The sequence below is a fragment of the Styela clava genome, chromosome 10 (assembly GCF_964204865.1).
Source record: "Styela clava chromosome 10, kaStyClav1.hap1.2, whole genome shotgun sequence".
In the NCBI taxonomy this organism is placed as follows: Eukaryota; Metazoa; Chordata; class Ascidiacea; order Stolidobranchia; family Styelidae; genus Styela; species Styela clava.
This window is the reverse complement of record NC_135259.1, coordinates 9,738,816-9,862,023: the sequence shown is the minus strand read 5'-3', so window position 1 is coordinate 9,862,023 and position 123,208 is coordinate 9,738,816. Positions and strand designations below refer to the sequence as shown.

The 123,208-nt window shown below is 34.7% G+C and overlaps 10 protein-coding genes across 12 annotated transcripts; 8 read left to right on the top strand and 2 right to left on the bottom strand.

Annotated features, from left to right (window-relative positions):
- The first annotated feature begins 8,126 nt into the window (after positions 1 to 8,126).
- LOC120338260 (uncharacterized) lies at positions 8,127 to 16,306 on the top strand. Its single transcript, XM_039406224.2, has 4 exons — positions 8,127 to 8,347; positions 9,161 to 9,316; positions 11,140 to 11,345; positions 11,929 to 16,306. The coding sequence occupies exons 1-4, from the start codon at positions 8,185 to 8,187 to the stop codon at positions 12,037 to 12,039; spliced, it is 636 nt and encodes a 211-aa protein (XP_039262158.2). The 5' UTR covers positions 8,127 to 8,184; the 3' UTR covers positions 12,040 to 16,306.
- Positions 14,990 to 15,868, top strand: LOC120338107 (putative methyltransferase DDB_G0268948). Its single transcript, XM_039406043.2, has one exon. The coding sequence runs from the start codon at positions 14,990 to 14,992 to the stop codon at positions 15,866 to 15,868; it is 879 nt and encodes a 292-aa protein (XP_039261977.2).
- A 3,251-nt stretch (positions 16,307 to 19,557) lies between the features above and the next one.
- On the top strand, positions 19,558 to 37,338 carry LOC120337818 (F-box only protein 30-like). 2 transcript variants are annotated; one of them, XM_039405708.2, is made up of 17 exons: positions 19,558 to 19,865; positions 20,460 to 20,627; positions 21,478 to 21,593; positions 21,990 to 22,531; positions 23,006 to 23,177; positions 29,074 to 29,228; positions 29,369 to 29,463; positions 29,780 to 29,844; positions 30,257 to 30,353; positions 31,343 to 31,502; positions 32,152 to 32,400; positions 33,264 to 33,406; positions 33,985 to 34,125; positions 34,503 to 34,624; positions 35,290 to 35,376; positions 36,131 to 36,225; positions 36,667 to 37,330. In XM_039405708.2, the coding sequence occupies exons 1-17, from the start codon at positions 19,799 to 19,801 to the stop codon at positions 36,728 to 36,730; spliced, it is 2,538 nt and encodes an 845-aa protein (XP_039261642.2). In that variant the 5' UTR covers positions 19,558 to 19,798; the 3' UTR covers positions 36,731 to 37,330. The 2 variants fall into 2 exon arrangements, with proteins under 2 accessions (XP_039261642.2, XP_039261643.2); XM_039405709.2 differs by lacking the exon at positions 19,558 to 19,865 and having other exon boundaries at positions 20,518 to 20,654; positions 36,667 to 37,338.
- A 1,989-nt stretch (positions 37,339 to 39,327) lies between these two features.
- On the top strand, positions 39,328 to 45,925 carry LOC120338399 (uncharacterized). The gene is made up of 5 exons (XM_039406385.2): positions 39,328 to 39,496; positions 39,956 to 40,093; positions 44,478 to 44,588; positions 44,731 to 44,787; positions 45,193 to 45,925. The coding sequence occupies exons 1-5, from the start codon at positions 39,448 to 39,450 to the stop codon at positions 45,321 to 45,323; spliced, it is 486 nt and encodes a 161-aa protein (XP_039262319.1). The 5' UTR covers positions 39,328 to 39,447; the 3' UTR covers positions 45,324 to 45,925.
- LOC120338398 (uncharacterized) lies at positions 40,256 to 43,936 on the bottom strand. Its single transcript, XM_039406384.2, has 5 exons — positions 42,865 to 43,936; positions 42,437 to 42,486; positions 42,060 to 42,198; positions 41,486 to 41,719; positions 40,256 to 41,251 (listed from the first exon to the last, which is right to left on the bottom strand). Exons 1-5 carry the CDS (start codon positions 43,055 to 43,057, stop codon positions 40,350 to 40,352), a joined length of 1,518 nt encoding a protein of 505 aa, XP_039262318.2. The 5' UTR covers positions 43,058 to 43,936; the 3' UTR covers positions 40,256 to 40,349.
- Positions 45,926 to 46,488: 563 nt separating the features above from the next.
- LOC120338105 (uncharacterized) lies at positions 46,489 to 48,298 on the top strand. The gene is made up of 2 exons (XM_039406040.2): positions 46,489 to 46,640; positions 47,191 to 48,298. The coding sequence occupies exons 1-2, from the start codon at positions 46,590 to 46,592 to the stop codon at positions 47,563 to 47,565; spliced, it is 426 nt and encodes a 141-aa protein (XP_039261974.2). The 5' UTR covers positions 46,489 to 46,589; the 3' UTR covers positions 47,566 to 48,298.
- A 279-nt stretch (positions 48,299 to 48,577) lies between these two features.
- On the bottom strand, positions 48,578 to 71,568 carry LOC120338104 (NFX1-type zinc finger-containing protein 1-like). Its single transcript, XM_078117025.1, has 36 exons — positions 69,782 to 71,568; positions 69,233 to 69,313; positions 68,753 to 68,883; positions 68,179 to 68,326; positions 67,603 to 67,699; positions 67,120 to 67,256; positions 65,635 to 65,790; positions 65,032 to 65,123; positions 64,606 to 64,698; positions 63,971 to 64,083; positions 63,329 to 63,521; positions 62,785 to 62,928; positions 62,250 to 62,378; positions 61,497 to 61,692; positions 60,653 to 60,927; positions 59,882 to 60,028; positions 59,304 to 59,489; positions 59,139 to 59,207; positions 58,865 to 58,981; positions 58,532 to 58,645; positions 57,981 to 58,155; positions 57,211 to 57,844; positions 56,704 to 56,877; positions 55,995 to 56,084; positions 55,697 to 55,850; positions 55,122 to 55,309; positions 54,533 to 54,614; positions 54,275 to 54,414; positions 53,523 to 53,908; positions 53,137 to 53,304; positions 52,549 to 52,699; positions 51,364 to 51,499; positions 50,843 to 51,005; positions 50,595 to 50,715; positions 49,990 to 50,170; positions 48,578 to 49,607 (listed from the first exon to the last, which is right to left on the bottom strand). The coding sequence occupies exons 1-36, from the start codon at positions 69,910 to 69,912 to the stop codon at positions 49,468 to 49,470; spliced, it is 5,832 nt and encodes a 1,943-aa protein (XP_077973151.1). The 5' UTR covers positions 69,913 to 71,568; the 3' UTR covers positions 48,578 to 49,467.
- Positions 71,569 to 75,453: 3,885 nt separating this feature from the next.
- Positions 75,454 to 77,114, top strand: LOC120337556 (acyl-coenzyme A amino acid N-acyltransferase 2-like). The gene has a single exon (XM_039405380.2). It carries the CDS (start codon positions 75,553 to 75,555, stop codon positions 76,831 to 76,833), a length of 1,281 nt encoding a protein of 426 aa, XP_039261314.2. The 5' UTR covers positions 75,454 to 75,552; the 3' UTR covers positions 76,834 to 77,114.
- A 10,186-nt stretch (positions 77,115 to 87,300) lies between these two features.
- On the top strand, positions 87,301 to 98,265 carry LOC120338219 (uncharacterized). Of its 2 annotated transcripts, XM_078117043.1 has the most exons (7): positions 87,301 to 87,440; positions 87,660 to 87,792; positions 88,451 to 88,602; positions 90,229 to 90,352; positions 94,245 to 94,546; positions 95,381 to 95,547; positions 96,263 to 96,644. In XM_078117043.1, exons 1-7 carry the CDS (start codon positions 87,314 to 87,316, stop codon positions 96,416 to 96,418), a joined length of 1,161 nt encoding a protein of 386 aa, XP_077973169.1. In that variant the 5' UTR covers positions 87,301 to 87,313; the 3' UTR covers positions 96,419 to 96,644. The 2 variants fall into 2 exon arrangements, with proteins under 2 accessions (XP_077973169.1, XP_039262103.2); XM_039406169.2 differs by lacking the exons at positions 95,381 to 95,547; positions 96,263 to 96,644 and adding an exon at positions 96,687 to 98,265.
- A 10,074-nt stretch (positions 98,266 to 108,339) lies between these two features.
- LOC120338218 (uncharacterized) lies at positions 108,340 to 115,454 on the top strand. Its single transcript, XM_039406167.2, has 8 exons — positions 108,340 to 108,504; positions 108,738 to 108,870; positions 109,308 to 109,459; positions 109,887 to 110,010; positions 111,926 to 112,227; positions 112,865 to 113,028; positions 113,776 to 113,887; positions 114,137 to 115,454. Exons 1-8 carry the CDS (start codon positions 108,378 to 108,380, stop codon positions 114,877 to 114,879), a joined length of 1,857 nt encoding a protein of 618 aa, XP_039262101.2. The 5' UTR covers positions 108,340 to 108,377; the 3' UTR covers positions 114,880 to 115,454.
- Positions 115,455 to 123,208: the final 7,754 nt, after the last annotated feature.

The following is a 123,208-nucleotide window of genomic DNA, read 5'->3' as shown; positions in this document are numbered from 1 at the left end:
TTGCAAATGTTCGAGACTTCTCTATTAGCGTCGGTATTAGACTGATGTAACTGTTATTTCAAGGCGTGAATAGCTTTTGTCTTGCCCATGACCTAAAGTAATTTCAAGTGAAGTCGGGGACGTTATACATGATAACTAAACGAGTCTGAGTAGATTTTTTTTATCAACGATCAGGTTTCCTATTTATTGGTTTTAGGGGCGGAAGTTGTGGGTTGAGGTTCAACAGCAAAAAGGGGTGATAGGTCAAGAGTCAATGGGAAGTGAAGAAATCAAAGGTGTTAAATCATATCATATAACAAGTAGAAATGCCAATCTTGTTGATTTTGTAAAACATGTCGTTTATGACATCAAAATAGCAAAGACCTAAAAAACGAGTTTGACTAGCTGGTAAATAGTATAAAAATGACATGTACCAACAATTATGGTCGATATTTCCTTTGAATCAATATCCAGAATAGCAACTAGATAAAGGAGCAGTTGGGCATAACTTACTCAATTGTACACGCTAGTCTGTATAGATAAAAAAAAAACTCCGAACACTAACAACCAAAAAGCCCTCTCGAGTTTTCCAATCTACCATGCTAAAATAGTTTTTTCCCTGATCTTGACGGGAGAACGAAAATTATAAAATATGATAAACAATTTGAACTAATTTTTATTTGGATTTAGCAGCCGTAGCCCAAATGTGAATCAAGTGTGTCAGAATTTCTGACTTTTGTTAATGAAAAATGCAACGTCATTGTTACCTCCACGGTAATTACGTTTTGTGGCCAAGTGAAAGTATTTTTCAGAATCTGGAAACATGTTTATCTCGGATTATATTTCATCATCCATGACCCGTAAATATCATACCTGTGAGTTTCGGTACTCAGCAAAGGAGCTTTGCGGTAGATTTTTGTCATTTCTCGTACGGTAAGTGATGTGCGGTTTTACTCCAAGAATTCCACAATAGGCATTAAAAACCCACGTCAAACGAGAACTCGAGAAGTTCGTATTTTGGTAAAAAAGGTAGGTCGCTTTCAGAAGAAATTGAGATTTTGGCACTAAAGTATTTTCTGCTCTAACACGCACCTGGTTGAAACATTGTGATTTATTTATCTAATCCTTATATTATTGGTAATTTCAAAATGAAATAAAATGATTTTACTGTGAGCCTTTTATTAGATTCAAAAATGAGGACTTGACAATTGCAATTAGCAACTGCACTAATATATAATAAATTGAAATGTTTTGATTTATTTCGTTTAATAAAATAAGTTTTGATCTTTATGGTAGTCTCGTTGGCGCTGTAGTTAAACCGACGTTTTTAATTATCAGATGGAAGGTCCCGACAATATAAATAGAGTAGATATCTACTATAACTAAGCTAATTATATATATATATATGAATCCGTCAATATCGTGGTTCGATAGAAAACCTTCGATGGAATCAGGCTTAAGGTTTGTTAATTATTTCAATCACTCAAAATAGTCAGTATTTACACAAATTGTGATTTTTTTAGATATTTTAATTGCAATTATCATAATTTAAATTTTATTAAAATGAAGAAGAAAGCCTGAATAATCGAAAGCAAAACATTTCAGAATGTCATTTGAGTTTTAAAAATTAGTCTGAAACTGAGTTTAATTAAATCGAAATCGTTCATAACATATGAAACTTGCATTATTTTGCATGATTTTTATAGTAACCAGTTTTTTCCATACAACCTTTTCAGACTATATCGACCTTTGTTTGACACTAATATCAGTCCAACAATCATGGTTAACCGGCGACGTTTCTGGTGATAATGGGATTTTTAAGAGTAATTAGTATAATTAGTAGTAGTATAATTGAGAATTGCCGGAGTGCATTGATTTAACCATTCCGGTAATGCAAACTTTAATAAAAAGGTGATACTTTGGAATACTTGGTGAAAAAATTATTTTTGGGTTAAAAATAATGAAACTACTTAGAAGCGTATTTTAGCATCAAACAATAAATTTAAGCTTCCCAAATCTTGTAACTTCAAATTTCAATTTTGCTTTTCGAATGGCTCAAAGTATATTTGATTGATATGAATAAATGCTATTTAGGAGTTGCATACAAGAGAGTATGGACGTTGTGATAGTAATTCCTTTTTAAACAAATTTGTTACAAAGAAATCCAAATCACACATATTTTGTCATTGAAGTGATGAGAGCATTTTGCATAATTTGTGCTTCTTTGTCGCCCTCTGTCGCGTCTGCAAATTAATCGACAAAAACGTAAGCGGTTCAACTCATTCACCCACGCCAGGAGGAGTTCTGTAAACGGTGAGACGCAATATCAGGAATGGGCAAGGCTTTTAGGCAAGGGACCGAAATTTAATGTAAGTGTGATGTAAAAAGTTACATTTCATAATATATTTACAGTGTTAGAGGAGCAAAAGTGGAAAACAATAGGCCTCGCGCCAAAATTAAATTTAATATCACTCTCAACAAATTCGTCGAGCTATGTTTTCGCTAAAACATCGAAATTTGGTTTTAGTTTTCTTGCGGCAGCATTAGGCGGGCCAGATTGAATTACACAATGAGCCGGATTTGGCCCGCGGGTTGTAGTTTTCCCATGTCAGTTGTAAATGGAGCAAAATATCTGGGTATTCTGACACAAATATATGCATTTCTAGTATATTTTATTATAATAGTATGATATAATTTGAATGTTCATAAATTAAGATGATTTTTCGTAATCTGAATATATTCTCTGACCGAGTTAAGTTTTCATTACTCCGCCATTCACGTACTATTTACTTTAATAAATTGGCGTCAAACAATTGACGTAAGCCCAACCTTATACGCAATACTAAGTAACTATATATATAACAATTCATTCGATGGTAAAGCAAACAACTGCAATACATTGGTGTGAGTTGAATATAAAGTTTGTTAAGCTCGCGTAATGTGTTTACTTTGAAACACTCGAACGTAAAACGAGAAAAACTGATAGATTTCAAAGTAAATCAAAGATAGCATTATGTCAGGGTCTATGCATGGCGTGACAATGAGCCAACGCCGTACAAAAATCGCAAAATACGTTGACGGTATTACGAGAGTATCTAGGTAACTTTTCTTTATGTGTTTGCTCTGTATAACATTAAAAGCAAGCGTAACGTCCTGATGACATTAGCCGCCTATATATACACTGATCACTGAGTATCGGAACGATGGGAAATATGAGAATGGGATAGCTAGAGTATGCTTAGCACACATGTATAGATGTTGGAACAAAAAGTTTGCCTAATTTCGAAATAAGGGATTTTTATTTTTGAGTTAAATATTATAAGTTGAAGAGACGATCATGCGACTTTGAGCATTCAGCGTAACTTTAAGCTCAAGTTCTGTAGCTTTGAGAACATACGGCCGAGATCTTACAGATAACAGATACATAATGAGCACTCTATAGATTTAATATAAATCAACAGAAACACGCCTGAATTGTAACAATAGAGATTGTATAATACAAGAGAGCTATGCTCAAATATATGGGTACGAACGTCAAAACGAAGTAGTAGTTTACCGTACCTTATACAGTGCCTTACTTTACTGTACGGTATTTCTGACTTTCGCGTAGAACGGCAGTAGTAGAGAGAGGTCACAAACCGCTACAAATAATTTTTATTAATTTTGACGAAGTCATCACAAAATTCCGTTTTGAAAGTTTCTAAATAAGTAAGCGTAATAGCCTTCTAGCGAAAAATACAATCTTTAGCCACAGCGATAAGAAGAAAAATACCAAGAAGAACAACAACATAATAACAAAACGATCCATAGGTCTACTTTGTGTCCAAAAAATGATGCATATGTACACTGCGGTGACAGCACATTTGAACCTACGTACATTTGAACCCGTACATCTGAACCCGTAATTTGAACCCAGGACAATTGCACCTGTATACTATTGCACCTATGGACATTTGCACCTACGGACATTTGAACCCATACATTTCCACCTATGGATTTTAGCACCCGCATATAGATTGAACCCGCGGACATTTGAACCCGTGTACGTTTGCACCCGCGTACATTTGAACCCATGTACATTTGCACCCGCGGACATTTGAACCCGTGGACGTTTGCACCCGCGTACATTTGAACCCATGTACATTTGCACCCGCGGACATTTGAACCCATGTACATTTGAACCCACGAACATTTGCACCCGCGGACATTTGAACCCATGTACAATTGCACCCACGGACATTTGAACCCACGTACATCTGAACCCGCGTACATTTGAACCTACATACATTTACACCCGCGTACAATTGTACCCACAGACATTTGCACCCATAAACATCTACAACCATGGGCATTTGCATTTACGGATATATGCGTCTTTACATATACACCCTTATCCTTCCATGCTATATACTATAGTATATAGGATTGGAAGGTACACTTAGGATTTTTTGTCCAAATGCATACGTTGCGAAAACACCATGGAATTCTCGATTATATACTCGAAGGCTTTATTACAACTATTTTCTATATATTTAAATTATATTATATATTTATATTATACTCCGTCTGTCATTGTCATCGCAATTGTCGATATCATAAGACTCAATGGACAAAATGTTCCGCTGTAGAATGCGAGCCAAAATTGGGGAGTATGATTTGTGCTTTGAACGGTCGACGACTCTTGAAGAGCGCGAGCAAGGATTTTAATTGATGTGTTAGTTCGATCCCGCGCAAAGTTTTTCCTCGCATCAATGCCCTTTTCCCCTCGCAGACAATTCCAAACTGTTTCTTTAGGACGTTGCAGCTGTGAAGATGACAAGTCCCTTTGCGAAAATAAGTTGGAAACATGGCGCCTACATTTTCCAAGACCACAAGAGGAAACGACTTACTGATTTACAAAGGCCACGAATATTGTAAGCGAAATGATCGGGTTTCAGATGCTACTCATTGGCGCTGCCGTCAGTTTAGGAAATTTCGATGTAAATCGACTGTTGTTACAATCGGTGAAAATGTAATAAAAGAACTAGGATATCACAGTCATTCTGACGACAGCATTAAGACTGAAGTTGGGATCATCCGTGCAACATTAAAAGAAGCAGCATCAACACCATCAAATACATCGACAAGATATATTTTAGGTGAAGTATTGAATAATAGATCAACAGATGTAGTAATGCGCTTGCCAGGCAAGTCGACTCTGGAGGCCAATATACGCAGAGTAAGGCGACAGAAAAATTGTTCCCGTACGAATCCTACAAGTGCAAGCTTTGATATTCCGAGCGAATATTTAGATATCATTTTGCATGATCGTCATCGGATAATGGCCATTGGAGATCGATCACTACTTGCACATCTAGATAGTGACCCATATCTTGGCGACGGTATATTTGATGTGGTGCCCGATATTTTCTTCCAGTTGTATACAATTCACTGTAAAGTGGGCGCATCCTATCCACCATGCGTATATTTCCTATTACGAGACAAGCGACAAGAAACATACGTTCAGATGTTGGAAGCGTTGAAAATCATTTTCCCAAATGCTAACCCCACCAAAATCATTGTTGATTTTGAAATAGCAGCTATCAATGCATTCCATGCACATTTTCCTCTGGCCGATTTTAAAGAATGTTATTTTCACCTGTCACAAGCTATTTCGAAAAGTTGGTTCTATCGGATTAAAAGAGAAGTTTGAATGTTTACCTTCTTTCAATCTGAAAATTAGAAGTTTGGCAGCTCTGGCTTTTGTTCCCATTAACGAGGTTGCCGAAGTCTTCCCCTTGCTTTGCGACACCTTTGAAGATTTGCCCGAATGCAATCAACTTTTGCAATATTTTGAATCTACCTACATTCGTGGACCTCAAGTGGGTTCACGTCCAAGAGAAACAAGATTTCCCCCTCGATTGTGGAACTATGCCAAAGAGATTGAAATGGTGCCTTAGGCCCCAAGAACAACAAACGCTGTAGAAGGATTTCAAAACGCCTTACAAGGAATGTTCCGATGCAAACATCCGAGTATATATATGGAGTTTGCTGAATGGCCTACGAAAAGACATTGCGGTCCACAAACTGACTGCGGCAAATGCTCATGTAGGAGTTACGGCCCACCAAAGAATAAAGTATGTACAACTTTCCGTTAGGTTGACAGTTAAGTTTTTTCATATGGAACTGAAACCGACAAGCTGAGGTATCTCCACTCAATAGCTCAAATGCAGTCTATTTGATTTTGATCGTGATATCGTAAAATTTCGTTTATCGTCATTACTTTGATTTGTTGTTTAACTATTGTATCATAATTGATAAATTCCTATTTTGTAAAACGTCCATAGCTACTCTATCTCAAAATTGATCGCCCATTCGACACAAATTTGTGAGTGATAACTTTATTGAGATATTAAAATAAATGTAATCCGTAACCTATGACGTCGTTTGTAAATTGCAATATCATATTTAACAGACCCTATATGCTGAATATGTTCGATTCACTCTAAATAGTGTAAACAGCAAAAAACATTTTTGGCCACGATAATGATTTTAAAACTTCTTCACTTTCGAATATTCAACATATTTACATGACTTACGATTTCTATGTATAGTTTTGTTCTGACATTCTAATGAAACAATACTTCAATAAAACTGGCATTTGGTTATGAACATGTTGTTACAAAAATGGCATAGTTTCATTATCTTAATTTCATATTTTCTTAGAAACGAAGAATCTGTGAGTTTATTTATTTATATACAGACAATAGTATTCAATTTATAGATTGATTTTAGGAAAAATGTCAAAACCTGATTTGAGACAACACTCATTTTCAACAGTAAAGCGTGGTCGTGTATGCATACATATAACAATTTTGTAAACATGCTAGCAAGAAAACATGAAGTGGCCACAGAGCTCCCAAATCTCATGCTGGGCGGGATATCATAGTAGGCGTTTTCGGTGCAATAATTTCAGAACAAATTTATAGGAGTTGACCACTAAAAATATTACTGTAAAGCTAGTTTTAGTAAGACCCTCATTTAAGACTTCCTTGGTCTGTGAGATATTTGTTCCGTATTAGCCATGGTTTCAGGTATTTCAACGAAATACCGCTTTCTAGGTCATCGTCTGTTTTGGAGATCGCGGCTAACGAATGAAATAAGGTTTTACAAATGTCAATGTAAAAAAACAGCAAAAGATAAAAGACTTTGGCAGAACAATGTTGTTTATATCGTTAAGAGACGTTTATCCCTCGGACTACAATGACACTCAAAAATGCTTGCTTCGTAGAAGCGGATAAATGCATATACACCAAAACTAACTACAAGTGAAACAGTGTTGAAATTTAGAATATTGAGCTTGCGCCTGTAACATGAAAATTATTTGCGACTGGAAATTGCCGTTGGGGCAAACATTTTTTGTGAAAATGTACGTGGGTTCAAATGTACGCGGGTTCAAATTAAGCGAGTTCAAATATAATATACGTTGGTTCAAATATACGCGGGTTCAAATGTCCGTGGGTTCAAATGTACGCGGGTTCAAATATACGTGGGTTCAAATGTCTGTGGGTGGAAATATACATGGGTTCAAATGTCCGCGGGTGCAAATGTTCGTGGGTTCAAATGTCCGCGGGTGCAAATGTACATGGGTTCAAATGTACGCGGGTGCAAACGTCCACGGGTTCAAATGTCCGCGGGTGCAAATGTACATGGGTTCAAATGTACGCGGGTGCAAACGTACACGGGTTCAAATGTCCGCGGGTTCAATCTATATGCGGGTGCTAAAATCCATGGGTGGAAATGTATGGGTTCAAATGTCCGTAGGTGCAAATGTCCATAGGTGCAATAGTATACAGGTGCAATTTTCCTGGGTTCAAATTACGGGTTCAGATGTACGGGTTCAAATGTACGCGGGTTCAAAGATAATGGAACCGTACACTGCGTGTCCAATAAGGTCATCTAGTTTTGGGAAAACGCGTTGAGGTGCCAACGAAACTTAATGGGATCCATAAGTTAGTTAGTTCTTCCATGCTACTATTGCAAGTTGAAGTTGGGGGTGTCGATGTTATTTTGGTCATGACTCAACTGTTTCTTATAAAACGCGTTGGTAAATATTTCCTTCTACTTCAATGCGGCTGTCCATGACAACAATGTTCTAAGTTCAGATTTGATTTTTTGATTTATAGTGATATTATATATTACCGTATTTTAAACACATCTGGAGCAATGAAAAGTTCAGTCAATGTATGTGGAATAAGTGGCTTCGTAATAACTCTGATTGGTGCTGGTTTATTGGGAGCAAGTATGGGAACAAATTATTGGATTACACCTGATACTAACTCAAGTCAAGGCCTATTTCAAAACTGCACAACTAAATGCTCAAATATAGGTAAGTAATAGTAAAATATGATATCCTGTACATGTTGTCAACAGATAATTTGTTTGTGTATGTACATTCTTCAAATTCATTCGAACATCATTTCAGCAAAGCGTATATTATTTGCTTAATGTTATTTGTCCCGTGAGTACTTACGTCACTATTGGAATCTCTGATAGTTTCATGTATGGAGTATTACTATGTTGCTTTTGTGTATTAGGAATGATGATCATTTTGCCGTACAGTAACTCCTTTAGACCGAATTAAAAAATGAATATCAAATATGATTGAATACCATTTGCGTCCGAACTGCCGTACACGTTTGGCTGCGAGTGCGAGCTCTCATCTGTTTACGGTCAGTGAACCACAACTTAAATATATATTCCCATTTTCCGAATAGCGCCCTTGCTCACACTGTCGTCCTGATCACATTGACCTGAACTGATTTAAACCTCAAGTCAATCAGTATTTGTTAATATGTAATACAATAGTATGCAATTCTTCATAGTCTCAGCAGCTTTAGACACTTTGGTGATCGTCGTTCTTAGTTCAGACGTCAGTCACTTGAGCTGCTCCCGAGGTCTTGGCCCGATAGAATTAAAAATAAAGTTAAATAGTTTTAACCACTCGCGGGGGAGCTTTTACAAAATGCCGTTTCCTGAATTCAGACTCAATTCCTAAGATGATTCAACCTACAACCTGTGCGTGGTTGAAGGGATTCCATCAGTGGCGTATTTGGATAGTCTACCCTCATAATTTTACCATGTCCCATTCAATGCTCCGGCTTGAAAATGAAAAGTTTGATAATCAAAATTTGTTTTACAGGATGGACAGTTGAAGAAGCGGGAAATACTTTGGTGATCACTCGTTCCATATTACTGGCATCTTGCTTTTTCATATTGATCGGACTGATAGTTGGTGTGGCAGCATTTTGTTGTGCCACTGATATCCGGATAGAAGGCATAATCAATATTATAGCAGGTAAAGCAATGGTTTGTGTTCTACTGAGTGAGGGTGGTATCAATTTCGGCTTTCTCAAAAACCTTCTCTGCAATGAGATTTTTTGTTTGAATCCAGGAATGGATCTATAATTTTTTTCCCTTTTTATTACTACACGAATTGTTTGCAAATTCTATTACTTATATATGTTATGTTTTCTCTGGGTAGCTAAGTGAAAGCTGTTGTTTCATTCCAAACTGCACCATCACAAACAGTCTTCACCACTGATTTCGAGTAGGCAATTTCATGTCCATAAAATGCGCCTGCTGTTTAAAGCCAGATCAATTACTTGGGTTTGATAATCAGAATACCTATATAACTTCTAGTATATATATAAAAGTATTGTGCGAACTATAGTTTCCGTTCTTAATGTTATGCGCATATTTTTAACATATACCCAGCCGCGGAAGAACGTAATTTACGAGCATTCAATCGCAATAAATGTGTGTTTTAGTTTCTATATTTAACTTTGTGAAATGACCTGTGCGTTAGAATGACATGGCTCTACAGATTATACAAGAGTCTTGAATACTTTGCTTAAAGAGTGTTTGAATATGCCTAACCTCGCGGTCAAATTTTTATATCCACATGTAAAGATTTTTTTAGGCGACTCAATGATAGTTGAATCGCAGTCATTTATTATATACGACATACCATTACCAGTTTTGTATTCGTCTTATACCAGGATTTATCAATTATTATTACAACAAATTTTTTTTTAAATTCGATACTTGGCTATTACCCGTAAAATGAACGTTGAAAAAACTTTTAATTAACGTTGAGGAAATTTGGATTGTTAGACAAATCAGATAAGATAAATTTTGAAAAATAGAATAAATCGATCTAAATACCCACAAACTTGAAATGTAACAAACTCAATCCTGTGAATTATCACGATGAATTGGTTTACAAAAATAGGGTCTGATTGGTAATGATTTATACAATTCTTTATGGCATTGTCTGTGGACACATTTCTCTATAATTACATTGTTTACTGACTTACGTAAATAGAGGGTGTGGTAAGTCGTAGATCATTGATAAGTAAACATGAAAATTCTCCCGTGCCCACACCCAAAAATGCAATGTTTCTATGGTCGGTACCTGATAGGAGATTGTAGTGCAACTATACTATCCTAGTAGGTGTGTCAAGGACTTTAAGTTACATTTATTAAAAAGTAGATTCCCCAAAGCAACGAGTAGTTGATCTTTTCGAATCTTTTTAAAACTAAGTCACAAACGCATTACTGACACATATTGTATGGCGTATCATATACGGAATTATTGAATTTTTTTTTATTAAATGTATTCCCGAACTTTGATCACCGCGCATTTTGCAACGAATCAAGCTTGATTAACAGCGTGATATGGGCACCTCTACATGGTATAAGCCCCGGGAACTAAATGCCCTATACTTAACAATTGGCTTCGCCGATGAAGTTAAAAAAATTCCGGTTTGGACCTAATTTAATGCATTTTCACACATATACATATTATTGAAATACTTATTACAAATATGAATGTTTCAAAAACGGCCAGTTTTGTAATGCACCAATATTTGCCCAACTCAGACTAGCGTGTCAGTCATTAATATTTATCTAAAAGCTAATTGCTTGTCGCTTTGCAGTTTAGAATAATGAAAAATAATCTGTTTTATGCTTTCATTACCACAAAAAATACTATATATATATATCCACGTGATTTCTTTCAGAAAAGATTACTTGACCTATTTGACTTTTAGAATATAGACATGTAACATTTTAGTGACATAATAATTTTAATGATATAATAAATTGCTTCAATTCCAGGAATTTTAATACTTTCTGGATGCGGCGCTTTTACGGGATTAACTTTGGTTAACGACGATCCTGGCAATAATTCGGATGTATCGTTCAACTATTTTGGATATTCATTCTACTTGGGCTGGGCATCAGGTGCTGTCGTTGTTATAGCTGGCAGCTTACAAGCAGTTGGGAAAAAGTCAACGAAAAAAGAAAGCAAGTACACTCCTCAGGTAAGATTACTCGGGTAGTTTGATTATGACAAGTGAAATAAATAGCAGAAAGATTCTGAAGCTCGAATCAAAGTTTGTATAATTTTAATATCAACGAGAGAGATAAAATTAGTTTAAGTACGAGTTGTCAAAACTTTTTGTATACTTATTGGACACGGAGTGGACCTATGCATCGTTTTTTTTTATTGTGTTGTTATTGATTTGTTTTTGTGTGCGATGACGCCATCATAATTAAAATTTGCGCTCTTTGTGGCGGTTCCGGCTTCGCGATCTTGTGTTCCGACGAAGTCGTGAACACTGTGGCACCGGTAGGCTACTGTGACGGACTGCATATCCGCACTACTCCGTGTCCATATATTGAACATCGCTTTTTTGTTTCGTTACGAATTAGTATTTCTTTTAATGACCATTTATTATCAATTTACCTCCACCATACCACTACGTACCAAATGTCTGTCAAGACAGTTTTCAACAATGTTTCGAGTGAAGTTCCTTAATTAAAGTAAAACACACAAATTACAATATAAAAATGTATTCAAAATCCAACTGGATATTACGTTAATTAACACTATTTTGTCTCCAGGCATATGAGAACGATATTGAGTTAGAATGGCCACGAAAGCCTTCTCTCTATTTGCCTCCAACAAATAACAAAGGATTTCCTGACGGTGATCAATATAAGTACGGATACTAAGGATTATGCCAATGTTTTACTACAACAAAGTACAGATATAATATGGGAAGCAGGAAGATGACATTTTTGCATTGCTTCATAAATCTACTGAATTTTTAGTAGTTTAGAGTAATTTTGACTTTTGAAGTTTGGTTACACCCTAGCCAAATACACGCAAATTATTAAATGCAGGAGTAATTTCATTCCATCCAAATTCATTCGCTTCGTTTCAAAAACAAGTATCGTTTTGTGGTGGGATGGGTAGCTGTATATCAGTGTTGGCAATTTTCATTTGACTTCTTAGTATGAATTTCAACCCCACTATCCGGATGCCATTCCGGACACAAAGGAATCCATGTCTCGTTTTGCAAATTTGTCTCTCAAATACCGAGACCACTGCTTTTCCAGAGTCCATGGGCTAGAAGTTTTACCCCACGTTCTGGTGGGCTTAGTAATTGAAACTTTCCAATAAATTGATTAAGTCGAATTTTACCATACCAACATAGCGGCGCATGTCCCTTCATATTAATGAACTTGTGCATTGTTTCCTTTCATATTTCTCAAGTATGTTTTCCCAATAAAAGCTCGTTTTTCGCATTCTAAACTTTCACATTTTATAAATTATTTTTTCTATGCATTATTATATCGCCTTTTTTAATGTATTTAAAATCAAATCAATAACCGAATGAAATTACAAGAAGGGTAATAAACAGTGGTGGTGTATATAAGTCAGAAATGAAACTATGAGTCACTTCATAAATGGTCTGTCACGTATGTTGAAAATTTACTCAACACTCAATTTACTCAATTTAGTGCACTCCATAAAGTAAGCCACTAGCTGTAAATAATTCTGAGCACAACGGGTCAATGAGGTCAAATATCACATCATCAAATAATGTTGTGTTAATTGAGGCCCACCAATCTGAAAATATATATATTCTATAGTTCAAATGCAAGTCACATATGGTTTGTGATGAATATAGAGCTAATATTTAATATTGACATGCGTCTCTTTGCATCGGTACGACAATAAAAGGTATTTTGCATTATGTTGTTGATTTAAAAGAGATTTCAATGCACGGAAATTAATGTTCTCTTTCGTGGTATATTTGCGTCAAATTGCTAACATATTTTTTTTATTCATTCATTGGTTTAGTTATATCACTTTTGCTTCTAGGAATAAGTCGAAATTGTTTCTCTGATTGTTATTTCTATGTCGTCCAATTTGTCGTATTACCTTACTTCGGATAAATTCAAAGCATCAGACCTACATATTTCGTCGGAATATTAAAAAAAAAAAGCAAGTAATTAGCAACATGGTCTACTTCTTTTTGTCAGAATCTTACCGGAATTTCATTGATTTGTCATTTGTAATTGAACAGCAAAAAATGATTTGATAAAAAAGTAAGCATAACTCGAAGTTGTATTTTTCGAATACAAGTATTGTTGTATGTCTTTTGCGACAAGTTTAGGCTATTTGGACTCATATCAGTATTTCAATCAAGTTTATATCGGCTAGTAAGTAACGAAATGTGACTGAAATTATTTTCCAAATAATCTTGAGCGACTGAAGAAGTGTGTAATTGCTTAATGGTTTAGGAAAAGGAAACTCAACTGCCGTATTTGTGCATCCTTGGAGGACTGTTGATAATCAACTTTAGTGCCACAGTGTGCTCTTTAGCACTTGCTTTCGATAAAAGGAATGAATATGAATTCAATTCTGGCGAATATTACAGGGTTCGAAAAAACGGCATGGGTTCTGTTTTAGGTCACCCTATATACTACTAAGATGTTAAACTTTTTCAACTCTAAATCAAATATAAGCTACAACGGAGATTTAGATTTCAGGTTTGATACTTTGACTGTGTTATAACAGAGGCATGGACATACAAAACAGCAATACAAATTGCAATAAATGAAATGCTTCAATCAATGCATCACCAGTACAGTAGTTTTCATTTTGTGTCATAAGTGACTTACTTTCTACGCTCAAATGGTCTGTACAGGCGTCACGATGGACACGGCAAATACAATATTTACTTAATCTAAATACAAACAATAGCCGATAGCCGCAACACACGTCGAAAATGCGAAATCAATCGACCGTAATTCGCAAAGTGGATATACTTGCACGCGTGCTGGTCTGCTGCCCATCGATAGCCGCTGGCTCGCAACACATGTCGGTGAAGTGAATTTAATCAACCGTAATTCGCAAAGTGGATATACTTGCACGGGTGCTGATGCCCATCTATATATGTTTATCTGTATAAGAGACTGCTGTTATCGAAGACGTTTATTCGTTATCGGCAAATTAGAAAATAAATACCTAGGTCACAATGAATGTTAGCTGAAAAGCGGGTATCAATAACATGATTCATCAACATTCGTGGCCTAAATTTGATCGCACAACTAAGGGGTATTTCGTTAGTAACAAAGTGTGCTGTCGTTTTAAATCATTGAACTGTTACATGTAGTTACCATCATATTAAAATCTGAACTGTATTGTTTTTCTTTTAATTCTTACAGTATAATGGACTTCCCTTAGCATTTAAATAGCAGTTGTGCCACAGCCAGGCAAGTTGAGTAAGTCTATGAAGTAAACACAGTGTCGTCTTATAGCTTCTCCGTGAAGTTGTTTTTGTTTTTCTGTTATACAGGGAGCAAACGGGTTGCGAATTTGAATGGACCATACGTCGCCCAATATCATATTTTTACTGGTTTCCGAGACATTCGGCCCTAGTTTCGAAATATTGCAGTATTTTGATATACCTTATATATCACGAGTGGTATTGTAAACAGTGTAAAAGCCATCGTTGTATAGGTAATTTAGAAGGTGCCAGTCGTTGCTAAGGTACAGTATTTTTTTCATGTATTTTTCTTTGTTTCAGATTCATATTCGAAATATAAAATTTGAGCATCAGGGTAATACTTCCAAAAGAAATTTGTTTTGCAATTTAAATCAGTTCATACAATGGCGGATTCAAATCTAATACGAATCTATGAGGGTGAAAAAATTGCAGAAATTTACTCCAAGCATAGGTACGCATATCCACCTTTAGTAGCTGAAACTATAATGAACTACTTACGGAAAATTTATACGAATACAGATGGAAATACGTTCGAATATATGTTAGACGTCGGATGCGGAACTGGTCGATCTACACACGCTTTCTCACCGTTTTTCAAATCCATCTTAGGCATTGATATAAGTGAAGCACAGATAGAGCAAGCAAAGAAAATCAATGAAAGTGATAACATAATATTCAAACTTTCTGATGGTCACACATTTCCTGTAGACGACGACAGTGTTGATCTTGTAACTTGTGGAGCTGCTGCACATTGGCTCGATATAAAAAAGTTTGAAGAGGAGTGTGAACGAGTTCTAAAGCCGAATGGATGTTGCGCTATTTACATATCAACTTTTCAAGACGTCCGAAATCTAGTAGAGACGGATGATAAAATGAAACCGGGTTCAAACTCCCACGTATTTAGAACATGCTTGCGTGAATTTTTGGATGATATCAACGCGCACGAACGCAATTACATTGCACACGACGGTTACCAAGATATTTTTGATCGAATACATAACACTTCAAAAGAGTGGCTTACTTTCAGACATGAGCGTGAATATACATTGGATAAATATAGAGCATACGCAAGATCCATAAACGATTATAACATATTCATGAATAAAGAAAAACCAATCGTCGATCCAATTGATGTATTAGCTAAGAAGATCAAAAAAACTCTTGGAAAAGAAAACGAACCAGACGAGGAGGTGAAGATGATCATCGAATATGAGTATCGTTTTATCATGCTCACAAAACCAAATACGGGAACTGATTGGTGATGAACAGTAAAAGAATAGAATGTTTAGTATATAATGCTGTTATTGTATTTGCAGTACAATTAAAAAAACAATTAGGTGGGTAGCAAGATGTCGACCGTATTTCGACATCACCAATATGACTTTAGACTATAGAATGTTAACAATTAGGTGGGTAGCAGGATGTCGACCGTATTTCGACATCACCAATATGACTTTAGACTATAGAATGACTATAGAATGTTCGTCCCCAGATATTTTAGCAAAATCTATTCTTATCGGTGTTGATCACGAACAGGATTGAGGACTTCAAACGACATGATCGATTTCAAAGAGTTCTACTTAAATCTGCACTGCTTCCGTCCAATCAATCAAATATCAATTTTAATTCGAAATTTGTTTTATTATACACGTACAATAGGCCCGTAAAGATTAGTCATTAAACACTATGCGCATATCTTTTCCCGTAGTAATGCAATTGTGCCGTAATTGGAAAAATTGTAGATTATAAATAGCTCAGTCACTTATGATGGGACTCTACAAGTATCCCTATACCGAGTTAGGCGGTGACACTTCGCGCTCTTAATTACCGTATCTTAAACTTATACCCTGCCAGGTTTCTGGATATTAACAACTTCGCGACTTTGATTTTCACTGAAGTCCATTGCAGCAGAATTACCCAAACTACATACCAGTGGCGGCGCGTGGTCATTTTGACAACCGGGGCAAGCTACTGCGGGACCAAGTCACCCCCATCTACGGGGACAGGATGAGCGCTGTAAGTTCTCCCATCATTTTATGAGTATAAAAATCATTCCATCGGTAACAACCAATCGGCAAAAGCGACAATTTTTAACGATAAGAAAGTGTCTTTAAAACCGGTCCAAGCCAAGGGATTAATAAATATAGACATAGTTTATTTTGAAACCTCTTTCAAAAGGAAAGGCAATATTTACCCAGATAAATACAATGACATATTAACAGAAACTTCGGAAAAGCAGACAAAACCTAAAATAAGGTTTAAAACGTTACTATGAAGAAAGGAAAGTTAATGCAAAGATAAGGACATGCGTCGCTCACTCATAGATATATATGCTGCTAGACTTCTACAGCTTGAACATATATGCAACACGCCGCGGTTTCTTGGAAGCAAAATGCTCAATAACGCGCTGATTAAAGTCATGCATCCCAGAAATAACGTCTCTGTGAATGGATAAAACAGCCAAGAAATTTAATCTATCTTGCTTCATTGTGTTTCTGAGATACGTTTTAATACGCCTCAGCGTGCTGAAGGTTCGCTCTGCGTCGGCGGAAGAAATAGGCGTCGTCAAAATGATGTCCAGAAATTTTGCAGACGCCGCAAAGGTAGTTACTAGAGTGTTATCTATGAGGAACCCATAGAGCGCGCAAGTTAATGTGATGTTCAAAAAAGTTTGATTGGTGTATATACATCGCAATTCATTTTCCAATTTACTCACGTCTATCATGGGGTAAAATTTGGAGACAGTAGCCAACAAATGGATGGGAAATTGACGAGCAAATTTTGAAAAATTTTTGGGGTTAGTCAAAGGGAACGCGGCAAGGTGTTCAGTGCGCAGACGATCGCCTATTTGATTCACCAGAATGTCACAGCATTCTTTTGCAGACAAAATCAAACGCTGCGTTGTTTGCCCGCGGCGTAAAGAAGCACTCCATGTGTCGTCGTATTTTATTGTTTCCCGGATACGAGATACAGCATCGCAGAAGTCTGAAATACACGACTGCACAGACGCTCTATCCATTAGCCTTGACTGCAATGCGCCGTATAATACATCCACGTGATAGAATATTGTGGAGAAAAAAGCGAGAAAAAATGAAAACTCACCATCTTCTGGCAGACGCTTTAGACCTGCCGCCTCCCTCACAGAGCGTTCGTCCCAAACCGGAGAGCTCTGAATGCCATTGAAACACTCAATGAGCTCAGACCTAATTTCGGACACGCCCTGCACCACGCGTGATTGGAAGTTTCAACGTGTTGGTGCACAAGCTGGGAGACGGCGGCTACATATCTGGCGAAGGAGGTCAGAGCGCTTCGGCGAAAAGGAAAAAAAATGAAGAAAACCCCGAAACATTTGCAAAAAATATACGGACGAGAGGGGTATCAAGACACATATTTTTAATAACGAGGTTAAATTGGTGTGCATAACAATGTAAAAAATGCGCATGAGAAAAATCTTCTTTTATATAAACTTGAACACCATGTTTCGACCCACTCATGACTGCCGCGCCGTCATAAGTTTGAGCTATCAATTTTGACTTCGCGTTGTAAGGCTGTAACACTTCTTTCAGTACAGCCAATATCCCGCAAGCCGTGCGTTCAACGATTGGTACAAAGCTGTGAAATCTCTCGGTAGGTTTACCATTTTTCACAAACCGAAAAACCACAGCCAGTTAGGAAACGCACGTGATGTCAGTTGTCTCGTCAGACTGAATCGAAAGGAACTGGCAATTCTCAATTTCCAGAGCCAAATGTTGTAAATAAATTTTATACATTGAGTCGAGCAAATCATTTTGGATATCCTTAGATGTCCCTTTCGAAACAGTTGCGGCATCAAGATGATCTCTCAATACTGTATCTAGGGATGCGGTGTATTCCACCATATCCAAAAATACCCCTCTATTAGAAGAGCCAGGCCGTTCATCGTGCCCACGGAGGGACAGCTCGTGACAACCAATGGACTTCAAAACATCTATCAATCGACCGAGAACATGGCGGTTTTTCTCGACGTTTTGGTTGTGCCGACGAATAGAAACCGCGCGTCCTTCATCCAACTGTGCTGCAATATTAACATTTCCGAATGTTCGGTATTTTACTGCATTGTCCAGATGCTCCATAGAAGATTGGTGATCCCTGGCACGCTCGGAAAGATGTTTAAGATCTCTAAAACCAAATTTACACCAACGTGAGTCACGGGCGGTAGCAAAAAGTAGGCAATAAAAACAAAAAAGTGCATTTTTGTCCTCGCTGTAACACAACCATTCGTGTTGTTTATACCAAGTTTCTGCGCAGAATGTACGCCGACGCTTTCCTCCGTCATGGGATTGTTCCAGTGAACAATTTTTTGGTTGATAAGGCCCAAGACGTTGTACCTCTAATTTTTGTTCCAGCGGCAGCTGCGAAAACGGAGTGCGAAGTAGTGCATCAACCTTATTCATTATGAGGTCTAAGGCTAAAAAATGCGAAGCCGGAAAGAAGTTAGGAGCTCAAAAGGAATGGAATTGGAAAGCATCTGGAATTAATATTGCGGCTAGTGTAGACAGTCTGTGCAACCGATATTGAGGTATTTTTCGAATATTTTTTATTATACCGAAAAAACAACCGGGGCATTGCCGACGGCGTAGACAAATGTGTTTAATCCTGTCCAGGACGAACAACAAAATGAAGAAGAATACAAACAACATGATCGATGAAAATGTATGACGAAATGATTCATATATACATTTCGTCATGCACCAAAAGCATCTGTTTATTTGATATTTATATATGTATGCATATATTGTGTGTTTATTGGTGAAATAAACTCTCTCTCTCTTTCGTTTCCAAAAACGATCCATAGGTCCAATAATATGTCCACCCCGTGTCCAATAATGATTATAACAAAAACGATCATTAGGTTCATCTCGTGTCCAATAAGGTGTGTGGTGTTCATCCGCTAATGGCGCAACACGAAATATTATATTTTACGAGTGAGGACGGTACTCCCAGCTAAGGTCTGTACCGGTACCGTAGGTTCCTCTGATCGGGAAATGACTCTTGCTATAGATCTCTTATTCTTGCAAATCTAATCCCTAAGCTCGTGCTTAACTACCGGCATAGCATTGTAGCGGTAATGTTCAATTATTGTGGTATGTTTATTTGATTTGTGTAGCTCATCAGCTGAGGAACCAACCGTTTCGGCGTTCAGACAAAAGGCAATGGAAGTTTTTCATGATCACTGCCGTGTTTGTCATAGTAAATTTTGTGATTTTGATATTGTACAAGGTACTGTAAGTTTTGTTTTGTAATTGTCAGTTGTGTACCGGTACTGGTTATAGTGGAATGTATGCACTGGTGAAGTTGAGAAGTTTCAACATCTGAACATTCAGACATTACAGCATTACGATACTTGCATTAAAACAAAACAGCAATATCTGAATATGGTACCGGTATCGCTCCACACCATACCGTTATCATTTGTGGGTTTCTAGCGAAGTAAACGCTGTAACTGCTTAATACTGTAATACAGTAATAACCCCAATCAAGATGTAACAACTGCATATTAAAACTGCTGAACTCTGGAATATGATTAAATACATGACCTTTATGCTTGAAAAATATGTGTCTTCCAACTATTTTAGCATCATCATACATGACTCAAGCAATAAAGTTTCAAATCTTGTAATGGACACTCTAATATTTTAGTATCTTGAAAGCTAAATTAAATGTCAAATGATAGATTGATAAACTGTTGATTATAATTCATAAAATAACATTGTCTGTTAAATTTTACAAACCTTTTAGTTTCCTGGACGCTTGCCATAATCATTTCAGCTTATGTTCCAATGCAGATTAACTGATTACCGCTCTTATTTTTAGATGTCAGCTGTGGCCTGACATTTTGTGCAAATGATTGTGGTCAAAAATTTCATCAATGTAAACAACAGGATCATGACAAGATTTGTCCATATCAACGTATAAATTGTGTCAACAAACAATATGGTTGTCCTGCTGTTTTCTTTCGTAAATATCTCACACGACATCTTGGTAAATTATGCTGAAATTTTTATTAAGGTGTGTCACACCTTCACTTCATAGGGGGCTCTGTGATAAAAAACATAAAATGTTAGACGATACAGTCAACATAACACTTATTACAAGAATATTTATGGGTTCCCAGTAGTGGATTTTTGCAATCAGAAGTTGAGAAAAACAACATTCCTTCCCTTCATGTTTGTGAAGTGATATTTGCACCATGATTTGGGTACATTATACTTAACTACCAGTAATTTTTATTTTTGCATGTGATTTCCGCTGACATATTGCAAGCATTACAAACACTCTTGGTATCACACCTCTGATTCCTGCCGGGGGCGATTATGTGTAAGAGGATTGCTGGGTGTAGGGTGGTTCATCAATTGCTGGACGATTGCGGATTCCTCTCCCATCAGTCTCTGATTCTTCAACTGAACCAAATTCCTGATTCACTATTCCCATACCTGGCATGGACTGGTCCTAATCGTGCGTTCAATCTCATGAAGAGTCAAGACATTCTCATAGAATTCGGTTCCTAATCGTATCTAAAATCTCTGTGATTACACAGCCGTTGAGATCACATACCAAAGTTGCACCCAAACTATGTTCCTGTATAAATGTTATGTGGTTTTAAATAAAAACCAAACAAATACGGTGTGATGCATATGTACCCTAAATATGTAAATCCCATCCTATCCTGAAAATTTTTTCCTCTAAATAGGATTATGAAAACGTGATTCTATATTAATTTAGTTTCATACTCATTTTATTTGCTTCTTATAGGAAAAGATAATATGTTACTAAATTTCTTTTTATCTTTTCATATGCTTCTGTCAATATCTTTATTATTCAAACCAAGCAGAAGTTTGTCCAGCAAATATTCAAATATGCACAATGGAATGGAATAGATGGCATCGAGGATCTATTTTATCAAAAAATGATGAAAAGTCGAAAGTTCAACAAATGAAAAATTTACAGGTATTTGAATTTGATTCAACTTCTTCTGAGTGAAAGGCATGTATATTCATACTGATTGAAAAAGTATTTTATCAGGGCACATCGTTAGGAATACACTTGCCATCGGACCTCTGATTACGCTGCGTGGGTTCGAAACCCACGTAGGAAAAGTTATGTGCGGGAGGATTGCTGGACTCCTTGCCGCCTTAGGGTGGTTCACGTAACCGTTGGTTGGTTACGGCTTCCTCCACCATCAAGTCCATGCTTCTGAAAACAATTAACTGGTTAACTAATCCTATACCCGACATGAACTGATAGTCATACAAGAAGCCATATGATTAGCCGTCTCTTCAACTTTCCTCTCCCCCGGATAATTTTGTAAATCCTATCCTATTATATGCTTTTATAATTCTACAGGTGATATCCAACAATCTAGATGTTGCTGCTGCAATACATGATCAAAGAATTTTATTGGAAACAATAATGCCTAATGCAGTTTTGGAATATTATAATAAACTTGCCGATCAAAACATTGAGGCTGATGCTGACATCTCTAGCTCACAAAAAACAAACTGCAGTTCAACAGTAGATCCACCAGAACAAGGGATTACCAATGATAACTGTGAAAAAATTGCACAATCGATGGATTCCATGTCAACTGAAAGTAATATGCAATCAGATTTAATACCAACTGAATCATTGACCGAATCTATCCAACAAACTGAATTACTGGATGATGTTACTTTAACTTCTTCATTGAAAGAAAAACAAGAAATGGTTCCAACGTATGGTACAAATGGATTATCTCTCGGTTCAAGAACTGAAAACTTTCTGAAATATGTTGGTATGATTAAGAAGGAAGATAATCATAAGGATTTTAGTTCTTCCAAACACAATCATTTAACTTCATCTTCTCGAATGCAAAATGATATTACCTCGTCCAATGATTCATCTACAGGGTAAGTAGTATTAAATTGCCAAGCTTTTTATTTGTTCTGGAAGTTGGTTTTTATTTGCATTCACAAATAGAGAAGTCCTTGCTTATAATTGCAACTAGCAATTATATACATGCCATAACAAAACAACCAGTAATTGCATGAAGACAATTTCATTAAATTTATTTACACATAATAAAAATGCTATTTTTCTTTCTTATCATGTTCATATTGTTTCCCGAAAGGTCTTTTTATATGAAATTATTACATGCCTTTCAGTCGGGAATTTTAGTACTCAATTTTATTCCGATTTTTTTTGCTTTAATTCCATTACGAGCTCTGGTACTGTCAGTTTTAGCCAAGTGAATATCCCCCTGTCCATAGGTTTCAGTCCCTTTACACAACTTGATGTAAAGTAGGCGAACAAAATTAGTTACTTCCATAATATTGGTACACACACTTCTGGAGCATCGATTAATGTATTATGTTCGATTGCAGATGTCAATCTGAGCCGTACAATGGATTGTTTAGTACAAATCATAGTCAGCAGTCATTAAGTTCAAGCGAACTCAAGAAGGAAAAATTAGTCAAAGAAATGGGAAAGTCAACATTTTTTGATGATATTGACAACTACATACAAGAATTTGCTTCTGCTGCTCCTGACTTCTTGGTAAAATTAATCGCTTTGTAAAGTTTTTTTTGCTCGCACTTTTAAACAAAATGATATTCTCTGTAAATGTTTTTGCTTTAACAAAACTACACATTCTTTATTTTACTTTTGTAGAAATGCCAATAATAAGGTTTATTGTTAATTCGAATCATACATGAACTTCAAAATATCACCCTCGTGCTATAATATGTTCTAATAATTTATTCAATCATACTTGATCAATGTGAATCAGGGCAGGGTTGTCCAAAACGAATCGAATATTCGAAATTATTCGAATATCAAAGTATTCGAATACCTTTTCGGCTCATTTCCGAATAATTACGAATAGTAGTCACTTTTCGCCGTAAACATTGTGTTTTGTTTTACCGGAATCTTCAAACGACTTTTTACGCTTTCTCACGTATTGTAATGACGATGAAATAGAGTCGGCATTTTGATTGTTTATATTCAGCGCGAATGTACGTCGCATAGTGTTGCGACACATTTGCACGTTTGCGTTGGTGGACATTGCCGACATTCGTCTATTAATTCACAAAGTCATTTCCATTAGTCGAAAAATCGACAATCACCGTATTTCCCGGCTAATAAGTCGCTTTTCTAGACCCAATTTTGGCTTGATTTTTTGGGGGGAGGGGCGCCTTATTGAGAAAGTATGTTTATTTTATTTCTATGTGGCCTGCTTATTTTTCGCATTAGTCTTCTCAAGCATAATTTGTGTTAACCTTATATTTGGTTCTTATGGGTCTGCCAATCATGATATTTAATCGTAGGCCGGTTATCGTTACTTAAAAGAGAAATCACGGCCACCGAGATAAAGTAAGTGATTTATGACCCTTTGGTTTTGCCGATTCAGCAGAAAACGACAGGGACATGAAACACAGCTGTGAAATAACCCGTGGACGTACCGTGTGGTACTTATCACATTCCAAAATTATTTCAACATTCGGGTTGATAGGTTGTCCAAAATGATTGCCGCTTTATAATTTAAATTTACCGCTTCATTGTTGAAAATAGTTAATTCCGTGAGTATGGTTCTACCAAACAAACATGTGGTTCTGACCCTATAAAATTATAGATTGTTCAAAATGATTGTGATTTTTAACTTAAAATTACCGCTTTATTGTTAAAAATAGTTAATTCTGTGAGTATGATTCTACTAAACAAACGTGATCTGGTTCTAAACATTATTATTAGCGCATATTAGCATAACTGAACAACAGGGAACAATTTATCTCCCCGTCTTCTTGGAGGCCTATATGGAAAACCCCCTTTTTTTGAGTGCTAAAAATATACATCGTCCTATTTGCCATGTAGACTTATTAGTCGGGAAATACGGTATTTATAGCCGTAATTGTTACGATATCCAATGAATTGTCACAAGTTGAGAAACAAGTTTATTTATTAGAAAAATACTTTCACCCTCTTTCTGGCAAATAATTTTGATAATGATGGTCAAAAGTATCGATAATGAAAGTCAGGGTTGTCCAAAACGAATCGAATATTCGAATGTATTCGAATATCAAAGTATTCGAATACCTTTTCGGCTGATTTTCGAATAATTCCGAATAGTAGCCACTTTTCGCCGTAAACGTGGTGTTTCGTTTTACGGGAATATTCAAACGACTTTTTACGCTGTCTCACGTATTGTAATGACGATGAAATAGAATCGGCATTTTGATTGTTTATATTCTGTGCGACGGTACGTCGCATAGTGTTGCGACATATTTGCACGTTTGCGCGGGTGGACATTGCCGACATTCGTCTACAAGGCTTTTAATGTACAAATTCATTTCCATTACGTCAAAAATTCGTCTAATGAGTCGCTTTTCTAGGCAGGGTGGGGGCGTCTAATTGAGAAAGTATGTTTATTTTATTTCGATGTGGCCTGCTTTTTATTCGCATGAGTCTTCTCAAACATGATTTGTGTAACCTTATATTTGGGTCTTAGGGCCTGCCAATCATGATATTTAATCGCAGGCCGGTTATCGTTACTTTAAAGAGAAACACGGCCACCGAGATAAAGTGATTTGTGACAATTTCGTTTTGCCGATTCAGCAGAACACGACAGGGACAGGAAAACACAGCTGTGAAATAACCCGTGGACGTACAGTGTAGTACTTATCACATTTCAAAATTATTTCAACATTCGGGTTAATAGGCTGTCCAAAATGATTGCCGCTTTACAACTTAAATTTACCGCTCAATTGTTAAATATAGTTAAATGATCTGGTTCTAAACATATAAAATTATTAGCGCATATTAGCATAACTGAACAGCAGGGACTCAATTTTTTTACCCGTCTTATTGGAGGCCTATATGGAAAAACCCCTTTTTTGAGTGCTAAAAATAGACATCGTCCTATTTGCCATGTGGACTTATTAGCCGGGAAATACGGTATTTATAGCCGTAATTGTTACGTATCAAATAAATTGTCACAAGTTGGAAAAAAAAGTCGATTTATTAGAAAATAATTTCTGGCAAATAATTTTGATAACGATAGTTAAAAGTATCGATCCTTTACCAATATGATTTTTGTTGCGCAAAATAATCCAATCCAAGACTGGTAACAGCATTTATTAAAATGTCATGCTGTATTAATTTAATTCTGTTCAACGTAACTCATGGTTGTATCGACAATCTGTGGACATAAAATGTGTGGTGAACTGACCGATATTATAAAATATTGATTCCTATTTTCATATTGATAAAATAATGGAAGTATTAATACCAAATACCACGGGTATTTGTGGACATGAAATATGTAGTAAACTGCCCAATTAGAATTAAATTCTGATTCGTATTTACAAAATAATAAAACTATATTTCTAAAATGCAACGGCGATCTGTGGCCTTAGAATGTGTGGTAAACTGCCCGATTTACCAACATTTGAGTTATGATAATAGAATTAAATTAACACGGTAAGGCATTTCAAATAGAGGTATCGGTCATGGATTCGAATATTTTGCGCAGCACAAAATCATCCTAGTAAAAAGTCCATACTTTTAAATACAAACCAATGGCAACCATTATCCAAATTAGTTCCCAAAATGCGGAATAAGGTATAAATTATTTTCCAACGTGTGACTATTTTTTCGTGAGTACGAAAATAAGAATTAAAAACTAATTATATTCGGCACAATATCATGGCAATCTGTGGACATAAATTGTGTGGCAAACTCGCGATTAATATTAATTTTTGATTCCTATTTTCGTATTTACAAAATACAACGGCGATCTGTGAACTTAGAATGTGTGATAAACTATCCGATTATAAATAGTTTTTGATTCCTATTTATAAAATAATAAAAGTATTATTACTCAAACATACAACGGCGATCTGCGGACTTAAAATGTGTGGTATAGTTCCCGAATATAATTAATTTTTGATTCGCATTTTTGTACTCACAATAACCAAAATAACTCATACTTTATCCCGCTTATCGGCAAATAATTTGGATAATGGTTGGTGTTTAATTAAGAGTATGGGCGTTTCACTAGGATGATTTTGTGTTGCGCAAATATTCAAATCCATCACCGATACCACTATTGCCGTATTAATTTAATTCTGTTAACATGACTCATGGTATATAAAATATATACTGGAATATGAAATGCCTGGTAATAAAGCTAGGTTGTAACTTCTAGATCGCAGTTATTCCATTGCTTATTGTATGGAAATTCCTACATACATTTAGATAAGCTTCAATTAGTGGATTTTATTTTTGAAGTATTCGAAATTTCATATTCGAAAAAAATAATTTCGAATGTATTCGAAATAGTGAACTATTCGGTATTGGCCATCCCTGATGAAAGTATTAATACCAAATACCACGGGTATTTGTGGGCATGAAATGTGTGGTAAACTGCCCAATTATAATTAATTTCCGATTCGTATTTACAAAATATTAAAACTATTATAACTCAAAAATACAACGGCGATTTGTGGACTTGAATGTGTAATAAAGTATAAATTATTTTTCCGACTTGTGACAATTTTTTCGTGAGTACGAAAATAAGAATCAAAAATTAATTATATTCGGGCACAATATCACGGCATTCTGTGGACATAAATTGTGAGGCAAACTCGCGATTGATATTAATTTTTGATTCCTATTTTCGTATTTACAAAATACAACGGTGATCTGTGGACATTGAATGTGTGGTAAACTACCCGATTATAAATAGTTTTTGAACCCTATTTTCGTGTTTATAAAATAATAAAAGTATTATTACACAAACATACAACGGCGATCTGCGGACTTAAAATGTGTGGTAAAGTTCCCGAATATAATTACTTTTTGATTCGTATGTTTGTACTCACGAAAAAATTGTCACAAGTCTGAAAAAGAACTCATACTTTATCCCGCTTTTTGACAAATAATTTGGATAATGGTTGGTATTTAAAAGTATGGGCGTTTTTCTAGGATGATTTTGTGTTGCGCAAATATTCAAATCCATCACCGATACCACTATTTAAAATGCCTTGTCGTATTATTTTAATTCTGTTAATTAACACAACTCATGTTATATAAAATATATATCGCAATAATCTGCAAACATGAAATGCCTGGTAATATAGCCAGGTTTTAGATAGAAGTTATTCCATTGTTTATTGTATGAAAATTCCTTCATACACTTAGATTCTATTACTGGATTTTATTTTCGAAGTATTCGAAATTTCATATTCGAAAATAATAATTTCGAATGTATTCGAAATAGTGAACTATTCGGTATTGGCCATCCCTGAATCAGGGTATGTGTTAATTGCATTTTTATCCAAGATAAATTAAGTAGCACAGTGTTTAATGGTTTTGTATAACCTATCTTGCCTGGTTTTCAATTTTACCCAATGTTTTGATATTTCTTGGAATATTATTTAGAAGTTTCAATGATATTTCCATTCTATATATGCGGTGTGAATAGCAACGCCTCAGACAATCACTCTGTTAATTGATCACTATCAAATGAAACTTGTTTAATTGATTCAACAGAAGTTGAAATATTAATTAGAAGTCAACTTGTAATTTGCGTTTTAAAGAAACTAAGGCAGCAGCAAAGGCCAATGAAAAAACAGGAGTAAAGAACTGACTGGAAGCATTTAGCGCCCATCAACAGCCTAAACCTAAATTCTTGTGTAAAACTTTTTGAACATGGACTCAAATGACTTGGTCACACAGAATTCACAACTTACAACTCAAGCTTTTATTTTATGGTGTTTAAGGTGTTTTAAAATGATCTGTTTAATTAAGAATTTGATAATTGAATTTGCCGTTCTTTTGTAAAATTTGACTTTATAGTAGTGCAACTATAGTTAATGTCAAATTTTATATCGTAGAATTTGACAAATATTGTGAGTTCACCACAGAATAATTTTTTTATGTGATGCTTTTTATATACCGTTGCCTCTGAAAAAAGCTCTCTAACCTTTGCTATAACACATACATATTTGAAACAGAAAATTTAATTTGCTGAACCAACATAGCTAGCTCCAATACTTTAACTGCCAGGTCATTGCACCCACTACCAGGTCTATTCCTATTATTCAAAATCAAATGTGATTCCTAATTAATGACAACTTTTTCGACTTAGCAATCAATCTAGGCTAAGATACCAGCTGTGATACTCCGGTAGTATGTGTACCAGGTTGGGGTTAGGCTGATTTTCCTTATTTTAGTTATATTATAAGTTCGGGGACTGTCTGTGTTAGCCAAGTGAATAGGCTATCCTTACATAGGTTTCAGTTCCTTTACACAACTTGATGTACAATAGGCGAACAAAATTAATTACCTCCATATTGATACACATACCTCTGGAGCGCTCCAGGTACTTTTGGTTACATTTTTTGTTTCATTTATGTACGAACAATTATGAATTAAACATTTATTTTTTTTCTAGTCGTTATTAGATGCTCTGGATTCTGATATCTGTGTTGCGATTGATGTTGTGGATCACCTTGTGAATGAAGTTGTCAAACAAGTTGATGGAAATAATCATAATGTTAACCATGATTTACCTGTTATTATATGGAGAGATGACACTATTTCTCAAAGGTAGTTTCGTAATTAGTAGTTTATTAAGATTGAATTGGAAGTTGTTACAGAATGCTAGAATTTTCTTTTCCATATATATTGCTTTTATTAATAAGAATAGTGTTTTACTTATTTTAAATAATCAAACTTTTTTGTTACAGTATGGCTTCTGATACAGAGAACAAATGTTATGAATTGAGAAAATCCATCAGTGAACTGCTTCAGGAGTTTGGAGTTGTATGTGATTTAACTATAGGTCGGTTAATTGTAATTCTTATTCATATGCATGATACACATTCAATTACTGGTAATATAAGACTAAGTTACATTAGAATCATCCTTATCATTTTTTAGGAAAATATTTATTGTCTTTGTGCTAGTGCGAAGACTATATTTTTTATGATTACCTTTTTTGACAAACTCATTTCAAAATCAATATAACAATCTGTTTAAACATTTGATAAATTATATTTGTTTGTTGTATCAATTTGGTCTGCAGGCTTCAGCTTCCCTACCCCTGGCGTACATAATTACTATGTGTGTTATTAATTTTTCTTTGTGATGTTGGTTAGGGTCGTCAAGTTCTTCGACCGCTGAAGAAAGAAGAGCGATTAGAAAAGCTGAAAGAAGGAAAAGAGTAAATATTTATTATCTTGAATATCACACATCTGATATTTGTTTATGTTCTTGTATAGTATAATAATTAAAATTGTTTGAAGGGCGCTAAAATATTTGTATACAAATTGAAGCCGATGTTATCAAACAGCAGCAGAAATCTTAAAAACTTTCAATTTTTTATCATATTTTGTTAACCGGCATTTGAATTATTCATTGATAAAAGCAATGAGACAAGGTTTCTAAATCATCCCCTCTGTTGTTTTTGGATTGAGAAAACGGCGCTCCCGAACCAAGATGGCGCACAACTTGAATCCTAACCTGCTACACATACTATGTTCAGGTTGTGTGCCATCTTGGTGCACATACTTCTGGAGGTCCGAGAAAACTCATATATTAGTTTTCAATACCTATTGGTTTTTCTCTATTTTTAGAGAAGTTGGTTGTATAAAAACCCTGAATCATCATCCAGTGGTAAAATGACATCATGGGGTTGGATGCCTAGAAAAGAAGTCAAAGATGTCTCAACAGGTAGTCGGAGAAATTTTTTTAACCACAACCCAGAACTTTAGTCTGAATGTTAGTTAGGGTGGTCGCTAGAAAAGCAAAAAATTTGCAGGCCAGATGAGATCATGAATAAAAGTGTGTGCTGCTTACTCATTTCGTTTTGATACGTTTTTATTTCTTATAGATCTAAGTTGTTCTAGATCAGGGGTCTCCAACTCAAAACATGTCGCGGGACACTTTTTGAAATTTATTGGCCACGCGGGCCGCAAACCAAGAAATTAGGTACAAAAATGAGTAACTGAATGTATTGTGTTAAATTTAAACTTGAATCTTACAGCAAACGAGACATGAAACGTATTCATTTACTTGTGCTGGTTATTTGGTTTCAATGTTTGGCCTTATTTTGCGCTGGTTTGCTAGTCTTAAGACAGCATGCAAATGCTCGTCCGTTGGGCGTGTGCGGAGGGCTAACTTTCATAGTTGAAAAAAAAAATGCCCGCAAATATAAGAACTGCCAAACATCGCAGGTATGCAACGTAATGTGCAATTAGCTTCGCAAACCTTTCTTCGGGCATAATGAACGGACCGAAACTCATTTATTTCGTCACAATGAACATGCAAGTGGAATGACAGTGGGAAATTTTTGCTCCACTTTTTACAGTTTGTCGGACCGGACTCTTGATGATAAATGACACGAAAAAACTTACTAAAAGTTGACATCATACTATTTTAGTTTTTTGTGGAAAAATCCCAATCATGATGCAGGCTGCAAAAAAAATCCTGGCGGGCCGCGTGTTGGAGACCCCTGTTCCAGATTGATACCTTTTAGGTTCTATTTGATTTCTATTTTGACACCTTCCATTATGACATGGAAGAAGGCAGAAAACAGCTTTCAGATATTGAAAGGAAAGTTTTTTTAAGTGAAAATCCGACTTGGGGGACTGTCGGTAGCTGTATTACAAATTTTTTTTACTGTGTTTCTAACGACTTCCCTGTATTTTCTATTATTTTAGATACAAGTGATCTAGCTGTTGATATGTCTAACATGGAATGGCTATCTCCTGAAGCATTCTTATCTAAAGATGATCTTGTATTTCGTTTGTTTTCAATCATTGGAGCAAGTTATCGAGGATATGCTGCGATGCATGAGAAACAAATTGCACCTTTCATTGCGTAAGTTATATACTTGTGTTTCACAATTCAATTTTCACTATGTATGCAATATGTGTAATAGGGATGGCCAGTCTACTATTCTTAATATACTCTGATTTAAAAATCTGAATCCGATCACGCTCTACGAAGAACCTAGAGATTAAAGCGATCGATTTAACTATCCCAGACTACAATTCAATACTGAACAGAGAAAATTATGGTCCTTCCACAAATATTGTTATTTTACATATCGATGGCTTCTTGTATGTGCCCGTGTTTAGAGTAAAAGGCATGAAATGAGCGTTGTATAATGTATATTTATATAATGTATTACCAATGAGTATGAATTTAGAAATGCAGCAAGTTGATAGAAATAAGTGTTTTGATTCCTCATTTTTTTAATTAAATTATGTCCTTTTCAGTCTTACAGCGGGACTACAATTGCTCAAAATGCTTAGTTTTCGGAAAAAAAAAAACTTCAAGCCAGATATATTTAGTTTTGTGCTAGCATCTCCTTTATTCTAACATAACTTTATCTCGGTAATTTTGTCGAATTGGGGATATGAAAATTTGTATAGACAGAAATCCTTATTTATAGTTATAAAAATGTCAGATACTGTGAACTAATTTATATTAAAAAAAATTATAAGTTCAACTTTACTCTTGATAGAGATTCATCATGCCAGACTGTTGCCCCATTTCTTCTTCATATTGATATGAATGCAATCGGACGAGCATTAAGCAGTGCATCACTGTCATCAAGCGTTCAAAATTTGGAAGAACGACGTCAAATGTTGGCTTTACTGACAGATGGGAAATCTTCTGATAACGAAACGAGTGGAGGTTCATCTGTGAAACTCAATGAAAATCTGATGTTTAATAATTTATCTCTCGGTAGTGTCATGGAATCAGTACCAAGGTTAGATTTTAATCTTGTATTTTGCTTTTTCTTGTGATGCTCATGAATAAATATATATGTAGTTAGATGAAAATTCACAACATACGAATCAATCATGCTAAGAAGTAAACTAGACTTATTGTTCGTGTGGTGTCAAATTATCCGTGAAAAATCCCACAACGCGATTACACAAAAAAGTTGTGATCGCATCAGAACACGATGTAACAGAAAGTAAACGACACAGAAAGGTGAAATTAAGTTGTTGATTCATATATGCAGCATTCAAAATAGGAAACGTTAATACATTTATAATAAATGCAATATCAATATGTAAAATATTCAATCATATATTAGTTATGTTGAACACAATTCTGTTAATTTTCGCGGTGCACTTAGCAACTCACGGCACACCCTTAGGGAACCTCTGTGCGATCGTACCATTGCACGTAAGAACATTCGTCTTTGCAGAGTATTCCTCTTGTCTGCTGGTATGGCTCCATTCTATTTTTTAGTCAATGCATCTGAATCATTTAACTTATTAGCTTTACCCCTTTCGGACCTAGTCAGTTGACCAGACAAGATGCCATGGGCTGCTATGGGATTAGGCTGTTCTGACTTTATTCTCACCTAGAATGAGTATGTAAAATTGTATTTTATAGTAAAATATTCACAAATGGACTTCTCCCTAACTTCTCCTACTCATGGTTAGGGTACTGGACTTTTCAGTGGGCATGTGTGGCTGACGGTATTGAAAGTTTGCACAAACGATTTTTTCCCTCTTCGAATTGTAGTCGACTGGGTGACATCAGTTGATCACTACTTTGCAATCCAAAATAATTTTTTATATTTGATTTCATACATTTTAATCATTCCCCTTTTTTCAGATATCAGACTAAACCGCATTCTATGTATTCATTCATGTGTGGTTGTTTGCTGAGAAGAGATCAGTTCGCGTCTCACATACAAAACACACATTGCGAAATCATGTCTGGATTAAATGGTTGGATTGAACAAAAATGTCCGTATGGTACGTTTCTATCTCAGATATCGATTATTTTCATATAGCCATATTTGAAAAAATTACCGGTAACTTCAATTTATCAGCCATAATTTGCTATTGAAGGTATCAATATAAAAATAAATTATTTTTTGTATGACCTGGGTCAAATTACATTTGTACTTGTATTTCTATTTTCCAAAGATATTTTTGGAAGGCCGTGATCGACTGTAAAGTAAAATTGTGTTCGGGTAGAACAGTCATGTATGTACATTATCAGGAAAAATTTTGACGCTCCAGAAGTGTGTGTACCAATATGGAGGTAACTAATTTCGTTTCCTTCATTTACATCAAGTTGTGCAAAGAGACTGAAACTTATGGGCAGTGGATGTATTCACTTGGCTAACACAGACGGTCCCGGAACTCGTAATAGAACTAAAATAAGGAAAATCGGAATAAAATTATGGCCTAACTCTAACCTGGTACACACACTACGGTAGTACCGAAATGTTTGCAGGTCCGAGCTAGCAGTTGCTTTTGATCTGTGACTTCATGATATATATGTGTGTCTATGTCTATGATTGCCATATGCGTAATATATTTTTCAGCTGCTTATGGATGTAATTACACTCAACCAAGGTTTTGTCCTGATCATCATACTAATGCAATTGTTTTTAACCAATCACAAAATGCATTCACAGTAAGGCCTGGACTGTGGTCAACCTCAGAAACTGAAGATAATGCCAAAGGTTAGCTTTCATGTGTATTTCAACTCACATGTTGCTAATTATATCGAAGATCTTTATAGGTTAGGATTTTATACTTCTCCCAGATGAGATGAAATCAGGCAAGACCATTTATTCACATGTCAAAACAGCCTCTTGTCCGGTTACCAGTTCATGTCGGTTATGGGAATCTACCGTACTTGCCTTTTTGCATTCAATATTTTAGAAAATAGCATTAGGTTACAGATTGATGGTAACATACGTAAAAGAATATCCATCTACTCACTCTATTACTGAGTTGAAAATCCCTCTCAGTGGTTAATAAATAGTCCTTTTGAAGTCATTAAATTTTTTTTTGTCTTCAGCTACTTTTTCACTTATTACCTTTTCTTGTTTTACAGATCAATTTGAGGATCCGCTACATTTTCTCAATCTCCCATACGAAGTTCATGAGAAACTTTTCAATTTTCTTGACTGTTTTACAATCAACCAATTATCATTGACATGTTCCTATATGAGAGAGGTAGTTTTTACATTATTAATCTTCATATTGAGATTGTGCTTTTAGATATTCAACCAGTTGGTCAAATATAAAGCAGCATTATATGTAAATATGTATGTAATATGTCAACTTAATTTTATTTGATTTATTCTACCTGCTTCTCTATATCATTGCATATCATCCAACTATTCACCATTGTTGAATACGTGGAGGGTTAGGTCACCTTTAAAATTCCCAAACTATTTACCACAGCAAACTTTTGCTTCCAGTAACCCAGTTGAAGTAAGGAATACCGTACTCATCCCGTTGTTTGATGGTCCTTAAATGTTATCTCTAATCATTATCTATCTATTGTCTAGATAGCAATGTTGGTTGGATAAATTGGCAGAACCACACACTACTCAACAAAAATAATTAGTTGTGGTCTCTTGTGGAACTAAAATTCCCAATTGTTGTTGCTTGATACCCAGCTCTCTTTCCCTACAGCTTTCCTTCCAAGTAAAACTGTGTAGGCTACTCATCTTTTTCTTGTAAATCCCGATAGATCTTGACTTGACACATTATATTTGATCAAAGATCCCTTGCTCCAGTATGAGAAAATTCATAACAGTTTGAATTGCATTCTGAATCTTAGTTGAATCAAGTTTTTAAAAAATTGTAAAAAATGGTTTATTGTTCTGTAACAGGTTTGTAAAAATCATTTAGCAAGCCGTGGAATAGTTGAAGTAAAATGGTTTAAACGAACTTATGAAGATGGCACTCAGTCATGGAAGGTTGGTTATTCTGCTACCTTTGTTTTATGATCCTAAGTGATTCAAGAGTCTTGCTGCACACTAACACAAATATATTTCTGTAACGTTTCGTCTGACCATACATAGTTGAACTATGTATGTCTGAAGAAGTCTGACCTTGGTCAGACGAAACGTTACAGAAATATATTTGTGTTAGTGTGCAGCAAGACTCTTGAATCACTTAGGATTGTTATCTCTACCCTTGCTACAGCATCCTTGCAATATATGCATACGGATCCACCGGCACAAAAGCATAGAAGAAGGATAAGTAGTTAGTCTCGCAGAAACCAAATAATTAGCGTTTGTTTTATGATGTTTAATTGTTTAGGATCAGTCTAGTTCAACCAAATAGGCTATTCCCGGTTGGGATATTTTGGAAACTGACTTCATAACAAAATTGGGTACCCCTGAAGTATGCGCACCAAGATGTCGCATAACCGGAACCTTAACCTGGTACACAACCTGAGTTCAGGTTGTGCGCATACTCCAGGAGGTCTCAAAATTGTAATTGCATCAAGGCTTTATGAACATCTTCTTATGTCGAAGTTAATTTTATGGCATAATCATGATATATGACAAGTTGTCATCAACAGTAAAAATGGATTTCACAGATAAAGATTAATATCATTTGATATTTTATCCTACAATTTTAGTTGTAGTATTTAATCAAGGATTTGAATTTGAAACATCTTTGCTTGGTATACTCAATTATTAATACATATTTTTGATTTTTTAGATGGGAGATAAAATTTGGTCTTTTCCAACTGCATTTACTAAAATCAATCGATGGGTTTTACCAGACAATCTACCTATGGTTGAACATGTCTCAAAGTAAGTATTTATCATTATTATAATTGTACAAATTTGTGTAAGCGAGGTATTTGCCTTTGACTAGATGTGGCTTTGCTACTGGTAGAGATTTACCAATGTAAATTGATAATGTATGAGCTTGCATATAGGTTTATTTTTGCAAAAGAGATGTCATTAGATAGTAGTTAACATAATAATGAGATAGTTAAACCCAACACCGTCATGAAAACAGCTAGAATCTGCTAGAGTAAAGGGAATTTAACTTTGCCCAAATTTTTGAGAAATAACTGCAATTATCTGCAGAACAGGTTTGTATGAAACAGCATTTCTCCCAAGTAACTCTTTCAAACTTCGATCTGTGAGCATTTTTCACTCAAAAATGAGGTTGAAATTCATCCAGTAGTTGTTATTTATAAAAAAGTGTTTTGATAATCAATATAAAATTTCTCTCTCTTGCACTAGGTGTCCAGTCATTGCTGCTTGCGATTTAAAATATAAAGAAGAACGAGTTAAAGTTTTTTACTGAATTCTGCTATTTTGAAAAATTACACCAAAACTTAAATTACTGTGTGAAATGCTGCAAGCTTTTCAACAAGTCAAATTTGCATGATATATTTTTGTGAAATAATGGTTTTCTTTGTAACTTATCACAATGAGGATTAAGCGATTTGTTTTACAATGTAATAATACAAATCATACAATCCATGATTTTTCCTACAACATCCATTTTTTCATAAAGCAAGAGTTTCCATTTTATGAAACTTCTGAAAATTGTCACAGAGCGTACGCCTATCATCAGCTAAACAAGTTTCTTTGAAATTAGTACCCATTCATTCGATCATCTATATATTATTTGCACTGAATTAAATGTACTAAATCACCCTTGATTGATTAGCTAAGTCTGCATGTCGGCTTGTTTGATCTTACCCTAATTGTATTTTTTGTTATTCATTTGCTCTTCATATTTTTTCACTCTTACTTTTTGATGAATTGTTTATTTCATGAATTTGCTGCACCATTACAGTATTCTTCTATATATATATATTCTACGATAAGTTTTTGCAAATTATATGATTTTCGCACAAAAGAGCTTGTCATCTTTACCTGAACCAGGTAGGGGTTCTCGCTCGATGAGCGAAGTACTATGCTGAGATGTCGAACTCCTTGAACTTCGTTATACCAGCGCAGTGGTTCTCAACTTACAAGTTTTTCTTTCATACAAAAGCAAAAAACTATCATTTTAATAATCGGGATGAAAATTACCCCTTCGTAACAAAATACAGTATCATCGTTCATTGCCACTACAATCAAAGTTTAACTATAGTGAACTGAATTTATTAACAAGTCCGACATTCTCTGATGGGGTTGTGGCCAACATGGCTTTCCTCTCGCTACCAGTTGACATACATGTCACAAGGATAGATAAGCTTTTATAGAGAACTCTTGGTCGGCGGCTCACTTGAAACTCTTATGCCTATACTATTCCCACTCATGGTTAGGAGCTCTGGACTTTTCGGTGGGCATATGTGGCTGACGGTATTGAAGGTTCGCGCAAACGTTTTTTCTCCAAATGGTTATTCGACTGAGTGACTGACGTTAGTCGATCACTGCTTCGCAATCCAGAAAATTTACTAGTAGTGGTATAATTTAGGAAAGTGGGAAAGTTTATACAATGTTCCCAAAACGAAGTTATGTTCTGAATACACCGTTTTGGGGTTCTGGCTTTGTTTAAATAGGCTTAGAGAGGGTTGGCGCATAGGTGTGAAAGTTATGGACACGCTCACAATCGCACCTCTGAATATCCGGTGCGAAAACGTAGGTCCGAATCCCGCGGGGTCAAATATGTGCGAGAGTATTACTAGATTTTTCCACGAATTGTAGGTAATTGCAAATTAAATCGTAGTGGCATTTCCACATTCCATCATCTATTTTCACAAGTTCTTTTCCAAACAATATATCACACATGACGTTGACGAGATCTTTCACTCACCGACGATCAAACACATTATTTATCTGGCAAATAAACAAATTTATCACAAGATCAGGATATCAAAAGCATCCATATGTCATACCAGCTTTTCCCGTCCTGGATTTGACTGAAAACCTACTTATTAGCATCCTATGTAAATATTAACCGTGACGCGGCAAATGAAGAGAGCCCTACCTTCTTCAAGTGCGAAGCTGTACAAATAAATCTGACCGCTTTTTTATTCAAGATGACACAAATCTGGATTACCGTAAATCATTATTAAATATGAATGATGGGGATTACAAATCATTGTTCACCTGCTGAAGACATTTTTTCTCAATGATAAATCTTACTCAATAATACGCAAGAGGTTTTAATCAAGTGCCCAAAACCCGTTTTGCATCTCAACATCAGGGGAATATTCAAGAAGCGGTTTGAGACTATCTGGGAGCAAGATACGTGGCGGGTACCTGATTATAATCGCGGTAACTGATGTGGAAACTCGATATAGTTTGCTTGCTGTATCATAGTAGGTCTCAAATGATGTCTCTATAAGTCTGTACAGATGCGTGATTTGAATTTGCAATTCAATTGATTATTGAACTAACTTCACCGTTATTCTGTAATCAAATCAGATAAATTGCGAAGTATCTTAGGAAGTACCTCATGAAATTAATCCTCCATTATTATATATAAAAATTTCAGGGTCAGAAATAAAAAAAATAGGTACTCCTGAAGCATGCGCACCAAGATGTCGCATAACCTGACCCTAACCTGGTACACAACCTGAACTCAGGTTGCCATCTTGGTGCGCATACTTCAGGAGGTCCAAAAAATATTTTGCGACAAGTCAAGTAAAACCGAAATGACTGTAACAGAATTAAAACAAGGTTTCATGTTTTAAATAGCTTACCAACATTCAATATTATACAATCTGCTCATAAGCTTTAGTCATTGGTTGTGTTTCTATTAAAATATTTGTGTTTTCTTCTAATAGATATATATAACTTTTTCTGAGAATAAATAAATTATGACTACGAATACAATGCCAGTTTTGGAAAGGCATGTTTGTTCATCTATATATATTAGTTTAAATTCGTCTGTATATCTACAATAACTAAATAATTAATAAATAAATAAATTTATAAATAAAAACTTAATTTACTCAGCTTATATTGTAAACCCCTTTTCAGTTAATACGAAGTGCTAAGTCGTTACGCTGACACTTACTTGAGAAATAAAATTAGGCACATTTGAAAGTACAGGATATCAACATGAAGTTCTTTTTGTGTTTATTTGTGTTGGTAACAATTTACAATCAAGGTGAGAAAAACTTTATTTCTTGGTAAATTTCATTTTAACAGCGAATTCATCTCATGGATTTGAGTATCAATAATGGCATTTATATATATATATGTATAAATGTTGCCAGACATTTCTCAACATATTTCTTTTAGTCAAACGCTCTTTTATAATTTTTTTCATGCGTTCAAATGTCTTCATCAATTTATTTTATATACTGCTTGAAATAGCGAAAATGGACCTGGACGACTAATCAACCGACTACGGCTGATTTCAAAGTCTTTAATGTTATGTCCCGAACGTATATATATATCATGAGACCCAAGCGCCCGAAAGTTGTTCATTATATTTACGCAGTGACCCATGAAGACTCAATTGCTGTTCTGCAAAAATATTGCTTCCAAAGAAATTTATAGATTAGCACATATTAGTTCACAACTTTCATTTCCATTGTCTGAATCAGACCATTCTTATTTACAGCCTCTGCAATTATGTGCTATGTTTGCAATGCACCGCTAGGAGGCAGCAGTGCCTGTTTCAGAAACAAACTGACTTCCAATCAACTTCAAAACTGCTCAGAGGGTCAAAATTTTTGCCAAACTGCTATAGTAGCTACTGGTAAGTAGGCAAATTGAAATCAATTTCGGGCTTCCTTTTTTTTTTTATCCATATACACATGGAAAATATGCGACAGAATGTTGAAACCTGAAGTACACATTATACAAACTGTGTAATTCATAACTATTTGTTTTACCTGGTTACACTATGAATGCGATAAAATAATAGATTTAATTTTTTATTTTTGCAAAGAGTAAAACAAAGTAACAGACTAGTCGAATGGTAAACTCTGTGAGGGAATGCTATGCTTTCTTGTTTATGCATTACAAATTTCAACTGCGATTTCTTCGATATCGCTAAAACTTTTTTGTACTAATTCTTCTTTCGCATGATGCGATATTGTAGCGATTGTCTCATGTGGACATTCCAAGATTTCCACACTAACTATATTATGCTGTGATTGAAATAGATTTTGTTCCGCTTTGAACTCTTCTCCGACAAAACATGAAACTTCAATGCTTTCTTTGTCAAATTCTATATGTGAATCTGAAAGCACCAAACTTGCTGTCTTTTCTGACATAGTTTGAGACGTTCCGGCGTCAACTTCATAATCAGATTGAGACATGCGTGCAGTTGTTTTTAATTTATTAGTCACAATGTTATCTTCCTTATTTTTGTCTCGGAAAGACCGAAACACTTCTTTAGCAAGCGTGATGGCTTGAGATACTTCTTCCTCTGCTACTGAACGCAAGTCAACCGACTTGTCGTCAAGGGAAGGGGATTCATGTTGATCAGCAGAGTCTAAAACAACAGGTGATGACCGGACTATATATTTCACATCGTCAATCCTCGCTTCTGCTTTTTTGCTTTCCGGATTTGATTCTACATCAATATTTACCCGTTTTTTTACATTGTTGAAACGAAAATCAAATGGTATATCGCCGACTTCAGCCCGTGAAGACTCGAATTCAAATTGGACACAGGGTTCATTATTTCTCGGTATATCGATTTGTGAATCTGGAATAAACTGCGGTAGCTTTTTTCTTCTTCTTCGACGCAAAGATATAAATATGAGAAATGCGATCATAACAGAAACGACTCCATTGCCAAATGTCAAATAAGCGGTTATTCCAACGGACGCTCTCGGCTTCTCCAAAGCTCTGTGTCCCATAAATACGGTTGTGTAGAAAAAAATTACAGATGCAATCTCAATCATACCTGAAGAAATCAAACCGAATGATATTAGACTAAAACCTGTTTTTTTTTTCTATTTTCTAGCTCTTTTTTTTCAGAATATGGGAGGTTGAATAATAATTTTAATTTAACTTTAATAATTGTAAAGCACTCATAATTCTGGAGAGATAAAAATGTTCGAAATATAAAAATATATAATGAGAAAATGTAGAGTTTGTAATTTATTTGGAAAATAAAAAAATACACATGTAAACCTACCGGAAAGCGCAAATAGAGTAGCCAATAGTAGTTTCACTCTGACGTCTTTCTTGTCAAAGACCATCACAACGTCCAATACAATTGTAGCTAACATTGTTGTAACTGCAGTCATCATCAGTACTATAGAAAACACTCTCGGTACAGTCGAAAGGACTCGACTAAGCAGAAAAGAATTGCATTTGATAAAATCTTCGTTGTCGTGTTGATGCCTTGTTGTTAAGCAAGCTGAATAATCTGAAAATATTATTTTTTTAGTTTGAATTATATCAATCCCAAATTTCATTTATTTTTCAAGCATGATTTAAAAAATAGTCGAGTATACAATATTGATGCAGCAATTATAAAAAGAAGAGGCATCAGAACCGGTAAACTAATAATTACACCACAGTGAAATATTTTAGTTGAAGGTTCGATAAAGGTATTTAAATTTATTCAGTTCAATTTGTGTAGCTTCTATTTCTAATATATTCCCCAATGTATGTTTGCGTGCCTGTCACTCAACTGAAATTATGGAACAATTTATGAACTTTTTTCAAAACTTGTAAAATATATATATTGTATAGAACGAACTTACTCGAATTTTGGATTGTAGATAACGAATCACAATGTCGGGAAGTTTGGCTAATTAGACATATTGATTCAAAATTTGCCAGTATAGTTGTATTTCCAGTGAAATGATTTTTGGACGAATGAAACTTCCCTGCTGTGGTATTCTGTAATCATATCAGAAAAATAAAATCGTTAAAAACATAAAAAATCTAACACGTTTGATGTCAACGATATTGACATTTTTGTAAAACAACAAAAAAATTAGATTTTGCTTTTGACTATTGAAATATGCAATAAATTATCCTTGATTAACATGTCTGGCAAGACACATTTGAAACGTCTTATAATTTGAATATGCTATAACGGTGCTATATAAATGATATTAACATTTTAGCAATCTACCGTTTCGTTATAAAATTCTTTGGATATATTTGTCATTGAACCATTGAAATCTGAAAAAACAAGTAATATTTAATGAGTTGATTTATTTAGCTGTCAGTCCACGCAGTTGTCCCCTTGTACAGTTAACTACGAATATTTTTTGGCTGTGTCAAAAGTTAATAACAGTTATATAGCTGCAAGATGACTGTATCGCGATAATTATTTTCACTTTTTAAATTATATATATACATATAAATAACCAGTTTTGGCAGAATCATCAATATCATAGAAGCACTAAAAGAACGTGAATTCGGAACCATAGACTGCACTTGTTTTCTTATGTTTAGACCGTAATTTCCTTTTTTACACCCTGATTTCTCAAGAGTGTTTAGAGCAGAAACGAAAACTGAAAAAATACATCAATCATACAATGAGCATCGCAAACCTACCTGTGATATCCGGATGGAAATCTGGAATTTCCAATTTTTCGAAATCATTACTTCTAGTTTGATTTTTGATTCTTCCATTCACAACAATCCATTCCTTGACGCCCAGTGACAAAATGACTGGCATAAGACTCATAAATGCAAGAACCAAGGCCAGACACATAACAACATCACAATCGCGAGGATCGGGTGACATTGTTGTCACCTTCGACCCGGGGCGACGCCACAGTCAACTCGTTATTTTCAAAAATTCAATTGCTTTATTCCGGGATTTTCCAATGATACCTTTATGACGTTATAAAGGAAAATTGGAGTATTTTGAACGCCATCAAATTAATTAATAATTTAATATTTTGGTTGGAGTATGTAGACATATTTTCACGGACATTCATTGCCCGTGTGAGATTGATATAAGCATGGAGTATAGTACAGGGTTGCCATCTACCCAGAGCCAAAAATAAGCACGGGCGTCAAGAAGGAGATCATACACACGCACGAGTCTTCCAATTTTGATCATTTAGAAGTCGCTTCGAACACAATTGTATGCAGCTCCGAAATCGCAAAATACTACGAAGTCACTGCCACACGCAATCTCTAAAACAGGGGCAACTTTTTATCGCTCGCGGGCCGAAATCAAGTGTTACAGATCTTGGCGGGCAGCACATATTTTTTCGAGAAAGTTAAAAACTGAACGGGTGGCTGATGAACCACATTATTTATACAGATTAGAAATTGAAGTCCTAGCCTTTAATTAGCGAGCGAACACTGCGACAACACGTGGACTCAAGTCGTCTTACTAAGCAAAATATTTACAAATAACATTCAATGTAACACTATTTGTTGCATTACGCTTGATACCTTTCCGACATCAGGTGAAACTCTGAATAAAACCAAAATCAGAACATTTTCTAAATGGGTAGCCTATCACTAATCCTAGTTCTCCGCACGGAAAATTTCATTTTGGTTCAGTAATTGAAAACAAAAGCGATTTTTTGATAACGATGGGATAAAGAATTATTGAAGAAGAACAAGAACAACATAATACCGATCCTTAGGTTTCAGTGAAGCATTGCGGGCCGGATTATTTTTGTCCGCGGGTTGGATATGGCCCGCAGGTGGCCGACCAAAGTCTTTATACTTTTGTTTCCCGCAATGCTTATTATGTTTTGTGGTAGTATTGTGGGCATTGATTACTAATTTCCCCCTTTCTCAATGTCGCAATAGCAGTAGTTATTAGCAAATTTCTTTTCATATATATTTGAAACAGAACTCATGGTTACGCTTACTAGTTGTCTAAATTGCTTTGTACGCAAAACAAGAACGAGTCATTCACGTTTCTAAGAAAAAATAAGCGCTTTTCTTAGAAATAAGCACATCGTTACTTTATAAGACGCGGTCTATAGAAAATAAGCACAAATCTTAGAAATAAGCACGATATGGCAACCCTGAATATTGATAGTATATGGATTCCACCTCTCCATTCAAGTCAATAATAGTAGTGTTTGAGCGTTCAGCCATATTAAAAACTTACCCATGTTTTTTGTAACATTACTTAAACCGTGTATTTGTTGTGATTATTAAATTTGAAATTTTTATGGTAAATACTCTGATTTTAGCAATGTTTGGACCAGACGGAATAACCAGCATGGTACGGCGTTGTTCTTCTTCAAACGACAATGTTTCAAACGGAGGAAGCCAAATTCGCTTCACCGTGTCTTGCAATACAGGTGCCATATATTATTGTTATTTAATGTGTTGTATTAAAAAATTATCTAAATTAACGTAAATTTTTAATTTATGATTACTGGTTATAAAATTTACAAATCTATTGATGATTTCAATGTAATCATTACCATTATAACTTTACAGATCGATGCAACGTTCAAGGCCCAATGTTTATTGATCCACCTGTTACCGGAGCTCCAGGTAATAAGATGCCTGGGATTTCCTGACCAGCTTCGCGTTATAACTTTTGTTTTTTCAGTATACTGCAAAACTTTCATTCGTAAATAATTAGCTCCATAGTGGAAAGGCTCAAAGGCTCGTCGATTGAATACGAATATTTGAAATAAAACAGGACTGCCGGTGTTCGTATTTACATGTAAATTAGTCAATAGAGCAATAGAATAGACTAATATAGTTACAACATTCCAATAAGGCATTCAATTTTCATGAAGTGGATATAACATCCTCGTATAGGCAGAAAAATGAATGACGGAATGGAACGTCAAGTTATTCGAGTTACATACCGATTAAATTAGCTAAGAGATTTGAATGAAAGCTCATATTTTAATGGAATTGTTAATTATGCTGCTTGTTTACAATCTGCAGGCAGCATCCCAACAACGACGGAATGCAACAATGGCGGCAATGATGGAGATGGAGGCGGTGCTGCAGAGATCAAGAGTGCTGTCGTTGTCGTCTTCAGCTTAGCCATGATTCTTACTTGTAAATTTTTGTGAATGAAAAATTTTTACCCAGCACTCAGAGGACTCGACTCTACACTGAAATTGCCATTGTCATGTAACCGAGTTATATGTATTGTGTAAATATTTCCCTAAAAGGGAAAGCAATTAGAAAATACTTCTGATGAGGAATGATATATTTATAAAATGTTGTGGTCACATTTGTTTCAAAAAAACTTCTCTGAAAATGAATGGCTCAGTAATTTTTTTATTTTTATGATAACGCACCTTATTTCAACTACGGACCACTCAGGTAATATTAGGTTTAGCAGTTTTACCTCATCTTTTAAGTCTCCATCCGCCCTAAATGTCATCTGCCATATTTATGTTTAAAAAGCGCAAAACTCTTTTTGTTCAAAATTTCGAGCAAAAGTGTGAAAGCACATCTGAACTGTTCTAAAATTGGCACAATATTTAACATTCACCTGGCACATACTTAGTCTTCAATATATATATAATGTATAAAATCGCATAAGGTAATTACCAGAAAATTTTTGAATTTTTTTGATTTAAACATATTGCGACATCAACTTTATAGCCATAGAAATATTGCACTTATATATTTTTCACATTAAATAAACTAGTAAACTTACATTGTATTCATGTTTTTTTTACACATTCATACTGATGTCGATGTCGGGAGTAGCTCAGGATAAAATCTCATGCTTTATCTTTAATTTTTAAAATCATTTTTCGTTACAAGCATACAAATGGGTATAGGCTTTTTGTTCACATCAGAAAAAGTTTCTCGTCAATTGCAGTACAGTATTCTCAAGTCCGCGGCGTTTCAAACTGTGCCTGTTAAAGCCGTACATGTCAGAATAATATAGAAACTGTAAAACGCCGACGCCTTCGACACCGCGCGACTTGAAAACTTCAATCCAATGTCTTATCTCATAACCATTTTGCCTTAAAACGCATCGTTGGCCTCAGGGTTCAATTATCGTCACATTAATAATAAATATGTAAACTTTGCTGGATTAGAACGGTAACTCTATGTGTGACTTTATTTTACTTTAGCCAACCATGGGATGTAAGTGATCTACGCTTCAGGGTCCGTTCATGTTTGGCCCTAAGCAACTAAATTAGCAAATTGACAATAGAGTTTAACCTAAAATTAACTGTGAAATTCCAGAAGATTCGAATAATTTTTAGTCATCTTATGATATATGAGATCGTAAGCATAACGATATTGTTTCTATAAAGATGACTTGATGTGAAAGTTTTGCTAATTCGATAAAAAGGTGGTGGCGAATATCAAAAATGCGAAGAATAAAGAAAGAATTTTTTATTGCGATTATTCTCTTCATTCAGGTAATATTTTGTTTTTGATTTAATAGGTGAATATTTTCAATTAGAGATAAATTTTTAGGTATAATTTTCAAAGATTCAAATATTGCTTGTATTTTCCGTCTACCATGCGCGACTGATATTTCTGAAATTTCGGACGATTGCAGACGGACGTTCCATTTGACCATAGATAATTCAACAACTTCTAAACCATGTTTCAATTTGAATTAAATTTATTTGAAAAGTGGGGCTTCAGAAAGAAAAAAAAACGTTACAGCAATGTATTCTTGATGGATGAAGTCGAGTTAATTATTTCCAATAATACTGGAGTTGTACAAGCAGGCATTTAAAACGGAAGATTGATAACTATAGCTAAACACGCATAGTCTAAATTAGAATGGATAATTTCAGATTCTAGTCATTTCAGGAGGAAGCAAATTGCCAAGCAGGAACTTTGTATCCTGAACAATGAGCCAGAATTTTCAAAAACAAGACCTATTATATTACTGAAAAATTATTTTTATCGCTTGCTCCAATGGTAACGTTAACGTCTATAAAATATGTTTCTGTTAAGGCGTGTTCGTCAACGTCATGGCATTCTCTTATCCGCAAAAGGCGCCAAAGCGGAGGATCTGCTAAAGTAATAATAAACACCCCTACAGCACGAACACTGATGTCAGCCGCCATACCATCGAGTGGCTTCGTCAGTTTTCAAATTCCTGAAATCTCTACAGAATCGTCTGGAGTTGTTGCAACTACGAGAACTACCACATCTGCCACAAACAGTGATTCACAAGGAAGTGGAAGGATAGCGTTGTACGTAATATTGCCAATAATAGCAGTAGCCTTGATTGCTATGGCGGGATACCTTGCATGGAGATTGAGCAGAAATAAAGGACAAGAAATTGAAATAAATAAAAACGACGTCGTGCTGAAAGCAAACGAATAACAAAAAATTTAAACTCACTAATTAAAACCCCAAATCTGGCAAGGCTCTATCTGGCATTTCTTTTGGTCCATATGCCTGTGATCTGGCGAGTGTATCACCAACTCTTTGATAAAAATACCTGGACTGATGCTTTTTTTCTGTTACTATTTGTTTTCTTTTATTATTAGGCTTGTTGAGAGAAAAATAGCTATTGTCAATGTCGATGTCCTCAGCTCACTCATTGCTGTACCTGTAAGAAATATTCCCTCATTTTAATTATGGACACTAGGTTGTGTACAAGAAAAGTCTTTCTCCATAGTTAATTTAACTATACTTTCTCTGTGTAGTCGTAGTTCGTAGTCGTGCCAGTCTTGCGATAATCATTTAATTTTATGATTCATATTTGGTTAAATGAACAGAATTCCTATACAAAATTTGATACTAAGAATTAGTTGCATTTAATATTCTCTTGCTTCATAACACACGAGTCCCAAATATATTTAATTGGGCCAACTTGGAAATCTATTCCGTTCAATAATCTGGCACCCGTGAGTTCTCCCAAGGTTGCTCTCTTCCTTCTTTGCTTTAAGTGAGCGCACGTATTTCATCGAGCTCTGGAATTTTGGTATTTGTAAGTTCTATTTCTCATGTTTGTTTTTATTTATTTAGCCAATACTCAGTGTGATGGTCATGTAAATTGATTAAATTGTGTGTAACTGCCGGAAAAAACTGACCCGCTGATGTCAATTACTGCAATAAAGTATGACCAACAAAGATTGAATGGTTTATTTGTGATTGGCCTCTTAAAGTGTTTCTGGTGTTACCGCACATTGAATCACACAATATCTTCCGTATTCCGAGTTAGGTGATAGCACTAGTTATTACCTACTATACCCCCTGTCGTACCGGTACCAATACACGACCAATGTTGATATATATGAGCATTATTCATTTTTTTCAAATTTATTTCCGCATGATAATAGATATACAGTATGCTAAATTTGTTTAACGAACAAAAGATTAAAGCTAGTTGATATTTGGTATGTTTATTATCGATACAGTTTTACAGTTGAAAATATTCACATTATTCAGAGCACAATTTTATCATATAAAGATAGTGAATTTGAAATAGATATAACGTATAAAATTGCTTTTATTTACTTAACGATTCTACGCGTTGGGACAAGCATAAGTATGACACACATAACTGAACCTAAGGGTATGTGGGGGGATTACAGAATATATTTGCTACATGAAAGCATTCAAACACTACTTATTGTCTATAAATATTTATATATGTATATATACTTATATATTGGGGTCTTAAAATTTGCGTGGAAAAAGACCAGAAACTAGGTAACAACCCTATAAAATCTCGAAATAAAGCAAAAAATATTGTGTTAATCTATTTAGTTACTGAACCAAAATCTAATTCAAATCATCACGTATAATCATAAAAAGAATACATCAGCCATTATCTAATAAATGGAGGATTTGAGAGTAGTATAAGAAATTTTTTTTAATAAAAGAGTTTCGAAATCAGCTTTTTGGCATAAGAACGTATTATAAGAATTTAATATAGTTTGGAACAAAAAACTGGTTATTACTTGTTAATGGGCAAAACAAGAGTTGATAGGTTAATACCGATAATATGTGAGGAGTAGAAGAAAACATTTAAGTTGGTAGGAACAGATATGACGGATTAGTATGTAATCAAAAGCATTTTACATGAAAAGAATGATGAATTTACGCAATGACATGATAGTGATTGCATAATAGGTTCAATGGTAACAAGACTAAAAATTATGTAATAGGTATGCAAATATCAATACTGTTGAATAAAAAAATTAAAGCTAAATTATTACTGGTAAGTATAGTATTTCAGTACATATACCAGCCATGTTCGAATGAAGTTTTGATTATTTATTCGAAACCTTGCCTGCGCAGATTTGCAAGAAGATCACCAGGAATTTGCATATTAAACGGATCATATGCAGGTCCTGTGGCACCATCCATTTCTGATGCAATTCGATTAGATGACAGCAATCTATGGCCTGTTCCACCTATAAAAATAGAAAAAATTATTTGGGGGTCTAACAGAAGAAGATGTATGGCTTACTCATTGGAACTCAGTTAACAAACTAAAGGATTTATCGTCTGTAATACTGATCAAAATGAGGATTTGATACTAATTTAAGTCCATATTAAATAAATTTTAGTTAGCTGTTAACACTACGTGTTCTAGCCGTTAATTATCGGGCCTAGACAGGGAAATGTATGAAAAATAACATTTCATTTTTTGAACGTATTATTGCCTATTGGTCTCCTCTACAAAATTGTAAGTCAGTCTTGGTATACCTTCCCCGTCTAAGATTTTTAAAACAAGTACCAATATTTTATAATAACTCTAAAAGAATCATAAAAAACAATACATATTAACCATACCTATTTGTTCTTTGCATTCGGGACAAACGCTTGTTTCGGTAGCCCCGCCACAGTCACCGATGCTGTAAATATGGCCTTTTGAACATTTGTACCAGTGACCTTTTTCTGCAAATCCCATAGCCTTGCAAATCATTTCTTTTTCTTGTTTGGAAACACCAAGACCTGATATGATCTCCGGCACCTGATATACCGTGTAATAAATTTATGTTGTGGTCGAGGTGAGTTACGGTTTTTCAAAGAAGAATGATCTATTTAAACTTTAAATCTGTTTAGCGAAGAGATTTTGACTTCCACAATTTTCTTAAAGCAGTTGAGCCGTAGTGGACCACTCCGGATATAATAATAATTACTAAAATGAAATAATAATTAACAAAGCCATCGTTTTAAAAGTACAAATGTTATTATGTGAAGGAGTGAATAAATAATATTTTGTCAACTCCAGGCCGAAAGTTAGTGTTAAATAAAAATCGAATACACGAATCGCTTAAAGCAGGGATGTGCAAAAGGTAATGGTTTTTGCTCTTGTCGTTGCGTTCTTTACTGCAAGGCTAAGTAAGCAATAGCTTCCCGAGTTATTCAACTTACAAAATATATTAAAATCCTACCTTGTCAAAAATTCTCTTAAAGAGTGATTTTACTTCCTCCTTTTTCTCAACCACATACGGTTCATAATCATTAAACAACAATTTCTTTAATGATGTGAGCAGTGGATCTACTTCAATTGCTCTGCATAAAATTATATTGGAATAATTGAGCACAGTTTAAATTAAAAGAGACGCCTATGTTCATGTTACGATTAAGAAGTTATTCTGCGAACGGCACGGTTCTTTCTGATATTTAACATATACGCTACCTCGGTTTTCCCTGGCTGGTGTATTTTCTTTCAACATCAATATATTTTAATGCTTCATTTATTCTTTCGTACTCCCTCTGAAATGCCTCGTTCTCCTGGGGAGTAGAAAATTCTCTTCGTCGCATAACCCAAGTCCGCATTATCCTCAAATCCCGACTGACGACTAAAAATGACAAAACAACGGGTTTAAAATATTTTTAATGTTATTTTGCATCAAACGCAATGGCACTCTTGATATATACGATAGACAATTTTTGCCGTGTCTTCGAATAAGCTCTTTATATATAATAATAGGTATCCTTCAAGAACTGCCTATTTGACATGTTCAATGATATTAAATACGTGATGAGTGAGAATCGAAATAGCGTTGCATAATATCAGGGCCGTGAAGCTACCCAAACAAATCCATAAAATTCATTTTGGTGAAGCGTTAGTCATTCTTCAGATCAGAATCGTTAAGGGTGTGATATATATCACATATTTTCTGAAAGTTTACATAAAAAATAACCATTTATTTATACCATCAACTAGTTTTGAAGTTGAACCGGGTGCAAGCAACAAAAGCTTTGCAACAACTTTGCGCATTTCTGAAAGCTTTGATAATCTCCTGTATTGTTCTTCCAGCAACTTTAATTGATACGGCAAGGTATTTTCGTCCTACAGCAAAAAAAACGATAATATAAAAAATATTCAAAATTTCCAATCTGGGCAAATAATTTGTTTTATTTTGTGAATTTTCATCCTTTAAAACATTTTCATCTATTGAATTTTGATATGTTTTTTTGGTGTATTTAGAACTTAACGCATTTAATTCATTCTGTATGCTCACCATGCCCGGTTTCGAATACGTTCAGACATTTATATGTTCACTTTTATATTTGGGTCACAGTTACATATGGTCCGTCAAGTTTTAATAACAAAATTACCGGTGAATAAATATAGCAAATTGTCACTTTTTTATAAACTCAAATACCGCGCAGTTAACTTGACATTCGAGAATTCCCATTTGAATATTGTTTTGCGCTTCACAAATCTGTACATGCCCTACCCAAATGTTTTCTGGGGAGCGAATTATATTTCATTTTTGCCGCGGTCCGCACACTGAAAAACATGATTTTCACACATTTTGATATCGATTGGAATCCTTGGTGCTGACATTTTCAATATTGAAGAAGGAAGATTCAATCATATAAGTTGTAATTGAGTAGTCCCGTGATTTACTTGAACATTAAAGCAAAAATTCTCGCCACATTTTTGTAACTGGCGATTTTCGTTCCTAAAGCTTCCCCACCTATTTATAAATACATACAGTACCCTCGTTCACGTAGCCTCAGGCTCACAATACCCTACGGCTGCGTTATTTTAGTGTAATATAGCTTTAAAAATGTTACAATACACGGAAATAGCATTTATTTCGGGCTTACTCTGAAAAATTTCATTGTAAACAGAGGATTGACGGCAAAATTTCCCGTGGGCGCGATGGGCCGCGGTTGAACACAACTGGTTTTGACTATCAGTAACTACATTAATGTAAGATGCGATTGAAAAAGTAAAAGCAATCAAATGCGTAAGAAATCAAAATGACAGTAAATATGGTTTGCGCATTAGCAGTTTTTGTTGAAAGATCGCGAATGCTCGTAGATGTGTATGATCTGCACCATAGATGCTTATTAGGCGCTCATATATATAGACAGTGAGTCGCATACCTTCAAAGCATCTAGTATAGACTGCATTTCAACAGTGTAGTATTTTTCAACTTTAATATCACTCTGCTCAATCATTTTTAATAACTGTCTCCTGTCCCTCTTTGCTTGTATTGTGTCTCCGGAAATCCTGTTTTTCACTTCATTCACAGACCTAATAAAACAAAAACAATGTTCGACGTCGGGTTCTACTCCTTAGGAAAATTTAAAAACTAAACCTATTTGAAATTTTCGAATGAGATGTATTAATATCCTACTGCAAAAAAACAATCAATGGTGTTAGTAAATCTTATCATGTCTGAAAGAGAGTAACTTTTGAACTTAAAATCGCAACCTCAAAAGTTTGCAATTTTGACTCCGGAAAGTACCTCTGTTTTTGAACACTAACAGACAATTAAACATCTTCGATTCTATCGTGATTATATAGGAATTAAAATTTATCAACAGTAAATACTCCCTGCGAGTACCGTAGGAGGAGAGCGTTCCGTTGTAACCTTATTGTTCTTTTAAATTGGATTTTTTGGAACTTAGTCAAATTTTGAATGCGTGTGAAAAAAAAGTCATTTTTTTCGAATGTATGTGAAAACTCACATCAACAATTTATTAATAATATTCCCATATCTTCTGCTACGCCATATAGGAGTTTTGCATTTTGGACATGCTTTCATTTTAATTGCATTTCCTTCTTCTTTCTGTTCCATCCATTTATCGAGTCCCTCGTATGTGAAAATATGTCGGCAGTCGTCAAGCTGCACAAATCTGAAATTATGTTGTTAAAATCATGAGAACAAAAAATAAATGGTTCATTATTATCTGGCATTTCAAAAATTAAGATACGAATATATATATATATATATATATATATATATATATATATATATTGATTAATTTTGGGCCCACTAGTGTTAATGAATGTAAAATATAAAAGCGATTAACATTACGGATACTCCGTGACGTCTAATTTTTACATCACTGACCTAGCATCGTCCTCGTCCTCATCACCAAAGAATATTTCGGTTACAGTGTCTTTGTGACAAATTCTGCAAAATCTCGGACAAGGTTCGCCACATAAGCCAATGCATTGGTGCTTGCAATTCAATTTTTTCTGACAAGGCTTATTGCAACGTGGTCGATTGCAAGGCTCGCTACAAAGCTGAGTGCAGCGGAAATGAGGGCATTCCCATTTACATTTTTCTCGACACAATGTGCATGGTTTTCCGCATTTATGATTGCATTTGCTGTGTTCACACCTTGTCTTGCATTTTTGTTCACATGGAGGACAGGATTCACAAGAAGATTTACATTCGTGTCCGCACACCAAAGTTCTGTTACATTTTCTCAGGCAGGGGACATGTAGACGGCCCTACAAGAATATAATTACCTCATTATTCCTGTTGTATTTACACAATGTTTCTTTATGCGTTTATAATGGCAATGTTGACAGAAATTCGAACATACTATGTCAATACTGGCGAACAATGCCAAAACGTATTCAACTCCGCCATTCGGTGAAGATTTATTACCATGGTTTCTGTGAAGTGGCGGGATTGAGCCGCAAAAATTACTTATTTTTATTATTGTCGATTATATTCTTGGATGAACCAATAGGTTGGAAGTATATGGAAAAGTTGTAGAATCTTGTGGTATGTGATATAATTGGTTTGTACCAAACTAAATATTGTTGCTTTCTAGCAATCCCGAACGAAAGTTTAACAAAACGGTACTATACCTGAAAACATTCATAACAATTTCCACGACACGGATGTCCACATTCCAATAAATAGCCACATTTCTCTTTACACATGCCCAGTGTTACAATAGATGACTGGTGACATTGAACTTTGATGGTGTGTCCACAATCTACTAGAACTGAGGAAGAAACTCAAGATTTGAAAAATGAATTTAAAAGAATTGCATGCATATACGCCTCGTGATACGCCAAAAATGATGTCCAGTATTAAGATATTAAAAAATGCAAATTAGTTACCCGAAATAATTTCTTTACAACCAAAAGAGGCTGGATCTTGATGACATGGAATCTTTTGTACGTGTCCACAAATTGGCATTCTCTAAAATAAAATATAAATTGGATCAAAATACGATAGGGCGATTATATTTAGTTCACGAGTAATTCGAGATTGATTTTAAAGCTTCAATAACAAAAACAAGAGCCCGGTAATGTGATGCACAAATCGTATATTTCAGCTTCCTTAATAGATATATTATGGCAGCGTTTCCCAAACGGGGATAAATTAGAGTGTTTCGGTGGAGGCAATTTCCCCTAGTATTTGCGTGTTTTATTTACTCATATTCTTTTATTATTTAGTGTTATTGTAAAACATATTTATACACACATATAAACTATACAAATAGTCAAAAGTCAGATTGGGAGTTGCGCGTGTCACCACTGGCTTATGATCTATTGAATCGAACAAAAATACGAGCATAGTTGGGGGAAGAGAAGGAATGTATAAAAATCATTGGGGATTACTATATTAAAAATATTTCAACCTCTTCAGTATTGAAAGAATAGATTTACTGTGCAGTATATGATTTAGAAGAAGAAATGATTTCACCTTTTTAAGAGGTTCTCGACATGGTCCACACTGCTGATAACATTTTTGTTTACATCTGTGTCCATCGCTACAAAGTATTTTATCACATGGTTTGCTACATTGGTAACTTGAATGATCATCAGGGTGACAAGGCCGTGAACAGACATGTCCGCAATCAAGTCGCGTGTTGCACGGCTGCCCACATCCACCTATACGTTATAGATAATATTTTACATAATAGATAATGTTGTACATTCGTATGCGTGGCGGCTTTGTGGTTAGCGCATCGAGCTAGATTTAACATCTTCGCTCTGAAAATCAGTCCCGTTTTTTCATGTCGTACTAAGGTCCTACATACAAGTGGCTGTTGGTTAGGGCATTATTGGAATCGGATAAGGTCGACGTAAAAAATGTATTTCTCAAAATCAACAAGGCACTGATACAAAAGAAAAATTGGCGTGGAAGGTACTTCAACATTACACTTTTTGATGCCCAGATTTTTTTCAGAGCCTAACTATGCTCTCCAATTGACTTGGAGTGCGGCGAAGACTCTAATCGAACCAACGCCACTAGGTTCCACACGTATGCATACATACCTTCGGGGACCTTAATAAAATCAGTGGCAGATTTTACTGGTGTCAATTTATTGGGGTGATGTTTACATTGCAGTTGAAGATTTTCTCCAATGCTGTCATTTTCTTCTAGATGTCCAATTATTTTACGCCACATTGAACTTTTTGTACCAAGGAGCTGTAGAGAAACAAAAAGGGCTTTAAAACTGTCCCATAAAATGTGAGTTGTTCCTTACTCTGAATAACAAAGAATTTGAAAGAGTACATTCGTGTAAGCATTTACAACTGTGAAAAAGTCTACTAAAAGAAGATTAATTCTCACTTCCATGTTTCCGATGCAGTACAATGCATTTTTTGCTCGAGATAGTGCGACACAAATCCTGTTTTCAACACCAAGAAATCCGATTTTTTGCTTAAAAAAGAAAAATGAGTTCCGTTGGCAATTATTTGTATGCTGTAGCATTGAACCTTTTAACAGTATTGCTAAATGTACTCTTAAGTGCAAAATTCTATCAACTTGTTTCTATCAATTTATTTTGTATACTTCATTCCCTGCATTTCGCAATATGTTGCTTGATACCCATTTGAAAGGAATGTAATTTAAAAAATAGTTATTTGTTATTTATTTTTAACAAATGAATAGATGCCAATTTTTGTTCATTTAAATTGATCACAGCTAATTGCATCGACAGAATTGGTAAAATTCGTAGATAAGAATATCAGGCAAAAGCCCTGTATGTTTTGTTTTATGAGAAAATATTTTTAAGATATCGGTAATTCTTCCCCGATTTCAATTAATCTATGCCCATTTCTCTAAATGTTTGTTCAACGATTCTGTTGTTTGACCAATGTTTGCCATTTCAATAAATTTTGTCTGCATTTATAATTCACTCAACTAGAAGTTCTAGTGGAAATTTTTTATTTGATCAGCTAAACAGACGTCGGACTCATAATAAAAAACGTGTGTAAAATTGACAGAATAGTCCAACTGCAACTGAACAAAATTAGTAATAATGCAGGTCAAAGTTCACCTCATCATTGCTCCGAACCAACGAAAGCAAAATGATGTCATTTTCTTCTCCTTGAAAATTATCTACAGCAGTAACACGCACTCCTCTACTCGATTCTTCTTTCAATGTGTTACGGAATGCAAATAGTTGTCCAGTATACATTGCCAAGATTGTAATTTGCTCTGGTCGATAACCCTGAATTCATAGGAGTACGAGTTAAATATATCTATTATGTATAGCCAATTTTATTTACATATTGCAGGTCAAATAGTTTCACATAGATCATGTATGTCCACATAGGGCCAAAAAATGTTTAAAACGATGCTATGTAAACTGCAAATTTGGAAAAAGGTATATTGTATAAAATGTACATATAATACGTATGGGAGCCAGAATTCTGGTTTTCAGTCTCATTTTGTATGATCCACCTTATAAATTTGGACAAATGTATGTATCTTATTATTGTTATATTATTATAATTACATGAAACTAGTCTATATTTTTATCATATCGGTAACTGTATCATACCTGAAGTATAAGATATTTGCAGAGCGCCACCAAGAAGTCTGCTTCGTGCTGATTCTTTTTGCTTCTACCGTCTGCAACGCTTTCTTCGGGAACGGCGTGGGAGATAAAGTAAAGAGTTTTTTCAACTCCTACGATTTCTGCCCTGCCTTCCACACTTGAATGATCCAGAAGGTTTTTGTAGATTCGTGGTCTGAGAAGATCAGCTATTTCCGGACGCATGCGGTGCTGTAGAGTCAAAGTCACGTGAGGTACTTTGTTGATAAGCCTTTCAAACAGCGAAGTGTCAAGATTGTATTTTCTAGCAAGCTCGTACACGGTCGGTGATGGTTTCAACTGCTGATGGTCTCCGATTAAAATGAGATGCTTTGTTGTTTTGGGCATGGAAGTTATAATGTGAGCCTCCAGTACTTCGGCAGCCTCTTCAATCACAACGATTTTACAGTTGAGCTTGTAAATCAATTCTCGATATTTTGCCGCTCCTGTCGTTGTGACTGCAACCACATCTGCTGATTGTAATATTTCAGCGTCTTCCCGTTTTCGTAGTTCTTGTAATTGCTTTGAAAGTCTGTTGTACTTCTCTATCTGGTGGTCTGTTCCAACACGGAATTTGTCACGCCATCTGCTAACCCATGTCCTAGAATAGAAGATGAATTAAACGATTAACAAACAATCTGAACTATAGTATAGAAAATAAAATCTTTCTATTTTTCATTCTAATTTAAAACTTTCCTACATTGTATTTTGCATATAGTGTTGATAAAAGAACAAACCTATATAAGCTCCATCTCTGTTCTTGACTCAAATCATAAATATTGTCGACTCTGCTTTCCTCGTGATCTGTCATAGTACTAGTTTTACCAAGTACACGTCGAATTCTCTTTTTCTTCCTCTTTTTCTCACGAGACTGTTGTTCCCAAACCCCGTCATCCTGCATTTTTTCCTGCTCTGTATTGTTAAATCAGTACATTAATGACATTAAACAAATTCACAAAAATATAGTTAAATTGCTATAAAGTGCTGTTTGTTCAATAAAATCTGAAGTATAAATTTATGTTTTTGAAACATTCATGTTAGCCGTCCTGAAATACAAATAAATATACGACTTGCAAGTTTGTACTTGAAGCGTTCGGTCTGACTCTTAACTTGTTGTTTAAATTACAACAATATTCCATTCCAAAATGCGCAATCAAAACGGACAATTATCGTATATACAAAGATACATAATTGCACATTTACAAAAACGAAACTTCAATATCGCCCCTATTTAAAAACTTCGTTACTTCAAGTAACGAAGTCAATGTAAAATTGAGTATTTACTCACCTCCCATATCCCTGAAAGTCATTGCTGACATTTGCGTCATTAAACGTTCAACGTCTCTTTTATTGTCTTGTGCAGTTTTGGCTTGTCTTGCTCCAGCGTTCAAAGAAAGTTCATCTAAGCATAAAATTAATGTTTCAAATCGAATAAATATCATTGTCCCGATATAACAGTGAAATACAATAGCTAGCCTGCTGTAAACTTTTGCTTCGGTATTGAAATGCTGGAATAGATCTTTCTAAATAGTTTTTCTAGTCGAGTTTAACACGAAGTTCTGATTTAATCTACTCAACATGCAGTATATCACTCAGAAAGTTGAGCTGAATTGTTTTGGACCTGTGTCGAGTACACGTTGATCTTGCAAATAATCAGCTTCTCCTGCAATGTCATCGTCTCTTTCCTGATCACCGTCTTGAGTTCCTTCATTTTGAGTTGTTGCTGCCGCTGCCCCGCCTAGATGAAAATAAGCTGTGTTTACATTTTGCATTTGCAATATCAAAGAAAGAGTTTGAAGTACTAGTGATTTTCGTACAAGTGATAAAAAGCGTAGTGGTGTAGTTTACTTAATAATACTGATATAGTCTGTATAAAGTGTCAAAGCATATAATACCCAATGATTGACCCGATCCAGTCCGATACCGTTCAATCCAATTAAGTAAAGTCATGAAGTCTGGCAATGCTATAAAAAAAAATTCAACGAAGCAGGGTTAATATTGCGTTGGTATTTTCAATTTTTTGGTTTAGATAAATTACCACAACCACAAAATTCTTTCACCTGTGGCGTGAACAGCGCGTCCAATCTCCACTAATGTGTACCCTGAACTGAGCAAAAAAGCTCGTGTCATATCAGGAATTTTACTAGCTTCTTGTTCATGATCTATCACAGCTGTTTGTAAACCAAGCCAAGTTAGCAACATTTCGTCTGGAGATTCAGTCTGAGTATTGTTCCAATTATATTGAGCTAAACATGAGAATTTAAAGACAATAAGAGTTGTACTTCTATATAAATGTGTATGTGTATACGTGTGCCCAGAACAGTAATGGGATTCAAAATTTTAAGAGTAACTTCTCTTTTGTATCGCACGCACTAACAACAAGTTGCCACATTCCAGAAATTAACGCAGAATTTATAACGAACAATAAAGGCGAGTAACAAAAGATTGCATGATAAGATCTTGAACTGCGTAAGCTACCTCAGCATGACTTGCTTTACGTGAATATGATAAATAACTTTAAAATACCTAATTTATCGCCAGTCAATATTTTTCAATATTTCTTAACTGAGAGGCTACTGTCATATATGTCGGGTGTTTATGTTATCAACAATTTCATAACATAATGACATATACTTACTCCACAACGGCATTCTTGGTTGAAATTGGGAATAGAGTTGCCTCGGAATAACATCTTCTAACTGTTGCAACCGTTGGATACAATGCAAAGACGCTTCTAACTGGTTGCAGTTGTGTTGCAATTGACCTTCAATCGACCTCAATCCATCTGCAAAAAGTTTTGTAAATGTTGAATATATCTAGAGCACATTAACACATATGAATCGGATTAGGTAAACGTTGAAGTTATGTATTTTTGTGTGTAAATACCGGTTATGGCAATCCAGGAATAAGTTCTGTTAACAATTCTATTATCAACACCCGAAAGGCTGGGGCAAATAATAAAAACACATTACAGGAAATTTTGTTTTGCATAATCTATGCGACGGGTCAGTCTGAATGATAGCTAAGGACATCAGTACATGTGCTAAAGTTGAACTTTATAAATTAAACGGGTAGGTCACTACAATGATTTTTTTTTGGCATCTACACGTATTCCCTTTTCGACTGGTTTTTGAGTACAATTCAGCTTTAATATAAACGGCGATATCATGCATAATATCATCTCATTTATATATTATTCTTATTAATTTTTGAAAAAGAATTCATTTCAACGACTGTCTTTCCTCATAGCGTTGAAAATAAATTACACAAACTCCTAAAGACGTTGAATTGGAAATATCGGATCAAATACAGTATATCTTCATATTAAATTATCTTGGAATTAATCCACAAGTCTGATTTTTATAAGCAAGGTATGAATTGACGCGGTAGGTTGCTAATATCACTGTACCATGAATTTCCCAAATAGCTTTTCGTATAGCCGCACTATCCTTTCCTCTATCTCTGTTTTGTCTTAGTTTTCGTCGGACATCGAAAAGTGAAAATCCTTTAGTCGCTTCGTTTTTGCATCTCCCGCCCACTCGAATAATAGTCTGATCTTCTGTGGCAAACTTCGAAATTCCTTCCAAAAATTGATCTAATGCGTGGTTAGTGTAGCAAACAATCAGAATAGGACAGCGTTTGTTTTCATTTTGAGCGCCGAGAAGAAATCTAGGTTGCATGTGCCTGTGATAGATATGAAACCATCATATTCAAGGATGTTGAAGCCATAAATAAAATGTGTTATATTCAGTTTGCAAATACTTCTGCCAAGAATTGGCAGCATTAATAAGGGCGTCTACACTTGTCCCACCTGCTCTACTTGTACAATGTGTCCCACACCTGTGTCACTTATCCCACGTGTCAAATGGGACAAGTGAGAGACGTGGGACTGTAGTGTTGGAGACGTGCGGGGAACTGGGACGAATGTGGAGAAAATGGGACCAGTGTGGAACATATAGGACAGGTGTTGCAACAGTTGAACATGGTTTTTTTGGACACCTCATTATTACTTGAAAAGAAGAAAATGAGACAAAACAGAGCAAATCGACAAGTGTTCGGCAATATCTTGTGTGGACACTGGACAAGCTATCAAAATCGTGAGTATTCATTATATATATATATTATACAAGGTAAAATTGTGAATATTTGATATTTGAAATGAAAAAATAGTAAAGCACTCCACTGCAGTACATATTCCGATAACAACAAAACAATGTAACAATAAGCTAAGCTATATAAAATTGAAACGTTACCAAGAAGTTTTGTTTGCCAGCAGTAACTTCATAATTACAAGTCCAACATATGTTTTTCCAGTTCCTGGTGGTCCCTGAATTATTGCTAACTCGTTTGTCAAGGCAAGTTTTAACGCTTCAGCTTGTGAAATATCCAATCCTAATTCTGCTGACAGAGGCCATTCGTATCCTAACACAGCGACGTCTTTTCCCGATGCTACAAAAATAAAAAATAAATATTGGCCATTAATCAATTAGTGATTTGAAAAGGCGCGATCGATGTTTTCTTTACAAGGTCGGACTGAGCCGAACCAATACCATTTCAATTTTGGAACAGAAGCGTTAAAGCACGTTACCTTTAGTTGGTAATTTGACCTTTTTTGGGGGAAAATTTTTCGTTATTCATTGTTAACTCCCTCAGTATATTGTTACCTTTTTCAGTACGTGACCGAGAGGCCGTGGTCCACGAAGAGAATTAACATGTTTTTAGAGATAGATATTGTTGGGATTGGAACGTCTTCTGTTGTGTAATATTTCTAATTAGATTTTCAAAAATATGTTTTTATCCAAATGGATATTAAATTATAATTTCTTTCTCAGATTATTACCAACGTCGAATTGACCAATCAACCCAATAAAACATTATCTCGGTTGTATTCTTTGAGCTTAACAATATTCTTGTTTTTGAACCCAAGCATGACGACACACAGTATTATATTGGAAATAAATACAAAGATTTGTTAATGTTGTTTCAGACGGACTTCTTCGACGTACCTGACTCAGTGACAGATGAAAAATCATAAGTGGCATCTCTACCAGCCACAGAAGGTCTTATATATTCAGGTGCATACATGTTATTTTCACATCGGACAATGTATCTTTCTAGTGGTATTTCTTCAGTTTCTGTAAAAATGTGGATTTTCATATCATATTCTATAACTACATCATCTTAAACGAATTTTGGAGGCAGTTGAGAGGTTAGGTTTGAAGTGACTTCGATATTATATGTTAGTATCTTCTTTGCATAGATGATAGTGTACAAATAAACTAGAATTGTGACATTCAATTAAAATTCCTAAACCCCGAATCGCGGGTAAAATCGAGTCACGTTCATCGGGATCTCGAGCCAATTGAATCGCTAAAAAAATTCTCATTGGCGGTTAGTAGAGTTTCAATATTAGTTTGATGACTGCGAGTTCACGGAGATTAGTTTTGCAGGGCTCTATCACACTTATAATAGAACCGTAATTTTGTCACTGATAAACAGGAGAATTACACAAGGTATTTATGTATTCGATTCATTATTCACCTTTAAGACCTGCAAGGACATGTCGGTACGCTTCAAAATAAGCTTCAGTTTCAACCATTGTATAAACCTTTCTCATATCAAGGCCTTTGTTAAATCGACGATGTTGTGGCTGTTCCGGCTGTTGTCTAGGCTGTCGCTGTCGTGCTAAAATGTAATGAAAATACACAAAATTTCACTATTGATCCAATGGCAGTTATAATCAGTGATACGTTTTTGTTTATTATACGATCATGCCTCGATTCATAAGACGTGTCCATCTTTTCCTATCACACTAATCTAAGTTATAATTTTAGAGAAAGTTACATGTCTGTTACTGTGTTAACAACTGAAGCAAATTAAAAATTCTGAATACTCAAACGTTTAAATTTCTTAAAAAATCACCCAGTCTTATACTACCGGTATTTCAATCTGTCGCGGTCACAAAAAATGAAACATCTATTATTGACTCAAACATCCAAAGTAGCAGAAACAGCAGCACTACACTATAGATTACATGTCCTGTGCTGAATTAAGTCGAATAACATTGAGAAAATCGAACTCGTACCACCGCCAATTTCGGGTTCATCTCCATCATCATCGCTATCCAAGAATTCCAACAAGTCTTCATCTCCATCGTCATCTACATCGGGTCTTATTGGTTCTTCCTCTTCTTCGTCGTAAACAAATTCAAGTGTTAAATACCCCTCAGCAAGGTCTTCTGGTTTTCTGTCAGCAACAACGGCAAAATGAACGTTTTCCTGAAAACAGAATAAGTTTTTATATTGAAAAATAGGGAACACATAGCAAGCAGTTAGAATTGTATAATAGAATTTCATTTATGAAGTGTTAGTTTCAGAGAACTAATTGTATAGCAATCATGTATACAATAATGCTCATTTTTGGCAGTGAAGCTTTGATTTTACTCAAGTTAAATGAATAAAAGTAACTTCATTAATTAGCACAGAGGTATACTTGTATGGGTGCGTTATTAGTATGGAGCACTGACTACGTCAGCTTCACGCTTTGTGTGTCAAGAATACTGAATAGGCCAATAGTAACGTCAGTACATTGTGGTATCTTTGAAACCCGAGTTAGCGAAGGCTCGTGCGCTATTCAAGGTCTATTAGACTTCGATAATTGGAATTTATTGACGTGAATTAATAGAAATGCCAAGTAAAGAAATTATTACGTAAGATATGAGCCTGACCTTAAAATGATCACTTGAAAGGCAAAGTAAATTTCCGTATAAAAGACGTTTGGTATTTCGCCATCTTATTCGCTGTAATCCTTCCAAACTGAAATGAATTCGATGCAAAATACCTGAACAAAACATACTAGTTGTCATTTTTATTAATCTATGGTAGTATGAAACTAACGACAATATATATTTAAATTCTGCCCCGCATATTTATCAATATCTTATCTCGTTCGTTATTATTTGTCTGTGGCTAAGCTTTAGGACTATCATGGGAAAGATTGCAAACATTTCGGCACTGTCCCTCATAACCATTAATAACGTATTTTCATATATTGAACTCTTCAATTATTTCTCGCATTTCAAAACGAATGTTACGTTTTTTAAATGATGTTTTATGACGTATTCTCTACATATTCAACACAAAATATGCAATTTGTTTCATGTTCCTACGAGGGCCCAACAGATTATAATTATGAAGTGCCGTATGCTTAGTCTATGATGAATTAAGTCTCGAACATATATAAAACGAAATAATAACAGCCTGCGAAATGTTTCAGAGCTTCTTACAAAATTATTTTTTTAGGAATGTTTCTTAAAAATTGAGTGAAATTTTTAGTCATAAAAGTGGAGATGATAGTTTTTACCTCGTTGATCTGGCTTCATAAATTCGATCTTTACGTCTTTGTAAACTTTTACGCTCTGAATTGGACCTGGTCCCCTTGGCCTCAATCGATCGCCTGGATAATAAGCAATAAAATAGGGAAGACAAAAATAAATTATTCAATAAGTCATAGATCAAATGTTATGAAGAAACTTTGCAATTTGCATTCCATTTTTTCACTGATAAACAAATTGCTTGGACGAATTAATTTGCCGTTTTCATTATATTGTAGGATTGACTAAGGACTAGGTGCTGTAACTACGAATAGCTTTTTTATGGGTCCATTATTATGACTAACAACCATTACGACTAACTATTTACAGTTAAAAATGTAATATCTGATTCAATAATCTTATCCATCCATGCATTGTTTTATATTCCCGCTTAGGCAAGTGTCATTTGATCTTACCATAATGCATGATTTCCCCGATTCCTTCACGAAGTGGTCGAATAAAATCTTCTCTCAACAAGCGGAATTGTACATCCAAGTAATGGTCAATACTGGAAACCAAAAATAAGTTTAAAAAAAGTAAAGTAAAGGCACTCAAAAACAGGGTGCTTTTTTGACGTGCAATTACCGATATACATCGAAAGCGCCAAATCGTGAACAAGGATGCCAAGTATGACAAGTATTCGATTCTTATCCGATTCCTGAATTTAGGCTTCTCGATTCCAAATCTCGATATCTCGGCATATTTTACCGAGAAAGCATACCCACTCAACAATACTACGTGAAATTAAACAAGAGAGCGATGTTCAAATATAGGGGCTGACAAGAAGGCCAAAACTAAGTAGTATGGGTATTTAATCTGTCACAGTAGACAAAATCGCACAAAAAACGAATCCCTCAGTACCCACAGAGATTTTGGAAATAAATAAACGTAACAGCCTTCTAGCTTCTAGCGAAAAACAAATATATAAAGTGAAGTTTGCGGCGTCGTATGAACTCAGCATAACAGTAAATAAACAGTGTATTGTTAAATCTGTGCTAAATTGCACTGATAGTACTTACTTTTGATATGCTTTGTCAATTAGGTTTGTTCGTATGAATAATTGTGCAGTTCCGTGAATATCACTAAGTTGTGGAAAAACAGGAATTTCTCTGAAGTTATCTGGTGGTGCTTGAGAGTGTAAATCGTCAAAGCGAGATTCTCTGCTGCCGGCGGCCCTGCGATATGTATATTTAAATTAGTTTTAATATTTCAAAGGGAAAGAATAAATATTCACACATAATTCACTAGCCGAGGTATTTTTCATATATTTTATCGTGTACTTTGAAAGTTCAATATGTTTTTTTTCCTTGAAAAATACCTGTTCATATTACCCCCACACATATTTTTTTCCTCGGATTTGATATCTTCTAAAAATGATTCTAGGTGCTTTTTACATGAATATCAATAGAAATTTAAGTCAGTTATTCCAGTCGAAAAATATAATGGTTCTAACCAATGTATAGACTTTCCCATTTCGTACCAGAATTCGAGTGCCGAATGAGAATCATGGTTGAAATTATATTATGCTAATTACATCCAAACATAATCAACAGGCTTGTCCATGGGACATATTTTTCTATCCCATTCCCATCCCATAGCAATTATGCCTGTCCCATTCCATCCCATTGGAATATAATTCAATAAAAATTGTTAAATTTTGGTTTAGCGTCTACTAAATAGGACTACGTGTACGAAGGGACATGCAACACAACAATATTTACGGACTTTGTTAACTTCGTATTCATAACTAGTATGCATGTGTCCATCAGTCCCTTCACGTAGTATATTGTTAAGGCTGAATATATTTTGCTCTTCATAACTAACAAGAGAGTTATGCTCAAATATATGGTAACAAAGTCTATAACGTAATGTTTTACCATCATTTCCCTGAAAATAATACGGTTTCTGTGTCTCATAGCAAATACAAATGTGTGTTGCCCCATCCCATCCCATGGGACGTTTCTCATGGGACTCCCATTCCCACAAATAAGCCTAATAATCATACATGTATTGTTTGCAGATTTCCAAACCTTGACACGATTTCTAAAATGTTTCAGTGATATTGTAATCAAAATTTATCTATTACGTGCACTTTATTAGATGTATCCGGGTTTTAGCTGTGGTACCACTTGTATTTTTGAGACAGTCCGCTGACATCTCTAAAGTACACTTCAACAAATGATGCTTCAACTTGAACTTCAACTATTTTCATATTTATCTTCGGAGGAGAAAAGCCGATATAGGAGAGATTAATCACATGTTAGGACAAAGACTTTACCTCGGTAACATTTCAAGTAAGATATCGGAATATTTTAATGAAGTATAGTATAACTAAAATTTTTTGTTCTCCATCGCTTATGCATAGAATTGAATGGTGGTGAAATTGAATGATGGCCTCAATTCCCTTGCGACGAAAAAGTATACATCAATTTTTTCTACGGCGTACAAGGAAAATAAACTCAATCAACAAGTGTTCTGCACACATCGAAAAAGAAGAGAATCACCTTTCAATTGCATCCTGCTGTCTTTGCTGAAAATTGTTTAGCCTGTCTTTAACCAGCATTCGATTATTATAAACATCTTCATTCACACTTCCCAAGCCATCAATTACGCTATCAATAATAATCATTGTCATGGATACCTTTCAAATTACAAATTTTTTCAAATTATTAAAGACGTGAAGATCCGTGTTCACAATTCAAAGTCATATCCCGTACAGCCCTTTACAGCCGTTACAGCCCTTTTTTATTTACCTAGTGGGAAGACAATGCCGCAAAAATTTGATCATTGAGATCAAGTTGCAAAAACGAAAGTGCTCAAAATAATGTACAATATTTTATTACTATAAGTTAACATGTCAGTTGTATGATATGTAGGCGGATTACTTGTCTTACGAGTAGACAACATAATTGTAAATTGTATACTTTTTGATATATCGTCAATTGATTTATATGAACTTATTAAAATAACATTCGTGATTTTGATACCTTTTTATGCGAATCATTTGGCAAAACCGTCAGAAGAGAATTCATCAGCTTCAATGCATTATTTAGATGAAGAGGAGCTCGGCTTCGTCTGTTTATGCTTGAAATTAAATCGATAAAACACAATAAGTTAACTTGTGCTAACTTGTACAAATTTCAATTCCATGTATGCATATAAATTTAGAACAGATCTAGAATTTCAAGATGTGTACAGAATAAGGATACGTAGGTCACGAATACGCCAATAAAAAGTTGGATTTGACTCTGAATCACATCCATGTCGATTAATATTAGAAAACATATTGATTTCTACTAATTCGCAACTTCTTGTTAGGTGTTTATTCGTCTGAACGAAAAAGGCTTGGAAACGTCAAAATTTGATTTCACTATAACGGACATGTTGCCAATTTAATCTTCATTGGGTATGAAGAAGGTTACACGCGTTTTTTTTTCGTATTTTTTTCAACAAACGCGTTTGAGCAAGTTCCGTCTGAGATTAAAAAACTAATATACAAAAACTCAAAGCTGTAGCTGAATTTCCCAGTATCATTTCACTGATTTTTTATGAAAAGAACTTACTGCTCTGTCAACAGTCCAAATAAAAAGTCTATAATTTTCTGATGAAAATCATGTTTTAAAATCAATTGTAAAATATGAGTCAAGGATTGGGTTGATTCGTCACTGTCACACATCTTTCCAAAAACTCGTAGCAACATTTGTGTCAAACCTAAATATAATGATATTTTATCAAAATTCGATCGAAACAATGCCACGAAAAAGTCAAATTCGACCGTTTTCGACTCAAAATTTCAATTATCCGGCAACCAGTTTTAAGTTTAAAATGTTTAATCTGATATCGGTAAGTTTAATTCAAACCGACTCTATAAGTACAGGTAGTGAGAACATCTAACCCCGGATCCGACTCCAATCAGCACAAATCATGTCCTGACTCTACAGAACTGCAATCGATGAAATATTAATAACAATATCATTGTTTGACGCGGGATTGAAAAAGAGTTCAAGTAATGCAGCTCGAACACTTTAACTTGTTCTTAAATTAATTCAGATTTCTCGTGTTTCATGGGTAGTGTTACAAACATTATCTTATAAAGTTGAGGAGCACTCGTATAAAAGACTTTCGAACAAAGCTTACCGCCATTCAGTGGACCTCGATCTCCTCTTAATGTCTCTTCCAATCCAGATTTACCTGTCCCAAGTATAAGAACAATATCTTGAGGAGTTTCCTTTTCTTCAATTTCTTCCAATTTTTTGTAGCCTATTGGTCTGAAAAGTCAATTTTTAATATTAATACCTAAATTTTATCACACAATTTTGTGACGTGATTTAATGCCATTGTGCATGTTTGACGTTTTTACTGATTCCAACATGCATCTTTTAAAGTCAAGCGAGGCCCTCTTATATGTATATACTAATTAGTTTATAAAAAAATGATGAATGTAACATTTCATTTGATTTATAAATTGTTGCAAGTTTTTTTTTAATAATTCCGGCATTCCTATAAATCTAATATTTTCCTATTTTATGTTGTTGCAGATGAGAAATGTATATGGATCTCCTTCCATTATAATACAGATTATTATATATTTTTTTTGATAATTACTACTGTTTTTACCTCGTTTGTGATCGCCTATTATCATAATTTTCCTCTCGTTGTTCTCCCATCAATAAATCGTCTTCATTTCTTCGTCTATTACTAAAAGTGAGTAGTATAATTCATAGTTATAAGCATTTAAACAACATTGTTTATTAACGAACTAACGGAAGAATTGTATTATGAAACGCGGAAACGAGCTTTAGAACAAAAATACATTATCAATAATATATATATTATTATTAATATACCTATAAATATTCAAAATTTTCAACCCAAAACAAGGCCCTCTTCATTGTTTTTTTTTTGGCCCAGGACAAAATTAAGCTGCATTTTCAAGTCAATTTAGCTTCCTATACTATGTACATGATTATTGCTCACGTTACCAGTGAATATCTCTGTTTAGTTTAATTTATAAGGTTGTGCTGACAGATAAACAAAAATCAAATATTCGATTGTTTCCTGAACTTAGCGCGTTCAATATTATATTGGCCAGCAGTAATTGTGAGTATGAGTGCAAATCTACCACTTAGTTATTTCCTAGTAGTGTCGCAAGAAAAAGTTCCATACCCTCCTCGACCACGCGGGGCATTTGCATTGTATCCTCCTCTTCCGCGATAACCAGGATTAAATCCTCTGCGGCCTCTATTGCCACGCAAATGTGGGGGTATATATCTTCCCCCACCTCCTGGTTCAGCCATCTTGGTCGGAAATGATTTCTCAGCTCGAATATATATTTATGCACTTCATTAAACGAAATCAAAAATTGAACATATACAACAATTGTGTTTTGAACAAATTGTGTTTTGCAGACAAACGGAATATATTATTTGGACTTAGATTTGTTGCCGAATAATAACCGGACATATATAGATTATAGTTAGCCAATTATAGATTTGCGAAGACATTTATTAGGCAAGACTGTCTCAGGAAGTATGCTATCTATATTTCGTATGGAATCAATTAACACATTTCTAGTCTGTTGTGGTTGTAAAAAATCCGCCATGTTCTGTACGAAAAAAATACGTATTACAAATGATTCGTAAGTATATATCAAATATCATTGTTTATTATGAAGACCTTACCTAATACAAGTACGCTTGTAGCGCGGAGTTAAAAATTAATGATTACTATAGAGAGTCAATAGTTCAAATTACAATAAACAATAAATATCATTCAAAGCTGGCTTAAAAGTTAAGATTTGAATTAGTGAGTAAACGTTCTTTATCATGACTATTCGTCAAAGCAAATAATCATTTAGATGAATACAATATTAATATTGTGAATAACAGTTCTTTTACTCATTCCAAAGTAAAAACCTGGCCAGATGCCTTCATACTAAGGTTAAATTAAATTATTAAATCCGTGTCTCTAGCAACTGTGTCATGCTTTTACTTAAACGCCAAATATCATCTAACTAAAACCCTAAGGAAAATTCACAAAAGTAATTTTCATTATATTTGGTAGCGTGTATAACCATAAATAATCAAATTATTCCGCGTTGCTGCATCTCTAAGTTTCATGATTACCAATAACCAATTCCGTCATCATGACACATAAATGCTCAGAGAAACTATTAGTCAAAGCGTTATGGGTATACTAAACGTACAATATTCATGTAGTCATATTGTTAGTTTGTCTCAGAATTCAAATTTGAAATCAACAAAACTGGCATATAGATTTTGATGTAACGATTTGAGTGCGTTGGTGTGTACAATTGATTATTTGAGGTACGCTACCCTTATTTGAGAGCCTGTATACTTACATAAACGTTTGATGGCCATGCAATCAATGCACAGTTGTAGTCATTATGGGTAGGTTATATATGTTTAGTCAGCCAACCAGTGTACGCTCTGTCCTTCAATAGAATTTAAAGCTGATTTCAAAATACACCTGTGACAAGTGACTTCAGATCAGATCGAGCTGACTCAACTATGGTTCGTACTTCGTACAAGGAATTAATGCGTCAGAAAAAAATTAAGACTGAAATAAGACCGACGTCTCCTTTGGTATCTTTCACTCTCTCTCGGTGTGGCTACCTCAGTGGATTAGTTAAGTTAACTATTCGCCACATCAGATTTATATTTCATAAATGTCACATTCGGGTTTCTAAATTCATTCTTAATGAGTCACTTAAAACTTATTCCAGTTTCAATTGGCTTTATAGTGCATCCTTGTCCATATTCAATAAGAAATAATGATGCTCTTCGTCAACAAATTATTTATTAACTTCATTAGTTTGATTCAGTATCTGGAATCTCATTAAGTTTGTTAGTAAATAACGACCATTATCTTCTGACTGCTAAACCTAAATTCAGATACACGAAATTAGAGAACCGTTTCGTTAGGCCTCTTTGGGCTGACTCAATCGTGCGTCAATAATTTACAGACGAACGTTGTCGAGATGGTATTCACTGCGTTGGGGAATCCCGAACAGGGAAAGCCGCGAGAGAATATTATTTTCAAGGTTGTCCAAGTACGGTTAATAGGCAATTCATACTACAAACACAGACTTACCGTGGTTACATTTTCAATCCAGCGAGATGTCGCAATCTATCTCAAATGTTGGTTTTCGTATTGTTGTGAACAAAACGTTTGTTTGCGATTGTACATCAGATCGGTTTCAAACATGATTCAGATCTGGCGCATTATTAACATTTTAATGTATTGGTTTAATGTAATTTTTTAGCAATTAAATGCAAGCAAGCGTGACAGATGCCATCATTAATCATCATGGATGATGTCATCCATTGTCTCAACTTTATGGCTTCTTCTTTGCGCTATCTCATATGGAGCTGGTCAAAAACTCATTTCCATTGAACATTACATAAAGGAAAGGGTATGGGAATGGTGTTGGTGTCATTTTACGAAAAATCTCCAGCATGTTTCTCTAACTCAAGGGTTCTCAATCTCTTTTAACACGGACACGGATATTTATTTGGTCAGTGCGAACCCCTTCGTGAATTTTAGACAAAACTTACATTTAATATTTAATGTGATAGATATGTTAAAATTAACATTTACTGTGGCCCTGCAACAGGCTATTTACTAGCGATATCCAATTTACAGTTTATTTCTACGTTTCATCTCAATTTTTTCCCCGTAACTTTTAATTTTGCATCACCACCAATAATTGCCCTAAAAACATGCGTGACGCTCCATGCCACAGATCTCAAGTAGAAATTCTAAACGAGAAAAATATCAGTAATCCTTCAACACGTTTACTTTCCGCTGAGACTCAGAACATTGATCTGTGTGAATTATTTGGTAAAAATATAATCAGTTCCTGACTATATATGAACAGATATGATAAGCAAGAAAATTGCATAAACCATAAACTTTACAGTGTGGTGAAAACTATTTGGCTGCCTACGACAAAATCTAGTCTATTTGATATCCTATGACTAAAATAATTTTTCTCACCCAAAATTTGTAACGTTCCGGCACATTTTAAAGTTATCCTGCTACGTCCTTTCACTATCTGATGAATTACTTATTCAAAACTTTGAGACGGCTTAAAAATGACAACGTTTCAAATCCTTCCAATCTTCGAGTGAGCGATTTCATGTAATTATGACACAATGCCGTTTATATTTAATATGGCCAGAAGCTACCTGTACAATATGGCAACTGTGTTTCTACTTTGTATCAAGAAGCACGAAGTTCCTCAAGGATGTTCAATTAGCCCCTGTTCTTCCATGCTTATCCTTCGTGCTTTTTTTTTTCGAAATTGTCTTGAAGGAGCTACTCCGAATTGCAAATAAAATATTGCTGATTTATAAATCTGTTTGTAAGAATAGATATATATAATGTTTTTGCCTGGGCGAACAGAAAAAGTTAGTTGCCTCAAACCGTTGCTTCTCAATGTCAAACAACGTGTTGAATGAAAACCTCTGTCAGGACTTGCAGCAAATCAAAATAGTTTTCGTCAATGTCCCTCTTTGTATCGTCGATTGATGCTTTTAAATGTATCATTAGTACTTAACTATATTCAATACTAGAATAATACTGCAATACTCTAATAAAACAACCGTATCCCAATTATATAGTTTGCGATCAGTTTCCAGGTATTGCTTTCAGAAAAAAATGTGCAAAGGTATTGACCAACACTTTAAACCTTCAAAAGATGATATACAGCAGGGGTCCACCTGTCTTCGAATTAGATCGCCTAAACTCCACATAATACCTTGCGATCGACTGATGAATAGCACATCCTGGAGATGCAAGAAACAAAATCGTATAAAAGATGGTTAGACAACCATCATTTTATTGATCATGTCCTTGTTTGATCTCTCACCGCATAATTACTCTTTGTTTTTGTTTTTCATTTTGGTTACAAACCCTGTATTTTCAATAACAACAAATAAAACAATCCTCTATATCAGGGGTGCACAACTCAAATGAGGACTTGTGCCAAATTTTTCTAAATAATCTTGTTGCGTGCCACACTAATCGTTGGTATTGTAAATTAACCCCCGTAAAACACACATCAGACAAATTTTAATAATAATATCGAATACCTATTGATTGGAACAATTTAATGTCTTGAACAACAGCTGATTTTGATATAAACGTGATATTTTAATGTATATCATGAATACAATTTTTTTTTTACAAAACCGTTCGCGTGCCACGTTTGAGCATATGACGTGCCAAATTTGGCACGCGTGCCCTGTGTTGTGCACCCCTGCTCTATATTCTGCGTTACATTCTTCCTGAAAAATCGTAAACTGATGATGCTTCAACCCCGTTTTAATAAATGATAATCGTGTAAAGAACATGTATGACAGGAGCTTCATGGTAAACAACGCAATGGCTGTGTCTGATTTTAAACAATCCACTTATTTTGATTTTCGCAGAGTAGACAGATCTGAATATTTTCTGATCGTGGATCTCCATTTTTTGTTAACTGAAACCACTGTAGAAGATTTTTGCCATTAGCATCAGGCACTGCATCGGGCGCTCCGGAAGTATTAGTACCAAGATGACGCACCACCTGAACAACCCTAACTTGGTACCCATACTATGTTCAGGCTGTGCGCCATCTTGGTACGAATACTGCGGGAGCACCCTGCATAGAATAGGTTCAAGCCTTTTGTTCAGCCCTTTCAAACTCCCCATGGATAGTTAGGGGTGCGCATATTATCGGTTCCGCGAAAGTCAATTTGTCCGACCATTAGGATTTTTTTGTAGTTTGTAAGAATTTATGGCATTTATAACGATTTTATTTAGACCTCAGATCCGCTTTGTTTGTTAGGTGTTTAACGATCCATAATGTTTTTGTTGTGCTGTAGATATAATCTCTGTGAACTCATATAAAGTCAGCAAATTTTCTATAACACTGCTGGTATTGAAGTTGATCGTTAATGTCACATTGAACAAATAACATTACCAAAAATTTCGTTAAATATACCCTCAAATAAAGTAGCACCAAAAGATTTGTTAAAACACAATTTTCTGATAAAAATTACATGCAATAATGAAAATAAACTTAAGCCACGAGGCATGTCGTAAGAGGCAAAATCTCGTTGCCGCAATTTGCACAGTCCTGTTTTAGATTTTGAAACGAATTATTAATATTCGTTTAATCGGAATGTGAATTTCTGTGTTTATAAATTAATACTTCGTTGCACTCATAGGGTCACTCTTGTTTGATTCTGACATTGACCCAAAGAAGGTCTACTTAACGGATCTTTCTTATAATTGAGTGAGTAATGAATGCGAGTGGCCACAATAGTACTCTACGATTTCCCTACGAGGATGTCATATGCGTAATTCCCGGCGTAACCTAATAAAAATGACATTCAATTGGTTATTATGTTACTTTTACCTTACGAATATAATTTTTGACACTCCAGCGAAGACAAAAATTGTGGAAAAATTTCAATTAAAATGATCCTGTGCAACAACAGCTTTGGCATTTGATGGCCCCCTTACAACAAATTGAATTAAACTGATTGAATTAAACGGAGATAAATGAAAGAATTAGACTTACATGTCTAATATTATCTTGTTTTCCCAAAGGTTTTTTCCTATATGATTTTCTTTTGCTCTTCTATATTATACATACATATTTGGTCTTTTTGTTTGCGTATGCTTCAACCATATCCAGAAAGTTTATATTGGCCACATAATTTGGTATGATTCAACGACTAACATAGGTATGATTCAAGTATCGGAATTCATTTTAAACGCTGCACGTCTCGGATGACTGCAGCAGGTCGGGCGTGACGCTAAGTTTTAAAATCAAGTTAATCAGTAATAGCGCCTATTTAATCTATGTGAGTAAATTATTGTACGTCGTGTCATAGCTTCAGAAAAACCTGCTGTGCCTCGTAGGCATGGAGCGACATGGCCCTACTGTAAGCGTTTCTCCGGTACACGTTCTGATCGACAAAGAAGTTCGCATTTTAGTCGGTGGATTGAAAGCAAATCAGAATATAACTATAAGGTCTTGGGTAAATGGAGACAAGACTGATATATTTGAGAGTTATGTTTATTATACAAGCGATAACAATGGAATCGTTGACTTACGAAGGCAGTCTGCCACCGGCGGTTTATACACAGGCGTCCAACCTATGGGGCTGTTTACTAGCATGATTCCGTCACCAAACAATGACAGAGCTCACAGTAGAATGTCACCAAAAGTTGATGTTGAAAAATCGTTAGAATTTCACATAGACGTCTATGATTTACATCTGGTACCAGAACTAATAAATCGCTGTGTTCCCTTATCTTCGACGACAGTATATCGGTCGTACATAGCGCCTGGTGTTAAGAGACAGCCGGTTAGGAATGGCAGACTTAGAGGTACAATATTCATACCGCCCGGAAAAGGACCATTTCCGGCGGTCATCGATTTATTTGGTACAGCTGGCGGCCTGATGGAATTCAGGGCATCATTGCTCGCTTCACATGGGTATCTATCTTTTGCATTGGCTTATTTTGCTCATGATGATTTACCTTTATCCGCAGTGGACCTTGATCTAGAATACTTTGAAGAAGCAAAAGACTATTTAAAAGAACACCATTCTGCTGCGAAAGGTGACATTGGCGTGATCGGAGTGTCTGTTGGTGGCACAATTGCAATGACTTTAGCGTCGTATGTTGAAGGCTTCAAGTGTGCAGTTGTTATAAATGGTCCTTCTTTTGTCCAGTATGCAACTTTTACATACAAAGGGAGGTCGTGGCCAGGAGTTGATAATGATATGAATCGTATGTACGTTGAAAATAATGGGGTCGTTTTTGGTTCTTGTCTGGATTCTGTTGATGAAAACAATCTTGGGGACGCAGAGATAGAGTTTCATAAATCGAAAAGTTCTTTTTTATTTTTTTATTCCGAAGCCGATAAAGCTATCAATACTGAGCTCATGCAACGAGTCTTGCACCACCTTTTGTCCAAAGAGAAAACGTGTGAGTGTAAAATAATCACTCACCCTGGAGCCGGTCATTTATTGGAACCTCCATACAGTCCACACGCACCACTTACGCATGCAAAGCTAATCAATCTACCTCAGAGATGGGGTGGGAATTCAAAGCAGCATGCTGAAGCACAGCTATCGTCATGGAAAGAAATCTTAAAGTATCTTAACGAAGTTTTTTACAGTCGCGCAAAACTTTGATGAAATTTATTTAATTTATGGAATGCCTGATCTATGCATTTTGATCGTGAAGTAGCTGGGAAGAAACGATAGTACGGAGCAGTTGCAGAATTTGTTCCAGCTCAAATTATAACGTGATTTTTGTTAATCTGTCCAATAAATTATTTATTATATTTAATTTACTTTTAAGTTTCTCAATTTACACGATTACATTCTCGCGTATTATGGAACAAATAACAGCATATATATCCATCTTCCGATAATATTATAACTACATAACATTTATGTTCCGATAATATTTCCACGATCAATAAAAACCTTCAAACTATTGTGATATCTGTTGATATTCGATTACATTAGTTTTGGCATACAGTGGAAAATATTCGCCAATATTTATACTCTTCACTAACAATATGCTCAGAAAAATTATTGCCCGCTGCCAAGTACCTATACGCCACATTGTTAAAAACTGTAGGAAAAGGACTTTATTATACAGGAAGAAATAGCAGATTCAAACAGAGCAGAAACTAGTATACTGTATATACAAACTGTCACTATCCAAGCTTTTTGTACCAGCCCAAGTCAAAGACATATAGGCAGTTGAAAATTTCAGCCACGGTAATTTCACAAAATTGCATTTTTTTTAGGTCATGGTTCGACTGGATTAGTTTTGGGGCGCACAATGATGCGTACCGTGGGTGCAAATATCCACGGTTACAGATGTCCATGCTGAGCGAAAACGTATTTGCGTGCGAAATTCCATCAGTGCAAATGTACGTGCGTAAAATACCCATACGTGCAAATGCCAAACGTGAATGAAACTGCACGTGGGTGCAAATGTCCATGGGTGTCTATCGGGTACAATATTATGCGGGTGCTAAAATCTGTGGAAGCAAAAGTATACGGGCACAAATGTCTCGGGTGCAATATATATATACGCCAGACTATTATAGCGATCCGACATGAACAGTTAACAAAACGGCATTGTGTCAGGCTGGCGGCCAGTGGTACCAAGCGCGGTGTGTATGTATTCTGATTGGAATAATATTTACCATGTTTCAATTTGAATATATTATTTAATGACGTTTCCTTCCAGCATAATTAAAAACTCGCACCTATATACTTTCTATAAAAATTATGTTTACGCAGTTAAAATCGAGCTCCAGAAGTCTGTGCACCAAGATGGCGCACAACCCAAACATAGAATGTGTACCAAGTTAGGCTTCAGGTTGTGCGCCATCTTGGTGCACATACTTCGGGAGCGCCATTGAAACAAGAGAGCAACGCTCAAATATATGGACACGTAGACTAGAGCGAAGCAGGGTTTACCTTTGACGTTACCGGTACCGTACCCTCAAAAAGTTCCGGGTTTTCAGTCGCAAGAATTTTCACAGTCAGCCGTCACGCTTGGCGGATTGAAAACCGTGTTCCCATAATTAAAAATTAATACAGCGCAATTTTGGATGAAATATTAGATCTCATAAAATTCATAGAAAATTCAAAAATAAATGAAAGTTATAGCCTTCTGGCGAAAAAATCAATCTTGAACCACTGAAAATTCCAAAGCAATTGGTCCAGTATTCGAAGAGAAAAGCGATTTTTTAATGATAATGACGAAAGACAATAACAATAACAACAAAATTTTGAAACGATCGTTATGGCCACTAAACGTGTTCAATAATAGAACTGATCCAGAACATATGTGAGGAATCTGAGGACATGTACCCTCGGGTTGAACACTATGGACAGTGGAGAACAATGTATTATAATTAGACGAAGAAGCAGTCCTTTTCACTATAATTCAATGTAGTTTTGACTTTAAGGGAGACCAAGAGACCTGTGATAAGAATAGTTTTTGTTCGTATAAAAACCACGGATTTTGTTGCACACTTCGTCAAGTTTAACTATACTCGTTATTACTTATCGATCTTGATCGGTGAGTATGTTGATAGGTTTTTGTCTGTCTGTATGTCTGTGTGTTAGATGCACCCGATATCTCACGAAAGCGAGGTTCAATCTGCTCCAGATTTTGGATGGATTATGTCGTATAATTAGCGAGTTATTAATTAATTAGTGATGGGACACACGGTGTCACTATGGAGTAAGACCACTGTTTTGGGGGATCCCCGAACCTTCGACCAATAAGTCTTCGGTTTCCAACCGAATTCTAGTTTAAATGTTAATGCGATGTGTTTTCTGCAGAGCAGAAAATCCGTGTTTACAGTGCCATGGGAATGCAAATGACTAGATTATTTTGATGACTTTGGCACCGATGATTGAATAAAATTTGTACGCAGATGGTCAGAACCCGTCCAAACTTGGTTTTCTGTTTGCAAACTAACCGCGCAAGTCAACGTGGTGGAAGGTGGGCGTCTGCTTACAAATACATTATGACATAACAATATAGTTAAAACGTAACAATTACCCTTACTATAACGACAAGGTAAATGCTATAATATTATCAGTGTAATAATAAATAATGCGTACTCCAAGTCTCACAGACTGCCCGTTGCATGCATGCTTATGTGCAATACGAATAGCTTATTCCAAATTCTAAAATTTCAAAAAACTCCGCGGCACACCTGAGAATCTCTCGCGGCACACTACTGTGCCGAGGCACACAGTTTGAGAAACGCTGGAAAAAACGGTAATTCTTCACAGAGAAAAATAAAATCCTATTCATCTGCCGGTAACTCTTTCCATGTTATAGCAAAGAATTATTCTTCGATATATGTTCACATTTTGCCCTAATTTAAATAGGCTATAAAATATTTAAATTTTATCATGATTCGAATTATCCAAAGATGAAATTTGTTTCACGAACAATCGAAATGTTAAATATAATATTGCGGTTACTGGGAGTGGAAATATTAACTATGCCTTTTATTCTCCGTAGGTTAGTGGTTTCCAATTTTTTCTAAGCGACCCCATTTTTTGGAAAATAAATTTTGTAAAACCCCGCGACCCAAGAAAATACTAAATGTCATGTACTGCTTTTATGACCGCCAAAGTTAAATAGATTACAGTCAATCATTTTCGTATAACAATCATATTTTATCTCATCGTGAGAAATTTGCGCTCGTTTTCAAAATAGTGGCATGGCTTCAAATTAGCAAAATAGATTAGTATTACGCCGTGGTGCTTCCCACATATATTTATCAACGCTTCAATGTCAAAAAAAATTATTAAAAAAAATTAAAATTACCAACTTTTAGGATTTCATTGAAAAAACAAGCGACCCAAGAGTATTTTCAGGCGACCTTTGAGTTGCGGTGATAGGTTTGCAAACGCTGCCGTAAGCTATGTATTTTTCATTTCGATTAGTTTTTTTCTGAATTGCCGTGCAGGTAGTTTTTTTTTATTTTTATCAATTCTAAAAAAAACATGGTGTTTTAAAACGAGGGCTTGTTTTAAATTAAATGTTTTCTGTATTTTATTTTATTGAAATACCCCTTGCATCGCCGCGAAACTACGCCAAAACGTTGCATTCTGGCAGTTGCACACGCAGCCGGAATTATAATTTCAAAAACGTACGTAACATTTTTTAATTTGACTTTTACTTCTATTGCGTGCATTTATCGCCACGTTTGTATCTCCACCAAAGTCATAAGATTATACCCGGAATGTTTAGCCGAGATATCAGAGAGACGTTTTGAGTAAGAATAATCATGAAAATTAGCTCACTAGCCCACTACAAAAGCAATTAGATCAAGTGCAGCCCTTCGGCAAAACGAGTGGGTTGCGATAATGAAGAATATGCTTCTATCGGCGGTAATCTACTGATACAAAACGACGAGACATCCTGGCCTAGCCTATGCTAATTGTAGGAGTCCTCTGCTGCAAAGACGCCATAACTAATCTGTTATGACGCCATAATATAGATTTCGAGTTCATGTATTGACATTTTCCTCATAAAATGAAGGCATTATTACGGTTAATACTGTTCGGTTAATTTATGCTTAGCATGCTTTGTTTTTAAGGTTTAAGTGATAGAGTTTTTCAAGGTTATACAAACTCATTTATTCGATCGCATTCCAATTTTCGCAAGTTGGTTTCATCGCAGCAGGGTCGTTCGCGTAATGGCTTATTGGTTTGCGTCTTACTGCGCCAACCCCTGAACTACAGCTTGAGAAGGTGTACATGGGTCTCTATCGATATTTGTGGCGTTTTGTAAGATTTATTGCAAATATGAAGCGCTTGGCGAGTTTTTACGTCCATTTTTCTTCAACCCATTTAATACAAAAAAATCAAATAGTACAGTCATTTTGAACAAAACAGGCAAAAAAAAACTTGATTTAAAACAATTGTTTTAAAACAATTCTTTTTGAACAAATCCCTACGTGCAGGAGTCGTATTGATAAAGAACTATGAATAAAGAGAAGACTTTGTACGATAGGACTACGAATCTGTTTCCATGACTTTACGGGTCGTTCACGGCGTGCTGTTAAAAATCAAGTAATATGTAAAAACCTCTAAGTGGGGATTCAGAAATATCAATTCTTCTCAGTTTTCGCTCGGTGTTACAGTCAAGCTAAGAATACTTCTGGCTTTGTTGATGAATCTATTTAAAAAACTTTTGAGATGTTTGTGATATATAAAAGATAATACACAGTTGTAAAGAAGTAGGCTTCCTTTTTCCCTTGATTTTCATTAATCACTTTGACGCAAGCATTACAGCATACATCATAATATCTATTTATGACTTCGTCATTATAATAATGAAATGTAAACTGAGTACACAAACAGGAAAATAGCAGCTGTATGCAAGTATAAGCATTAGGTTTATCATGTCACCATCAACTTGTGCCTTCTGGATAATGTTTCAAGTTACATTAAAAATATTATAACCGACGTTTTTGACAGTGTATTGCATTACACCAAAGGATAACAGGTTCGTCGACTAAAGCACGTGAAGAATATGAGTACCGTTACTGCACATGAGGACGAATTGAGAATTACGGGTATTTAAGAAAGTCGAATTAGGTTGCAATTAGGTCGAAGTCAGAATAAATTTACATATGAGGCAACTTATGGAAATCCAATTGTGGAAAATATAAAAAAAATTCTAGTTCAGGAAGAATTAATAAATTTTGAATTTTATTTGTAATGTAACGAGTAAATTTATGCTTAAGATATTGATTTTACACTTTATGGTTGTTAAGCATATTAAAATTCAAATCTTTGTAAGTAGGCTAAGTATCAGTTTTCAAGTCAAATGTGTCCTAATTTCTGCAGTTCAGAAGCATAATACCATATCTTCAATTTTGTTTGGCAGCTCTGGTATTGAGAGACCACCACAATGAAGTCTGGTACATTTATGATATAGGCTGAACATCTTATTAAGTTGTGAAATACTTTTAATTCTTATATCGTTGCAACATGTTAATGATAACTCTTGTGAATTAACGAATTCATCTTTAACAGAAATAGCAAAATGTTAGAGCATTATGAATCTATACATACTCCGAAATCTTCTGAATGCACTAAAATTCCATATTTTGAATAACGCTTAATTCGGAACTCTAAATTCTCTGAATTGCCTGCGGGCTAAACAGATATTAAATTTATGGGTCAATTAGATCGAAGTGCGTATTTTAGATGCTGATATTAAATGCAATGTGTATTAGTAGATTGTTCATTCTGTGAAATGGGTATTTTATAACGATATGTTATGTTTATGCTCGGTATTTAGAGAATCTTTGCTTTATAATACATGCCTTTGTAAGTGACACAGATGACGGTGGAATATCTGACAGCTAAGTCGTCGTAGCAGAAAGCTTACTAGAAACACACTAAGACATCATCTCTTCTGTAACTTTGTTTGCGGAAAAAACGAATCGTAACGAATCGAAAAGGTAACGTGATGTATTTCATAGAATAGCGTGTCGATTGTATACCATAAGGCCCGCGTTGCCGCATCGGCGAGATTCTTCCGATCCTATTTCCGGAAATATGAAACGTGTAGGATACGCTAATTAGTATTGATTGATTCGTCGCTAAAATTGCCTGTGTAAAAACTCCCAATGCCAAATTGTGATGACGGGTTGGGATCGATATTTTTGTTTTCTATAGCTACGTATTTACTTGGAAGTTTATCATCAAGTACAACACTATCAAGTACAGATTTGAACAATAAAAATTTTGTGTAGGCTATACATATATATTAGTTTTTTGAATACATAGTCTTGAGCCCATTACTAAATTCGAATATATTCGTATACCTGATGTTCGAGTGAGATAGCTGGTGTTGTGTGCAATATTGAATTATATTTATATATCATCAGGGCATTTTCGCATTATTATTTCGAATAAATGGTAGGTACATGTTAGACCGTGAGGTGAGAACCAGTTTTATTTGTAAGATGTCGGACTGATCTGACGTAATGTCACGTGGTGGCACAATAGAAGTTTAAGCTTCCTTGCGGCTTTTTCCATCTTCAAGCACCTGGAAATTTGAAACGATTGGTTCATTAATTTCGGAGAAAAGTGATCTGTTCCCAACGGCAAATATCACATGAACAAAAACAGTAATCAAGTAAAACGATCCGCGTTTAGCGTTCAATAATTTCAAAAGTTTCATCACTATATGAATTTATGTTTCCTTTATTCCTCTAAACCTGCAATAGAAAATTACAAAACTCTGGAACAATGGTAGTCGAATGTGATTAGAATTGAAGTCGTGATAAACGATAAACTATTCCGAAGTGTGATGCAGTATGCGATATCATGTAACATTCAGAGGCGTTCGATGTAGCGATTGTAGGCGTTGGTTTATAAAGCGTATGTTGATTAAATTAGCCAAATTGCAGGCTCAATTGGCATACCCGCAACGGCAAGGCCTTCCGGCTTTTGAGTAATTCTTTGCCTTGCCTCTTATGAAATCGTGGCTGAAATCGATTCCAGATTTCGACAGAAATCCTTGTTAGATACAGCATTACTCTATTCTAGACATTTAAATTTGGCCCTCATATCCTGGTAATATAGATTAACAATCAGAACGTTTGAACGAAACTATATAAACGTTCATATATACAAGTCCTAAGTTTAGATACCGATTGTTTGAACAGGTTATTCCCTTTATCATGTGCAAACCCTTTTATGATTTGAAAAAAGATGATAACAGATCAGTGATACAGAGAAGCAAGTAGATTCTGCTCTAGTTATTTTTCAAAACTCGACTTTACCCACCAGGTCAATGAAATGCCCATTATCTCAAATTCTAATTCCGAGAAAAACAATGAGACAGTGTTCGGATATCTTACTAAAAATACAATTTTATTATTCTAATTTCGTCGTTTTGGTAAAAAATTCGATTCTTTGCGATTTTTGTCATATGACCTTGATACTGTACAGTGTACACCAACGTTTCCTCTAAGAGCTTGCTTAGTTGCGGGGAATAGAATGCCATGGGAGCTCCAACAAAAGATCTGCGCGGAAAATAAGAACAAATAGAAAAGAACACAACATTTTAATACCTGTGCAGTGCGAGGCAGAACGAAAGAACTGCCTACTATTATAGGGCGTGTGTTCTCGTTGTGAGTGGACATTGTATACTTTTGCTTATCAGATATTCCAATATCTATATATATAGAGCATAAGCTAAAATTTTCATAATTCTGTCCTTCGGGATTTAACTCGACTTTGCAAAAATTTGAAAAAATGTTAAATCATGAAACTAATTTCATACTTCAGAGCACGTTAGGACGCTTTAGTGTATTTAATTTCCTAAGTTCAGATTTTGGAGTGAATGAAGCGCATTTTATATATAATTGTTTTAGGAGTGGAGAAAGTGTTGAAATGGAGTGGTACCAATTAATACTCTCTCTGCCCGATAAACGTTTTGCTAAATATACGGAACCTGAAATAGCAACTGTCGAAAATTCGTATCTGTAAAACGTAAAATATTGAAATTGAAACATAAAAAATTATTCATTGTTATTTCAAGTTGTTGATATATCGAAAACCTCCAACGGAAATAATATATTGACAATGATGTTTCAGTCCATCCAGTTCATGGAAACATTTAAAGATCCTAAGAGAAAGCTCTTCATAAATGTTAAGTGTGACTACGCAGAAATGTTAAATCCTATATTCAATTATATTTTACATTTGCTTTTGGGATAGTTGAATCAATTAAGAACAATGACTGAGTATTCCAAAATCAGTGATTAGTTAGGACAGGGTCTCATGAATGCTGCAGGCTACATGTCGCCACTGTTTGGAAACTACCCTTTGTTGCGGCAAAGCTATTGGTATTCATACTATTCCAAAAAAATATCAAATTTTCATCTGTTATTATATCTCCTTATTTAGCAAGACTATTTTATTTGTGTATAAAAATGAAGATTTTATCAATTTTTAAACTGCCAGCTCCACAAAGTGACATTTGTCAAACTATTGTTCTATTTCAATACTTCCATCACTTTCCAAAATATATGTTTCAGCAAAGTCAGTATATACGTCTAACTGAATTCAAAAAATTCACAATATCTTGCGAAGTTCCCCGGGGTTCAATACTGAGCCTTTTACTTTTTATAATTTTTTTTGAATGATTGAAAAATGCTACCAACAGTGACACAACAATGTTTGCTGACGACACTCGTATTGCTAAAATCCACCAGATTGCTAATACTCTTCAAATTGTTATGAATGATAGAATCACAAAATTGAATGATTGGATGAGAGCAAATGAATTGTTGCAAATAAAGTTATTCTAAATCGACTTTAAGCTCTTCCATAAAAAATGTAAGCAAGTCTTTCCATTGGTGGTGAAATTCTAGCTGAAATGTAATACATGAAGTATCTTGAAATATTTATTGACAATAAATGTAAATGACATACTCAATAAAAATTTCCAGTTTTTAAATTCCCAATATCTTCTAAATAAATATTGATATAACTTTACACATGTCTAAAATAAAATAAAACGTTTTTGCTTGCTCCGGTTATTTTAAATTTTGTCGTATGTGTATCTCACAGTATTATTGATTCATGATAATTACCAACAATAAATCAACATGATTTATATTTGTTATAAATATACAATGTAGAATTGCTTTGATTCACTTATCGCATGGTTCTTCTGGCCTCCTATTAATTCCCCTATTAGTCTGTTGTTTGAGTGATGAGAGTTTTTATTGTGTTTTATGTTTGATTGTTGATTAATGATTTTAGGATGAATAAACACTTATATATATTTATTTATTGAAAGAGTTCATTATATTAGAAATAAATGATATATTGATAAAGACAGCGTTTGATGGAACATCAATTGATGTAACTAATGATTCTTCTCAATGAAAATATGGGATAGGTCGGATTGCAAAACACCCTCCCACAAGGTTGATTTGCGTTATCTGAATTTCCTACCAAGTTTTTCATCACGAGTGTAACTACAAAATATTTAATGTATATATAACAAATTTAATTTACAATTTTGAATTAAAATTATTTTAAAACACAAATGAAGCACAATCATCTTTTTCCTCTTTCTAATAAAATACACTATCGTCTTTATTTATTAATGTTTAAAAAAAAATTGTCGTTGTCGCCATATTTGGCAACGATTTTTTTCTGTTCGCTTGTTGTTTAGCGAACTTTATTTAAAAAAATAACTTGGGATATTCTGGTCTTCATTGATATCTATTTATATGTTTTTATTGTGATAAGATCTACCATTAGTGGTAAAGTGGTTGATGTTAATTCTTATTCCGAGGGATTACCAGATATTTCCATTGTTGTTAATTCTCTTCAAATATGCGGTTCCCCATAGCATGTAATAGTACTTTGCTGTGTATACGGCAAATTTTTTTCCGTCTGAAAATTGATGGCAGTGGTGAAGTTAGTTTATCATTGTTTTTGTCAATCTTTAAATCTGACGTCTTGTCAGATTTTCTATTGTTATTTTTACAGTATACGTGGTTTTAAGGCCTTACCCAGTAGATTATATCATCACGGTTCTTATTCCAGAAACCATCAACAATAAACTTACAAGCCGTTTATAGCTGTTTAAAAGTTCAGATTTTCAAGCGATTATATAATTATATATGTCATATATTGGACGAAAAGAATTGAACTCGAGCGATTCTTGGGAATGAATGTGATTCGTGAAATGTAGCAGATTGCGGCTGAGCTGCGTTTTGTGGATGGCGCTACGCCCATTGACAAAACAAAAACACATCGTAATATTTCGTATCACAAATATGTAACGAAAGTTCAACTCTAAATTTTACCAAGTACGAGCCAAGTAACTGTTGGGAATGGGCTGATTAAATGCATATTCTTAGTATCATTATCACTTACATTTTTATTATCATGGAAAATGTATGCAATATTTCCCAGGTATTGTAAATATCAATTATTCTGTGCTTGTCCCAAATTAGTGTAATGCTGCTTGAAAACAAAATAGCAACCAAAAAGGTATCATCAGTAATGACATTTATATTTTGCATTATTAAAGTATTTTCTTGTTATACCTAAGATGATTAATAAATTAGTTGATATGAAAAAAGAGAGTCTGACCCTGCTCGTTCTCCTCTTCTTGAAATTTTCAACCGCCATCACTGATTGCAGCTACAAAGGCGATATGTGTAAAGTGGACGTGGAAGATTGCTTAAAGAAGAAACTTTGTGAGTTTGCAGTTATCTATTTTTAAAACAGAGTTTGGGGTTCATCATTGATAATCCGTCATTGATTAATGGATTGTTTGGTCGCTATTGAGAACAAATTGATAAGCACTGGTAACTCGTAGTTTTACCATAAAGTTATAGATGAGTGTTGACTTTGTTTGGAGTAAATCTATAAAACATTACATGTAAATTCGAAATTGCAATATATCTTTAATTTAGACGATGGCGATATGACAGACTGTACTGGTCTTTCATATCAAGATCTTTTCATATCTCGAGGTGACGTCGAATTTTGGATTGACATCTATGAAAGAGGAAACTACGCACGGAATTTGACGTATACTATTATTTCGTAAGCAGATTTATGTTAGCTTGATTGATATCTTTAATATTACCACAATAACGGTAATTTAGAAAAATGTGAGATCAAGTTTTCACTTTTGAACCGTTGTATACTGCTCAGAATATGAACGAGTCTTTGAACTCGAGAAATGTAAGAATATGAGTTCATGTTTATATAAAGATTAGGAGTTTAGTATAACTTTGGTCCATATAGGCTGGATTGTAATAAGATTTTGTATACGTCTCCAAAATATTGCAACACAAGCTGAATATCAAACATGGACATCTCTGTGAGGTGCACTCAAATATTAGAAAAGCCTCGCATTCCAATGTGTTAAAAAAAATATATAACTCAATAAAAATTCTTTCCGTTGATTATCTGCAATATCATAGATAATACATATACAATATATACACATTTATCATCATACAAAATTAGTTTTTTGTTCCATCCTTCTTAGACACAAATTTTTCAAGTTAGGCTTCTTCAAACTTAATATATGCTCCAAGGTGACCTGCGTTTACCTTGATTACTTTAGCTATCTGATATCTAGTCTAAACTAAAATATTTCTTTTGGTCGAAATCAAGTTTGTATATGGCGTCGTGATTCGTTAACAACGACATGACTTTTGAACTTTTTTGCATTTTTCATCAATTACATGTGTAGAGAAATCGGAGAAAGCTGGCAAAGTGTTAAAGATTGCTGCCAAATGACTCCAACTAGCACTTGTATATTGCCGAAGGGGAAAAAGAGCGAAGTATTTTTTATTTACCTGCCAATGAAACGAGCTGGACAGTACTGTGAACTACAGTTATTCGGTATGTACTATAAAAATCACAGCAACTAACGATTAATATTTTGTTTAGCGTTCTTGGTAATAGTGGAATTAAATTTTATACGCGCTATCCATCAATAGACCTTAGTTTAGTCATTTAAAACCCATCCTACGCGCAAAAATAAAAGTGCCGTAAACAAAACTGTTTTAACATTGGCTATTATGGGGAATGTGATCACCAGGGCGAAAATTTGCATTTTTTGTGATTTTTCGTTGTAAACCTGGGCAGTTTTAAATATAGAGTGGTTTTTAGATATTCTTCCATATTTTTATGACGATAAACATGGTCAAGTTTTTTGATAATCGTACATTATAATTTTAATGAGCGTGACGTTGCCGCTGACGTCACTCCCCCTAGTCCTAGACCGTGACATTCTGCCAACCTGTGAAATACGAACTGCAGCGCTAATGTCGCTTTGAGTACGGTACCGGTACTGGAAGCGTTTGGAATCGACAGTCTTTTATCTATATCATTTCAATCGCGTTTGTTTACTGGTTTTACGCATTTATACCTGTACAGTTAGCACCCATCTATTGAAGGCATGCTGACGTGTTATTTATTTTAAACTACCAGTACCGTACCAGGGCAGAAGGGGGTGAAAACTAAATCAGAACTGAAATGTTAGCAAATAGGTCCCGGTCGGATAAGTTATATACAAAAACAAAGATAAAAATCACCAACCCATTACATTAAATTCAATAACGGTACAGTACCGGTATCCTAACTAGGTTAAAAACATGTCAGCATGCCTTCAGAGAAAAGTCGCTCGCTGTACCGACAGAATATGCGCAAAGCCAGTAACCTTGAAAAGTGAATCTGACTGAATATGTGAACAGACTGCCATTCCGGCCAAACTTTACTATCTAAAATAGGTCTTTCTTTAAACGTCAAACACGGTATGTTGTGGTCCCGGTATTCTGTTATCACACAATAAGAAGCAGTTGGAGCGCACATTTCACAGATCACAGCGCGTTGGCAGAATGTCACGCCAGCGGGAACACCACGGCCATTATTATTTCAATGAACGATTATCAAAAATCTTGGCCATGTTTATCATGATAAAAATATCAAAAAGTATATAAAAAGTATTCTATTCACAAAACTGCACACGTCTACAACAAAAGATAACTAGAAAATTACAAGAATGCAAATTTCTTCTCTGGTGATCACATTCCCCATAAGAGCTAATGTTAAAATCGTTTTGTTTACGTCGCTTTTATTTTTTGCGCGTAGGGTGGGTTTTGAATAACCAAGGTCTATTACCAATACCAAATGCATAAGATACGACTAGTCGTGAGATTACTTGTTTTGTTGCATTCAAGTATAAGAAGTATTGGCAAATTGGTTATGCATAAAAATTCTGATATCATTAGGCTTACGGCGGCAAAATATATTTGTTTGCCACACATGACACCACATTGCACTAAGCCACTAATATGCAAATACAATTCTGAGTAAATCTTTGAGTTTTTAATCAGGAGTTAAGATCTTGCTTTGAACTATCGAACTATCCTGGTATACGTCAAGTTTATATTACCAATACATAAAAACTCATTATGCTCTTTTTATGCATGTTAACCTAAACAACTAATCATGTCTTTGTTTAAGAATATCAAAAAGAATTGAAATGGTGCAGTGAAACGGATAGAACTCCATGCAAAGAACTGGTTCGTGGTATTATATCGATTAAAGGAATTTACCATCCCCTCTCGACCGACAATTTTCATCCTTCGTAAGTGATGCTCTCTCATTATTTTCGTAATATTTGTGGTCTTTTTGAGGTTGCTAATTTGCATCTTTCTCTTAAATAATGCTCTGCGCAAATGGCTCATGGAAGCACAAAGAAGGTGGTGCTTTTGTATATATATATACGAAAGCTTATATATGAAGATTTCCACTTGTGTTGTTGAGAATTATTAAACACCAACATAAGATAGGATTAAGCTAGGATCTGGTTACAACAATGACTTTATGTAATGTCAACATGTTGTTAGTCGAGTCCCGTCACGGAAATCCTTATTCCATCGACGCCTTACATTGTAAACATCATTTTAATGTAAAATTTCAATAAAATTACTGAAAATATTATGGACAGGTAGTGGCGAGACAATAATACCACATTTTTTCGAACAGTATAATGCAAATCGATAATACTTTTCGTCGCACATATGGCAAATTATATTGGCGTTTTGTTGAATACTTTTGTCGCTAAATTGTAGTTGACAGCGGGATATAAATTTATGATTTGTCGAATATAAGTAAGCGTTCATTTCTATTTTGAACTAATTACATGTTTCGTGCGAAAACTATTACGCGACACGGTTCACATCAAATAAATTATTCATAAATTAAGATATAGATCAACCTGCAAATATTAAATTGAAACTCAGGAAATTTCGACTCGTAGATTTGAAATGCGACGATTAATTGTGATCAAGCTAAGTTCAAGTTCTGCACAGAGCTCACAAGTTTTATATCTTCTTGTCAGATTGTATTGTGCACCAAGTTCCTCATCGGGGTTTTTATTAAACTCTTTCACTAACTCTCACAGATGAATTTTTCAATCAAACCATAAGAAAAAGGTGTCTCGAATAAAGTAAATCTGGGTAGTTATACTGTAAACTTGCTTAATATTTACCCGCCGTTGCCAATGAGGTCAATATTTTCGTCGGCTTTTTTTCTTGACTCATCGCTTTACGTTATAGACGACTCGCTCTTACATCGATTTTTTGAGTGAAATCACACAGAAATACATTTAGGGCATGAAGTATGCGATAATATGCAGTGAATTTTTTTTTATATTCCACAGAGTCATATCCATAGTGTGACATATATATGCGGTTACAGTCGCATAAAAAAGTGTTCGCGTTCATGCCCAACACATGTTGGAAGTATTAATATTTTTTTACGTCATTGCCATTAGCTTTTCGGATTTGATAAAAGTGGTGTAATTCTATTTACAACGCTACATTAAAGTGTAAAGTCTAAATTGCTCTATATCTACCATAACAGAGTACATTTTATTACATGCATTATCAAATTGCTAGTACTTGGAGGTAAAATAGTTGACGATTTGAAAAAATATATAGACAACTGAAGTAGTATCAGTTTAAAAATAGTGAAAAGTAAATATTTGATTTAAAATATCCAAGATTAATTAATAACGTGGCTATATATATAATAAAGTTTGCACTACTCAAATAGAATTGTAACCGTGACCCGTTTGGACTAGCACTAAATATTTCAGGAGATCGTGAAATTGTTCTGTATTTTCTTGATTCAAATTATCATGAAATATTGCATCTAGGCTTGCACGTAATTTACGGATTTACGGAATTACGTAATTATTTGGAGTTACGGAAGGGAAGTTACGAATTACGTAAAGTCGTAATAATTGCATTAAAACGAGCTTTCTTCAAAGCAGTCAATTTCGTCGATTGCGAAAAATGAAAGCTCAACAAGTAGAAGAAGTTAGAGTTTCGGTATTCGCAGCCGTTTTTCTCTCTTTTCTCTCTCTTGTTATGTAGGTGAAGGAAGGCATGACGCGTTGCCATTTACTAACCTATTATCAACTTATCTGGCATTGCCAATGTTTATTATTAACGTAGTTAAGGGGGAAGAACTGAGTAGGGCCGTTTGACGCCAACACACCTGGTTTCAACTTCTCCCGCAACTTAACCGTAGATAAGGGATAGCATTGCGTTGAGGCCGATTGACGCCAACACACCTGGTTTCAACTTCTCTCGCATCTTATCTAGCATGGCCATGGCCAATGTACCTAATAACCGTAGATAGGGGGAAGAATTGTGTTAAGACCGATGGACGCTAACAGCCCGGTTTCAACTTCTTCGGGTGAAATGACTAATGAACGCAGGAGATGAATCTATCAAACATGGTCTATCAAACATTTGTATCCATTTTACTTTTATTTATTATTTACTTGTTCCAGTTTTCCGTTACTTATGGTATATATGTTCCGTTTCTATTTTATTCTAATTTATAGTCACGCGTTTAAATAGTGGGAATTCCCCGCCAAGTGTGGATTAGCAATGCTTAACCATTCTTTATTGTTAATATCAACACTTGATATATGAACATGGAATATCATACTGCTTTTGGCTGTTTTATTTCAGACTTGGGGAATAACAGGAAAATATCCATAACCTTTCAACACGACGATCTTGTGAAATTTAACGAAGAGCTTTCGCGACGAATTGGAACCAAATAAGCGAAAAGAGCGATTGATCACTCGCGCCAATACCTCGCCGTGATAATTAATGTCGCGTTTATCAAATAGAAATATGACGACAAAAGAGAGATTGCGCAATGAACCAGCGCAACTTCGTCTTCTCGGCATCGGTAAAGCGATTGAGACGGCAGAGAAACAGCAAAACGACGGATTCCTCGCGGATCGCTAAAAATTTAACTGCTATCATATATAATCAAATATGAGCCAGTGTGTATATTCTGTGCGAGATCCATTTTCTATTACAAAATCTTGATGTTCTGTTAACGGTTTTATCGTTATATATCAGTCCGGACTTGGCCTTGCTCATGATGTTTTTCACAATTCCTCGCAATATTTCGGCCATATATGATTAACTGTCTTACCAAATGCGGCAACTTATTTTGATTTATCGTCGACTTGAATACCACCGACACTCGACCAAACTTGTGTCAATCTTGGCCGATAGGATCGCCGACTTGAGTTAGCAAATAAATGTCGTGAGTGTAAAATAAATGTCACAAAATGCATTGTTTTGCGATATAACTTTGTATAAGTTCGGTATTTAAATTATACGCAAATAAATAATATTTGATTTAAATTTATCGTAAATAATGTTATAAACATTCAGTCCGCGAAATGATTAAATGTAAAATGAAGCATGGTAATCGGAATATCGTCAATAAGTCGACATCAATAATTATTATTATAAAATGCTAACAAGGCAGTAATGTCGGATAATGCCTAAAACGCTGCAAAAACAAGTCTTCGTCGCGAGGAAATCGCAAGGTTAATCAAACGAGAGAATAAGCTCGTCGGTGGTTAATAAATTAGAAACCCGTCATTTTTATCTAGTACGAAAGTCGATTTTAAAAAACTATCGTTTCCATAAATATCCGTATACCAGTGTCGGTAATGATAAAGATGATCGCATAAAAATGGGACAGTTAATTTGCGAAGGTGATGAAGGAAAACCAAAGCTAACACAAAAGATAAAAATCAGAATAAAATTAGTTTGAATTCACTCCTTGATATTTGTCGTTAACATCTGCCGCCGGCGTGTAGTACTGCCAAGAATATGAAAACCCAACTTCAATGGCCCATTCGGAAAAGAAGTGGATTCAATTGGTTGTTATGATAGGTTTAAATGCGTGGAAAAATATCGCAATTACGGGGTCATTACGTAATTGATTTTGCCGTAATTACGGAATTGATTTTTGTCAATTACGTGCAAGCCTAATTGCATCCATAAGTTGTGAATACAAAATTTCAAGCTGCGGTAGTTATATATATATTCCAATTTTTAATCATGCATTTGATTGTTGGCGCCTTTACTTAGGGTCGAACCGAGTGAATAAATAACAAAAAAGATTTATATTAATTTTGTCTTATTTTACAGCGTCGATTTTTGCTTTTTCCGCGCCCCTGCTGACTTCGTACAAATTGGAAATGGATCACACAGTGAATTTTCTCGAGACGTGAAGGGGATGAAACATGATGAAAATCAAAACAGCGTTCTTGTTGGGAAAACATTGAGGAGATGTGATCTATTAGAAAATATTATAGCAAAAAACATTACCGAGCATATTTCATCAAGGTATAAACGAAATGCTGAAGAGACTGTTTGTTTCTTCACACGGCTAAAAGGATATGATAACAAATGGAGCTCAAATCCAATATGTCAAATACCCTGCAACAATGGTAAGTTGCGATTTGAGAATATATCTTCATGGAAAATATATTAAAATCTTTCGTTCATTGTTTTTTGTCAGACTACAATTCGTTTGTCAGTAGACTACTTCCACTAGTGAAGATGTACAATATATTTGATTTGTAAACGCTGTAATGTAAAACAAATTATAACCACGTCTGCTTATAAGATTCTCCACTACTGTATACTATATAACCTCCCATAAGAAAATTTTAAAATAATATATATATATAACACACTATATATAACACACACTAGCATATGAATTAATTATTTATTTGAGAATTTTTATTTGTTTTTTGGCACTCAACTTTCGAGTATGAATACAATTCCATTATTCTCAAATTTTGCGTATATAGCCCACACTTACGATCACGGATGGTATTTGCATGGCCATAAATTGGTTGAAAGCTTCAATTTGAAAAATTTGTGTGCGGTGAAAATTTGTGTGCGATGATATGTGGAGTAAAGCCACACAAATATTCAAACTATAGAGCTGTACAGATATCACTTTTTTCATCGACACCATGGAAAAACGCCGATACCTGTACACCGATATTTCAGAATGCCGATATCACGGATACCGTTGTGTAATATGTAATTATCGTCAACGTATATACTAATGATTTGATCAGTTATGATCATATTCATACCACTTACGAAACATTCTAGATCAGAACAAAGAAATTAATATTGAAATTATTGGTCTATATTTGCCTATACCGATATGGAAAAATGGCCGATATTGTTGATATATACATCTTTATTTTATTCCCAGTTCTTCACCTAATTAACTGTTAAAGATAAAATGTTGAATCATTCAGAGAAATATTTTTTCTTGGATCAACACAATCACAATGTCATGTGGAAAACAATTGTAACATTATCAATATCAACCGTACTTCTCATAATTGTGTTTTTTACGTGGAAATATAAAAAATCTGTAGCTACATGCAGACCATCGTTGGAAGATTCAATAAAAGAGTTGCCGGTAAATAATATTTCAATGCCATGTGGGTTTAAAGAGATAATTTCATAGTGCAGCATTTTCACAAAATGCAATTGAATAAAAAAAATTAGACAGGGAACAGCTGATAATAAAGATTTCTAAAAAGTTGAATTTAAGTTACAAAATTTTTTTTCTATGAAAAAAAAAATCATTATGAGATTTCCGAATACGAATAATTACGTTCTCAAAAATTAACCTGATAGCTTGGCAAATTATATAGAAGACAAACGGCGATAGCAAAACAATATACTTCGCGAACGTTTCGATTTTCTATACAAAAAAACACATCGTTCTATATAAAAATTCTAAATAACGACGCGTTTGTTGTATTTCCAAGAAGTATATACCTGGTGGCAATATTATGTAAGCAACATGGTAGTAAAGGTTTATACCCTCCCGGGCATAATAAATCGCCAATTTGTGATCACTTCACGTTTCAGTCAAATACAAATAAATTGTTGTTTATATAATATTCTATAAATCAATTTGTATAACGAAAAAACCACTTTAGAGGTTCTTATTGTCGACTTTGTGGGTTACCAAAATTGGGCAATCCAACTCACTGTGAAATATTGTTATATTTGAAAAAAAAAAATTTATGCAACGAATATAATCCCTCGACAGTAAATTCTGTTGAATCGAAGTTATCTAAGTCCATATCTGAAATATTTGAGTTTTGGGTTTGCTTGTTTTACAGGATTCCTTTGTTGCTCAAAATAAGGACGATTTTGTCTTTGTCGCAGATGTTACTTTTGACGCTATTCATCGGGATTGTGTGAAAGAAATACCTGAGAAACTAAAATCAACGAGTGATTATTTTATTATATCGAGAAAAATATACAGAAGATCATAGTAAAACAGGAAATCTGTTTTCACAGTGATAAACCATTTAACTTGAGTCCCAAATACGCAATTCATCTGTTTCCTCTTTCTTTCCCAAGTTCACTAAACTTTAATAATACTACTGGTACTACTAATGTACAATAACTAAAACTCTATCAAGGTCGTTTTTAAAATTGTGTTTTTCGGTCATCAGCATCTTCAGACGTCACTTTTTTCAACCCGTTTTTTATTTCATCGTCTATATTAATGATGTATATTTTTAATCATAATCATTTCAGGCTTTTATGAAAATGAAAACAACGATTCGGATCGATATATTTCCGTGCTTACGCGTGGCCGGATCATAGGGACACTTGAAGAAAAAGTCGAACTTATTTCAAAGCATAACAAAACAACAGTTGAAGTTAACAAATTACACGATGAAACAAAATATAGTGTTATTTCTGTGCAACTCGAGTCTGACGACGTAACATGGGATCAACAAGATCCTGGTTTCGAAACTGGTATACCAGATACGCATTGCATCAGCTTCGAAAAACATCCTGAAGTATTAGAAAATAATAGAAACAATGATTCTGGTTTTTCGGAATCCAGCAAAAGAAGTTCAGCTAATAGTGAAATAGTATCACTAACTAGATCAAGCTGCTCTGCAAATGACGAAATTGATATAAGTTTTCTTACTGCAAAAAACGAGATTGGATGTGATATAATTAATTACGCATTGCCCGAAGTGGAAAATTACACAATGAGTGGCGACTATATGAAAAAGAGTTCGTTTCTAACAATCTCCGACGCAAAAATTAAAAATGCCGGTTCAAATTTGTGTTCTCATCAAAAACGAAAAACGTCGTCAAGTTCTGGTTGCATAAGTCTAGATTATGATAACTGTTCTTTGGAATCGTCAATCGAAGAAGCAGCGGATGTTGAAACTCCGGGATTCTACGTTAGAAAATAAATCGATGCTAAATTTCATTAGTTGCTTGAATAAAGAAAATCTATTTGAAATAAAAATGAATTGGTAAAATTTTTGGTGGAATTATAAAGTTATAAGAAGGTTTTAGACGTTGTCATTTTTTGTTTCCGTTTCATAATTTTGTAAAGTAAAATTTTATGCTTTCCATATTTTGTTTCAATCCTAATCCGTTTTATTTTTAGAGAATTCTGCTATAGATAAAATTTGCAACTTTAATTATATGAGTGAAAAGTAGTTTAAAGTTTGTATGATTATTTATTTAACTAGATCCCGTTTCAAAAAATTCACGAAAAAATTATAGTAAAAAATGCGCTATAAACGCGTGTTGTCGCTAGAAAGCTATGACTTCTGTTTATTTCGACGGTGACATAATGGCACAATGTCAAATGTCTGATAGTCAATTAAGATATTTTTTTACTGTAAGCAGGTTTTTTATGACATCGAATAGTTTGCAATAAGATTTTGCTAGCCTTTTGCTAATATGGAGAGTGGGCCTACTACTTAGTTTTGGTTTTAGTGTTCATATATTTGAGCATTGGTTTTTTGCAGTGCTTAAAAAAATGATATCTCAAAGTTGAAGCTATCAAAAATTTAATAACATGATAATTTACATTCGCAACAAAATATAATATTTTTAATGAAAAAAAATTGTGCTGCTCTGATATGCCATCTCACCAGTTCCACCTATAATAATCCATGATATAAGATTAATTTAGACGAATATCAAATTCTTTATAAATCAAGATAGGTGTGGATCGCGACGACAATGCAGGATTCAGTGACATGTTCTGGCCTAAGACAGGATAGATTGCTGTGAACCAACATACAAACAACAAAGAATACTCTTTCATTTACTTTGGATATGTGGTATTGGAAGACATCGAGAGCTAAATATATTTGTGTATTTAAATAAAAAATATGACGTACAATACAATATTTTTGTAACATGACTTTTTATGACTTAAGTTTAACATGAGGTTTAAACTGTTCAATAAATGAGTCACGCACTATCCTCATCGTCAGCTACGTTCAGTAATCATCAAAAATGATAAATGCCATTTTATGATTGAAAGATTTTTGATAGTAAGACAGAGATTCCAATGCAACATGTAAAGGGCTAAAAACCAATATACAAATACAAAAAAATGATAAGTTTTGCATTAGATGAATACGGCCTGGAATAAGTTAAACAAATTGAAAGTCCTATACAATGAAATACTAATGAGATAAGTTGCAGGGTAAGCGGGAAGATTGATAGGTATAGGCAAATTCGAATTAAAAAAAGAATGGATCGATTGTTTATCAAACACAAAATCGTGGGGCAATTAAAACTTGACTCAAAGATAAAAAAAAAAGAAGGTAATACTTAGTAGTAATCCAATACTTATAAGTAAATGTTTTTAAAACAATGAAGAGAATCGATGTGTAAACTAGGAATAGAGTGATATAAACAAAGCTTGTATCGATCTAGTCAATTGAAATAAGATAGCCCGATACTGAGAGGAACCCTTCTAGATTACTTTAGAATAATTGCTTAATTAAAGTCATTGGAAATTCTATCGATGGAATTGGTGTATGGGACGTCCTTAGCAAAATTTTCATTGACGTAGAGAGTGAACAGGACAAATTAGATTTGACTACATGGCTCCATGTCTATCAGGTGTCAAACATGAAAATTAAGCATCTATAAAATCAATTTCTTATCCCAGTTTTAGTTTAAACATTTATCTATCGTTGATGATTGGTTGTATACAGGTGAGTACTTATTCTATTTTCAAATCGATGATTAATTCATTTTTTTACACTTGAATTTCTGTTTGTGTATGATTATAGCCAAATGTTTCAGGAATCTGGAAATCGTTTTGCTTAAAAGGCGACAACCGTTTTCTCTAGACTACGTTACCAATGACCTCCTCGGTGTTGGAAACAGTCCTGCATCCGCTGCGTAATATTATTGATCACTCGCACGCACTCATCCATGCCGATTTTCTGATTCTTGCTGCAGTTGCAGGTTTTAGTTCACCAGTTCATCATTTGTATGAGGATTGATCTGAATGAGATGCCCACTCGTCGTCACTACTGGTTAGCCTTTCCTAACCAGTCGAGAGTGTGATTTGATGTGTATTCGCTACAACTGGACTACTAGTCACCTCGATCAATCCCTCTTCTTTATTGCTCAAGTGATGACCAGAACTTCCTTAGCACCACAACATTCTGTTTAAGCTCTTTTCATTTTTTGTCTTCAGACCAATATGGTTCGATTATGCAATGTTTGCATGCCGCGCACTTTACTGAGTGTGAGTACTGTAAGTCTTTCGTTGGAGGTGCAATGTTTCAGTGAACATTATTTTTGCTAATAGCATGTGGTGACAGCGGAAAATAAGCTTCAGCAAAAAACTAAGAAACATATTTTTGCAACGGTTGAAAGTCTCAAACGCCAAGAAGCTCATCTGGAACATATATTGAGAAAAACTTCCTAGATTATTGGAACTTGTGTACAATCATATCACTCTAAGAAATGTTCGGTAAATATTACCGTCATTTTGGGGGTAAAAAATTAGTTCGGTAGACTGATTCACCGACAGATGTCGGTAATAATCACCGACATTGGAGGCGTGACGTTAATCAATGTTGCGCGCGCACACTGGTTAAGGAGAGCAGCCAATCAGACGCTATATTGCTATATTTCAAACGCGTAATTAATCACGCGCGTTTTTTGTTGCTTTACTCCTTAATTTGTCCGTTTGATTTGACATTTGACGAATTCCAGACTTTTGTACTTCGATATTTGGTCGGCCAACAGTTATATCTTGGTCGCTTTTGTTATTACTGCAGTACTGCGTTGGCAGTATTTCTGTAAGGCAATGCATCTTGGATTCAATAATGTCAGTGTAGGTGTCGTGTTGTTTAATGCTGGTTATCAATGTATTGTTCAGTGTGATTATGGCAGTATAGGGCAGTCGGGAAGTAGGGTAAGACTGAATTAATATATATATATATATATGAATACATACTTGCTATAACAGTACAGCAGTATACGGTACTGGTATAAGGTTGATTGGACTAGCAGCTTACATCAGTACATCCGCAGATCCATGTTACTTAACACAGCCAGTGCTTGATTCGTATTTCCGAATCTGAGTTTTTTTTTTGTCAGTAGACTGGCGAATGTTAGAATGGCAATACAATATCTGAATATGCCCTCTTTACAGCTCTAGACTTTGAAATGTTAGCATCTAATTACTGAATCAAGATAAACCGTCAAATCATCAACTACAGGAAACACATGAACAGGCAGATATGGGAAGAGGTGACGTTGCTCTACACCCAGAAACCGTGGCTTGAAGAATATGGCATTAAAATAAACAGGTATCAATTGATTATATACTCATATAATTATATACTGATTCAGTGATTGAAAATCATCTACGGACAGACAGATTTGTATTTGATTATGATATTTTAAATTATTGATTCTAGGACTAATTCAGAACAGTTTCATTTGAAAAAGAGCAATTTTAGGCAATTCACATTTAAATGTCATAAAAACACTAGATTTCCTTTTAACTTATGAGACTATAAATAGAAAATTTATCAAAACAATATTTATCTATCTTATTCTGCATATTTACCAAAACCAATTCTGTAAATTTGGTTGAATTTCTCTTTTGAATAAGACCAAATTTAAACATAGTCTATTACATATAATAAAGTTTGGGGAATGAATACATTCTTTTTTAACAGTGTTTTCTCTTTAGAAACTAAAGTATCTGATTATGCAGGCATGAACAAATTGTCTGCCCCAACTCTAAACTGTGAAAAATTCAATGTCTAAGGCTTCATAATATTTGAGATTCTTACTAACATGTTTTTTCAAGGGGGAAGTATTTGAGGTTTGTTATAATGGTAATTTCAAATTGTTAAAAGAGAAACATTGTCATCTGCTCTGACAATAAAGTATTAGGAGTGTAATTTTTATTATTTAAGGACTTTTAAATATTTTATTCCATTTAAATACTATTTTAGGTACCTCTTCCATCTGATCTATAAAGTTTGGTAATAATGGAAAAGTCTGTATTGATTGATTGCCCACAGAATTTTTGTCCTTGAACTCCAAGAGGAAAAGAATATATGAAAGTTTATAGGAAGGTTGAATATTGTAATGAATGCTAGTACTTGCAATTAAATAATTTCAGATATTTCCAACTTGCAAAGAATTAGATTGATTGATTGAATACTACAAAATGTTAAATCTTATTCGAAAATTAGGTACTATTTTTAAAGTTTGGAGTTGTTTGGGTAAAACTCTTTGTACATTCCATTTCAGATAACTTGGAGTTATGGAGAAGAAAATACCAAGAGTTCGTAAAAGCAGATGGATAATGCAATACAATCAGCATGGGCAACACTAACCCGGAAAGACTCCCCCTCTGCCATAGACTATTCTCTCACAAGGGCTGTCTATAGAAAGTTGTTTAAAGTGACTATGTGAACGGATACCCTGCGAGCATAAATTTCTTCATAGAGAAGTTTCTGTCTACCTCGCATTTCTAACTTTTCACTATACAATTTCTCATTTTTCTAAGTTTTATCATTCATTTCACGTTCACTTTTATTTTTTGAATAAACCTTGTTTCATACGATAGTCTGTGATTTTTACTAATAATATCCTGTAAAATGTAATGCCAGGATATTTACGGTAATTTTTACCGGGTTCTGAATGTAAATTCACCGAATTTGTAATGTAAATTCACAGGCTAGCGTCGGTAAATATTACTACGCATTGCCGGTGAAAATTACCGTAATGAAATTGTAAGAATTAAAAAATTCACAGGTGATCAACAGCGATTTTACCGAAAATTCTTGTGATATTTACCTTAAAATCGCATCAAAATTTCACAACTACATTCCAGAAATATGTAATGCCAGGCGATTGGCGGTAAATATTTCTTAGAGTGTACATAAACAGAAATCCAGGTGTGGAAAAAATTAAATAACTTATTAATAAATTTATCTGTTATGTATTTTTGGGGTCAATCATTATTAAATATAGCGCGATTGAGCTTTGAATGAGACAAGGGTATCGTATAAACGTCAATTGAATCCGGATAATGTTTCAATTCATATCGATAATATTCCAACCAATTTTTTGGACATGCTGTTGTATTGACACTAAAACTAGATAGCGATTGGAGACCACCGACTTATCGATCTTCCACATGTTCAATATTTTACTCGACAATTTGGGACAATACACCGGCCATCACCAGCCCTACAAAGTCGTAGCGCCGTGTAACCAAAATAGCTAAACCAGTGGTTCTCAACCTTTTACTGACCGCGTACCACTTTACTGTTTTTTACTATGGCCGCGTACCACCAACAAAGCGCCTTATGTGGGGTTAAGAAAAAGACACAAGAAACGGGCTATGGAAGTATTTCATAATAAGGCACTATCCCTATTCTTTACTATTGCAAACTTTATGCTTATTCGGAAAATGTTTTGATGTGTTGGCGCATAAAAACTGGTTTACGTGTTTGAAACCATCATTTTATTAAAATTAATCAACCATGTGTCGTTTGCAGGTACTGATATACAAAGGTTTAAAGCTCCGCGGAAGACACAATTACAATTAAGTTAATTAATTCACAATTATTTTCTTGAAACACAACCGAAAACTGACAAATATCACTCAAAACTACAAAAACATGTTTGCAACCATGCTTGAATATCTCTTTGGGCGACAGAAGTGTCTGGCCGGCTGGGTGCAGAAATTGCAATTGTTACGTGTTGCGTCATTATTGACTTATTGCTGATTGGGTATGGTTACGGAAATGAACCAGTAAACTGATGCTTGGGTAAACATCCATAAACGCTGTTTAGTGAATACATACAGTAAGGAAGATAAAGCGTTGCCGGCAGATTTTAGCCAACTGTAGGGTTAATTGTTGCAATAATTTAAATCTGCTCGCGTACCACTTGAAAAGCTCCCACGTACCACAGGTTGAGAACCACTGAGCTAAACGCTCCACATCGCAGACAGGGCATTGTTACGCACACAATCGTTCGCAGCGCCGGAAGTTGGGAAATCCCCCAAAACAGAAACTGCGGTTTCGATTCCCCCGCTCTGACTCAATAGCAACACCGCGTGTCATCCAAAATCAATAAGCTTCTGGTCCGAGATATGATGAATGCACATGCAAAATTTGTTGCAGAACAAACCTCGCTTTCATGAGATATCGCTTACATACGAAAGTGTCTAAAAGACAAACAAATACCTACATATTTACCGATATCAACATGCTCAATAAGTAAAAATATCGATGAATCCGATGTCGCACATGCCTGATGCAACGGCATTGTAGAAGAGGGCGAATCCAGATTTAGGGGCATTGTCAGTTGGCAATGTTGCAACAGCAAAGAGTAGTATTGTAAAGGTCGCAATAAGAAGCTAAATATACGTGAAAGGGAAATTATGCAGTTCTTGGTATACTGTTATTGAAAACAATATAAAGACCAGTTCAGAGAGATTTTTTAATATTTTTGATGATTTGATGAGATAAGATATTGTTGCGTATTTTCATGTTTAAGATAAATATTTCACACTATACGGTTGTTAATCATAGAGACCTTATAACCGTATAGGCAAATATTAGCTTTTAGTCCAGGACGGCTCAATTGCTTCACTTTAGAAAAACAGTAAAATATCTCAACTTGTGTTGAAATTTCGAATGAAAACTGCAGATAGAATTATGGGAGAACACCACAGCAAAGCGTGATACTTGTGTGATATCCGATCCACTTCAATATTGCACCGTAAAAGTGTTTCCAATCGTTTATTATCCAAACACGTAGTAATAGATCTAGGACAACTTCATTGGATGATGGAAAATTAATACTGAAAAGAATTAGCAAAATAATAATCTTATTTTGGATCAATACATAATCTGAATTGCTCGAAAATTTATTTAAATTCGGGTTTTCAAATGTTAGTTTTTGCCCATTTCGATAGGTGATAAGTTCAAAGTCTATGAATTGACTGCGGGCTAAACAGATATTAAATTTATGGGTCAATTAGATCGAAGTGCGTATTTTATATTCTGAGATTAAAAGCAATGTGCATTAGTGGAGAGTGTTCGTCATTTTATAATCTTATAACGGTATGTTATGTTCATGCCTGGCAATTTAAAATCTCTGCTCAATAATGCACGTCCGAAAAAATGCTACACATGGCGGTGAATATCTGACAGCCAATTCGTCGTAGCAGAGAGTAATTTCCTACTAGTGAGTAAGATAAATTTTCCGTTATTTTGTCTGCGAAAAAAAAACTGTAACGAATTAAAAATATAACGTGATGTATTGTATATAATAGTTTAGAGTTCCTATAACAGGATGTCTGTGTTGCCTCGTCGACGAGATCGTTCGGTTCGTATTTCTAAGGATATTAAAGTATGTTTGCAAACCTATGCGAGGTTGAAATTGTCGATATAAAAAATTTGATGACCCCACATTTGGCTCATATTGTGTATATTAGTTTTTTGAATAGATAGTCTCAAGTACTGATAGATTGCAATATCACATTTCCAGGTTATAAAGTGAGTGTAGAGCAAGAAAGAATCATATTATACTCCATCTGGTCATCCTCGCATTCAAATCTATTATTGTAATCAAAATAAATGATTAGAGTTTTGTGCAGATTCAATTAGCTGCTCGAAAATTGCTTTTTGTAAGTTACATACCTAAGGTAATCTGACAGTGATTGTCAATCAGGAACTGTTTGAGCTCTTGTCGCGACCTGAACATCAAATTTCAAGTTTAATTTATCGAAAACTATTAGTAATTTGATATGTTAACCAAATTTCAGTACAATGTTAGTCAAATGTGGTTAAAATTGACGAGATAAAACGATAACCTATATAGCAATTTGTAATTTGCAACATAAGAAATGTAATCCACGTCGAAGGCGCCCGTTGAAGCAATGACAGGCGTTCGAATTATAAAGTGATTGATCCTGTTGAAAAACGATCTCAAATGACAACTGACTGCTAATCGATTACCGATTGTGGCGTACAAATAAGATAAATCATTACTGAGGCATTGAAATTCATCTCTGTAGCATAGTAATTAAAGACTAGCTTATCGGGAAGTTTCAGCAAATCATATATTAAAAAATACATATACTGTAGTCCCGTGTTTAGTTAGAGATAGCTGCTGGATGGGCCCACCTTTAATTATGAATTTAAAACACGAAAAAATTCGTCAATAAATATGCTTATTAATCACAAATTCTAAATTTGCAAAAAAACTTTGAGATAATTTCTGAATATCCATGTGAAAAAATCCCTTTTTCTCACTCGCATATTTTGTTTTAATATATAATGTTATGACTCACGATTTTAGTCATACGCACTTGATACTGTATAATACGATTTACTCATCTTCGTATAGCTGATGGGCGCGTTTTCAGACAGTGGATGGGCGTTGATACTTTCATCTATTATTAAATTCACCATAGCTGGTACAAGCAACAAACTTGCGGTCGGTTCGGAGCAATGTGTGTTCTTATGAGTGAGCTATACTCGGCTTCCACTAGAAATATTACTTTTTGATGGGATTTCATCTGTAGTAGATCATAATCAAACATGGAAATGGATCTCGTCGTTAAAGATTCAATGAACCAATTTCACAAGGCTGACGTAGTCACACTATGCAGATTTACCAAGTTTACCTCATTTATTGGCCAATTTTGTCGTCTTTGAATCCAAGAACTTGAGGCTCGGCTTTTAAAGAATGTTTTTCTTTGTATAGGCATACTTTAGTAAGGTATTCTATGTATGAATGCAGATTACGATCGGCAAGTAGTTTTTGTTCTGATTTGTATGTCACGTAACAAAATATGATGAAATTTTAATGTAGAATCTGTGGGTCGATAGTCTTTTTCGAAAAAAAAATACTTAATACGTAAAAATAAATTTTATCCCCTGGGATTTGTCTCAATTTTGGAAAAATTCTCAAAAAATGTCAAACTATAAAACTATTTTTATGCTTGACGAAGACGGCGCAGTTTGTTAATGAGCTTAAATTCATATATATGTATATGTATTTTGCGGTGTCTTTTTCATATCTAGTCTCGGGAATGCTGTAGCGATTGTCCCTGTATGACTACATAGCCTTTGTTGAAGCATTTAGTAACCCAAATATATATTAACATATCATGCCATCTTTCTGGTTGTCAAAAGGAATCAAATCAGGTGTAAAATTAACAGAATACTAGTAATGAACGAGGGGATAATATTAGAAAATAATAATGATTGGAGCAGGTCGGAATAAACAGAAATCTCCCAAGAGGTTGATTGGCTGTATTTGAATTTATCACAAAGTTTTACATCACAAATGACTCTTCCTGTAATGATTCACAATTGTAACTTTTTAAATTAAAATTATTACAAAAAAAAAAAAAAATTGTGCACAATAATTGGCGCTCCAGAAGTATGTGTACCTACTTTACACCAAGTTGTGTAAAAGGACGAAAGCCTATGGCAGGGGGTATATTTGCTTGGCGACCACAAACCGTCCCCGAACTCGCACTAGAACTAAAATAGGGAAAATCGGAATGAAATTATGACTTCACCTTAATCTGGTACAAATACTACGGGAATACCCAATAATTATCTTATTTTTCTATTTAAACACTATTGTTCTTTTTGTTAATGTTAAAAAATTAAGCTGACCGCCATATTTGGCCACCATTTAATTCTATTTACATGTTGTTCACCGAGCTTTGAGTAGAAAAACATCGTGATAAGATCGACTAATAGTGGTGAATTTGTTTATTGTTAATTTGGGATTCGAAGGATTGCCACGTATTTACATTCGCTTCAAATATGCGGTTTTATATTACCATGTAATATTATGCTTCGTTGTATGTTATTTGGCAAACGTGTTCAAAATATCATGTTTTTGTTGGGTGGGAATTTTCGACAGTGACGCAGATAATTTACTATTGGTATTGTCACTCTTAAATCTGTGGGTTTGTAATAATATTAATTGTTTTTCCCAAAATCTAACGTGATTTTGAAGCGTTTATCGGTAGACTAAATCTTCACGATTCTTATTCCAGAAACCACCAACAATAAATTTACAAGCTGATAAACATTGAATGAAGTTATCCATCTTATCATAAAAATACCTAATGTCACGATAATAGACAAATCAACACGATTATCAGCCCGTCCCAACTAATAACATTATAAATAGATTTATTGTTTTGTTTAGTTATGCGTTAGATTTTGGGCGATTATTCATGTCACATATTTAATGAGAGTAAAGTTGAGCAGATGCGAGGGGATTTTGGATTAGTATATAGCGGGGATATTCAGAAGCCCGTTTTATTGTCAAAACGAAAAAAAGAGATTTAGGCAAATAAGTGATTGACATTAATAGTTCGATCGTAATATATAATTTCTCAAATTTGTAACGGGGTTCAACAAGAAATGTGCTGATGCTTTGTGTTGAGGCATGTAACTATTGGGCATGTGCTTGGACATTCTTATAGCATGATTATTAATTAGATTTGTATTAGTAGTAAAACGTTGGTAAAATTTCCCAGAAGTAATGTATTTCTGTTTAGTTTTATGCTTTTTCCGCAGTGATATAGACTAATACTGTCAAGTTATTCGAAACAAAATGGAGACAAAAATTTTTATTCTCTGTAACTATATCACTTATATTTTTCATTATTAAAACCGATTGCAATTTTTTCAACATAATATGATAGGTATAATATTTCCCACAAGAATTGTATTTCTGTATAATTTTATGCTATTCCCACAGTAATATAGACTAATACTGACAAGTTATCCGAAACAAAATGGAGACAAAAATTTATATTTTCTGTAACTATATCACTTATATTTTTCCTTATTAAAACCGATTGCAAATCTTTAACCTATGGTATGTATAAATTATGATGTTTAATAAACTAGTAATTTAGAAAATATGAACAAAGAGAGTCTGACCCTCATCGTTCTTCTCTTCTTAAAATTTACGAACGCGGATATTGATTGTAGCTACAAAGGAGACATGTGTAAAGTGGAAGTCGAAGATTGCTTGAAGAAAAAACTTTGTGAGTTTGTAGCTTTAGATGGTTGTTTATTTTCAGAATTGAGTCTTGTTATGTTTTGTTAATTGAGCATTATTTGGTTACAAATAAGAACAAATTGCACTACAGTAAGTACCTTCACCCCCAAGTAAGTTCATGCTAACTTGTGTATATGACTTTGATTTTAATTCGATAGGAAATACTGTATAATATAATTACTTGTAGTTATAAAATTGCAATATACCTTTTTAATTTAGACGATGGCGATATGACAGACTGTACTGGTATTTCACATCAAGATCTTTTCATATCTCGAGATGACGTCAAGTTTTGGATTGACATTTATGAAAAAGGGGACTATGCACAGAATTTGACGTATACTATTATTTCGTAAGCAGATTTATGTTAGCTTGATTGATATCTTTTATATTTCCACAATGGCGGTAATTCAGAATAATTTGTATATACTGCTCGAAATATGAGAAATGTCTCGGTTTTCAAAGGATAAAAAAATAATTAAACCCAATAAGAAGACTTATCCTTGGTTATTATTACATGTACGCATTGTAATGTATGTCTTCATGTAAAATAATTTTTGTTTGTGTCATTATTCTCAGTCATGAATTTGGAAGTTACGCTTCTTCAAACTTGATATATGCTTTGACCTGATTCAGTTATTTAATTATTTTGTCTAGGACGATATTTCTCTGGCCGATACCAAGTTTGTATGTGGCCTCATTTAAAGTTAGAATGTAAACATGAGCGCGTCCACAATGTCCTTAATTATTGACTTAAACTTATTTGCATGTTTTATTAATTGCATATAGAGAAATTGGAGAAAATTGGCGAAGTGTTGGAGATTGTTGCCGAATGACCCCAACTAGTACTTGCATGTTGCCGAAGAGGAAAAAGGACGAAGTATTTTTTATTTACCTGCCAATGAGAAAATCTGGACATTATTGTGAATTACAGTTGTTTGGTATGTACTTCAGGGGCACGTGCTGTCCTCATGGTAGAATGAATATTTAATTCAGCGCTTTAGACAATTGATGAACCATTTTTTTGCGTGTGCAATCCATCACTAAACAATATAAGACGGATTATATTTCCATATAAAAATATACACTTTGTTGCATTTAAGTATGAAAATATGATCAAAATTATTAAAAATATAAAGTTTCAGATCATAAGTAATACGACCAAATTCGTTAGAAAGTGCCACCCAAAACCTCACTAGTTTTACAACTGCATTACAGAGTAAATCTTTCAATTATTGCACGCTGATTAGGAATTTGTTTTAAAGAAACTTAAGTTAAAGCGCCCGGAATTCATTAATATATATGAATACAAACATAATCTACTTTAATCCATGTTGGACTAAACAGCAAATCATGTCTTTCCTTAAGAATATCAAGAAGAATTGAAATGGTGCAGTGAAACAGATAGAACTCCATGCAAAGAACTGGTTCGTGGTATTATATCGATCAAAGGAATTTACCAACCCCTCTCAACCGACAGTTTTTATCCTCCGTAAGTGATATTTTCTGATTATTTTCGTAAATTTTTGTACTTTTATGATGTTGTTATTTTGCATCTTTCTGCCTCACGTATACACAGAGAAGGTGAGACTTTTGTTTATACACAAATGTTTAAATATGGAACTTTTCATATTTGCTGACTTGAATTAATAAACAAGATAGGATCAAGTGATCGGTATATCTTATCACAACAATGACTTTATGTAATATCAACATGTTATTAGTTAAAATCCGTCACGGAAATTCTTATTCCATCGACGCCTTAGATTGTTTGTAAACATCATTTTATGTAACACTAAAATGACATTACTGGGCAAGGTCACTCCTATGGACAGGTAATGGAAAGAAAATAATACCACATTGTTTTGGACGGGTATAATGCAATCTATAATACTTTTCGTCGCATATATTGCGAATTATACTGCCAATTTATTTTGCATTAAATACTTTGTTCGCTAAATTGCAGTTGGCAGCAGAATAATAAATTAATGATTTGTAAAGTGTAAAGTACAGTTATACGCTATACTTTATATAAAAATATGCTCAAATATTAGTAGCGTTCATTTCTTTTTTGAAATGAATACATGTTTCGTGCGAGAACTATTACGCGACACGGTTCACATCAAATAAATTATTCATAAATTAAGATATAGATCAACTTGCAAATATTAAATTGAAATTCAGGAAACTTCGACTCGCAGATTTGAAATATGACGAATATTTCTGTTAAAATTAAAACATAATAATGTCGTCAATGTGGTATGTCAAAACAGAAACAGTTGGATCGTATGCTTAATCATACACAACGTTTCCACTTTCACAACTTTTATGTATTTTCTTAATATTTGACATTTTGATTCACGTGATCGTGCATCCAATTCCAATTGGAATGTCTGTTCTAAATATCGTATCAGCCGATATTTAATAGCACTGATATTTTTAATTTGATCGAAAACTCGAAAATTGCTTTGAACGTCAAATCGCCATGTCTTCTTGTCAAACTTTATTTTATCCTATAATCAGTGTTTTCATTTCAACTCTCACTAATAAATTTACATACCGTACCGTAAAACAAAAGTGCCATGAACGGAGTAAATCTCGGTTGCTTTTTGGAAGCTTGCAAAGAGTAATCGGTATTGGTCCGTCGGTAAAAATGAAGGCACAAGATTGATGATCACTATGAAGCATGATATTGAAGTCAAGTCAATATTTTCTCTGACTCATCAATGTACGTTCCGACGACTCGATCTTTCATCGATTTTCAGAGTAAAATCACCCCAAAATATATTTATGACGGAAAGCTCAATAATATATACTATTTAATAAATATATTTGATGGAGTCGTAACTAAATACGACACATGTAGGAGGCAACTCTACGGAAATAATTTTTCGAATTGCATGTATGATTTGTGGTAATTTATGAAATAATCTCGAAATGATGTCAGTAAAAATAATTTCATGATGCTACATTAACGTAGCAATTTTTTGCTTTGACTCGCTACAAATATTCAAGAACGAATAGATTGGAACATCTACAAGAAGATGTTTTAGTGGTTTCAGCTTTCATGTACGAATCGTGAAAATAACTGATATAGAATTTCCAATTTTGATTGTTAGTGAGCTATATAATACAGTTTGCGACATTTTAATTAAATTCTTGACCGTGTCCCGATCGGAATGGAGCAAAGAAAAAATTCGAAAAAGATTGTGAAACCCATCTGACTCGGACCATCAAGCTTTTTTTGCATTTACCAGTTCTAAAAATCTGTGAATATATAACCGCAGGCTTCTGATGGTTATTTTCTAATTTTTCTAGTCATGTATCCCGATTGTTGGCGCCATTATGAAGGGTCACGAATCAATAAATAATACATTAAATTGTATTGTTTTTATCTTATTTTACAGCGTCGATTTTTGCTTTTTCCACGCCCCTTCTGACTTTGTACAAACTGGCAATGAATCACACAGTGAATTTTCTCGAGACGTCAAAGGGATTGAACAAGACGAAAACCAAAACAGCGTTCTTGTTGGGAAAACATTGAAGAGATGCGATCTATTAGAAAATATTACAGCAAAAAACATTACCGAGCATATTTTATCAAGGTATAAACGAAATAGTGAAGAGACTATGTGTTTCTTCACACGACTAAAAGGATATGATAACAAATGGAGCTCGAATCCAATATGTCAAAGACCTTGCAACAATGGTAGGTTGGGATTTGCGAATTTATCTTTTTATAGAAAGTATAATAAAATCTTTCATTTATATTTTTTTCAAGATTATCATTCGTAAAGAACTACTATACACTTGATATTAAACGCTGTAATTAATGAAGCGTAATCGAGTTAGCTTATAAGATCCCCAGAGTATATAATCTTCAATACAAAAACATATAGCTTGGAAGTAATCCTCAAGAATAATATACCAATTTTTATTTTATGAAGTGTTTTTAAAATCTTCTTTCGAATGTAAAATTAAATGCCTTCCACAAAATTTGCGGTTTATAAAAATAAAAGCATACAAAAAATTGGCTCTCTTACTTACACCGCAAGCTTATGAATCTTGCTCCGTGATTATAAACTGCGTCAGCGGAAAGCTCAACTTTGTTAATTTACTATGTATTTGTTTTCTATGTACTAACTTTTACCAAACAAAGTATCCAGTTGAACTACCCAATTCCAAAGGTATGAGTGGTGAGGTTCACTAGGAAAAAATTTTAGGCGTCTATGTTGAAGTTTTTTTTCTTATCTGCTGCAAAATACCATAATTTTTAGAAGCACCCTTTACTTTCGTAACATGCAAATGGTCATTGTTAGTTCTTAGTCTCCTCTTAAATCATTCAGACAAATATTGTTACTTGGGTCAATCCAATGTCACGTGGAAAACACTTGTTATAACCTTATCAATATCAACCATACTTCTCATCATTGTGTTTTTCACGTGGAAATATAGAAAATCTGTAGCTAGATGTAGACCTTCTTTGGAAGCTTCAATCAAAGAGTTGCCGGTAATTATATTTTGATGCCCAATTTATTCAACAGTTAATTTCATAGAGTAGCATTTCCCCATGGAATTTTATGAAAAACTATCAATGAACTGGCAGTCAAACATATTTCGAAAGAACTGAATTTCAGTTTTTTCAGTTGTATGCATGCAACTTCATTCATTTTAAACAAAGCCGTCTTGAACTCCCGACCGACTGTCAATTTGGTGGTTGACGCGAGCGCCTTCTGGGCATAATTAATCGCCATTTTGAGATTAGATTATTGAGAATCGCATTAAAATGAAATAAAAATAAATTGTTTTTCTAATAATAATATGTAAATCCTAATTGTGAAACGGGATATTACTTAAAAAACGTTTATATTATATTCAAACAAAAAGGTATTCTTTTTAGAATATAATAAATTACACAGTAATCTGGACCAATGTAAATGGTTTTTGTATCTATGCCGTTTCAGGTACAAAAGATGTGCGGACGTGGAAAGTTTTATTTTTTGATAATTTTTTCTGTGTTCCTTGCTTAAAGTTACCTTTTTGTATATGCCACCAAAGGTCTTGACCTTTTTCTGACTATCTTTATCGTTCTTATTAATAATGGCCAATAATACATATAAATATATATATGGGTTATTAGTTCATTTCTGTTCACTTTAAATGTTTAAGCTCCGTCTTGTAGCACAATGTTCTTAAGTTGTAACTCTCTATCCCCACAATTTATACTTATATTTATAAATGTTACATTTTTTTACAGGATTCATTTGTTGCTCGTAATACGGAAGATTGTGCTTTTGTCGATGATGTTAATTTTGAAAGTATTCATTACGAATGTGTGAAAGAAATACCAAACAAACTGAAGTCTAAAAGTGATTTTCCAAATACCTATATATATATTTACCTAATATATATAAATACCTATTTATATTTAAATAAAATATACTGTGTCAGTGAAATAAATAAATGAGGTTAATAAATATATAAGTAACCCAACTTTACACGGGGAAGGCAAAGAGTTTCATAGTCACAAAAATTTTCAGTGACCACGACTACGTATTACATCTATCGGGTTATATATTTATGACACATGATTTTAATATCGAATTCTCAATTTTCAGAAAGTATATATGAAAAAGAAAGCAATGAATTTGATCGTTATATTTCTGTGCTTACGGGCTGTGAAGTCATGAACACAACCGAGGAAGAAGTCGATCTTATATCAAAACCAAGAGAAACTTCTGCTGATGTTCACCAACTACAAGATAAAATAAAAAATAGAGATATCGCACACATGCTTCATTCAGACGATGTATCATGGGATCAGCAAGATTCTGGATTTGAAACTGGTATTGTAGATTCGCATTGCAGCAGCTTCGAATGTCCTCGGGCATCAGAAAAAAATACGAACACCGACTCTGGTTTTTCGGAATCCAGCAAAAGAAGTTCATCGGATTGTGACAATATATCCCAAACCGGGCTGAGCTGCGTTATTGAGGCTGAAATCGATGAAAACGAGGCCAGTTTTGTTACAAATTATTACACGTTACCTGAAATAGAAGATTACACAAATGGCAACTACATGGAAAAGAGTGCGTTTCTAACAATCCCTGATGCAGAAATTCGGCCTGTAGGCAATGATGTGATTTCTCGTCGACAACGAAAGTCATCATCAAGTTCAGGTTGCGTGAGCTTTGGTGATGATAATTGTTCTTTGGAATCGTCAATCGAAGATAATACGGACATCGTTGCAGACGATGAAAAATTAGATCTAGTTCGCGAAACTCTTAATATCGATACAATCGATAATGTAAAAATTTCATTGCGATCTACAGAAATCCCGGGGTGCTACGTTGAAAAATAACCTCTTATTTTACATGCTGCTTATCGTGTCGTCCAAATATATCTACATATACGTCTAGATTTTCACAAAAAAATATTAGGGCAAAATATGGTTATTTTTTCTTGTGTATATTATTGTACACGGCCCTTTTCAATTTTATGCTTTCAATTTGTTTCTATTCCTCTACGCCATAGTACCTTTTTCTTTAGGTACCCTGTATTACACCATCTACATTGGACGACAAACTTTTTCTGATAGAAAAATTCGTTTAAAGACATTTTAGAAATTTTTTCTATTTAATTCGATATTCAATGTCCAGAAAGAAACATCTTGAAATTCTTTTATCCATGAACGATATATGCGTGTGGCATTGGTACCACCAAGTGTCTTATGGTATTGTTGATAGATCAATTTTTATTAAGGGAACTTAGAGAACTATATATATAAATTTAAGAGTAAAATCGTTGTTCATCCAAAATTCAGGTTCCATAGCTCTCACTTTCTACAAAAAACACAAAATTATTTTATTTATTTGATACTGAACAGAATATTTTTTAAAGTTTGGTGGAAGATTATATCATAAATTAATCACACAATGCTTCTCAGTTATCTTATATTACGTCAGTGCATCTTATAGATTTCAAGACATCTTGGTCTGTTATTTGGCAGCATTTATAAACAATTGGGTGAACTGGTGCTGTACAGTATCTGTGCCTTATGTTATACCGGTACCCTACTTACCGGTATATAGGGTTGGTCATATGACTATATGATACGGAAAATTGGAACAACGGTAGTTGCTGTATTGGTAAATACGAATGTTACGGGTACGGTACAGCAGAGGTGCACCGTACTGCACGAAACCACACCAACCAGGTATCTTTCTACCTGGGGTACTCTTTATCTGAAAAACAGGAGAATCCACCACCGTCTTTTTTGCATATTCTTTTATTCCTCCGTATCCAGAACCTCAGTAGTAAACCCAATCGTTGATGTTAAAGTCATAGTCAAACCAGCGAGCAACGCGTCTGAACCATTGAGGTGTATACCTCAATGGTCTGAACTTTGGAGTAAATCGCGGTTGATAACGCAGTGACCCGTGAAATCATTGAGAAATCACGCCGCGCGAAAAATTATGCGATAACGCAACATCACACGGTCACTGTAATATTTAGAGCGGGCTTTCCCAAATTTAATCTTAATGAGTATCCTTTTTTAGACAGTTTATAGATCGCTAGTGTAGCTCTAAAATTGCCTTGCGTGCTGTGAGTGAAAAAATAAGTCAGGTGAAGTCATTCGCTATTTGATTGAGGTATAGTGTTGTTTGAGTATAGTTTTAAAATCTAACCTAAAACTAGCATAATAGTCTAACAGTTAGACTCTAACTGAATCATAGCTGTGCACTTCAACATCAATTCGAGCATATATGTCAAAGATCTATAACAACATGGCTTCTCTCAACAACATCTCTACTTCCAGATGAATCTCCAGGAGGCAATACAGAGAAATATAGTAGACCAATTACCATATTTAATTTTCAAATAAATGCCTTGCTGAAAACTTCAACTCCGCAAACTTCTCCTCTGAATACCTACCTATGAGTCTTGGGCTAAAATAATGTATGGCGGAACAAATAGTATCTCTGAAAGCAAAAAAAAGCTTCTATCAGGGAGAATCTCAAAGTTTTCAATCAGAAAAATATGATGAGATTATTGCCAAGAAAAAAATAACAGATGACAAACTTGTGCTCTATGGCAAAAAAATAAAAGATCTGTAAGAGTTGGTTTATGCCCCAGTCCTAGGGGACAAATTATTCTACGCCACAGAAAAAATTAAGGAACAAAAGTGCCGATCTAGATGGGACAATCTAGAATTTCATGGCATTGCACCTAATAAAAATGAGGACACTGACAAATTGGTGACAGAAATTGAAAAAATTATTCATGTGGACATCAAACCATCTGATATCTCTGTAACACATCGTTGTCCAACGCGAAATTCCAACATCTATAAACCGATTGTCGCAAAATTTACCAATCGGGAAATCACAGCTAGAATCCTCAAAAATCGCCACTTAATCAAAACCGCTACCAATTCAACATCCATAAGAAACCTATCTAAAGCGTTTGCTGTTGAGAATTTGACCGACGAAAACAAGAACATATTTTATAAAACGAAAGTTCTCAAAAAGCAATGTGGTTACGCCTTCCTATAGACATCAAACGGCAAGGTGCTGATAAAAAGAACAAATACACTAACACTCTATCCATAACTGAAGACGAAGATCTTATCAAAAAAAGATGAGTCTAATTAATTTTTTACTGCCATATCTGAGTAAAATATTCTATCATATTATTGGTTGAATTACCTTTAGTACCCATTGGAATAGCCCATCTAATGACCTCTAATGCCCACCTCGCATCAACCAACTTCATATTATCTAATTCAATTCGAACCCATTAGCGTTCCTCATCTATGAATGATCCTTATCTGACTTGGGAATCAACCTACTATTGTAAGTCGATACCTCGAAATATCTAATAGCAATGGGGTAACTTCAAGTTTTCTACCAACAGATTTTATTATATTGCACCATAACATCAGATCTTTGGCAAAATATGCCGATAATCTAGTTGAGCTTATTTCAATTTTTTGTATTCTGCATCAAATTATTGAGACCAGGATCGTAAGTGAGACAGCTGTTGTAAATATTGATATCCCTGGTTACACTTTCATTAATGCCCCCTTGTTTACTCGCGCAGGCGATGTTGGTTTTTATATTAGGGACAATCTGATTTATCATGTATGCACTGACTTTAGCCTTTGCTTCCCAAACTGTGAGGACTTGTGGATCGAACGCAAGTATTTCCAACCAACCTCAAAAATTCAAAATCTTATTGTCGGTAGAATATATAAACATCCAAAGAAAAATATCCCATCATTAACTACAGCAATGTATTGTTCATTGGAGAAGCTGGCAATGGCTAAAAAGCAATTTATAATATTAGGCGACTTTAATAAAAATCTTCTTAATTCTTGTGACAATCCTACTACCAAGTATCTGGATATGCTAATGACTAATTTCATATGTCCACTTATCTCCAAACCAACCAGAGTGACCTCAACCTCCCACACATTATTTGACCACATCTACAACAATATCATAAATTCCTGCACTTCATCTGATTTATCATGTATGCACTGACTCCAGCCTTTGCTTCCCAAACTGTGAGAACTTGTGGATCGAACTCAAGTATTTCCAAACAACCTCAAAAATTCAAAATCTTGTTGTCGGTATAATATATAAACATCCAAACTCCAAAGAATAATATCCCATCATTAACTACAGCAATGTATTGTTTATTTGAGAAGCTGGCGATGGCTAAAACGCAATTTATAATATTAGGCGACTTTAATATAAATCTTTTTAATTCTTGTGACAATCCTACTACCAAGTATCTGGATATGCTAATGACTAATTTCATATGTCCACTTATCTCCAAACCAACCAGAGTGACCTCAACCTCCCACACATTAATTGACCACATCTACACCAATCACATAAATTCCTGTACTTCGTCATTTATTTTGCTCGGTGATTTTGCCGACCACATTCCCATAATGTGTACAATATGATCAACTACTGGCAATGTTATGACAAACACTCGCATGAAACGGGACATGGCTAAATTTTGTGCTGACTCATCCAGGCTAAAAGCTAAGTCAATGTGTAATAATTTTACTAATGTTATATTATGTAGAAAACTTTAATAACTCATTCGATCTTTTTCTTATCCACTTCAAGTGGTTAATCAATATGCATGCCCCATTAAGACCATTTTTACGTAAAGAAAATAAATTTTACTTCAAACCTTGGATTACCAAAGGAATTCATAATTACATCGAACATAAAAACAATATGTTCAAAAGTAAGTTCCAGAAGGCAAATAGCTGGGCATGATAATATTCTATATTTTTTCTTGTAACTAGTCGCATACATCATACATTTGGGTCATTTATTTATTTATTTTATCATTTAGTTTAGATATTTTACCGAAAGCCTTCGACACAGTTAACCATCAAATCTTTGTCCAAAAGTTGATACACTGTGGTTTTAGAGGCAATGCAAGCAAACTGTTATGTAATTACCTGACTGGTCGATCACAGTTTGTTGAGGTAGGTAGGATGCTATAGGTCTCCGATATTGCCCATCCACTGTGGAATTGTCCAAGGTTCGGTCATTGGACCGTTGGTTTTCTTACTTTTCATAAATGATTTGTCAAACTGTTGGGTTCTTTTAACAAAACTCTTTGCCGATGATGCTTGCTTACTTGCCAGTGCCGAAGATTCAACCACGCTCCAACATACTTTGAACAGTGAAATAGATAAAATAATTGAGTGGATGTTATGCAACAAACTCACTGTGAATGTGGAAAAATCTGAAGTCACCCTATCCAGTTCTAAATCGCTTAAAAAACATTTTAACATCCTAATCAAAAGCAGGGGGGTTGTTTTGGAAGCTGTTCAATCCTATAAATATCTCTGGCGCTATAAAGATAGTAACTTAAAATGAAGCACTCATATTATCGAGATGCACAAGAAATTGTCAAGGTCGGTTGGGATTTTGGGAGAACTTAGGCATTATGTGCAGGATGATACTCTGCGAACCGTTTATTTTGCTCGTTTTCAATCCCACATCCAATATGCTATAACTGCATTGGGCTTTGCAACTCAAACCAACATTCACAAATTAGAAGTTTTACAGAATACAGCTGTTAGAAGTTCTAACTTAGAACTCTCTCCAGAGCGTACAAACTTAAACCCCCTTTACCATAAAACCAGAGTGTTGAAACTGTCCGACATTCATACCCTTGAGATTGCTAAATTTATGCACCGATTTCTGGTCTGACTGCTCTATATTATACTGTTTGACCATATGTCATATAATGGTAATTCAATATTGGTCAGAGCCTAATCACATAGTGTTAGCAGTAACTTTCAACACGCTCATGATCATTTATATATATCCCTTATCAAGTACAATTTAATAACTATCTTCTATATACTTTGTTAAAAGCTATTACATTTCCAATTGATTCTGTCGCGGACCATGGCGTCCACGTTTATATTGTGTGTATATATATTTTTATGTTTAAAGACTGTAATGTTGACCCTTATTCAATGCAGTTTTGTCGAATTTGGACTCCGACCACTCACTACACGTTAAGAGGAAATTATATCTTTCGCTTTCATTTCTACGGCCGTCGGGTTGAAGGTCGGTCGTGTTTTTAGTGATGTAATCTGTTATAAGTCTGATATTGGAGTTGCGTACAATAAACAACCAATCCGGAATTCTTGAGTCTTCTGATTCATTCAACACACAGTAGCAATATCTTCATAAACTGTGACAATGGCGAGCACGCCAGGATTACATCTTCGTCCGTGACAATGGCAAGCACGCAGCGTATTTGGACAGATTTATTGACGGCTATTTCAAAGAAGACAAAAGGAAGCGAATTTCAGCATAGAAGAATCGTGTACCAAAGGCGTCGACTTCAGGAACGGTGTTTCAAGGGGGGCAATGCACAGATTTTCGGATAGGAGCAGCGCAATGTCTGGGCAAGTTTATGAGAAATGGACCTGACCTGTATTCATCCGGCGGAGGCAGTGAATATGTAGTGGATCCTGACCAGCAGTAGACTATGGGCTTTTGTTCAAGTGAGTTTGATATGACTGACGATAATGTCTAGTGGTGAAAAGACTGTGTGTTCCAAGTTGCAGCAGAGTTGGGAATTGAAATTGTCCCCCCTTGGTGTTGAACAATGTTTTTTTTTTATGAATGAGCTTTCGAGTAATGATGTTTGCTCAATATGCAGGCGGTGGTTGAGACTGGCTGGACTGTTGTGACCGGTTTTCAGAAATGGGATTGAGTGTATTGACTTCAGTGGTGGAGCCCTGAATTGTTGGAATCTCATTGTGCGTGGTCAATATGAGCTAGTACTGTTGCCTATCGGAGCGGGAACCTGCGGAGAGGAGGAGTGAATCCAGGAGGGAACATTTTCTCCCAAATGCGGAGATGACGAACGCATGAATTCAGAAGGAAAACTGTCCGAGTTATATGTTTGCTAGCTGCATTTGAAGGGGACTTAACAAACTCGAGAGATTGCGACTATGATTGGATTTTGTGTGTTTTATTTCATTCGTGATAACTTTGATTTTCATTCACTTATGCTGTCATGTTAGAACTTCTCTGGTAAATATGTCTCTAGTTTGAACGGGGATGGGGTACACACATTTTTGACAATTGAATATTTGAGGTCTTTTGAATTTAAATTAGTGCAGTTTCCATATCTGTTTCACATTTAGGGCAGGAAGTTCCGAGACTATGTATTCAAAAAGTGAATATACAGGAGATGAGCCAAATGTAAAGTAACGGCCGTATTCGCCACTTTCCCAATGAAACATGTATATATGTATAAAAATAAATAATATCGACCATAACCAATGTTCCCTCTAATTTTTTGTAGTATGTGCGGGCAGAAATTTTGGTGTGTGCGCACTTTTTTGGAAATGACTAATATTTGTGCAAAAACCAGTGAAGAAATTTTAGCGTTCTAACCGCGTAATGGGTAGGGCTGGGCATTTTCGAATACCTGATGATTTCAGAATCGAATCGAATATTTTTTTCGAATCGAATCGAATCTCGAATACTTGGAAGGTATGAAATTGTATGTAAATTTCTTAGTATTTTAGGTCCTTCAGACACATAAATTACTGAAAACATAGAATACATCACTGACAATAAAAAAAAAACGTTTTCATCAATACCTTAATACAGAAAAGAGTCATAAGTCAGCATTGTGTTAAAAAAATATGGCTTCAATGAAAAAAAAAATTGAGAAATTTACCTCGACCATTGGCGGAAAGAGTAAAACAACATGGCGGCGATTCGAAAATTTGCTCCAAACCGATTCGAATAATTTACTATTCGATTCGATTCGAATATTCGATTCGAAATGCCCAGCCCTAGTAATGGGTGGGCCAACAACAAACTTTCTCAACCTGCCAACCGAGAACATTCGATTTTATCAAAATACGTCTGTGCGCAGTAAATCTATGCGTGTGCGCAGCCTCTGAAAACTCCAAACAGGCATTTGAACTTTTTTATATAGGAAATTTTAACTTCGCATATATTGGCATACATACTTCAATATTCTTAGATATACGAACCAAATGGTCTCGTCGACAAGGTAACACGAACTTTCTGTTAGAGGATCTCTGAACTATTCTATACCAAACATCGCGTTATACTTTTGATTTGTTACAGTTTTTTTTCCGCAGACAAAATAACGGAATATATATCTTACGTCCTAGTGAAAAATTATTCTTTGGTACGACGAATTGAATGTCAGATATTCACCGCCACGTGTCGCCCTTGCATAAACATACCATACCGTTAAAAGAATATAAAATGACGAACACTCTTCACTAATGCACATTGCTTTTAATATTAGCATCTAAAATAAGCACTTCGATCTAATTGACCCATAAATATATCCGTTTAGCCCGTAGGCAATTCACAGACTTTGAACTTATCACCATAAAATGGACAAAAACTAACATTTGAAAGACCGAATTTAAATTAATTTTGGAGGAATTCAGAGTAGGCTATGTATTGATTCAAATTGAATTTATTATTTTGCTAATTCGTCTCGGTATTTATTCTCGATCATTTAATGGAGTTGTCGTATACCTATTGCTATGTGTTTGGCTGATAAACCATCAAAAAATCTCCATGGTGCAATTTTGAATCGGATATCCCAAAAGTACCACGCTTGACTGTGGTGTTCTCCCAATATCCAATCTACACTTTTGCTTCAAAATTCTATCACAATTTGAGATTTTTACAGTATTGCTCACGTTTTGGATTAAAAGCTATTATTTGCTTATACGGTTATAAGGTCTCTATGGTTAACAATATATAAATAATATATTGTTTATTGTAAGATAAAAAGATTGTTATCAGATATATAAGAAGAAGGAATAAAAATGTCCCACAGTAGAGAGAGTTTATTTCGTCAAAACAATATATACATACATACATATATAAATATCAAATAAACAGATGTTTTTGGTACATGACTGGGACGCAACGATACTGCCTTTAGGGGTCACCAGAGTCAGTTGCCACCAGATTAAATTAAATAAGCATAAATATAACAGGTTCGGCGTCAATATATCAGTATCTCTCATGTTTGTTTAGTATATACAATGTCTATTTTCTATTACGAAGGCTCTTTTTAAATAACGGAATTTTCCACATATTGAAATTGTATTGAAAATAAAAATG

Bases quoted from the DNA above. Each gene is read 5' to 3' on its own strand.
- LOC120338260 (XM_039406224.2), top strand. From the start codon at position 8,185: ATGAAAAGTTCAGTCAATGTATGTGGAATAAGTGGCTTCGTAATAACT. The intron at 9,317-11,139 runs GTAAAGCAATGG...CTTCAATTCCAG, and splicing joins CATAATCAATATTATAGCAG to GAATTTTAATACTTTCTGGA. The intron at 11,346-11,928 runs GTAAGATTACTC...TTTTGTCTCCAG, and splicing joins AAAGCAAGTACACTCCTCAG to GCATATGAGAACGATATTGA.
- LOC120338107 (XM_039406043.2), top strand. From the start codon at position 14,990: ATGGCGGATTCAAATCTAATACGAATCTATGAGGGTGAAAAAATTGCA.
- LOC120337818 (XM_039405708.2), top strand. From the start codon at position 19,799: ATGGAAGTTTTTCATGATCACTGCCGTGTTTGTCATAGTAAATTTTGT. The intron at 31,503-32,151 runs GTAAGTTATATA...TACTCTTGATAG, and splicing joins CAAATTGCACCTTTCATTGC to AGATTCATCATGCCAGACTG. The intron at 34,625-35,289 runs GTAGTTTTTACA...GTTCTGTAACAG, and splicing joins CATGTTCCTATATGAGAGAG to GTTTGTAAAAATCATTTAGC.
- LOC120338399 (XM_039406385.2), top strand. From the start codon at position 39,448: ATGAAGTTCTTTTTGTGTTTATTTGTGTTGGTAACAATTTACAATCAA. The intron at 39,497-39,955 runs GTGAGAAAAACT...TCTTATTTACAG, and splicing joins GGTAACAATTTACAATCAAG to CCTCTGCAATTATGTGCTAT. The intron at 44,788-45,192 runs GTAATAAGATGC...TACAATCTGCAG, and splicing joins ACCTGTTACCGGAGCTCCAG to GCAGCATCCCAACAACGACG.
- LOC120338398 (XM_039406384.2), bottom strand. From the start codon at position 43,057: ATGTCACCCGATCCTCGCGATTGTGATGTTGTTATGTGTCTGGCCTTG. The intron at 42,487-42,864 runs GTAGGTTTGCGA...TTGTTTTTTCAG, and splicing joins TTTCCATCCGGATATCACAG to ATTTCAATGGTTCAATGACA. The intron at 42,199-42,436 runs GTAGATTGCTAA...ATATGATTACAG, and splicing joins AAGAATTTTATAACGAAACG to AATACCACAGCAGGGAAGTT.
- LOC120338105 (XM_039406040.2), top strand. From the start codon at position 46,590: ATGCGAAGAATAAAGAAAGAATTTTTTATTGCGATTATTCTCTTCATT. The intron at 46,641-47,190 runs GTAATATTTTGT...GTTTCTGTTAAG, and splicing joins CGATTATTCTCTTCATTCAG to GCGTGTTCGTCAACGTCATG.
- LOC120338104 (XM_078117025.1), bottom strand. From the start codon at position 69,912: ATGGCTGAACCAGGAGGTGGGGGAAGATATATACCCCCACATTTGCGT. The intron at 57,845-57,980 runs GTTTGTTCTTTT...CTTCTATTCTAG, and splicing joins CAGAGATGGAGCTTATATAG to GACATGGGTTAGCAGATGGC. The intron at 50,171-50,594 runs GTAGGATTTTAA...ACGGTATATCAG, and splicing joins TTAAGAGAATTTTTGACAAG to GTGCCGGAGATCATATCAGG.
- LOC120337556 (XM_039405380.2), top strand. From the start codon at position 75,553: ATGGAGCGACATGGCCCTACTGTAAGCGTTTCTCCGGTACACGTTCTG.
- LOC120338219 (XM_039406169.2), top strand. From the start codon at position 87,314: ATGAAAAAAGAGAGTCTGACCCTGCTCGTTCTCCTCTTCTTGAAATTT. The intron at 87,793-88,450 runs GTAAGCAGATTT...TTACATGTGTAG, and splicing joins TTGACGTATACTATTATTTC to AGAAATCGGAGAAAGCTGGC. The intron at 94,547-96,686 runs GTAAGTTGCGAT...TAATCATTTCAG, and splicing joins TCAAATACCCTGCAACAATG to GCTTTTATGAAAATGAAAAC.
- LOC120338218 (XM_039406167.2), top strand. From the start codon at position 108,378: ATGAACAAAGAGAGTCTGACCCTCATCGTTCTTCTCTTCTTAAAATTT. The intron at 108,871-109,307 runs GTAAGCAGATTT...AATTGCATATAG, and splicing joins TTGACGTATACTATTATTTC to AGAAATTGGAGAAAATTGGC. The intron at 113,029-113,775 runs GTAATTATATTT...ATTTTTTTACAG, and splicing joins CTTCAATCAAAGAGTTGCCG to GATTCATTTGTTGCTCGTAA.